This window comes from Eulemur rufifrons, chromosome 17, assembly GCF_041146395.1.
Source record: "Eulemur rufifrons isolate Redbay chromosome 17, OSU_ERuf_1, whole genome shotgun sequence".
Lineage (NCBI taxonomy): Eukaryota > Metazoa > Chordata > Mammalia > Primates > Lemuridae > Eulemur > Eulemur rufifrons.
In genome coordinates, this window is record NC_090999.1 from 76,616,927 (window position 1) to 76,761,105 (window position 144,179).

At 37.1% G+C, this 144,179-nt stretch overlaps 1 protein-coding gene across 2 annotated transcripts; it reads right to left on the reverse strand.

The window, feature by feature from the left end:
* Positions 1–18,923: 18,923 nt before the first annotated feature.
* On the reverse strand, positions 18,924–83,724 carry PJA2 (praja ring finger ubiquitin ligase 2). Of its 2 annotated transcripts, XM_069492189.1 has the most exons (11): positions 83,587–83,687; positions 80,957–81,040; positions 66,233–66,349; positions 64,859–65,059; positions 62,509–63,547; positions 52,357–52,539; positions 45,946–46,131; positions 39,269–39,380; positions 24,297–24,411; positions 23,776–23,897; positions 19,916–20,129 (listed from the first exon to the last, which is right to left on the reverse strand). In XM_069492189.1, exons 3-11 carry the CDS (start codon positions 66,261–66,263, stop codon positions 20,004–20,006), a joined length of 2,115 nt encoding a protein of 704 aa, XP_069348290.1. In that variant the 5' UTR covers positions 66,264–66,349; positions 80,957–81,040; positions 83,587–83,687; the 3' UTR covers positions 19,916–20,003. The 2 variants fall into 2 exon arrangements, with proteins under 2 accessions (XP_069348289.1, XP_069348290.1); XM_069492188.1 differs by lacking the exon at positions 80,957–81,040 and having other exon boundaries at positions 18,924–20,129; positions 83,587–83,724.
* Between the last annotated feature and the right edge of the window lie 60,455 nt (positions 83,725–144,179).

The window sequence follows — 144,179 nt, forward strand, 5'->3', positions numbered from 1 at the left end:
CAGCACTCATATTCAAAAGTTTCTGATTTTGCCTAGGTCAAACTCTCCATAGGGAATGAAAGTAGAAGATTGAATTAGACTAGGGAGGAAAAGTCTGTAAACTGTTACCTGTAATCAGTTTTGAAATGTAGGCAGGTAATCTATCTGTTCTAATAGAAAATCTACCTCCCAGAAACTCCTTAGAACTTCCTGGGAAGTAGAATGCTTTATAAAAGACTTAATAACGCACACACATTAAGTTGTTAGAGAAAAACTGACCACGCAGCTGAACCCATTTCTAAGGATTTGGATCATCACTGAGAAGTGACTATCCTATATTAATAATGATTAAAAATCATTTTGGTATTTGCAAATATCAGAGCTAGAAAGAAACTGACACATTTATCTGATTAAAAGAACACTAGAAATTTGGCTTCTTATGCAGTTATTCCAACTATTGACATCAACATAGCCATAACCTTATTCAATGCTAAATAAACTCTAAAGAGACCTCAATGTGGTATTCTTATAATAGCAAGTACAAGGAAAATTGTTTTGATGGATCAGCTCCACTTCCAAAGGCTCTTAACAATCTCCTTTGACAGACTTAAAAGACCTGAGTCTCATTTATTCATCAGAAATGGGAGATACTCAAGAGGGAACTCTGGTATGATAGCATTGCAATAGTATCCACCTGAACTCACGAACGCGTGAGTGACAATATTCAACAGTGGGTGGGCTAGAGCCCAGGGGCTCAGGAAATCATATTTTTTATTTAGCACTCTTAGGCACATAGAGCACATCTATCCATCAGTGTGGGGTTTGAGAAGTTTATGAAAAAACTTGAAGCAGGTTATAGAGACTGAGTTAATTCAAATAGAATTAGAGACAAAGAGATGGAAACTTGTTAAAGTGATTTACTAAGCTTTCTCAGCCATAGAGGTTTTGGGAATTTTCACGGGCTCTGAGAGATCAAACTTGTTGGACTCCTGATCAGATGTTATTCCCTAACAGATATGAAAAGACATATGAACAAAATTATTGAAGCTGTATGAAAAAACAGAACATAGTTTACCAATTCAAGTATATGCCAGCATTTAGATTCAGATTGAACAAAGAGTAACAATAGGAAAGATTTTCTATTGTTAAACTGCCATGAGCTTATTAAAATTACAGATTTTCAAAAATTGTACCACAGTGAGAGTAAATGAACAGTCTCAGAAGAGTTTTGCAGGTTCTTATGACTACATAAGGATGGACATTTTCTTATTTGCTTTCCCAGCATTTGTTCGTCCCCTTTTTTATAGTAGCCTCCATTTTTCACTGGGATCCATCCCCCCACTGTCAGTCCATGGGGCTCCGTCCAAGGCCCCAGGGGCGCACCTGTGCTTAAACACGTGACTCAGCATTTAATCACGTCAGTCACACCACCATCTCCTTTCAGTCACAGTGACTGGAAAGTTAATGGACGTGACCGAAGTGGATAGCGAGTCTTGGGACTTCTGTGGAGATTACTGAAGAGAACCCTCTTTTTTTGATGCAAACCCAGGAGGGTGTGAGCATGTAACTACTATAGCTACTTTGCTGCCTTGAGAGAACAGGGAGCTTTGAGGCACCAACTTAAAGGAGCCTGAGAATGAAGACAGCCAAAAATTGAAGAGAAACTAAATCCTAGAGACATCATTTAAGCTCTACAGCCAGCCATGCCAGATGCTAGCCGACCCCAGACTTCAGCTATGTGAGCCCATAAATTCCCTGCTGCTTGCCAGCTTGGGCTTAGTTTTCTATCACTTAGAACAAAATAATCCTAACTGATTAAACATACTTTGCTTTGAGTTTCTGCTGTGGAGTTTGAAAAATGTATTTCAGGATGAGTATATTGGGCAGCTGTCTCCCCGTCTGCAAAATTTCAAAACTGATCCAGGAGTAACTATCACTGGTGCCGTTGTGCTGCGCACCTCCAGGGTGCTGTTCAGACACTACCCAACAAAGAGATGCATTATCCTTGGGATTCGGGGGGGAAAAATATGAACTCCAGTTCTCTAGGATCTAATTCTGGGCAACGAGGCTCTGAGAAAGCTATCTTCCAAAGAAACCACTGAAGTTCAATGTGAGACCCACCATCAGTAAACTAAACCTGGAATTAGAATTGAAGTGTGTCTTGCCTGAAAGAAAGTTCACATTTGAGAATATTTTAATAAGTTAAATATCACTACTCTCACTTCCTTAATCAAAACTGAACAACCACCAGCATGAAACCTGTAACAATTTTTATGAAATTATGAGACTCATTCTATTCTGCATAGTATAAATACAGATTTTAGATCACTGGCTGACTACTTTAATAATACGGATAGTTTTGCCTTACAAAATGATGAAGATACAGAATAGTGATAGCAGCTGAATTTCTGAGAGAGAAATAATTCTCCTAAGGAGAAAATTTCACAAATTTGATCTTAACTGGTAAGCTGGGAAAACTCAATGGAAGTTCAGGCTTCTTCAGGAATGTCTAGAAAACTGGGTGGCAAGGTCTTCCACATCAAATGCTGTTACAGGGAGGCTGGTAGCTCAGGGATGGGCCCAGGGACTCCTAGAACCTTTGACAGCTTTCCGCCTTCTCCCCAAACCCTACCACAGAATATAATCCCCCATTTATCTCCTAGAATTACACCACTTGGAGGTGTGTTGGTGAACACCTGCAGGTTATTAGCCAAACCTAAAGATGGTTACTTTAGCCAACTTGCAAAACTGAACATGGAACTGCAGAAAGTGGAAATAGGACTTCAAGGTGAAGCATATTCCTCTTTGGAGAGGATTAAATTGAAGGAAGGAAGGAAAAGAAAAAGCAACGTGGATTAAACTCTCTTCTACCATTTAGAGGCATCTCATGTTATGTCATTTGATCTAACCTTTGCACCAGCCTTGTGAGGTAGACGTTATTAACCCCACTCTTCTGTAGATGATGCATCAGTTATGACTGTATTTCACAGTAATAGACAGAAGTATGACTAGAGTGGCTTTCACGAGAAAGGTGTTTATTTTCTCACATACTAAGCCCAGAGGCAGGAAGGCTAGATGTGGCACCACCTGAACAAAATTGAGTCTCTATTAGTAAGAAAGGCGTGGATGGATATTGGGGGCAACTGGCAGCATCTGCTACAGATGAAGAAAGATGAAGGAACATTGCAAATGTAGATAATCAGCAAGGTAAATAAATAAAGCTGGGGCTGGAGCCTTGGCCTGGCCTCACACATAGTGTCGCTATATTATCACGACTCTGGGTGAGATCCTAGAGCCGGAGGCACAGGTTACCTCAGATTACGTTATCAGCATGGAGGAATAGTTACCAACAAATTCTTCATTTCCATCTTCCTCCTCAGGGTTAGCTACTTACTAGCACCATTATTTTCAGCACCATTGTGTTGTGATTATCCTTTAATTTGGTCTGAAAGTCCCTCTGGAGAGTGGCTGTGAGCTCTAGCCCTACCCTGATGGGGCTCCAGGGGAAGTGGCCACGGGTGTACAGTGTGCTGTGCCCGGGATGTGTCTCTACCTCACAGACAGCCCAGTGCTTAAGAGTCGCCTGTGATCTTCCACAGGAAACGTGCGGGTACTGGCAGAAGCCTGAGGCCCTCGGCTGGCCTGAGCCCAGTTTATTCCTACCGAGATGGCCACTCTCCAGGCCAGCCCTGACCGGGAGACTTGGGGTTCAGGGTGTCAGTCAGGTGAGACGCAGGGGACAGCAAAACAAAATACGTAAAACAACAGAAGCATCGTATCACTCACGGGTCCGCGCAGGAAGAGGGCGCCTCCCACGAGGGCTGGCGGGAATCCAGCGACAGCAGCGAGCTCAACCGGCGGCGGGGAGCGAGCGAGGGCCCGCGGGACCTTGCCGTTATGAAGCTCCGTGGCTTTCTTGCGGATTGGCTAGTTTCAAGAGACCACGTGCAAGAGGGAACCTTATTTACATGGCCCTGGTGTGGACCATTAGGTTTTACAGCATCAGCAGCTGTGGGATGCTGTGGGCTTCGGGGAAGTGAGAGGAGAAACAAGCAGGCGGCCTCGCAAACGCCCACACCGGGAGGGGAAGGCCCAACCGGCCACCCGACAGGGTCCCAGGGGCCCTGGCATAGCTGATGTCAGCTCTGAAAACTGACGCCGAGGCAGCAACTGCATTAAGTGCACTATGACACCCTAACTAATTGGGTCCGGACATGAGCTTTATAAAATGTCCTCCTTCAAGAGAACACGTTTGCATTGTCTTGTGCTCAATGCCAGCAGGTGTGGACATCAATTGCTCTTCGCACAAAAACCTTCCTTTTAGTAGCCAATTCCAGGGCTTGGGGGAATGAAAAACAAGGTCAGGACGCCAGTTAGGAGAGATATGTCCGTGTATGGAAGGGAGGAGAGCTCACACTTAATTAACATCATGATGAAAATGTATCCCTTGAATCCCTGTTGGAAGGGGTTTTGCTTTTCTAAGTGGCATAAACTTGGTTGTATTTTAGACAATACTCTTGGGAAAGCATGGTTACAAGTAAGGGTAGCTACAATGTCTTTTCCCAGGTAAAGTTTTCAACCTAATTTTACATTGTCAATAATGAGACTATGCGGGCAGATGACTTCTGTGAGCATGTGACATTTCTCTGCCTAGTTTTCGATATGACCCAGATCAACAATGACTAACTGTAGGACGGGAGTTAATAAGTATAAAGTACTTTCATATTAACTGTTTTATTTTGAAACAATCACAAACTTACAGAAAAGTTACAAGTACATTAAAAATAACTTTTTTTCTGCATGCATTTGTAACTTACCAACTTGATTCCCATTACCGTTAAATCTTTCATGATGTATTTCCTACAATCAAGGACATTCTCTTCACAATAAAGCTATCAAACCAGGGGATTAACTCTGATGTATTGCTACCACCTAGACCTCAGCCCTCACTCCGTTTTAGCCAATTGTCCCCACCAGGTCTTTATGGCAAAAGGGTCCCGTTCTGAATCATGCGCTGCATTTGTCATGTCTCTTTGGTCTTCATTAGTCTGAATAATTTCTCAGTTTTTCTTTGACTTTCCTGACCTTGAATCTTTGAAGATTACAGGCCAGTTACCTTGCAGGGTTCCTCTACAGAGTGAGATTCAGGTTATGCATCTTTAGCAGGAATATCACGGAATTTCTTCAAAATGCCTCCTACCAGGTGGCACAGGGTTCCAGTTTGTCTCATATTGACGATGTCTGTTCGCTTTGACCACTTGAGTCAGGCTGATATCTGCCAGATGTTTGCCTTGTAAAGCGACTCTTTTTCCCTCTGAAATTAACAAGTGTCGGGGGAGAAATCCTTTGAAATTATGTAAATACCTCACTTATCAAACTTTGTTTATTTTTTTATATCTGAATGGATTCCTGGTTTCCTGTTTTGTTCATTAGATTATAATCTTTCATTATCACTCTAGTTTGATGCACAAGCTGCCCCTATCTGGCCAGTGGGAGCCCTTCCAGCCAGCTCCTCAGTCTTTGTGACATCTCCATCAGTCTTTGATCAAGATCATTGAGGCTCATCTTTACATTTCTTGTCCCAGCCCTGGAATCAGCCATTTCTCCAGTAAGCCTGGGTTCCTTTCAGAGGAAGATGGTTTGTGGAGGTCAAGGTCTGGGTATTAGGTTGTCACTACTCCCAGGCATCTCAGTGGACAGCAGTGGGCACTACACATGTGCACACACATATACAACTCTCTGTATCTGTGTGTACTGAAAACCATGAATTCACACTGGTGCATGTAATTCTAATCAACACCACAAGGTTCATTCTAGTTTTCTCCCTCTCCACATTTGTAACTTCCTTCAATAATAGTGAAAAATCTTGATTCCGTATGATCAATATTTCTTTGTATTTTATTGAATCCTCTGCATGTAACCAAACTCCCACCTGTGCCACCACCACGTATCCCCTGTCCTCACCTGGCCTGGGCTCTAGCTCTCTACATGGGGCTGTCTCCTGTGTGGACCTCACCCAGCTTGGCTCTGACACCCTGCAGTAGCCACGTGCCTTCCTCCCTCTCCCTACACTGCACCGGGATCCTCAGCCCGGGACCTGATTCCCCATGCCAAGCTGTTCCTTGCAGGACACTGTCCACACTCGCTCAGGCTCCAGTACCCCTCTGTAGGGCTTGGTCGTGCCATGCTGAGCTGCCCTCTGCGGGGCTGCCTCCTCCCCTGCCTGGATAATGGCACTCACCTCTGGACTAAAAGAGAGAGAATAGGAATCCTACGACAGCACAGCTTCTTTATGAGGTAGTCTTCTTAATAAAAATTATTAACAAACGTATAAGCAAAATTTTCTAAACAAAAATCTTTGTTTACTGAGTTCTTAATTTAAAACACAAACCTACACAAAAGGCATAATTTCAATAGATTGATTTTGCTACAAGAAATAATATAGATCATGGAAATCCCTGTGTGTGGGGTTTTCTTAAGGACTTTGGCAGAAAAATTAAGCACTCTGTCTCCAAAGTCTAGTGTGCATAAGAATCTCCCAGGAACTTGCTTTTAATGCAAATTCTTTGGCCTTATCTCCAGAGATTGTTTCGAAAGTCCAAAGAACATACTTTGAGAGACACAAAAAGAGGAAAGGTGTCACAGGAGGCCAGGATTGTTTAGTGTGATGAAAACATGGGATACCCAAGACCCTTCCCTTTAGGCTGCAGGTGGCCGGGAGAAAGGCATGGCTGTGCCTTCTTTGGAAGGATAGACTTTATTAAATTATAAAAGTAATATATTAAGATTGGAAAAAAGAAACAACAAGTATTATAATGCAATTAGTCTAGCATGTTAACTCTTACATATTATTACTTTATTCCTATGTTTTTACGCACACGTAATTTTACATAATCACAGGACATACGTTTATCAAGTGTATCTCCTCCCCGGGTTATTCCACATAAGTCCTATCCCAGGTCTCTTCCTTGTCTCCCCACACATAATGGGAAAGAGCGCCATATTGTTCTGTTGACTGGTTTCACCATCATTTGCTTTATCATTGTCCTACTTTTGAACATTTTGTTTGCTTCTAATTTTGCTATGTTGAATACCTTCGTTCCTAGAAGCCTTTGACCTCTTGGATCAAATCCTTAAGGTAGATTCCCTTCACCTTGGGGATCTGGTTTTTAAACCCACTGAATGCTCTTCTCTCGTGATCTCCTGTCAGGTCGGGGCCCGGGTACAGCGTGTTGGCATCCAGGGTAGTGTTGCCCAAGGGTGGGAAGCAGTGGAATTTTCATTCAGTCCAACTGCTGAGGGATGTCAAGAAGGAAGGGGATTTCTTTTCTGTGTTAGAGATTGCCCAGGTCTCTGGTATAATTGTAAAAAACAAACACACAAAAATAAACAGGAATCTGTTAGGGCTCAAAGAAGAGCTTATAGAGTTAAAGGAAGGAGGATTTGGGAATGGAAGGAAAGGAGAAAAATGCAAAATAAAATACAACCTGAAAGCTTGAAAAGCGATAATACCTCATGTTTATTGAGTGCTTGCTGGGGACTTACAGGGATCTAAGTACACAGTATCCCTCTTCCCTGATCAGATTCTGAACAAACTGAGGAGTAAGACAAAGGAGTGGTAGATAGTAGCCAAAAAGCTCCTCAGCTTATTTCTCCAGGGCCACCACTAGGGTGTGCAAGGTCCTGGGCAAATATTTTTGTTGGGTTCCTGCCTATATAAACAATTTGATTAAAAAATATATCACAAAACTCATGGGCCCATGGGAGGTATTGTAATTTATCAATGAAGATTTAGAACAAACAATGAGTAAGGAAGAAGTCCAATCAGTCATGTGAAGATTTTTCATATTATCCAGGAACATTTCTTCCTGTCCAGGTCCAGGAACCATTTACTCATGTTTTTTGTGATATGCACCATTTCTGGCCAATTTCGTATTTCCCACAGTGAGGAAAAGGTAGCAGCACCAGTATCACTAAGGATGCCATGGCTTTTCAGAACCTGTTTGTACTGAGAACACTATGGGCCTTCCTGCCTCTGCAGTTGCCCAATTCCATTTAATGCTGTTAGATCATTACTCCTGATGCCACGTCACCCTAAGTGTCACCTGTGAATACCAGCTTCCAATGACTTGATCAGAGGTTGTTATTGTGCTTCATCGATGATGCCACACATGCAAGTCTTATCCTGAGTATGCAGGAAAATGTGAACATAATTCACTTTCTAGATATGTTAAATGTATAGTTCAGAATTTTATAGCACAAACAGAGCAGACTGGCTTCCAACTACATCCTCTCCTGAAATCCTTAGACTGTAATCACCGCATTCCCAGATGTGATCTCTTTCCATGTGGGCTGCACCCCTGCATGCCACACACCATCAGCAGAGAGGGGATAGGTTGGGGACACAGAAGAATGATCTTTTTTGCACAAGAAATGTCAGTCCCTCATCCAGCTTAGTTCTAAGACCAGCCCGAGAGAGGATGACGTGTCTACAACTGGAGGCAAGAGAGGACACAGATGGAAAGGGCAGCTGGTGTGGAGACAGGCACAGCCACACTGAAGACCACCTGCTGGGGGTGGGGTGCAGCACTAAGGGACACCTGCTACCCCCACCTTGAGTGCCACACACCTGTGGGGCACTTTGGTGACACGGGCCCACACACAGCCCAAACCAAGCCTGGAACTTGCTTTGTGTCTGATAGGACAGTCGTCCCAAATCAGTATGACTCTGGTGGCCTAGTCTTGCCCGGTCTTGTGAAAGAAATACCCTGCCAGGCAGCTGGAGGGATTTGCTCACCAGGCGACCCTCCTGGAACCGGATCCTGCGATGGGCTCCAGAGTGACCCCATAGATGTGAGTCCTGGAAGCCCCCAGGGCATCTGGTTGAGAACACCTGCAGGGTAGAGGGCCAGAGAGCCTCCCACTGGGAGACAGGGGGACTGGGGCCTATACTGATCCCTACCTAGATGTCACTGCCTGTTCAGCCACTCCCAGGCCCTGGAGTGGGACTTAGCATGTTTTAAGGAAAGAACTTCCAGGTGCAGGAGCCCTGTGGTGAGGGCGGCGGCAGCTCTACGGGCAGTGCTGCTCTTAATAGTGAACTCCGGAATTAGATGGCCTGACCATGCTGTCATTACAGCACTGGGCCACAGCCAGTCTCGAAAGAGCAGAGGCAACGGCTCACACCCCAGAAAGGAAACGGAGCTGAGAGAAGCCTGCCAGTTCATTGCCTGCAATGCTACCTAGATTAAGGCACCCCAGCTAGTGAGCAGAGGAGAGGGTGTCTCAGCAGCGGCATTCCCTCCACGTGAAAGGAAACATCAGGACTGAGGGAGAAGCGTTCCCACCCAAAGCTCACTTTTGGCCAGATTCTGAGTACTTTACATGTATTAACTCACCCAATGCTCATAATAACCCTACAGGATAGACCACCATCTGTCCCCATTTTATAGATAAGGCAACAAGACAGATGGAGATTAAGTGAGCTGCCCAAAACTTCACAGCTAGTACACAGTCGGATGAGGATTTAAACATCAGTCTGGCTGATGAAGGAAAGAAGGAGTCATGGAAGGAGACTGGCAGGCAGGGGGGGAAGAAGGGAAAAGAAGAGTGAGAAAAGACGAGTGCCTGTCACTTCTGGAGTTAGCTAGCAAAGTGGAGTTTAGTTCCTTCTCCTACAACTTGGGGCCTGTAAACATTGCCTCAGCTTCTCTCTTTTCAGACTCAACAGTGCACAGATTAACCCCAAATTTGTATGTCTGTACGAAAAGAAAAAATATTCTCCTTGGGTGCAATCAGGCTCATCTTCACTTTTGTAGAGATCATCTCTGACATTATCAGGTCATCAGAGGATGCGGTTCCTCAATGTGTAAGACAAAATTTTCTTTTTTTTTGTACCCAGCAGGTTTCCTGCTGCAGGGCCATGAAGCAATCACCAGCTCCTGGAGATTATCAATCAGCGCTGCCATCCTTAAAGAGCTAAAAGTTTCACCCTGTCCTTCTATTTTCATAAAGGCTGGCTGCAGAGCAAGCACTCAGAAATGTCCCTGCTTCCCTACCCCAGGCCTCCTAACTTCAAATTGACCAAAATGGAAGCAGATACACAGGAACTCACAGACAGAAGCTTTCATCTGCTTGTTTAGTCATTACTTTCTCACTGAGCTGGCAGGTAAGCATCTAGGGACAAGGCGGCTTTGCAGGTAAATACCACCTACTTACGAACGCTTCCTTTCTGCTCTAGCCTCAGCTGCTGCCCTGACTCACCGGGGAGCTTACCCTGGATACAGGCAAAGGAAAGCACCAGCAGTTTTTGGCTTAGTGGAAAATCTGTGTTTGTAGGCAGAACATCTGAATTCAAGGTCTTGCTTCAACATTTTCTGGCTGTGTGATCTTGGGCAAGCCACTGTTTCCTCCTTAAGGGAGCTAATACAGTGAGGATTTATATTGTCAATTTTTCATTGATTCTAAATACATAGCAGTCAATGAACAGACCAGCGCGCCTTCCGCCAAGAGGCTTTGGCAATGCTCTCTCAGCATCCCGTGGCAGATGCCTGTTACTGGAGATGATGAGGCCATGGGTATTCATAAACCAAAAGGATTAGCTGTCTGGGACAGAGACCGATTAGGACAGAACAAGACCATGTATAGTGGATTTAGCATGAGACACAGCAGGACTCGACATTTACCTCCATTTGATCGCAACATGCCAGAAAACCCAGGCCTTACCAGTCTGGAGAAACACAACAGGCTTCCTTTGAGCTCATCATTGTTCTTGCTTATTTACAAATGTGGATTGTAATTGGCACTGTCGACACCACAGAGGCTGACAAGAGAAAACTTGTGGAGGCAGAATTTTATCTGCAGTGGATTTGAAAGTAACATAAACTTCTGTATCTGCTGAGATCATTTTTTTTTTTTTTTCAGGTAGGAGAATAAATCAATTTAATGTTCAGCCTATCCTTACCCTCTTTGGGCTTGTTCTCTGTGATTATTAATATAATTACTAACTCTGAGTAGTTTTTGGTTCAAATGTTTATAGTGCTTGCACCCTCCTTGAAACAATGTTGAAAGGGTTAGTGAGCTCCCAGGTTAGTCTATTGCTAATGTCACTGAAATTGATGTCATTTATACTTGAGTGTTCACTCACCTGTGCAGAAGGCAATATAACAAAACAATTAAGAGTGGGGATTGGAGTCCTGACTCACTTACTAACAAGGTGACCCTTGGCAGCTACTTCATCTTTTGGTGTCCGTGAGAGATTATAATAGTGTTTACTTCTAAATTTTGTTAGGATTAACTAAGATATTGCACGTAAAACCACCCCCAAAACTTCCTGGCACATAATATGCACTCAATAAATGTGAGCTAATTTAGAGTCACTGTCCTACAACATTTTTTGGGTACCTCTTCTGTTCTTTATAACCAAAGAGCTTACTTCAGTAAAACAGAGGCTCACTCAAATCCTTTCCAGCAACGGCTTGTGTGTGCATTATTATGAAGATGTCCCTGTTTGGTGTGGGTGGCAGATGGGGATGAAGAGTAAGAGGATGCTTCAGGAAAGGAAGAAAGGAGGGAGCTATGATGACTTCTTCATTCTGGTGTTCCGCCAGTAAAGAGGCTCAGCTTCCTTCTCCCCCATTGCAGTTGGCTTCCTCTTCAATCCCCTCTTGCATATTTCCTTCCATCCCATAGTTTCTGCTTGCTCTAGTTTCTGCTTGCTCATCACTGCAACATGTCGTGACTACTTACAACTTTCATGTCCTTTCTCGTGCAGTGCTTTTGCTTCAGCTCCCCCATTTTCCATTGGGAATTCCATTTCCCAACATATGTTAGTGAGAGAACCTGACTGGCCTGCCTGATCTGCAGCGCCAGGTCCCTGGTTGACCTCTTCATGGATGGGCCTTGGGTGGGGTGCCCACCATTGGTCCAATCGGCTGTGGCTGGCAGAAGTGGGGTTTTGTGGCCTGGGTTGTCCCATCCCCTTGAGGCCATGGGTGTTAGGAAACAATTCTTCCTGGATTTGTTGTTTCTGCATGTCTTCTGGAAAGAGGCATGAACAGTTTTGTTCAGCACTCTTTTCAATGATGTTTGCACAGCAAAGAGTCTTAGAAGACAGATTATCCCTTCCTACCCTCTCAGGTCAGAGGACATTTGTTTCCTGACCAAGGTAACAAGGATAATGTCTTGTTCTGGGGCAGATTTGCCTGAAGCTCCCTTGTAAGATTGGGGTTTCCTAAGCTCCCATTTCCTCAGCTGAGACACACACTCACTGGGTGTGCAGCATCCCCCTGGGCCAATCTTTGCCTATCCCCAAGAGACATCAAGGGCAAAGAGAACTAACGTCATTAGGATACTCATGCTGCCCATTGTGCCAGGAGAAGTAGTCCTTTGTCTTTGTTTTAGGGGCCTCATATATTCTGCCATTATCTAGGAAACTTGTTAGCTTGCAAGCAGGGTAAATTCTCAGGCACTTTGCGGTTCTTGACAATGAGAAGGGATGTTCTCATTCGAGCAGAATGGCTGTGGCAGGCACTGTGATGAACTCGTCTAATGCAGCCTTCTGTTCTGCTCCCTCTCCTCCAGTTTCACTCACGTATGGATTAAATAAACTTTAGAGGGTTCTCCAGGGCTTTATTTTTGGGAGAAAAATGCATTATACAGCAATGAGGGGTGGGGAAGGAAGAACCCAAAAAACTGTGCAACATTCCTGCCCTCCCTGAGTGAGCCTCGACACGACAAGATCTGGCACCTCCGTAAACCACGGTGCTGCTGCTGGGTCAGGCCGGAGCTGTCCTAACACGGCTGTGCATCTGCATGGCATTTAGCACCCTGGAAGCCCAGTGTGCTTTTATTTGACCCATTCAGCTTCTGTGAGAGTCACAATAGAACTCATTTGACAATTTGACAGTGGTGCTTACTCTCTGTCAAGCCCTTAGTAAGACAGTTTGCGAGGTTCGCTGTGTTAGTGCTGATCTACCAGCATGGTTACCAAAAATTATACAATATTTGGCACCGGAGGCTACATGGCCAGCAGGAAAGCAATGCTTCAAAATTGCCTGCTTTATGTTGAATTTTCTGGGTAAAAATACATTGGATGCTTACGTGTGGATGCCATAGAGCACAGGGAGTAAAAGGGAAAGGTAATAACAAAGCACAGGATATAAAGTGAAATACTGTGAAGTTTTGCTTCTCTCCATTCTACTTGGTCCCATTTCTAGAAAATAAATTCTTTTTAAACCTCCCTGGTTGTGAGAAATTTCATGGCCTGCTGGGGGCCATGAGGCATATGACCTTCTAAGAGATCCTCAACCTATACATTTATCAATACAGCTATAGATCCTTTGGGCTTGAGGGTAGCTTCTGGTAAAGTCACCTCGGGGCACGGGGTTGTTCAACATAAATGTTGTTTCTAGCTTGGGCAGCCACAAAAGAGCCTCTAGCCTTCCGCAGGCCAAGATGAAATCCTTCCTATTGAGTGAATCCAGCTGTGTTAGGGGTGGGAGACTTACAATAGTCTCTTCACGACAATGGACATCTCAGGAGGCCAGGATTTTGCCTACCTTGTCCACAGTTTATTAGAGTAGGCACTTGGTACACATTTATTAAATGGATAGTAGCTTGAGTTACCCTAATATTTAATTTGTTGGGTTTCGTGAAGGTGTTTTTCAGCAGATTCAGAGAGGATGCCGGTTTGATATGTGCTAATGTACTATTTTCATAAGCTCACTACTTTAAAATTTTTGAACATTTTCTTCCAGGTGCTATTTACTCATTTAGATGTGGGTTGTAACCAAGGTGTTCACTTATGAATAGTTTCATCATCATCTAATTGAGGGTAGAGCTTGCTTTCCAGACAAGGTTGATTTTGTAAACTCCCCATCCCTATCTCTATCTGCTTTAAATGTTACTTTAAACTGAAATAAAAACTCTGACATTCTAGAATGGCAGCAAATCTAGGATACTGCAATGCTAGGGTTGGGGAATGCTTGGTCCAGGTCAGGAGAAGGAATTATTTGTTGAGGCTAAAGGTCAGTCAGTATGATGGTACACAGAGAACTCCCTTCTACCAACTGTCCAACAATACCCTTCTGGGGATTATTAAAAGTGGGTTCTTTTAATAATAAAATGGGACTAGACAAATAGAACTAGGGCTTGGCTTAAATGGCTGGAAATAATTTAAAATGGCATCTAGGGATTGAAATCAAAAGGCAAGCCTCTGTCAAGTGCCTATTCCTACTGACTAAACAACTTAGAGGTAGGTTCTATAGTTTCTGGAGTATCTGCAATTATGGAGGGCAAATGTCCATTGCTTCTTGAGGAAGATATCCAGAGACTTTTGAAAAGGGCAGTTCAAATGGCCTGTAGACACGTGTCTGCATTAGTTAGGTCTCATTGGTTGAAGAGACAACAGGATGGTACACACCTATTAGGCCAGAGACACAGTCTCTGCAGAACAGTTTAAGGATTTCAATCATCAGGCAATGGTAGGAAGTTCTCATCAGATCTTATTGATGACTAAGAAACTTCACTAACCAGGACCACATTAGAATACTGGTCAGCAGTGCAAAAATGTCTATTAATCACTTTAGCAAAATAATATGACAAGGAAAAAAATTTTTTCGGAATTTCGAATAGACCCCAATTTTTCCCATTAAAAAAAATCAGAATGCACCTCAAACAACTTATTTAAATAATAATACTGGGCCGGGCGCGGTGGCTCACGCCTGTAATCCTAGCACTCTGGAAGGCCGAGGTGGGCGGATCGTTTGAGCTCAGGAGTTTGAGACCAGCCTGAGCAAGAGCGAGACCCCATCTCTACTAAAAATAGAAAGAAATTATATGGACAGCTAAAAAAAAAAAATATATATATAGAAAAAATTAGCCGGGCATGGTGGTGCATGCCTGTAGTCCCAGCTACTCGGGAGGCTGAGACAGGAGGATCGCTTGAGCTCAGGAGTTTGAGGTTGCTGTGAGCTAGGCTGATGCCACGGCACTCACTCTAGCCTGGGCAACAGAGTGAGACTCTGTCTCAAAAAAAAAAAATAAATAAATAAATAAATAAATAAAACTGATCAGATAGGCTGCTCCTACTCTGGAAGGCTGCATGAAGTGGAAAGAACTCTCAGTGTTACTTAAGAACCAAGGCTCTTTGACCATCTCTGGGACTCAATTTTTTTTTTTATTTGTAAATTAGGACAATACAATCAACCCTGCAGATTCACTATGAAGATCAGCTAAGACAGAGAGCCTAACACAATGCCCGGTATTTAGTAAGCACTTCATAAACAGGAACTATTATAGTGTAAAAATACATTTTTAACAATGAATCTTACTAAGAATTGCTATTATAATCAAAGGAAAAGAAATCATAGTGACTGGTAGGATTTTTCTTACTGACAGTAGGAGATAGTATCTTTCTACAAAGATAAGACCTCCTCTCCACCAATTTTCACTATAAAAACTGTATTGATCATAAACTAAGAATACAAGAAACAATAAATTGCTGCTTCTCTTTATTAATATGTCAGGCCTGTAGCCTTTTAGTAAAATTCATATTAAGAAACTTACATTTTCTTTATTCTGATTTAATAAAGTTCCCTTGTCAAATTCTCAACTCCTGAGAGGCGATTAAGATGTTTTTAAGATTTTTATCTGAACTGTTCATCAATCTCCAAAAAGTAGTACTAAAAACAATAGTGAAAACCAAGCACAACATATTTCTCCATGACTTTGCAAGTCAATGAAAAACATTTTTTTCAAACTTTTATCCATGCACAAATAGTAGTACTGAACCTATAATTTAGATTCATTACTTTATGGAGAAAACAGAAGCAGAGTGATTAAGTGACTTTTCAAAGTCACAGTATTTCAAATATCACAATTTTTGAGAGGGGGAAAAAGGTAGATTCCAAAAGTTATTAAATAAGCTTGACACTGATCACTCATCGAACAGATGGCATGTGAGTAGTTAGAGGACGAGGTAGTATGTTTTCACTAAGAATGAGGCATTTCCAGCTGACTGCATTTCCTTTCCTGATTTAATATACTAGCAGATTAGGTTACTTCCAAAGACCGTTTTGCATCTGACTGCCAAACATGACAAAATTTTTATGGTGTCCTTTTTAGATAAAGAGACAGGGGTACATGAAGGGATTGGTAGTTACTTCAACAACTGTACCCAAAGTACCAATTCATGGATCAGTCACCTGGAGGGCAGTCTATAGCATTCTGAAGAGGGTCTGTATTCTATCCTGTTCAAGTCAATATTTATCAGTAAAAGTCACTAAATACCAAAACCATGCTTTATCAAAATTGGAACTGACACAAAGCTAAAAGGAAGAATCCAAATTCACAAGTACCTTTAAAAGTTAAATTTCGTGAGGATGAATGTTGTCCTTCAATTAGGTTAATAAGAAATTGTGTAAGATAGGTGTGGACTTGCTTACCAGCAATGCCTGTAAAGTTCGGCAAGAGATAACAATGTGACACACTTGCCTAACAGTGACGGTGGTAATAACAACATATACCAACCACAACAGCCAGATGAGAATTGCTTTGAAGTTGGCAACAATGCCCCCGAGTTCTGCTCTAGTTATATTACAGAAGACTTGCGTGTTCTGAGCAACGTATTTTGAGAGGGACTGAATGAGCCAACCTGAGGCTGGTCTGGAATAGGTATCATGTAAGATCTCAGAAAAGTGTAAAACCTGAGGAAGGATACGAAGAGGTGGCCACACAGAACAAACAGGACTTTTCTGTCTAGTTTCACATGTGTGCTATTTATACAGAAATTTGGGTGAAATCCATCCCTTGGAGGGGTAACGAATAGCTCCATCCAGTAGGGGGTGCTGAACGAAAATTATGATGCAATTATAAAAGCATCTACAGTAGAGATACACTGTTGTGATTCTAGCTCTATGACTATTTTTCTATCATATGTTTACTCTATTAGGGCAGAATCAAAATTCTAAACTTTGTAAAGCATCTAAACAAAATGATTAATTTTCATCTAATTCGGTGCCATATAATTCATAACTTATCAGCATCCAGTTGGCCCTTCTGCAATGAGGTCTTTGAACCCTTTGGGAACCATGAGGAATCTTGCTGAACAGTTATATTTAGTAACAGTCCTGTGCCTGATTTGGAGAAAGCCACTGACGTGGGGCAGGCTCCCTTACTGGAACTTTGAGAGTTTCTACAGTCTAGAGTTGGTGTGGAAACCAGGCTCTGCTGAAATCTACAAGATTGCTGAGAATGTCAGGCAGGAGAGGACACGGACTCAGAGCCCCTCCAGCCGCAGAAAGTCCACCAGCCACTTCTGTCTGACTCTCTGTAGGGCCTTCTTAGGTCACAGTCCAAGGACTTTAAATAAAATCATGTGCTCAGGAGCCTACTGTGGACTTCCTTAATATAGCTGTTCTTTGCCATTAACTCTAAATCCTTCAGGGGTTACATTACAGAAGTGATATGATTACACAATTAAATATTAGAAATGACCACCAAGTATATCCTGTTTATTGTTTATGATTTACACGGAAAATGATGGGCTGGGGTTGTAGAACAATAAACCAATCATTACATTTAGACCTGGGCTTTTGAAAAACTTGCATTCCATTTTAACAGTTCATATATATTTAACAGCTTAAATAAAAATTCAGATCACAAATAATCTTAAGAGTTAGTTAGCTTAGAGATAAACAATTAAGAAACACAAAAGAAAACCACATGAATCTACCTTTAAATATTAGCATTCATATTACAAGAAATAAGAAAATATTTAAAAAAATAAAATTATTAGGTCAAGTCACAACATAAAATAGAGAAATAAGATAAACAACATTTTATTAATATTCATACCTATTTCTAATTTACCTTCATATATTCTTAACTTCTTCAAAAGGATCCAAGATATGATCAAATAGCATTTTGGTGTCTGAAATTCTCAGCCTCAATTTATACCAGCTTGCTACCACAAAAATCCTAAAACCTCAATTTTCTTTCTTTAATTTAAGACAACTCTTACTCAACTTTTCTCCTTCATAGCAGCTGTTTATAGATAGTAGGGAGCCAAGAATGAAGGACAGTAACAGATGGAAAGCAAAAAGTACAACAGCTATCTTAAGTTCAGCTTTCAACATTGCTGGTTGAGTTTGGAACCAAAACCTCTTAACAACTGGCAGATAATAGCTAAATCTTAACAGGCAAAGAAGAAATATTTTCTTTGGGACAGCTGCTATCTGGGAGAAGAAAACCAAGGTCCTTTAACACTGCCTAAATATAATGTGTGGCTTATTATAGAGAAATCTTTAGCAATGTAAGTTTCACCAGTAAGTGTCACAACTGATCAATACTACTTGAAAAGAAAGAAACAAACAAAAAATCACACTAGCCACGAATTTCCACAATATACACATGAGAATTAATTTTAATCTGATTTGACTCCTTGACACTAACTGATCATCAATGAAATATGGTATGGAAAGATCACAGAGTAGAAAACAAGCAAAGATTAGTTTATACAACAGTGACTATATACATCAGAAGGAAAACATGCTAGCTAATGCAACATTAAGGCCTGAATGCTAAGCATTTCCAAAGTCACAGAAGCCCCAAAGAACCCATAAATTACAAATTCACCACATTACATGCATGCAATGTTCACTTTTGTTTTACCCATAAAAGGATACACAGTATTTTGCTGTAAATACCAGACACATTTACAATATATGCAAAAATTAGAATGCAAGTGTTATGTTTCTTATATTAAGCCTCAAATGTGCCAACAGTGAAAATTCATTTATTTTTAAGAATGGAGAAAAGAGACGAAATATAAATACTTAGAGAAATAAGATGTACTTCTGCATTTGGGAAGCCATATAAATATTCCTTTTATGTGTCCGAACTAAATTATCAGTGGACCAATTGGATGGATGTACACTATGTGCTTTACTATTTTATTTGCTCAAATGACATTCTAACAGCCACCATGGTCTAGTGTTCATACCAAATCACATTTGTAAGTGAACTTTTGGTTCATGTTTCCACATACTTGTCTGTGTATATGATCACATAAAGGAGAAGCTGTGCATCTTAGTTTGGGGTTACATAGTTACAAAGACGACCATCTGTAAGCGTTTAGCCTTTCCAAAATATTGCAGAACAAAAATTACCTTAAACTAACAATATCTAATACTTATTAAACAAATGTGCCATGAGTGTTCTGGATCTTCAAGTATAATTTTAACCAAGGAAAAACATGTAGGATAAGAGGTTAGAAAGGGTTTCATAAGGCCATCTAATTCATCTCACTGTATCAAGCACTGAGCACACTAGATTCTTCATATCCTTTACTAACTTTATGTTAAGCACATCCACTGTTTTATTAAATAATTTTCTTTACTACCTAACCACTTCAGGGGTGGGGGTTATATTTAAGATTTTAAAATTTTGTGATGTTCTGGCCAAAATTTTAGCTTTTGTTTGGCATTCTGAAAAGTCCTAATTTTAAACAAAGATGGAAAAGTAGACACCTTTCTAAAAAACTTCTCAGTATTATGAACCAAGAAGTTTGATGTGGCAAAAGCAAAGGGACCAGTGAAAAAGCATGCTTTAGAATTTGTTTTATTTCCAATGAAACCAAATACTTCTGTTGTGATCACAACCTTCACATTTGATGCAGACGGGAGAGATTAATTATAACCACTTAGTGACAGTATTATAGACAAAGCCAAATGTCTGCCACCTAGATGATTACTTCTTCTGGAGACAGTTAACTGATAAGCTTGACTTTACAATTAATTCAACTAAAGAAAATGGATGCACTGCTTCAATATTCAGCTTGAAAATGTTTAGTACTTTCTGCAAACTTAAATTTAGTTTAGAAAGGTTAATATTTTCTTTCTAAACTATGGCATATACTATATATAGCATTTTTAATATATTTATATATAATTATTTGCACATCAGCTTTAGAAGGAATTTGCAGATTTACTTTGATAGACTGATCTCATTTCAGCTGTTAAGGTTTAGGGCGCTTGTGCGGTACTGTCATTTGAAGGAGCGGCATCAGGATCAGGCTCGGAGGAAGCAGCTGCAGATGCTTCGATAACTGCAGGTGGGAAATGACGGCGGCACACAGGGCATGTTCCCGACTGGAGGGAAAAACACAAGTTAAGAGCCACCATAAACATCTTGACTGCCATGCAAGTAACTTAATAGAGAAAAAACAGTATCATTATCCTAATAACAAATCAAGTATCTTAAAAACAAGAACCAAACAAACTTCAAACCAATACAATACAGAAAGACAAAATTTTAGTGCTATTTCCTCTGCACCCCAATGACACTAATTTCTTTGAAAATAAACAATGTCTCTTCATCATGTTTGTACCTCTAAGGTCATTCATCTTTCATTTAGTGAGTTTTTATTGAGAGCCTCCACATTCACACTGATGCTGCGGTGGAGGATGAGCAAAAAATCGTGGTGCATGTCTGCACACAGTCAGAGTTTAGCTCAGCAATGATCTGAATTGAATCGTTATTATTTACTCTATTATGCACATATTAGAAAAACCACACACCTATTTAATTCACACCAAATCATTCACCCCAGGAGCTTCCTCCTATTATACTAAAGCCTCACTTTAGTTCTGCACAGATTTGTCAAAACAAAGGGACCTCAGACCTTCTTTATAAGCCATGTGATTTCTTTCCAGAAGGAGATAATAAGTTAGGTGCCTTCTAAATGATAAAACAATTAACTATAGACCTGGGAGAGAAGGTGGGAAGTTATACTAGGAGTACAACATTTTAGGACCAATGGAAGATGACAGAGATATGTCATCTGATGACAGATCATCCCCTTTCAAATCTGATCTTTTTCCCAAAGAAATCATGCTATTCAAGGTGACAAAGAACTGTATCTTGGGAACCTTCTCCCCAGAGGAAACCAGGAAAGGTTTCACACTAAGCTGTTTCCTGACAGGAGAGAGACTGAAGAGGTTATTACCTTGGATTACAGAAAAGTCAAGTACAATTCAATGCTGTAATTCATAGATAATGTTTACAATTTAAGAAGTCAATTCAACAAACATTCACTGTGCACTCACCATAGAGATTGAGCCCTAAGAGCAACATTTTAGAGTCAAACAGATGAGTGTGGTCTTGGTCAAACACATACTAGCTGTGTAACCTTGGATGAATAACAATCATTGGAAAGTGGGAATAAGGATACCAATACATCCTAGAGTTACTGTAAGGATTAAATGGGAAAATCTATAGGAATAATCCATCAGTGCCTGACAACACAGCAGGCACAAAAACCACTGCTTCTGAAGTCTCTGAAACTATTGTGGGAATTTTAAAAAAGGGTATATTAATGACAGAAGAGGTAGAGTTTAAGCTGGGCCTACCTAGATCATGTAATCTTACAGATGGTATAGGGGGAAGATCATGCCAGGTGTCATGAGCAAATGCACAGAAGAGTAAATGTGAAGACACAGACTGGGATCTAGACCACAGATGGCTTTGAAAGCCAACACAGAAACTTTAGACTATTCCACAGGTGACTGGAAGTCTCAGTCTCTCTCTCTTTCTATTAGGAGAAGGGAAGTGACATGATCAGAACTACACTGTGGAAAATACCTCCAATGGAGGTAAGGAAATAAAGTCGGTAACTATAATAGTAGTTAAGGCAACGAGGGTTGCAGGTCTGATGTGTGGGAGTGCAAGTGAAATGAGGGGAAGGACCTCATAGACACAGGCACACACAAAACTGCTAAGACTCAGTGGCTCTGCATTTGCTGCATTCCCACTAATCTAACAGCACTTACTTCTATGACTACCACCACCTTGTGCGGGCACTGAAAGTTCTTTTCTACTGAATTCTAACTTTAATTATTAATAAGTTTACCACTACTTTCCCTACACTATGTGTTTACTATTAATATGTGCCAGGTACTGTATTAAATCCATTATGGACTATTTACTTCAACCTTTATAAAAACCCTAGAGGTGGGTATATTGTGTGGTACAGCCATCTAGGCTATATCAACATAATGCCAAATAAACAGGTTAAGAAAAATTATCTAAAACACTACTTCCCAAATTATAAGGGAGAGGAGAGAGAAAAGAAACCAGTATTTTAAAAATAATTCAGAATCCAGGATTACACCTCAGTCCAGAATGCCAGGAAGTTTCATATTTGAGACACACATGATCTCTACACAGGCAATACTTATCAAATTGTTGGTACTGCCTGGTACTATGGGTTATCTCATTTAGTTCTCACAACATTACTTGATATATATATCATCATCAGTATCATTTAACAAACGATATAAAGTTAAAGGCAAAAAAATCCAGCAGTAACCAATTATACAACTTTTGACCTTGAGTCAAATGAGCATAATATTGCAAAAATGTTTTTATGTATTCCACCAGTCTAACTCTAAAAATATTCCAGAGCAATCCTCTAAAAATTATGGGCAAATTTAATGTAATCACAATTAGAATCCTAAAATGAATTCTTTTTTGGGAGAGAAGCAAATAAATAAAATAATTTCAAGCTCAAATAGAAAAAAAAAACTGCCCAAGATTAAGGTATGAAAAAAATATAGAAAAAAATATCATAGTCCTATGAAAAATAATTAAAAAAAAAATCAAAAGCATAAGGGTTTAAGCAACTGAGAAAAAGTGTGGCTACATATACTCCTGGATGGAAATACTGGTCATGGGAGGTCTGGGGTGTTGGCAAGAGGAGTAGTGAGGAAGAAGCGGGAACTGAGGAGAAGTACGGAAACAAAATGAAAAATGAAAAAATGAAAAATGAAAAAATATTCAAGTAATGTTTTATAAAAGTAGAATAAACCACTTGACTAGCCTTAAAAAAAAAAACTACAATACAAATTGAATACGCATACAGACATAAAATAGAAGGTAACATCAACAACTAAATGATATATTTGATTTCATAAGAAACAGTGAACATTTCTACATTGGATTTCAAAGATTTTAAAAAGAGTTTAGAGAAGGATGAAGTGGTAGTAGGAGAGGAACAGCAAAGAAAGAAAATGGGAAGAGGAAAAGGGAGGAAAGAAAGGGGAGCAAAAAAGGGAGGGGAAAAGAAAGGGAGTAGTTAGAGAGAAGAGAGAGTGCTATATCCATGAGTAAATAAGCTGAGAAAATGATTTGGGAATTCCTACTGAGCAGGATGGTAAACATCCTTTATGCAAAAATAGAGTTTACAGAGCGGATTTAAGTAAAACTCTTTCTTTTATTTAAGTAACTCAAATATACTTAAATTTACTAGGTAAATATTTAAAGAACATATAACAATTAGAATAGGAGCTACTTAGCAGGTTACTAAATATCTCTCATACACATTTTCAGAAACATCAACCCGTATTAGTGGAATACTTGTATACTATTGCAGTACATTCGTGTCAAAGGTTTCTTTGCTTGAGATACTTTTGCAAACACCAAATTTCAGGATTATAATTAAAGTTCTAATTGGCTTTATTTTCAAATCATTTTTTCAGATATTTAATCAATTCCTAAAGTGATTAAAAATATGTTAACTGTTGTCTATGTTATTTCTTAGGCAACGTTAATAAAGTAAAATAGTTTCATATTATCCCTCATCCATGGTCATTAAAGGCAGCCAGTTTTTCACACAGTATTGAAAAGTGGTACACAGATATATCTAAATTAAAATAGGCTTAAAAGACACTACTATCATTAACCTGTAGGACAAACTACTGAAGTATTAATTTTAAAGAGAGTGATTCTAAAACTCACCTTCTGTAGCCAAATTGAGACACAAGGTTTGTGGAAGAAATGATGACAGGGCAACTCTGTTGCTATATCATCCTTAATATATTCACTGCAACAGATCGGACAGCACTGCTCCTGACCGATGGCTGAAATCAACAAGTAATTTAGATATATCAATCACATACAGTCCAATTTTTAAAAAATTGAAAATCAACATACTATGCTCATGGATAATACCTATGAAAGACAAAAAGAACCAGACTTTGATCAATTAATTGGCAAATATGTTTCTGTCTAATACATGGCAATTTGGAATTTAATGAACGCTGCTTTTGTAGGAAAGTTGACTGGGGAACACTTGTCTCAGCCTATCACTTGATAAATTCAAATACTTTTCTACTAATTAAAAGTTTGTCAGCATCAGGTTTCTATAGAAAATCTAACGGAAGTTTCTAACAGTCAAGTATTTCATCTTCTAGGTACACTGATAATATACTTAAATATGCAACATGTCCTTCAACATCTGAGATCAACTTTGCCCTTACCAGTGTGATCTTCAAGAACAAGGGTCTCTGGAAGACCATCAATGCTTTCCTTACTGGCGGGTGGATTGGCCACCTCAACATCTACTGCGAGAGACTCTAAATGTGCCAGGGCAGTCTGAAAAAGAAAAGTTACAGTTCTTTGTTAGAAAAAACTTTGAAACAGTCATAGAAAACTACTTCTTAAAGTATTTGCCAAAGTTATATCACCATTATTCTCTTCCTGTTTGTTTCAGTCAGTCCCTTGCTCCTTTTGCCCTTCCCAAAGGAATAGCCACAATCACCATCAAACCAAACACACATACACACACAGCACAACTTTTCACAAGTAAAACAAAAATCTATCTTGCCTCAATAATTATCTACTTGCCCATCATATTTATATTTTCCAAGGAGTGGTTAACTCTTCCAACTATGAGTTCCCATGTGGGATCAGTAATATACAAGAAAGTAAACACTTGAGATAAGCTCACTTCGTTAAAATAAAACATGGCCGAGGTTACTAAATGTTCAAGGAATGGAGGCAAACACTGCACTCCTGAATGGCTATGTCTACGACTGGCACAGACAGCACATCCACATTACCAGTTCACAAGTATCACTAGGTTATTTGGGTTATGAACTTCTTTAGGGGTTCAAATGCCTGTATAAAGTTACTGTTCTAATGAGGATAGTAAGAACATCAGATCATATGACCATTTAGTGTGAGTCATCCTCATCCTTTCTGGCTCCAATCAGATTAGAACGGCAGGTGGGACTTTTGTCTTTCTGCCTGCCACTTGTACAATTACATTCTCTTGGTGCACATGCTGCTTGCTCTGCCTGATGCTTTCTGTTTATAAGTCCTATCAGTTCCTCAGGAACTGGATAAATCCTGTCTCTTCCATGAAGCCTACATCAGTTGTTCTAGATTATTATTCTGAACTGCTACTGTACTCAAATAATTAGTATTATACGGTTTAATAATTACTTTGTTAGTATTATATCCTTATGACAGAATCATAAGATCACAAAGCTATGAAAGACCTTAGCACTAATCTAGTTTAATATTTCTTTGTAGGGATACAAAAGCTGAAACAAATTTGATAACTATTGAAACTATTGAAACTCCCTCCTAGTGGAAATGCAAAATGGTGCCACTGCTATGGAAAACACAATGGCAATTCTTCAAAAAATTACAAACCAGAATTATCACGTAATCCAAAAATTCTACTTCTGAGTATGTACCCAAAAGAATTGAAAGCAGGGACCCAAACAGGTATCTGTGCATCCATTTTATTCACAAGAGCCAAAAGATAGTAGCAAACCAAGCGTTCATTGATGGATGAATGGATAAACAAAATGTGGTATATTACTCAGCTTTGCAAAGGAAGGAAATTCTAACACCTGCTACAACATGGATGAACCTTGAACACATCATATTAGGACCAATTCGAAGATGGCTGACCAGAGACACCAGCTGCCAGATTGTCTTGAAAGAAGAAAAAGTTTTAGATGAAAAAGAACAAACAAACAATCATAGATTGGGTGTAATTCTGATGGAAAAGTGCCAGAACCCACAAGAGATTCCACGGGAAGAAGCTGCAGAGCAGAACAAGAAGTGGAAAGATATGGGCAGAGGACAACCTCTGAGAGGCTCAGAGGCCAGGGAAAAGGGTAGGTGGAGCGGTTTGTTTCTCCCTCACATCTCTGGCAGTCAGCAGGCTCCCGAGCTGCTGGAGAGCCTTTCTACCCTCATGAGCCCAAACACTTCTACTGCCAGTGAACTGGGAGCTTCCTGAGGACAAACCACCATCCTGTCAGCCCCCTTAAGACACTTCCCTCACCACAGACCCAAGCCGGCAGGCACCATATTACTTCTCAACCCACTGTGTGCCTTTGTCCTCCCCAGGGGGCTTCAGCCCCTCTGTTTTCATCTTGCTCTTTCCCACACAAACATTTCCTAACTCTGGCCCAGACTGTGGGAGCCACAGGGGCAGGCAGTTCCAGGGGATCTGCATGACCGCAGAGTCTAGACATTCCGGGCAGGCTGTCTTCCAGAGAGAGACAGAGACGACCAGGGTGCTAGCTTTCCTCCATCCAGACTCTTTTCCTCCCCTCCCCATACCCTGCCCATGGCTGTGGAGAAACATGATTGAACTAGGTAGGGGCTCTCAGGAGCGGCTGCTTCCCCCTCCGTTGGTGCACACACCACACTGGGACTCCCACAGAGAGAAATGCTCAAACCTTTCCTCTTAAAGACCTGCAGAGGACAAATGGGTGCTCAGACTGAAAGGTGGCCTTGCTAACAAACTAGCTAACAGGGAAAGATAAACTACTGAACAGAAAGTAAGAGAAATAAACTCACAGCACATAATTGCCCCCTTAAAGAGAAAACTCACAATACAACTGCCAGAGCTCATATAAAAGCTGAGAGCTCATATAAAACAATAGCACAACAGGCAAAAGAAAGCAGTAAGGTACTACGCACAGGATGAACAGACAAGCATCCCACATATCAATCCTATCAATCAACATGAATGTTCTGAATGCCCCACTCAAGAGACACAGGCTGGCTGAATGGATGAAAAAATACAACCCAACTATCCGCTCCCTACAAGAAACACATCTAACCTGCAAGGACTCATGCAAATTCAAGGTGAAGGGATGGAAAAAAATATTTCATGCAAATTGAACCAAAAAAAAAGCAGGTGTAGCCATTCTCACATGAGATAAAATTGACTTCAAACCAAAAACAGTAAAGAAAGGCAAAGATAGTTATTATATAGTGTTAAAGGGAGCAATTCACCAAGAAGACCTAACAATCCTAAATTTTATGCACCTAACACAGAAGTGCCCAGATTCATAAAGCAAACCTGACTAGATCTAAGCAAAGAGATAAACAGCAGCATCATAATTGCCAGGGACTTCACGACTCCACTGACAGAACTGGACAGATTATAGAAGCAGAAAATGAATACAGAAACACTGGCCTTAAACAGGACTCCAGAACAACTGGGCCTAACAGACATATAGAACATTTTACCCCAAAACTACTGAATATATATTCTTTTCACCAGCACATGGAGTGTTCTCTAAGACTGATCACATCTTAGGTCACAACATGTTCACAAACCACAGTGAAATGAAAGTAGAAATCAACTTCAAGAGAAATGCTCAATTCTAGACAAAGTCATGGAAATTAAACAACCTGCTGCTGAACAATTATTGGGTCAGTAACGAAATTAAGATTGAAATCAAGAGATTCCTTGCACTGAAGAATAAAGGTGACACAAGCCTACCAAAATCTATGGGATGGAGCAAAAGCAGTCCTAAGGGGAAAATTCATATTCTTAAATGCCTACATCAACAAGAGAGAAGATCACAAATCAACAATCTAATGACACATCTCAAGGAACTAGAAAAGGAAGACCAAAACAAACCCAAAGCCAGTAGAAAAAAGAAATACTCAAGGTCAGGGCAGAACTGAACAAATAGGAAAACAAAAAAACAATACAAAGGAGCAATGAAACAAAAAGTTGGATCCTTGAAAAGATAAATAAAATTAATATTCCTCTTGCTAGATTAACCAGGAGTAGAAGAAAAAGGACCCAAATAAACTCAATCAGAAATGAAAAGGGAATTATTACAACTGATACCACAGAAATACAAAATATCATCTGTGAATACTATGAAAATTTCTAAATATATAAACTCAAAAATGTAGAGGAAATGGACAAATTCCTGGAAACACACAACCTCCCACAACACAATCAGGAAGAAACAGACCTTGTGAACAGATCAATAGTGAGTAATGAGATTAAAGTAGTAATAAAAAAACTTCCAACAAAAAAAAAAATCATGAGGCCAAATGGATTCACAGCCAAATTTTCCTGGACCTACAAAGAAGAGCCGGTACCCATACTACAGAAATTATTCCATAACATCAAGAAGGAGGGAATCCTTCCCAACTCATTCTGTGAAGCCAGTATCACCTTGTATCAAAGCGAGGAAAGGACACCACAAAAAATGAAGACTACAGATCAATATCCCTTATGAATACAGATGCAAAAATCCTCAAAATCTTAGCACACCGAATTCAACTGCATATCAAAAAAATAATTCATCATGACCAGGTGAGCTTCAATCCAGAGATGCAAGGATGGTTCAACATACACAAATCTATAAATGTAACCCACCATATAAATATAAAGCAAGAACAAAGACCATATGATCTCTCAATAGAAACAGAAAAATCATCTGACAAAATTCAGCACACTTTTATGAAAAAAACTCTTAACAAAATAGGCATAGATGGGTCATACCTCAAAATTATTAAAGCCATACACAATAAACCCACAGCCAACATCATAGTGAATGGAGAAAAATTGAAAGCATTCCCCTTTAGAACTGGAACTAGACAAGGTTGTCCACCATCTCCACTTCTGTTCAACACAGTGCTGGAAGTCCTTGGTAGAGTAATCAGATAAGAGTGGAGAATCAAGGGTAGATCCAAATGGGGTCAGAAGAGGTCAAACTTTCACTTGCTCCTGATGATATGATATTATATCTAGATAACCTGAAAGATTCAACCAAGACACTCCTGGAATTAATAAAGGAATTCAGCAAAGTCTCAGGATTCAACATCAATGCACACAAATTGGTAGCTTTCATATATGCCAATAACAGGCAAGCCAAGTATCAAATCAAAGATGCAACACCTTTCAAGTGCATCAAAGAAAACTAAATATTTTGGAATATATTTAACGAAGCAGGTGAGAGATCTATATAGGGAGAACTATGAAACACTGAGAGAAGAAATTACAGAGGATGTAAATACATGGAAAACCCTACCATGATCATGGATCAGCAGAATCAATATTGTTAAAATGTCTATACTACCTAAAGTGACCTACAGAATCAATGATATCCGTATCAAAATACCAACATCATTTTTCACAGATCTAGAAAAAATAATTCTATACTTCGTATGGAACCAGAGAAGACTCCATACAGCCAAAGCAATCTTAAGCAAAAAGAACAAATTGGGAGGCTTCAATCTATCAGACTTCATGATATACTACAAGGCTATAATGACCAAAAAAGCATGGTACTGGCACAAGAACAGAGATATAGAACTTTGGAACAGGACTGAGAACCGAGATATAAAACCATCCTCATAATGTCAGCTAATCTTTGACAAAGCAGACAAAAATATACATTGGGGAAAAAAAAATCCCTATTCCATAAATGGTACTGGGAAAATGGGATAGCCACATGCTATCTGCATTGAAACTGGATTAAAACTGGATTCGCACCTCTCACCTCTCACAAAAATCAACTCACAATGGATAACAGACTTAAACCTAAGACATGAAACCGTAAGAATTCTAAAAGAAAATGTCGTGAAAACTCTTATAGACATTGGCCTAGAGAAAGAATTTATGAAGAAGACTCCCAAAGCAATCACAGCAGCAGCAAAAATAAATACATGGGACTTGATCAAATTAAAAAGCTTCTGCACAGCCAAGGAAACTATCATTAGAGCTAACAGAACACCTACAGAATGGGAGAAAATATTTGCATGCTACACATCCAATAAAGGGCCAATAACAAGAATCTATACAGAACTTAGGAAAATCAACAAGAAAAAATCAAACAACCCATTAAAAAGTGGGCAAAGGACATGAACAGAAACTTTGCAAAGGAAGACAGAATAATGGCCAGCAAACATATAAAAAATTGCTCAACATCTCTAATCATCAGGGAAATGCAAATCAAAACCACAATGAGATATCATTAACTCCAGTGAGAATGGCTTTTATCAAAAATTCTCAAAACAACAAATGCTGGCATGGATGTGGAGAGATAGAAACACTCATACACTGCTGATGGGACTGCCTATTAGTACAAGCTCTGTGGAAAAAAATAAGGAGATACCTCAAAGAACTAAAAACAGAATTACCATTTGATAAAGCAATTCCACTACTGGGCATTTACCGAAAGGAAAAAAAGCCATTCTATAATAAAAACATCAGCACTCGAATGTTTATAGCAGCACAATTCACAATTGCAAAGATGTAAAAACATCCCAAGTGCCCATCAATACATGAGTGGATTAATAAAATGTGGTATATGTATACCATGGAGTACTACTCAACCATAGAAAACAATGGTGAACTAGCACCTCCTGTATTATCCTGGATGGAGCTAGAGCGTATTCTTCAGAGTGAAATATCACAAGAATGGAAAAACAAGCACCACATGTACTCATCATCAAATCAGTACTAACGGACACTTAGGTGCACACATGGAAGTACTATTCATTGGGTGCAGGGCAGGTGGGAAGGGTGAGAAGGGCATGGGAAAATTCAGAACTAATGGGTGGGGAGCACACTGTCTGGGAGATGGGCTCTGGCTTCGGTGGTGCAAAGGCAATATATGTAACCAAAATGTTTGTACCCCCATAATATTATGAAATTTAAAAATAAAATCAATCAATAAATAAAATGGAAGCAAACCAAATCTAACAGATTATCAAATAAATAATCCACCATGACTAAAAGTGGGCTTAATCCCAAGATGTAAGGATGGTTCAACATATAAAAATCAATAAATGTGATTCACCACATAAACAGAAGCAAAAACAAGTATCATATGATCATCTCAACAGATGCAGAAAAAGCTTTTGACAAAATCCAGTAGCCTTTCATGATAAAAAAACCTCAACAAACTAGACATAGAAGGAACATATCTCAAAACTATTAAAGCCATATAAGACAAACCCACAGCCAGCATCATACTGAATGGGGAAAAGTTGAAAGCATTCCCACTAAGAACCGAAACAAGACAAGGATGCCCATTGTCACCACTTCTATTCAACATAGTGCTGGAAGTCCTACCAGAGCAATCAGGCCAGAAAAAGAAAAAATAAAGGGTATCCAAACTGGGAAAGAGGAGGCCAAACTATAGAATCCACCAAGAGTCTCCTGGAATTGATAAATAAATTTAGCAAAGTCTCAGGTTACAAAATCAATGTACACTTATCAGTAGCATTCCTATATACCAATAACAGTCAAGCCAAGCGTCAAATCAAAGACTCGATACCATTCATGATAGTGACAAAGAAAATAAAATACCTAGCAATATAATTAACCAAGGAGGTGAAAGATCTCTACCAAGAGAACTATGAAACACTAGGAAAAGAAATTAGAGATGACACAAAAAAATGGAAAAACATATCATGTTCATGAATCAGTAGAATCAATAGTTATTAATATACCCACTACCCAAAGTGATTTATAGATTCAATGCAGTCCCTATCAAAATACCAAAGTAATATTTAACAGATCTAGAAAAAATAATTCTACACTTCATTTGGAACCAGAAAAGAGTTTGAATAACCAAAACCACCATAAACAAAGAGAACAAATCTGGAGGCATCACATCACCAGACTCAAACCACACTACAAGACTGTAGTAATCAAAACAGCATGGTACTGGCACAAAAATAGAGACATAGCCCAAGGAACAAAACAGAGAACCTAGACAGACAGACATCCACATACGGCCAACTGATCTTTGACAAAGCAGACAAAAATATATACTGAAAAAAGAAGCCCTATTCAATAAATGGTGCTGGGGATATTGGATAGCCACATGCAGAAGAATGAAACAGGATCCATGTCTCTGACCACTTACAAAAAAATAATTTAAGATGGATAATAGAATTAAATGTAAGGCATGAAACCATAGGAATGCTAGAAGGAAATGTTGGAAAAACTCTTCTAGATATTGGCCTAGGCAAAGAACTTATGACTAAAACCCCAATGGCAATCAAAGCAACAACAAAAATAAATAAACGGAATATGATTAAAAGGTTTCTGCACAGCTAAGGAAATAATCAACAGAGAAAAGAGATAACCTACAGAATGGGAGAAAATATTCACAAGCTATATATCCAATAAACGACTAATAACCAGAATTTACAAGGAACTCAAGCAAATCAACAAGAAAAAAAAAATAACGCCATTAAGAAGTGGGCAAAAGACATGAAGAGAAGCTTTTCAAAAGATAAATTAGCAATAAACATGAAAAAATGCTCAACATCACTAATCATCACAGAAATGCAAATTAAAACCACAATGAGATATCAACTTACCCCAGTTAGAATGGCTTTTATTAAAAAGTCCAAACACAATAGATGCTGGAGAGAAAGGAACCCTTACACACTGTTGGTAGGACTGCAAGTTGGTACAGCCTCTATGGAAAACAGTAGGGAGGTTCTTCAAAGAACTAAAAGTAGACCTACCATTTGATCTAGCAATCCCACTACTGTGTATTTACCCAAAGGAAAAAAAGTCATCTTATCAAAAAGACACTCACCAGTGTTTATTGCAGCACAACTCACAACTGTAAAGATGTGGCATTAACCCAAGTGCTCATCAATGAGTGGGTTAACAAAATATGATATAGGTATACTATCAAATACTACTTAGCCATGAAGAAGGATGAATTAAGGCCTTTTGCAACAATTTGGATGGAACTGGAGAACATTATCCTAAGTCAAGTACCCAAAGAATGGAAAAACAAACACCACTTGTATTCGCTATTAAACTGGAGCTAACAGATGAGTACACACGTGCACTGAGAGAAGTAAAACCCAGTGGATATCAAGCAGGGGGAAGGGGGAGGAAAGGATGGGTAAAAACCTACCTAACAGGTACAATGAACACTATCTGGGTGATGTGCACACTTAAAACCCTGACTCAAGCATAACAAAATTGATACATATAACCCAAAACATTTGCACCCCCTGTAATATTTTGAAATAAAAAAAATGAAAAGCAAACACCATGGTCTGGTGAATACGGCGGATGACAGCAATTTTTGAAGTTTAGCTGCTGTAGGTTGAGCAGTATTGTGCAACATGTGGTTGAGTGTTGTCTTGAAGGCGGATTGGCCTGACTCTATGGACCAATCTCAGCTGCTTAATCACAGGCATACTCATCATTTCATCCAATAGGTTGCAGTAGACATCGGCTGTAATTGACTGACCAGGTTTCATGAAGCTGTAGTGGATAATACCAGCGCTAGGCCACCAAACAGACATCATCAGCTTTTTTTGATGAATATTCGGTTTTGGACTGTGTTTTGGCACTTCATCTTTATCCAGCCATTGAGCCGAACACTTGTGATTGTCAAAAAGAATCCATTTTCATCATACGTAACAATATGGTGTAGAAATGGTTCACCTTTATGTTGTGACAACAAAGGCAAGGTTCAAGATGATTTCTTTTCTGACACTTAATTCATGTGGAACCCACCCATCCAGCTTTTTTACCTTGCCCATTTGTTTCAAATGGTCCAATATTGTTGGAATAGTAATGTCAAGCCCTGCTGCTAATTTATGTGTGGGTTGACATGGATTTGCTTCCACTATAGCTTTCAGCTCATTATTATCCATCTCAGGTTGCCCACATGGCTCATTTTCAAGATTAAAATCACCAGAACCTAACTTCTCAAACCATCAATGTACTGTGCATTCATTAGCCACATCCTTCCCAAATACCTTGTTGATATTTTGAGCTATCTGCACTGCATTGGTTCCATGACAGAAATCATATTTGAAAATAACATGAATTTTTGACTTATTGACGATTTCACAAAAATTGCTCTAAAAAGAATTTGAAAGATAATAAGACAAAACATGCATTTGAAAGACTGCAGATGTACCTTCAGAATAAACATAAAATAAGAAGTGTCAAAGTGAAATACCAGAGATATGAACTGTCAAACTTAGTACTTAAGGAAATTGGACATTTTATACTTAATAACCTAATATATTTTTCTTTCTCCTTTCCATTTCTATTTCATATACCAGTTGTTGGATGTTAACTGCAATTTAGTCTTTATATAAGAGAATATTCTGTGTGACTATGACTGAATTTGTGGAGTGATTAGTGGAGCTAGTGATGAATACAGTGACTGTTGGGACTATATATCTGCTCAATCTGGGGAAAGGGTGAAAACCTCTTCATTTGTAAGAACAGCTATATCTTGTTAGGTAGAAATATGGTTGTGTTGCTGGATGGAAGTTCAAATGTGGACAGAAAGGTGTATACAGAAGCCAAGTCATCAAAGGGATGGACTATTCCAGTTGGAATTATTGCTCCTCAAATCAAATTCACTATTTTTGTCAGCTATGTGAAAATCTGGGCTATTTAAATATTCTCCCTTCTAGCGACTGGCATGATACTGCGCTTTGTTCAGAGAAGATGCTGAAGAGACACTGCAGGAGCAAAGGGCTTTGCTTCAGATCCCAGTGTTTGACAGGCTTCCGTGACTTTCGTGGCTTTCTCTGGCACCAGACTCCCGTGGTGTGCATAGCTTCTCCAGCAGCCAGCTCTTCTAAAGCATGTAGGCCAGCAGCACTCAGTAACCAGAAGCTTCCCCCAGCATGCACTTAGAGTTCTGCAGCAGAATGCTTCCAGTTAAACACTTCCCCATGAATAGCTTTCCCGAGCACCCTAGAGGGCTCATTTCCAGCAAGTTCCAGAGGACAGGTTTCCAGCAAGTTCTACCAGCACAGCACCACAGTGACTTCTACGCCATACAGTGAGAGCCACAGTTGCACCATTTCCATCAAGGTCTAGATCTCAACCCTGGGGTGGACTGGGGACTCTTCCTTGAGTATTTCTAGCTTACCCTGACATGTGGTGGCTGTTCCTTATATGTGCTTGTCCTGTATTCTTTAGCATTAACTTTATTTCCTACTAGCCAATCTCTTGTTACTCTATATTTCCTTGTTACAGTTAATAATTCTTTATATTAAATTTTCTTATCAGGATATAGGAAATGGAAGGCAAGATACTGCTATCTATCCCTTTCATTCTCACATAACTACAATCATGAATCTCCCCTAATTTCCTATGTACTACTAAGATAGAACCTGCTTGTGAGAACTCATCTGTGCTACACAGAAACAGAAAAAAGGGATACATTTACAGTGACTTTCATTTGGGGAGGTTATTCCAGGCTAACTATGCTTTGATACATGTTTGTTTCAATGGGTTCATGATTCCTTTTTGGTGATTACCTGCACATCTGCAGTGCTAATAAACACCAGAAATTTCATACATGTAAAAATAATTTATTGCCTTGATGATGACATATATTTAGGATGATCTGGGATCACTTATAAGCAACAAGAGCAAAAGAGACCATTTTATAGCCATTTCTATGAAAATGTATAAAAATACAAAAATCTGTCTCTATCTTTAGGCAGTACAATATATTTTCTAAAGTTAGTGCAGCTAACTAGAAAGACAACTAAATAGCCTACATAACCCAACCTGGAATACATCTAGGTTTAAAGTAGTATAATCCTTTGCCAACACAAAATTTAGTTTCTAAAGAATAAAATACAATTTAGTTTTTAAAGAATTAAGTTTTATAGTGAATGATTTATAATGAATGATTTAATACTGATTTTGAATGATCACAACTGAATTCAGATTTGTTGGATGAATACCAATTGGCTGACTGCTGATTTGGATATATCTATGAATATATCATTTACTGAAAGCTTACCTCTATATCAGAAATTTTGCTAAATGTTTTTACACAATCTCATATTAACCCATGAGATAGATTTTATTTCTCATTTTGTAAATAAGCAACTTGAAGCTTAGACAGGTGAGTGAATTATCTAGGGTCACATACAGCCTATCTAACACAAAAGCCCAGGCTCCTAACTTCCATGTTATTACCTTCCTAGTGCCTACATCTCAGTATATATGAGGTGCTCTTATGAGTTTGTAGAGACTTTCCAAGGGGTCCATGGGTACAGATAATCTCAAGGGAATCAATTTCAGTTAACTTTCTTAAGTAATCTTTCCTCACAGTGATCTGCCTAAGAATGCACCAGCAGTCAAAGTAATATGCCGGTTCTCTGTTGCTACATTTCTTTTATACTTACTTCCCTTTCTCCCACTTTATAAATAAAAGTGTACTTCTTGCCCACTCAGAGAGGCAATCTGAAGTACTGGGATCAAAGTGAACTCTAATAACTGAATAACAAATCTTTTTAAGCGGCTTCCAATCCTTTGATTTCAAAGAAATTGAAGGAAGGTCTAAACAACTTAAGTTGATGTGATTTTTGGCAAACATTTCAGAAGAACTGAGTGATAATGCTATGATAAACTCCTTTTACTGTATCAATTTATTTATGTGAACAAAATTTTTCAAGCTTACATTCAAAAAAATGAACAGAAATAAAATTTATGATGAAATGTATCTCTAGGTATAAATAAAATTCAAAGAAATTGGGAAGGGAAAAAAGCCTCTCTCTCATTAAGAGATGCATCTCTAGTAAACTTTTATGTTTAAATACTTAATCAAAATTTATAATAGTTTATCTTTGATCAATTGGATACTATTAACTGTAACTCAATTTAAATTAATTTCTTTACATTAAAATTTTTAAACATTCTTTTTTTTTTTTTTGAGACAGAGTCTCACTCTGTTGCCCAGGCTAGAGTGAGTGCCGTGGTGTCAGCCTAGCTCACAGCAACCTCAAACTCCTGGGCTCAAGCGATCCTACTGCCTCAGCCTCCCGAGTAGCTGGTAGCTGCGCCACCATGCCCGGCTAATTTTTTCTATATATATATTTTAGTTGGCCAGATAATTTCTTTCTATTTTTAGTAGAGACGGGGTCTCGCTCATTGCTCAGGCTGGTCTCGAACTCCTGACCTCGCGCGATTCACCCGCCTCGGCCTCCCAGAGTGCTAGGATTACAGGTGTGAGCCACCGCGCCCGGCCTAAACATTCTTGCAAAGAAGCATAAGGTAAACAATATTACTAAATTTACGCTAAAGAAATTTAGATGTCAATATAAATAAGGGTAAAGGGATCAACATTTTTTCAAAATTTGTTTTGAAAACCAGAAAGCTTTAATACCATTATTTCAAAAAGTTAAAGGTTTTCAATAATGTACCCTTGTCCTCACTCATACTTGAAACACAAATATTATATGAGACAAATGTATACTGCCAATATATTCGCCAAAAGCCACTACTCGAAAAAAAAAAAAATCAGTCTAATACTAGAAAAATAATAAACAAAAATTACTTCCAAAAAGGGACAGGGCTGCTTGAGAAACAAATAAAGGCAGGCAATTCATTTTATTGTTTTTGCTTCATTTAAAGAATGTTAGTGTTAAATCTAAAAGGAAAATCATAAATTATAATTTATTTCAGTTGCATTGTTTTTAAATGATTAAATAAATGCATACTAGACATAGAAAAACAGATTTCTGGAAAGTGATAGGAAGAGGAAAATATATCAATTCTCTAGGGGTAGAATGTCTCAATCAAATTCAAATAAAGCAGAGCACTAAAATGTGAGGAAGCTGTGAAACTGTGGAGAAAGGGAGATACTTAAAGCCATTAAACAGAAGCAAAAGGACAGACGGGTAAGAATAACTTTAAAAGTGGCAGTGTTAGCAGAAGGCAGCAATGTATAGGATGGAAAATTTCCTGGACATACTATCCTCTTGCTTGCCTCTTGTCTTTGTTCACTCTGCTAGTGCCTTTACCTAGCATTGCCTCCCATGACCAATCTCTCTGGCTCTTGTTTTAAGATGTCAATCAAATGTCACATTTCCTACTAGTAATTAATAATAAAACTTATTTGCTTCTCAACACTTCTTCATATTGTAGGAAATCATGAACCACTAACATAAGAATCAAAGATGGTTTAAATACTGTGAAACCAGACCCTAGAATCAATGTACTCCATTGTGGTCACTCAAAACATATTTAGCTCAAGGAGATTAGTGATCCTTTATCTTTATATATTACATTTCTAATGCAAATTATCATGCTGTATCATTATTTTGTATGTGTCAGAATTTGTCAAGGCAAGGTAAATAATCTAGTAAAAAAAAGTATATCCCATCTCATGATGTTCTGACTTTTTTCCTAGTAATACTATAGTATTACTGCTATGGTCATTTTGAGAAAAATATATAGTATAAAGAATAATTGAAAGCAATGATCTCCATGGAAGATTATATATGTAAAATAAGTGATGCCAAAGCAGAGCTAATGTAAGTGTGTTTGTGTGCACATATGTGTGTGCACGTGTGTGTGTGTGTGTAGATAGACAGGTATCTATCCTCTATCTACTATCTAATTTATCAATCCAAACTGGACAATCTAGTATCAGAAAATTTAGAGATAAAGTATTATAATGCTCCTGAAAGTTCGTTCTTATTAATTTCTATTCTCTCACCTTTGGCTCACTTACCAGTTATTACTGTTCCTCTACTTTGGAAATCACTTTGAAATAGGGATTTAAAGAAAGACATCTTATAATGAAATCCACCAGCATAGTGGTAGTTCTCAAACTTGACAACACTTGGGCTTTTGACCTTAGACAAATGCATTTAAGAACAAGTTTTTCCATTTCAGTCAAATAATGAAGACAAGAGACACCTAGGCAGCAAAATGTACCACATTTATTACAGCATGTGCACATGTGTGGGGGTGAAAGGGAACAAATTTCCCAACTGCATTAGGCAGAAAGACAGTATTTAAGAGCCATGAGAACAAAAGAAAGGAAGTGATTGGTAATATATCCTTAGAGAGCTTCAATTTCATTTCACAAATAACCTGTATATGTGTGTATGTATAAACTATTCAGATTCTTATACATATTTCAATAGAGGAAGAAAGTGTATTTTCTAAATGTGAGGAAAACATTTTCTATTCTGCAGTAAAAACTGAGAAAAAATTTTGAGGCAAATTGGCAGGACATCAAGTATAATTTATATACACATATTGGTGACAATCACTATTCAGCAAGTGTTATTAAACTGATGAGAAGACAGTTTCACTTTTTAAAAGTTTAAAAAAATCCTTTAAACCTTTATTAACCTTTTATCATTTTTCATCCCATTAACAAATATATGGACCTCACAGTTACTAACATACCTCCATAGCCTGGGCTAAGCGTTCTTCTAGTGCCATGTAGGTGAGGAACTGAGGATCCACATAAGAAATAGCTTCAGCAACTCCTAGTCCATCTGCAAAGCCATCGAATAGGCTGGAAAAAAAATAAAAAAATAAAACTCACAATGATGACTTGGGAAATCTTATGCTGAGGACATAATTATATTAGCATTCTGGACAAGCCAATAAATATACCGAGAGCAGAAAACCTAAAAATATTTTAACATCAAGCTTGTGGCGTGAGGGGGCAGGAGGAACCCAACAGAGAAGGTAAGTGCAAAGCATAAGTAGTTACGATGCCACCACCTCACCCAATAGGCTACCACACTCACCGCACAAAATCTGTAGGAAAATTCTCTTTGGAGACTCCGGAAACTGCTTAAAGGTACAAGTTGAGCATTCCAAATCCAATAATCCAAAATCCAAAATACTCCAAAATCTGAAACTTTTTTTCATGCCAACATGACACTCAAAGGAGAATGCTCATTGGAGTATTTCAGATTTTGGATTTTTGGATTTGGGATGGTCAGCTGAAAGTATAATGCAAACACTCCAAAATCCAAATAAATTCCAAATCCCAAACACTTCTGGTCCCAAGCATTTTAGATAAGGGATACTCATATATAGTACTTTTCCCTACCCAATTCTTTCCTGTATATTTCCCCTTCTGTTTATTTTAGTTTCCAATCTGAATGTTAGTGAGTATATGACAAAGAAAATTACTACTGTTATTTTAATTCTGTCATTAGTCAAAGCCTCTTTTTCTTCTCTCACCTTGTGTTGCTTGGTTACTTACTTTGGATTTAAAAATATTTTATTTTCTCAAGCCTTCCTCATTAATCTCTTTCCTCCTCCTCTAAGAATTAGGCCACCTCCTTTATTATACAGCTTGAAAAATATCTAGCTCCTAACTGCTCTTTTTTATTATTTTCTTTCTAAAGAACTGTAAGCTTCTCAAAGAAAAATATGTTTCACTCTGGTCCTAATCTTCTTCCACCCCTAGACATACACAGACTCCTCCTTTTCTTCTAATCTTAGAAATACTAAGTATTTCAAAATTTGGAGACCATACTTATGTCCTCAGTCCTATTGTCTCTAATCTTGCTCCCTTGGAAATTATATTCAAGACCATTTCTTCAATTATCTTCTCTGCAAGTAATTCTTAATTCTCTATATGATTTCAAACTCCTCCTGGAGCTCTTGACCTGTATCTGTATTTCTAGTTGTCTGTGGGGCACTTTGCATAGATATACTTACTCCCACCACCTCATAAATCCAAAATCTACAAAACTAAGCTTATTTAGTCTAAACACAAACTTATGTTGACTTCAACATCATATCAGAATCTGAATATCAGAGTCAGAAACATCCATAGTTACACAAGCTAGTTCAAAAATAATTTTGATGTCAACTCATGTGCCATCCTTAAAATTAAAACTCTATTGCCAAGAGATACAGAAATGATTCTTATAAAGATTATAGCTTAGTAGTATTTGTTAATCAGCAAACATCACATGGCACAAATGAACAGACATTCTCATATAACCACAGATTTTAGAATTACAATTAATACTGACTACTAAGAATTACTGAATCCATCTATCCTTGCAAAAGTGGAACTCCTTTATCTAGCAGTGAGATGTAGTGCAAAAAGGAAGAGCCCTGGTGTCAGTTGGATAGGGATTTAACTGAAAAAGTTAATTAATTTGAACAATTATTTAGTTGACATTCTGTTTCTTCATAAAACAAATTAAATGAGTAGATGCACAAAGGGGCCTGGCACAGAGATGGAACCATAGTAGACATTTAAGAAACAAAAGAGGCCCGGCGCGATGGCTCACGCCTGTAATCCTAGCACTCTGGGAGGCCGAGGTGGGCGGATCCTTTGAGCTCAGGAGTTCGAGACCAGCCTGAGCAAGAGCGAGACCCCATCTCTACTAAAAATAGAAAGAAATTATATGGACAGCTAAAAATATATATAGAAAAAATTAGCCGGGCATGGTGGTGCATGCCTGTAGTCCCAGCTACTCGGGAGGCTGAGGCAGGAGATCCCTTGAGCCCAGGAGTTTGAGGTTGCTGTGAGCTAGGCTGACGCCACGGCACTCACTCTAGCCTGGGCAACAGAGTGAGACTCTGTCTCAAAAAAAAAAAAAAAAAAAGAAAAGAAACAAAAGAAACAATCCCTCCATGTGGAAAATACACTGCTTTCTAAGGTGGTATGTGCCAGTGTGGGACACTTCTACTAGAAGTTTAAAACTTATATGAGCACACTATATGGGTGATGGACACACTTATAACTTTGACTCAACTGTACAAAAGCAATTCATGTAACCAAAACATTTGTACCCTCGTAATATTCTGAAATAAAACAAAACTTATATGAAGTAAGATTTCCTACTTATAACTTTTATGCTATTGCTACAGTTCTGTCTGCTGCAGGAATGCAAACTATGCCCACTTTCTCTTTGCAAAAAACCCCTTCAAACGGTTGAAGACAACTTTCTCCCAATAATTCTTTTCTTCTCCATGCCAAACAAACCTAGACACTCATAGCATAATATCTGGTTGTAATTTGGCCACTGCAGAATAATCAGTTAAGATTAAACATTCTAACAACGTGCATTTGGCAATCACCATGGTAATAATTGTTTCAGACAACAATCATTAATGGATGCTAAAACTAGTGGTGGAAGTTTGATATTTTGAAAAGAAACAGGTTATTTACAGTCTCAAACAATCTTCCCACTAGAAGCCTATCGATTACACCTGACCCTCAAACAACATGGGTTTGAACTGTGTGGGTCTAGCTATACTGGGATTTTCTTCTACCTCTGCCATCCTGGAGACTGCAAAACCAACCCTTCCTCTTCTTCCTTCTTCTCAGTCTACTCAACATGAAGAGGATAAGGATGAAGACCTTTATGATGATCCACTTAATGAATAGTAAATATATTTTCTCTTTCTTATGATTTTCTTAATTACATTTTCTTTTCTCTAGCTTGCTTTAACAATACAGGATATAATAGATATGACATACAAAATATGTGTTAATTGACTGTTCATGGTATCAGTAAGGCTTCTGGTCAACAGTAGGCTATTAGTAGTTAAGTTTTGGGGGAGCCAAAAGTTGTATGCAAATTTTCTACTTCATGGAGTCAGCACCCCAGCAAAGCATGTTATTCAAGGGTTACCTATAAAAAAGGAAAAATGGCAACTACACAGTAAAGAAACCAGAAAGATAAAGCCATGACCAAATGATCAGAATTAATATTACCAGTAACAGGATAACAGGACACCATATGTCTACTGTTATGTATTGAGAAGGACAAAACATCACTTCTAAGGTGTTTCTGCTAAAAATTTGTAATTCAAATCTATTTATAACATCTGACAAAAACAATCTACGGGACATTTTACAAAATATTAATAAATGGCCTATGCTTTTCAAAAATGTCAAAGTTATGAAAAACAAAGACTGAGGGAATGTTCAGATTAAAAAATACTAAAGAATTATGTTAACTAAATGCAACGAGTGGTCCTAGGTTAGACCAGAAAAAATTTATCTAAAGGCATTGGTGGAACAATTATGGACATTTCAATAAGGTCTTTAGATTAGATAATATTAATAATACTAATTTCCTCCTGACTTTGACAGACTTACTGTTAATTTCTTGACTTTGACAAATTTACTATTTTCCAAGAAAAGATCCTTGATTTTAGGAAATTCATACCAGAGTATTTATGGGGAAAGGGGTCCATCATGCCTTCAAATACTCATGAATCAGAAAAAAAACCTTACCATAAATATAGAGAAAGGAAAGAGAAAATGATAATACAAATGTGGTTTCAAAATGTTAACATTAAAGGAATCTTAGTGAAGGATATATGGGAATTCTTTGTACTATTTTTAATGCTTTTCTGTAAGTCTGTAATTATTTCAAAATAATTTTTAAAATTCTACTATTAAGTCATAGTTTTATCCACACACAACTGATAGCTCACTACCTTATTAGGTTAATAATTATAACCCTAATTTCTTACAGGAAGACAGGTTAAGGACTTATCAAAGAATAAATAAATGGATTTGTCTAAATCCAAAAATCATGATTTCTCTGTGTCACTTGCTATCACATGAAGATTATGAGACACACTCTGGATATTTTACACTTCTACAACATCAATCAAAGCAAACAAACTTGATAGAGGACCTTTTCCATCTTCCTTTAAACTAAAATAAAGAACCAAAAGGCTTTACTTTTTTTATAAGTAGTCACAAAACAAAATTTGACTTTAGAGACAAGAATTGCTGCTGTTTGAATGGCTCTTTGTTTTAAACGTGCTATTTTAATATAAAAATGAAACCACATTTTCACCTTATGAACTTTTAGCCACTGCCACATAAATTAATACAGTACCAGATAAGCAAATAAGGAGCTATTGACATATCTAGATTCAAAAGACCAAAATTCAAAACTTCTGTCTTAAAATCAATGTGAAAATGCTTTCCATATTAAAAAAACTACTTTGAAGCTCCACAAATTTTGGGACCATCAGTGAGGTCTCTAAAACCTTAACAAAACAGTCATATCCAAAAATATCATCAGTGAATTAGAACCTAAAGTAAAGGTTTTCTAATTTAAGTTATAATTATATTCAATAAAGACTTACATTATTCTTTTAAATATTTATGTGGAATAATCTTATTGAAAATTATTTGGAAATATGTATCAAAATCTTGACAAATACCACATCTCAGTAATATCTCCTCTATTAATCGGTCCTAAAGGAATAACCAGAAGTACAGAGGAAGGTTTATGGGGGTGGGAAGACAGTTCACTGAACTGTTTCAATGGGTAGATAATTCATTAAATCTTAGTGCACCTATAGGATGGAATACCTTCATAATGGAGCTGTAAAAACTAATTTTTACAAAGGTTAAAAATGTACAACAGAAAAAAATCTCTCTCATATGAAACCATAATGGCCTCCCAATATGCACACACGATGCTAAACATGATTCTTTCATTTGCTGAACACTTTGAGGAATTACTCTGTATAATGGAGATAGACACTTCAGAATTAACAAGGAGTTTCAGTAAGAAGGTAATAGGGAGACATGAGAGAGAGAGGAAAAGAAGGAAGCATGATGATCAGCAAGACTGAGACTAGGTGAAGCCACTAATTTTCCCTAATATGTGAGAAGCCAGAAAACAGGTTTTGGAGAACAAGAATGTTCAAGGTGAAATTACCAATTATGTGGTTGTGATGAAATCCCACTTCCACAAATAGTGATAAAAGTCTGTTCTGCACATGATTCCCTCCACCCTGCCCCATGGGGAATCAGAACAGGAAAAGGTAGGGAGGATCTCAAGGAGACATTGAGTTTTTTCATCTGGAACAATTTGGAGAAGTACAAAAAAGCAACTGGCACATACAGAAAGAGAAACTGAAAACACAAAGGAGGCCTTAAAAATACAAGGTTTTAAAAAATGTAGAGATCAGGGGATATGAATGAGTTTTTCTTATCTTTATTGTTCTAAATTTTCTATAAGGGAGCTGTAAGGAGAAAAACAAGACAAATTCTTAAAAATATATTCATACAGGCTAGGCAGGGTGGCTCATGCCTTTAAACCCAGCACTTTAGGAGGCCAAGGTAGGAGGATTGCTTGAGGCCAGAAGTTTGAGAGCAGTCTGGGAAGACCCTGTCTCTACAAAAATTTTTTTAAAAATCAGCCAGGTGTGATGGTGTGTGCCTACAGTCCTAGCTACTTGGGAGGCTGAGGTGGGAAGATTGCTTGAGCCCAGGAGCTCAAGGTTACAGTGAGCTACGATCAGGCCACTGCACTCCAGCCTGGACAACAGAGTGAGACCCTGTCTATATCATAAGTATTTTTGTGCAAAGAAGAAAATGAGAGTAAGTAAGTATGCCAAGCCATTTTTTTCCCCCAGAAAAAGTAACAAAAGGGATCAGTTAGAACAAACATCCCTTCTACATCTCAATAATTGGCTGCTTCCAATAGGTTACTGCACACTTGAAAGATTTTATAAACCAAAACAGCTAAATTCTGAGGATTGTATCATAAGAAGAAACAAATTCTATAATCCACTTTATTTATATGCTACTTTTATTTGAAGCTCACTATTCTTTGTCAGCATAAAGTAAATTTAATATTTTCTACATCTCTGGGAAAGTAGAATTTTATTTTCCATATTTTACATACAGAGAAGGAAAAGGAAGATCAATGAAGGAAAACTCTTATGATTCTTCTGATTCAACTACAGGTTTTTAAATTCTTCAGGTAGTAATAATTAAGAACCTGCATATTTTTAAAGGATTATGCTAAATGCAATAATACAGCAAAATAAAAAAAAAAAATCAGAAACCCAAAACCAAAAAAAAAAAAAACCAGTATGCAAATAACTAGATATAAGGTAAGCTTCAAGGGAGCTAACGGTCAAAGAAAGAGGTTACCATTTGGAGGAAGTAGGAGTCCATGTACGAAGTGACATCTGAAATGAGCTTTGAAATGAGATAGACTAATGAATGGAAAAATCAGAATACTTCTTAGCTAGCAGAGATTTAATTTTCGTAATTTAGAGTCATGAACAAATTCTACTCAACGTGCGACTAAGCATACTAGTAACATCAGGATATATACCTCCAGTCCACATCTAAGTCTTCACTCACACTGGAGTCATCCTCCAGGTTATTGTTACCATCCAACATGAAAGCTTCTGGCTGTGCAAATTCATTGGCAGGCTCATTTCCCTCATCACTGCTGCTTTCATTGACTTCATTGTACTGTAACCAAGGAATTTCTCCCTCTTCCAAGGATGTCTGTTCCCTAATAGAAACATTTTAAAGGAAGAAAAAAATATTATTTAAAAACACAGCATAACATTGTTCTTTAAAGAATTCTATATGGTGCTAGTGGACGCTGTATTCTTTAAGTTCCAAGCTTTTTGTATTTTTGTGATTCTAAAAAACTGTTTTCCTTAACTGCAAAATTATTTGAAATGAAAGGAAATTTGTTATAGGGTTATATGCAAATATAAATAGCTCTTAATTACATAGGAACATATTTATTTTTAAATTATCTATGTTCTTGTATTTCTTCTTTTTGCAGGAAAAAAATAAGAAAAGCCCACCCTAGATAATTTGAATTTTTAAACGCAATTCTTGAGTAGTTTCCCTTCCTAGTTAAAATAAAATCCAAATTCCTCACCCTAGCCTATGAATTCCTAAGTAACACATGTTTTCTCCCCAGTCATCTTTCACCACTCTTCCCCCACCTCCTGTGCTCCTACTCTTCTTTCTGCTCTTGGAACACATGGAGATCATGTCCACCTTGGAACCATTTACTCTACCTGAAATGTTCTTTCACCAGATTTTTACATTACTATTTCCTTCTTGATATTCACCTCAGATTACAAGTGACCTCCTCAGAGAGGTCTATTTTAACCATTCAGTTTAAGTAGCTTTCTATTTACTGACTACGATATCACTCTGCTTATTTAAATTATAGAACTTATTTTTACTTAACATTTTCTTATTTGTTTTTTATCAGTCTATTCCCACTGGAATATAAGCTCACAGGAACAGGGACAGACAAAACACTAGTACAGATCAAGAAAATAAGGAGGAGATAAAGGAAACATTTCAAAACAGGAGGAAAAGGACATAATCAATAAGTGGTATTGCAACAACTGGCTATATACCTGGAGGAGAGCGTTTAAATCCCTATGTCATTGCTTGCCCTTAAATAAATTTCAGCTATACATTTTTGAAATGCATGCATACGTGCACCCTCCCTCACCACCAATAAAATAATAAAGTAGTAGAAGGATCATGAGAGAACATTTTACAAAAATCTCCATGTCATTCTAAGCATGATGTAAAAGCTTGAAGCCACAAATAGACTGTAAATTTCACAACATTCACATTAAAGAAAACACTCATGGAAAGTCAAAACACCAGAAATTTGGACAAAACTCAAATTGAGAAAAATTAATTATAACACATGAGACAAAAGACATTTCCTTAACAAATAGAAGCTTAAAATGTAAAAGTAAACCAGTAAGAAAAAGATCTACATATATTAACAAAAAGTAGCAAAAGATATAATTAGTTGGCAGAAAAGGAAATTCAACTAACTCTTAAATATGTGAAGAGACGCTCTAGCTCTTTTATAATAAGCAAAATGTATATTAAAACAACAGTGAAATATGTTTCAACTATTGATAAAAATAAAAAATTCTGATAATACACTATGTTGAAACTTTGAAAAAAGGTAATTCATATAGTGTTGGTAAGAAAGTAACTGATATTAATATAATTCCTCTGTAGAAAAACTTGGCAATAGCTATAGATTAAGGATGTGCATACTCATTTACCTAGTGATTCTGTCTCTAGATATTTCTCCTAAAAAATATGTACAATGTTTTCTTTGCAGCATTTCTTATAATAGTCAAAACTCTTAAGTAATTTAAATGTCCACCAAAGGAAACTGGAATATCCATAAATTATCACACAGTAATTCCTCACTTAACATCATTGATAGGGTCTGGGAAACTGCAACTTTAAGTGAAATGAAGTACTATGTAGATTTTTTAGAAGAATATGGAACAATCTAAAAACTAGATCTATGAGCAAAACAAATAAATAAAAACAAAAGCAAGGTAATACAGTATGTCTATATAATGTCCTACCAGTTGTATAAAAAAGCGAAGAGGACTGTGTATGCATATATGTTTTTCTATGTATAAAATATCTTTAGAAGTTCACAAAGGAAATTGGTTCTAATGGTTTTTAAAGGGCCATTTCATACTATCTAAATTCACTTTTTATCATGTATATGAATACTCATTTTTAAAATGTTTGTAATTTTATCCATTTATCAACAGAAGTTCAACCAGAAATAGCTGCTACCCCAGCAATTGTTAGCAATAACACACTAAATCTGGTATCATTAAAAGGTAAACTGTACTCACTCCTAATTTATTTCAGAAACTATCCCTTTAATTAATTCAAAATACAACAGGTAAATTAGTATTTTTAGTTGGGTCATGTGACCAGTTATTAAGGAGTCACAGAGTTATTTGCATTAGGTTAAGTATGGAATGTCCAATTTCCATAAGTACTAAGTTTGACAGTTGATATCTCTAACATATTACTTTGACACTTTTTTTTTTTTATTGTGAGGGTACATCCTCATTCTTCAAATGCACATTTTGGCTTATAATTATCTTTCAAATTTTAGAGCAATTTTTGTGAAACTATAGGTAAGGCAAAAAGATGTGGCTAATGAATGCATAGTACCTCGATGGTTTGAGAAGTTCTGTTGTGGTGATTTTAATATTCAAAATGAGCCAAGTGGATGATCTGAGACCAAGGTGGATAATGATGAGCTGAAAGCTGTAGTGGAAGTGAATCCATCTTAACCTACATGTGAATTAGCAGCAAGGTTTGACATTAAACTATCCCAACAACATTGGACCATTTGAAACAAATGGGCAAGGTAAAGGAGCTGGATAGATGGGTAACGCATGAATTAAACAAGTGTCAGAAGAGAAATCGTCTTGAATCTTGCCTTTCTTTGCTGTCACGACATAAAGGTGAACCATTTTTACACAGTATGGTTATGTGTGATAAAAAATGGATTCTTTTTGACAATCCCAAGTGTTCGGCACAATGGCTGGATAAAAATGAAGTGCCAAAACACAGTCCAAAACTGAATATTCATCAAAAAAAGCTAATGTGTCTGTTTGGTGAACCAATGCTGGTATTATCCACTATAGTTTCATGAAACCTGGTGAATCAATTACAGTAGATGCAACCAATTGGACGAATTGATGAGGATGCTTGCGATTAAGCAGCTGAGATGGGTCAATAGAGGCAGGCCAACTCTCTTGCAAGACCACATGTTGCAAAAAACAATGCTGCTCAAACTACTGAAGCTGGACTTGGAAACTCTCTGTCATCCACCATATTCACCAGATCTTGCATCAACTGACTAACACTTCTTCCAGGCTTTGGACCACTTCTTGCAAGGAAAAATATTCATTTCTCAACAAGCTGTAGAAAACGCTTTTTGCAATTTCATTACCACTTGCTCTCCAGGCTTCTTCACTGCTGGGATAGGCAACCTACCATTAAGATGGCAAAACTGTGTCAACAGTTTAGGCACATACTTTTATTAATTGTACTGCTTCTTGTTTTATATATAATAAACCAAACTTTTGATTTGAAATCAGACATTTCATATTTAATGACTTAATATATTTAGCCTAAATAAAATTAAAGCTAACAAATGTTTGACAGACATTTAACAAATGTTAAAACCTTGGAAATTTTCTTAATTTCAACCAAAATGGAGGTTTCTTTCTCCCTCTATTGCTATTATCTGAACAATTCAGAATTTTGAAAATGTACCAATTTATTCTTACTCTTCTTTCTGCTCCATCCCAGATATGAGGAGCTTTTTTTTCCTGTTAGATTTAATTAGGTTGTCATAATTATGCACTTAACATTCAGTGTACTCCATCATTTTGAATGAATACATCATTCTGCATCATTCTGATGCAAAATACATCAACTGGAAGGAGACTTGAGGACATATATCTTGGTAATATAAAAAGTACCTTATTAAATAGAGTGACCGTTAGAAAATAAAATCCAGGCTGGGCACGGTGGCTCACACCTGTAATCCCAGCACTCTGGGAGGCCGAGGCGGGAAGATGGCTTGAACTCAGGAGTTTGAGACCCAGCAGAGACCCCATCTCTACTAAAAATAGAAAAAATTAGCCAGGTGGTGTTGCACGCCTGTAGTCCCGGCTACTTGGGAGGCTAAGGCAGGAAGGCAACAGGATCGCCTGAACCCAAGAGTTTGAGGTTGTTGTGAGCTAGGCTGACGCCACAGCACTCTAGCCCCGGTGACAGAGCAAGACTATCTCAAAACAAAACAAAACAAAAAAACAAGAAAAGAAAATCTAGGGTAGAGAAAATAATTAATATTTATGTAATCAAAGATTCACCAAAACAAGCTTGCTAGCACTCAAGTCTAAGGAGGAAAAATATGAGAGTAAAACTATAATTTGACACTACAGCAATATAAAAGACTAATTTTGAAAAATTGGACTTCTTAAATAATCAGCTTTCAATACCTCTGTTCTTACCTTTTCTTTTGCCTAGTAAGTTCTCCCTCAACTGTTAATTCTCATCTTTTAGATCTCAGCTCAAAAGTCAATTCCTACGAGATGTCCTCCCTGACCACTCTAATTAATGTAGATACATCCCTATCAGTTACTTTCTATTACAATACTGTTTTATTTCCTTCACAGTAATCATCATAGTCTATAATTTATTGTGTTTGTATCTTGGTTATTATCTGCCTTTCCTACCATAAAGTAAGCTTCCCGAGGGAAACTTATTTATCTTGTTCATTGTTGTAAGACCTACTTCAATGCCTCCCATATAGTAAATGCTCAATAAAAATTTGCTGAATGAATTACTATCACAAATGAGATACAAATCATTTAATAATACTTAGTAAATTAAGTAATAGTGATTAAAGGTAATCGAACATAAAATCATGAAGACGAAAAAATGCCAACTCAACCTACCACTGTCAAAACCAATTAATCTCAAGCTGGAAATGGATACATTCTGAGAAGTACAAGATTTAATATTAGTCTAGGCTTAATTTTTTTTTCCTAAAATACCATAATTTACCAAAATAGATTCCAAGAGAAACTAAAAATTAGAATCAACCAATTATCACAGAAAAAATATAATTATCAAAAAGATATTTCCCCTACAATAAAACAACAAGCCTAGGTGGTTTCACAAGCCAATACTAATATCTTTTAAAGGAATAAATAAGCAGAGGACAGAAAAAGCATACACATTTCTTTTAGCAAAGCAACTACCAAACTTATATTGAAACAAAAACTTAAAGACAATTTGCATTTAGGGATCTTAATATAAAAATCCCATGTAAAATATCAACAAACAGAATCCAGCAGCTCATTAAAACAATAATAAACCATGACTGTGTGATCATATATGGTTTATTTCAAGGCGCAAGGCAAAGGGAATGTTAGCAAATCTAATAACAGACTAATTCCTCACAATCTTCAGTTCAAAAGTGAAAAACCATTACAATTATTTACACTGATGCTTAAAAGACTTTAATAAAATTCAACAAACATTCTTGCTAGAAACCCATAAAATAATAAAAGGTGGGTATTTCCTTAGTCTGATTTTTAAGAAATTGTGTATGATATATGTATATGAAATCAACCTAAAAGCCAGAATCATTTTTACAGAGAAAATATTAGAACAAAGGTCAGTAAACTATGGGCTACAGGTTTATTTTCAGCCTGCCACTGTTTTTGTAAATAAAATTTTGTGTGAAGACAGCTACACTCATTCAATTACATGTTGTTTATGGTTACTTTTATACTAAAACAGTAAAGTTGGATAGCTGCAATACAGACTGGCACACAAAGCTGAAAGTATTTATCTGGCCCTTCACAGTAGAAGTTTGACAACCCCTATACTAGAGCACTCCCACTTACAGTTAGGAAAAGACAAAAATGTTTATCATCAGTCACTGATGTTCGGGAGACATCATCCAATGCAATTAGACGAGAATACAAAAACTTCAACTTCTGCAATTAACTGCCTCCATTTCTGTGAATGAATCACTCACTGATTTCTCTTTTGAGGCTGCCCTTTCACCCTGCCACTACCCCCACTGTGTAGCAACGACAGCTCTAATGCATTCATTCCTAACTCAACCAAAATGACCTTTTAAATGCCCAATTTTCTTCATAAAGCAAAGTAGAGGTGTACACTGTATCTCCATAAAAGATATTGAAATTTATAGTCTTTTCAATTTAATAGCTTTTTTAAAAATACCAAAAGCATAGTGAAAGATCAGCAGGTCCTATCAGTCCTACATAAGGCTTACAAATGCAATTAATAGTCTATCTAACGTTGGAAAGTGATGTATTCTCTTTTTGTACAATATACATAAAAATAAAATAAATCTCACTGTTAAACATACCCTTCCTGAAGAGATAATTCTTGGTTTTCTTCAGGGCCACTGCTATCACTGTGTAGCTCAGGTTCATTCTCATCTTTTCCTGGCAGAGTCTCCCAGCTTTCATCACTTGAGGACTGATCTTTTTCTGTACCAGAAAATCGATGTGGCAAAGAAGCAGACCATTCTCCATCACTGCATTCTGAACTGCAAATTAGAACAGCAATAAAATAAACTATCATTACATGTTCAGTTATTTTTATCATTTGGAATGTTAATGAGAAATCATGGTACAGAGTGGACTTGATGCCACACATGCTTCATCGGGTGCTAATTCAATTTTTAAAATACTTTAAAAATAAATGCAGAAATATTATAAATAGATACAGCAGAATGTAACTGTTTCAAATGAATATGGTATATGGCAAGTTATGGAATATATCACTTTATTTTTCCTTTCACTAACATATATAATTCTACAGTACTTAGATACAGGCTTACCATATTTTAGACATATTTCTAAATAAAATTTTAAATACAATTTGGTAATCTTAAATGCTATCTGCAATAAACAATAATAGATGTATTGCTCACCTAACCTGACTAAAACAACTTTCTAATTACATATCAACAACTTATGACATATCCGCTATAAAAACATTTCCACTAATATGATAGAGTAAAACCTTAACTTTTTTCCTTGCTTTTTCACCTACAAAAAAAAAAAAAAACTTTGAAAAGAAGGGATATTCAAATTCATAAAAAGTAGCACTGACAGATCTTTGCTGTTAAGTCCTTAGGAAGGACTGTGAACATAAGTTCAAGAAAATAGCTACATAAGGTATAATAAACAAAATTATAATACAAAACCACATAAAATCACTTTTGATTATATTTAACTTTGGTTAATTTGTTTACATTTAACTCTTCTTAGTTTTTAAAGAACTAGTCATCTTATACTTAAGTCAAAAATATTATTTATCACTGTTGAAAGTAAGTTTTAAATGTCCCTTCTAATCACATCATCCATTCTGGTTAGGAATCTCCTTAAAGATCTCCCTTTGTTCACCTGACTTTTGGGAAATCAAAAATAACAAATTTTAGGTTACATTTGTGAAAGGAAGTGATAATTTATAGGAAATTACATTTTCTTAATATTATTTCATTAATATCTAGTTAGTGAGTTCTTCCTTTTAATATAGGCAGATGAACTCATGAGGTCAAGATGCTATGAACAAACAGCAGCACTAAACAAAGTGTTGAGAAGTTTAATAGAAGCAAAAGAATAAAATCAACTGCCAAATTTCAGTAAACAACAGGTAGGAGGACACAAACATCCTGGAAAAGGAATGCAGTATAGCTCAGGCATAGCAACTAAAACAACAGCAGTCCCCAACCTTTTTGGCACCAGGGAACAATTTCATGGAAAACAATTTTTCCAGAGGGGTGAGGAGGGATGGTTTAGTTTTGGGATGATTCATGCACATTACGTTTATTGTGTAGTCAAACCTCTGTGCTAATGATAATCTATATTTGCAGCTGCTCCCCAGCGCTAGCATCACTGCCTCAGCTCCACCTCAGATCATCAGGCATTGGATTCTCCTAAGGAGCCCACAACCTAGATCCCTCACATGTACAGTTTACAGTAGGGTTCGTGCTCCTATGAGAATCTAATGTTGCTGCTGATCTGACAGGAGGCGGAGCTCAGGCAGTGATGAGAGTGTGGAACGGCTGAAAATACAGATGAAGTTTCGCTTCCCTGCTGTTTACCTCCTGCTGTGTGGCCCGGTTCCTAAAAGGTCATGGTTCCTAACAAGCCACGGACCCATATCAGTCCTCTTGGATGGAACCTGAGGCCATTATCCTAAGTGAAGTGACCCAGGAACAGAAAAATAAACACATGTTCTCACTTATAGGTGGGAGCTAAGCTATAGCCACACAAGAACACACTGATTGGTATAAAGGACACTGAAGACTTAAGACGGTGAAAGGTGGGAGGGGGTGAGGGATGAAAAATTACTTACTGGATACAATGTACACTATTGGGGTGACGGGTACACTAAAAGCCCAGACTTCACCAGTAAACGACATATACATGTAACGGAATTCAACTTGTATCCCTTAAATCTACTGAAATTTAAAAAATCCATTCTGAATATCACTATTGCTTGGATTTATACCAAATAGTACATTTAGAATATCACTCCAAAAACCTTCACAGCTCTTTTTTCCTGAAGCAGTATTTCACAAACTTAAATCATTTGCCTACCACCTTCACAACTGTTGCTACAATTGCATATTAACACTGTGTCCTAAGGTGAGAATACAGGCTGCAGTCAGCTTGCCTGGATTTGAATCTACCACTTATTAGCTGTAAAAACTTCTCTGTGCCTTTATCGCCTCATATAAGCAGCTGAATATAACAACAGTGTCTAATACCTCATTCAGTTCATGTGAGCGGTAAATAAGCTAACGCATTTAAACAGTATCTGGTAAATAATAAGCCAGCATCTTTTTTTAACAACTTTTTTTTTTTTACTCAAATACATTTAGTTACTTAACTAATGTAATACCTAAATGTATTTAGTTAGCCACTAAAGCCATTAAAGCCAGATTTGATGTAGTAGCTGTATTTCCTTAATTTCCATTCAAATAAATATATAATGATTAAAATTAAAAATATTTGTTTGTGTACCACTTAATATATTTCACCTACTTTGGAAATACTGGCCTACAGAATAAAAGGTTAAACTTCTTTGAAAGGCATTTATGATCTACTACAATCTAATCCCAGCACATTCTTATATCCAACTCTTCTCTTCCCTTACATAAATGCTCTATTCTAAACACTGTGCCTAAGGTGTGAACTTTCACCACAACCACTCCTCTCACCATCAAGAAGTTTTCACAATCATTTCACCTATTTTCCTCCTTTCAGGACCCCATTCCTTTCAAGATCCCCCTGCATAACATTGCTTCTTTTGTTTTTCAATTATTTTATGAACTAGACTTGTTTACTCAGTCCAATTCATTATAGCACAGCTGCTTCTTTAACACTGTGTTTATGTTTCATATTTCGTTAAGTGCAAAATCACAGTTTCACTAATAATTTGCCAGCAAAATTTCCAAGAAGCCTGAATAGTGAAGTGCTCACAAGCTCCTGGAAGATACTAAAGACTTCAATCATGTGATTTTAAATAGAGACGTTTTAGCAATATTATTTTATCTGAAAAGGGCCAAAAATTAAAACTTTTAAGTACATTCCAGAAATTAATAGGTATTTATGAAATGAGTGATTAAAAGTAACATATGAACAATTTCATATTAATATTTCATTACGAACATTATTGACAAAATTCAAACTTAATGTCTATTACTAATTTGCAGCTCTAAAGGTTTAAACTGGCTCAGAGGACTATTTGGAGGAGATTATGCAACTATGACTAAGATGTTCTACTATTAAACAAACAAAAAAAAAAACCTACATAGACAATTTCCTTACTGAAGAAACAAAGTACTATGTTTAATATTAGGTGAGGTTCTATCTATGACTGCCTTTTTCTGACCCCCAGCAGTGGAATACCACATTGACAAAAGCAACCTTTGAAGTCAGACAGATTTGGGTTAGGATCCTGGCTCAGTTACTTACTAGTAATGCAACCTGGGGTAATTAACTTCTCTAAGCTCACTTTTCCTCATCTGTAAAATGAGAATATTAATACTTTTCAGTTCTACACTGATGTTTAAATGAATACTGCAGATAAAATGTTTAGCACAAATTTTGGAAAACAGTGAACTAAAGGCAATAGTTACTTCTTTCATAATATGAGTTGTCTGCTTAGACATTTCAGTTGGATTTCCTACCCGCACACCAATATTTTCCTCTTATCTTTACCAGAGAAAACCTACTCTACATCTTCTGGTTTGTCTTTATTTGATGATAATATCAGTCTCCTGGTCACTCACCCAACTTTAGTTTTTCTTTATACCAGTGGTCAGTAAATTACACCCTGACCCAACAGCCAAATCAGGCCTCCTGCTCTTATTTTAATGAGCTATAAAAATAAGAACGTTTTTTCTTTTTTTGATTTTTAAATGGTTATATAAGTTTCAATATAATATCTTCAATTTTGCCTTTTGGCCTACAAAGCCTAAAATATTTCCTATATGGCTACCCTGTAAGAAAAAGTTTACATACCTCTTGGGTACAAAGAAGAGGTAGCAAAGAAGAAACTAACACAGGTCAATGGAAGAGAAACTGTGGAGATGGGAAGGGATAAGCAAACAGCCTGAAGAGTAGCAGAGAAGTCAAGGAAAATGGGTACTGAGAAAAGATAAATAAATGTGGTAATTAGGAGGTCAATGTTGACATTAAAGAATATAGAAATAAAACTAGGAATTGGATTTCAAGGCAGTTAAGAAGAGTGGATAATGACATAATAGAGTCAGTGGGTATGGAATATTTTTCCTAAAAATTCAGCAGTGGGCCGAGCATGGTGGCTCACGCCTATAATCCCAGTACTCTGGGAGGCCAAGACAGGAGGATCGTTTGAGGCTGGGAAGTTGGAGCCCAGCCTGGGCAACATAATGAGACCCCCGTCTCTACAAAAAATTTAGAAAATTAGCAGGGCATGGTAGCATGTGCCTATAGTCTTAGCTACTTGGGAGGCTGAGGCAGGAGGACTGCTTGAGCCCAGGAGTTTGGGATTGCAGTGAGTTATGATCACTCTACTGCACTCTAGCCCAGGTGACAGAGTGAGACCTTGTCTCTATAAAAAATAAATAAAAATAAAAATTTAGTAGTGTAAGAGAAAATACAAACAGGCAAGTAACTAATACAAGAAGCAAGATCAAGTGAAGGTTTTCCCCAAGATTTAGAAAAATTCAAGGTTGAGTGGTAGAGAGAAGCAACCTAGGAGTAAGGATAACAGATAAAGTAGTGTCAGAAATGACTGTAGCCACACAATGAAAAATGCTACCTCCTTTGTTGTTGAAGAAAAAATTGAAAATAGGAATAGATACTAACATATTCTAATACAGAGAAGAAGAAAACAAAAAAGTTCACATTTAATTGCTTCAGTATCTCCAGAAAAGCAAGAAACAAAGTTATCCACTATGAGTGACAAGAGTATATGGAATTAAAAACAAAGAGAAAACACTTAAATAACTTTTTAAGGTGAGTTAGCAACAGAACAAACAGGACACAAATAAAATGATCCTGGAATAGCAAAGATCCATTCATTCTTGATTTTAAAAGCAGGTGAATTAAACATTTTAAAGTTCTCAGAGTAAAAACTAAATTATGTACCACTTTGATCTCTTGCACTGATATTGTCCCTGTTAGTATTTAGAGTTATATTCAAAAGCAGACAACTATAACTTATTCAAATGTTATACTCTTTACACATTGAACTGTGAACCAAAAAAACTTTTTTTACATACAGAATACAATTACATGTGATTTACGGAAAAAATAATTTAGGTAAAAATCCTAGGTAGAAATAAGATATAGAAATTAAACCAACCAAAAGCAATCTCTCATTCCTAAACTCCCCAATGGTTTGCCTTTTCTGGCATTTATCACATCCATGAGAACCTCAATTATGGAAGCATAGGAAAAAGTGAAATTTTAGATAATTTTGTTAACTGACATAATCTAAGCATTCTGACATTTCTCCACTATTAACATTGAACTATGATGTAATATACTGATACAAATATGTTCAAATATATAAGGCTGTTTAATTTAGTTAATAAGGCCCAAAAGGCTGTGGTTTTTTAATTGTGCCTGCATGTTACCACTTTGTAGTCTTTTTCCTTAGTGTCTGGAAATAGTAATCACTTGAACTACCTAGGATAAATGAGGAACAAATCTATTTATCATTAATTTGGTCCTTCTAAACTGTCTATGAACTTGAAAATAAGATAAGAAAAGGTTTGTTAAAATGGTAAAGCATGTGCTTTAAGATCTTTGCTTTGGCTGCACAAAGATGTTTTATTTGTTAGAGTAGTACCAGGATGCCAGGCGAGCTCTTTCTTCACAGCTCTCAGCTAGCTTACATAGAACAGAAAAGTAGCTTAATTCAGTCTCATAATAATGATTAGGTATATTTTGTCTTCTTCATAAGGCTGGTGAACACTGCGAGAACAGAGACCATTATTATTTGCGTTTACAGAACACCTGGAACAAAGTCTGGCACTTAAAAGGATTTCAATAAATCCATTTTTAATATATCAAATTGAAATCAATGAAATGGCTAATATTTATTCTCCTAACAACAACATCAAAACTGTCCTGATGTTTTACCTTAAGTAAGGTTTTTTTTTTTTTTTTTTTTACCTTTTATGCAGAATTAAGTCCTAAGGACATAAAAACTCCGAAAGAAACCTCAAGTGCTATAAGAAATGGTCAGCAGATGGCATGCCTCTCTTCAGAACAGTTAGGCCCAAGGTTAAAATGTGCTAGTATTACTGAAAGGTTTTTAAACTCAAGATCTTACCTTCCAACAGTTACTAAAGTTCTCGGGGTGTATTTCAAAAGAGCAGGGTACTAACCTTAGCTCTCTGGTCTAATTCCAAATCTCGCAATTACATGCTGCCTGTTAAAATTCCCCTTGCAGTTCTAATTTAATAAGGTGGTGCTCAGTTCCTGTCAAACAGCTCAGAGCAATGCTACCAGCTGCAATGCTTACCCCATAGAGTATAACGTTTCAGATGTGATTAAGTGATCATTTAGAGTTTTTCAGGGAAGAAGGTGATCATGAATTCATTAAAATACTTTTCCACTTATAAAAAACATATATTCATACTTTTCAACAAGCAGCCAAAGTTCCTGTGTTTAAAACGCCACAATGAATTTTAGTTATGTTCTTGATAAGAGTTCTATCTGTGGCTATTATAATATAAATGTGACAAAGAACTTTAAGCCTATCACCTTTAAATTTTACAAACCAAAGCAAACAACTCAAAAAAAAAAAAATCTTAAACACTCAAATTAAGCAGAAGCTCTTTACACTTTCCTTCAAAAAACTTATAAGAGTAGAGTTACCATTTCCCCATTTCTCCAATCTTCTAATATCAAGAGCTGAGCAGGACAACAGTAAAACATCAGGTAGATGAACAAGGGGCAAAATGAAACTAAATAGAGTATACAGCTATTAAATTTCAACCTTCAGCTGGCACCATATGAAAAGGCACTCTGGCAACTATAATACTTTGCAGGGAATCAGGGTAGACGAACAGGAAACAAGCACAGAAATAGAATCACTCATCAAAATAACACAGACTATTGAAATGAGGTCCTAAAATGTATCTTACAGCTTACAGATGCAAATATAAGTAGAACCTAGGCAGAATAATTATTCTTTAGAACTTACCCTGTGATTCTTAAAAACAAATAAAAAACCTAAGTGTTTTTGGCATTTCAATGTCTTAATGCTCAAAAGTAGTTCCATCACTTTGGCAGACCTGAACTACAGGTTCTATAAGTCAATACATTATTGGCAAGTTGAAAGGTAAGTTTCTATTAACTATAAGTGTTTTTCCCACCTATATATTCTGTTGGTAAAAAAACTACCATTGTTCAGAATATTGACATATCACCTAAGAAAAAAACTACAAATACACTAAGAAAACATCTTATAACCATTAAAAGTCCAGAGTTCTCCTAGGCAAAGAAAATACTTATAACATTGACATACACACATACACAAAAATCAATTTAAAAACCAGGAGGTGAGAAAACTACTCTTTCTCTTGGGATTGGCAAACAACATAAAGATTTCATCAACTTCATTACATGATATTAGATCTGACTATAAAAAGCAAGCAAAGGAAGTTTTTATATTTATTAGTGTGTCCACAACAGCAAAGGCACAGCCAAGTTAAATGATTTTCTTTAAAGAAGCAAAAATGTAACCAGGGAAAAAAAATATAGCTGTTATACTTTCAAAAAGATAAATTATCAGAGACTGTAAGTTTTGTTTTGTTTTAAAATAGTAACCTAGAGGTATGATATATATAGAGGTTCACAATCCAATCCAAAAATCTTAAGGCTGAATATGTTTTGGAATTTAGGTATTATTTTGCCCAGATTTAGAAATACTGCTTAACAACCCCCAAATGTGCAGCAAAATATGTGCCTAGTTGAAAACACAGCAGCAAAATGTGTGAATAGTTGAAAAAATACCCTCATTTTAGTTCAGATCCAGATCTGCTATCAAGAAAGTGTTAACATATCTCCATAAGGTCAGGTTTTGTGGCCACTTTCTGTTTTTAGCACTTTGTGGATTTTGGACAAAAGACTGTGGACTTGAACTGAAAAAATCTTTATCCTTAGCTTAAAAACAATAGATCATATAAAAATTATCTGTTAACACTTGGAGTTTACAAACTTCAAGGTAGCAGTAAATTATATTTCAATTGTTTTCTACAATAAGTTACACATACTATAGTGACTTAATTGATATGCCCAAAGAAAATCAAATGTTTATTATTTTATGACATGAAATAAAAGATATAAAATGCATTCATGTTCAAAATGATAAATTTCTTCCTATATAGTACTTTCTAGCTAAAAAAAAAGAGAATTTTTTTTTTTCCTACCAGTTAATAAAATCTTGCAATTGCACTATAACTGAGTTCTATCAGGGTTGCAACTCGCTTAAAAGGACCTCTGGGGTAAGGGAAATTCAGCAGTTATACAAAGAAATTATCCATTTCTTTCTTCTTTTGTTATCTTATGGTTTGGAAAAATAGAAGCTATGTTTGTAAGAGGGATCAGAATGCTTACTATAAGAAAAGTTATATTCTCTTGAAAACAACACAGTATAGTGGTGAAAAACACAGCCTCTGAAGTTAGGAAGTAGGTACTCAAATTCCAGGTCTATAATTTAGTTGCTAACGTTAGTTAACTCTCTGTGTCTTAGTTTTGCCATCTATAAATGGGGGAAATAATAGTACCTACCACATAGAGTTGTTAATTACAATTAAATACTAAGTGAAAAATAAACTTAGTGATATGAAGAGCAAGAGGAAGAACAGATAAAAAGGAAAACAAATGATATTAATAACTGTTGGCAAAGTTAATGCAATATTATCAATCAATAATTTCTGTGATCATAATCATTTTTTAAACCCAGGCTGGCTTAACAAAAATTTTTTTAGGACAGGCATGGTGGCTCACGCCTGTAATCCTAGCATTCTCGGAGGCCGAGGAGGGTGGATTGTTTGAGCTCAGGAGTTCGAGACCAGCCTGAGCAAGAGTGAGACCCTGTCTCTACTAAAAATAGAAAGAAACTATATGGAAAACTAAAAATATATATAGAAAAAAATTAGCCGGGCATGGTGGCACATGCCTGTAGTCCCAGCTACTCGGGAGGCTGAGGCAGGAGGATTGCTTGAGCCTAGGAGTTTGAGGTTGCTGTGAGCTAGGCTGACACTATGGCACTCTAGCCTGGGCAACAAAGTGAGACTCTGTCTCAAAAAAAAAAAAAAAAAAAAGATTTTAATACAATAAATGCTTACCTTACCTTTCATTAATTAAAATACCATGAATTAAAATATCTAGCATCTCTACCCTTTTGTAATAACTAATAATCATTATCTGAACTTATTATTGCTGTAAACTACTAAAACATCTCAAGAAAAGTTTCTATGAAAAACTCTAACCAGTAGTTTACATATATGGTTAGTAAATAAGAATATTTGGTAGGCCGGGCGCGGTGGCTCACGCCTGTAATCCTAGCACTCTGGGAGGCCGAGGTGGGCGGATCCTTTGAGCTCAGGAGTTCGAGACCAGCCTGAGCAAGAGCGAGACCCCACCTCTACTAAAAATAGAAAGAAATTATATGGACAGCTAAAAATATATATAAAAAAAATTAGCCGGGCATGGTGGTGCATGCCTGTAGTCCCAGCTACTCGGGAGGCTGAGACAGGAGGATCGCTTGAGCTCAGGAGTTTGAGGTTGCTGTGAGCTAGGCTGACGCCACGGCACTCACTCTAGCCTGGGCAACAGAGTGAGACTCTGTCTCAAAAAAAAAAAAAAAAAAAGAATATTTGGTAAATTAAAATATCTAATTCCCTGATCATATCAGCCCATCCATCAAACATCATAGTAATAGAAATAAACCACTTTGTTCACTACATAATCTGACAAAGTTCTGGATGAGACCTTACCTATCTTCATCTTTGTCATAGAGCTGGTAATAATCTCCACAGCCATTCCAAAAGGTGTTATCCACAACTTCTTGCCTTCCTGCTGTGGCTCCACTTTTTGATGTTATTTGGTTATTTACTGTTTCTGTTATTCTTGCGAAAGGCAGATCCAAGAACATACAGTCATGCTCTCCAGTATATTCTTCACATTTTATTAAGAGGTCATCTGAGCCACTTTCCTCAACTTCCAAAGCCTCCCTCCATCTCTGAACACTTCTTTGTTTGGCCTCATGCCTATTAAAACCTGTTTCTTGGTCCAGCTGGCTTGAACTTACCAGTTTCCTAACTTTTGGCCTCACTACCTGTTCAGGAGAACTTCCATGGTTCTTGTCCCTATCACTGGTATTTTGTTCACTACAAATATGCCCTGGAACACAGGCTGCATTTTCAGTTGAATTTTCTGTCTGTCCTTCCTGGCTAGTATCATTTTGTTGTTTCTTTCTAACAACTTCATCTTGAGAAGAGGAGCTCTGAAATTCCTGGCTGTTCTGATGGACAAACTCAGTACCACCAGTAGAACTTTTCACAAAAGGTGCTGAATCTAACTCTTCAAACTCATCTTTTATTTCACAGTTAAAAGAGGGAACTGGTGGTGAAAGACCAGTGTATGCCTCTGCCTCTCCATTTGCCAACTCAAATATTGTATTGCCTAATGATTCCTGATATCTACCACCTTCTGTGGAAAGTTGAAGACGGTCATTATCTTCTCCAAGTTTGCCATCTGGATTGTGAGAGTCAGTATGAACCAACGTAATTCCATTTTGGATGCTTGAAGCATTACAAACTCCTGGAGTACACTCTCCCTTGGAGTGATTATGAATATTTGTACTGCTTCCTAATGTCTCCCTGCCCTCCTCACTATGATGTACTGGAGCCAAGGATGGACTGCTCTCAATAGTTTGATTTAATGGTGTACCACAAGTGGGAATTTCTGTTTCATCTTTTTCAAATATAGGTTCGTTGGGTAAGGAAGAATGAACTTGATCCAATGGACCGGAACCTTCACAGAGAACAAAAGAAAACATATTTGGAAGTATTATTTTAGATAAAATTTTATCTAATAACTATACTTTAAGTGGAAATCATATCAATTATTACTCACTTGAAAGTATGAATGAATTTATTTGGCAAGTGCTTCCAAGGCTCCCTAACTTAACTGTGAATGCAGACTGTTTACGCTACGAGTTCATTTATGCCAATGTGTAGCCTCTCAATATCTTCTCCCTCACCATGTTTTTGCAGACAGTTTTTTACAGAGGTTAATAAGAGGCTATAAAATGGGAAGCATAAATGGAGTCATAGGGTAACCAATCTGCCTGCCCAGTGATCTCCAAACCCACCTTCTTTATTACATGTAGGTTAAAAAAACCTTCAAAAGTACTTATGACAGACATATTAATTACAACAGGTTACAGACCTAAGAGAAATAAGGCTTGAATGAGTTAGCTTTAAATGTGTTATAGCTATGACTGAAAAATAACAAACAAGTTAATATGTTGATTCTCTTTGTCATGGTTTAACTGTGAGAATTCTGAGACACAAGTAAAATCGTATCTATTCCACAAATTACTTTAAGCATGACTATCTTTCATTACTTCTAATAAGAAAAAATAAACACATCTGAGATTTGCAGGAACAAAAATTTATAAATTATAAAATAACTGAAACTCAATCTTGTCATATCACAAAAATGCTTCTTTAACAGATGACCTTAGCTAGTAATTCAGACTCTCATATATAAATGACAGCAAAAATAACATAGAATTATCACATTTGCTCAGGACAAAGACAAATCCAGTCTAAAAATGTACAATTATAGTATATGGATATCTGCAAAATACTTTTTCAAACCACTGAATAATTAAGAAATTTAACTGAATAAGCCTTACGTGACATTTGGATTTTATAAAATGATGAAAAAATAAACTAGCCAAACTAAATTACTTAGAGATCAAATTAAAAGAAAAAAAGTTATTTAAATGTTTTATGGAGGGTAAAATATCTATACTCAGAGTTCACATAAAAAAAAGATGTTTTTGGTTGAAAGATGATTTCCTGTGGCTGAAGGATGTGGCAATGTAATCAGTGCCATAACAGTACAGTTAATTTTAATGACTGGCTGTATTCTATTTTCTTCTATGTTTAAATGTATATACCATTAATATTGAATACAATAAAATATAATTTCTTGATAAGAAATGTACTGTATTTACACTCATAGACATGCATAAACCCACTCAAAATTTTAAATATTACAAGATCAATTCCTATGCAACTATTAATAACACTTAAATAATTACATGTTACATACCTGAGGAATTTTCCTTTGGAACATCATCTAGTTCCAATACTTCATAGTCATCACCAGCCCGACCTAAGCTTCTTTCATGCCTAGTCAGACATGGTTTAAAACTGACATATGCATGTCTTCTTCCATATCTCCTGCCTGTAATTGTCTGATATCCTCCTGCTGGTTTAGGCCAGGCAGCCTTGCCGGATTCTTGATCCATTGCTGGAGGAGGAAAAAAAAAAAGTGAAAGAAAAAATAAAAGAGATACAGCAATGAGCTTTAATCTGGTGAGCAATTATGGGGAAACTACTTCAACATATATGCTATTACTTGCCAAATGATATGCTACTGAATACCAATTACACCTTACTGGTTCTATAAAACATTATTCTTCTTCACACACTAGAAAATTAAATATGAATTACCATGTAATGAGAGTTAGGGGCCTTTTCCCCCACCCCAAAAAATACCTTTTAAAATTTGGTTCCTTTAAGGCAGTGGTCCCCAACCTTTTTGGCACCAAGGACCGGTTTCATGGAAGACAATTTTTCCATGGCCCGGAGGTGGCAGGGTGAGGTGTCATGGGTGGGGGTGTGTGGTACTGAGTTCAGGCGGTGCTGTGCGGCCTGTTTCCCCCATAGCCCTGGGCTTGGGGACTGCAGCTTTAAGGTATTCAGATTTTTATAATGAAACATACCAGAAAAGATTTTTCATATGCCAAATTATTATACTGCCAAAGCTCTTTATGGATAGTAGAATGAGCTTCCAAATTATCTAAGTAACATACCTTACATATAAGTGCTCAATACATATTTGATGAGTCAATTACTAGCACATGATATGATGTGTTCAATTACTTTAAGAATGAATATGTTCATGTCAAAGGTGACAGGTAACTTCTTTAAATGGTATCCATACCATAGAGAATCAACCAGAATGCAAAAAAATGTCCCAAAGACTACAATCAGATAAAATTCTCCAAAAGAAAACAGTGATGGGCCAAGTCAAACACATGCTACCCTGCCTTTCAAAAATAGCAATGAATGTTATATATTATAGTAAGAAAACCCATCAACATTTAAACAACTTGAATATAAAGTTTTGATGACCAAGGGATATATAGTAAACAGTGTTTCTTTTACTAAGTAGTACATTATTATATATACACACACATACACATATATATTAGGTATAAGTTTGCTTAGTCAATTATATATTACATATACTACACAGGAACTAAACAAAATATTTTTCACATATCTATATATGATATAGATAAATGGAACAGTTAATATTTTTGCTTTATTGCATTAAAATAAGAAATATAATCACTCCCAAGTATGAAAGAGCAACAAACATGTATTTATAACACACAATATCAAGTGTTACACTAACCTGCTGGCTCTTTTTCAGTGTACTGTGACATGTGTGACAGTTTCGGTGGCCCACTTGGGTAGAATTATGAACGTGATTTAGTTTTTACTCACACAATGGATAAGCTGCAGAAGATTCCTACAAAGAAACAAAAATATCAAAACTGATAGTTCTCCTGGTGAAAAACTCTGTTAGTCTTATAATAACTTAGAAAAATACAACTTGATCTGACAAATCAAGCAAAAAACCTCAGAACTATCAAGACGGCTATTTGAAATACAGATTTACATCTGCTCTTGATAAACTTTGCTGTAAGTACAAGGCATCCTTAAGACTGCCAATGACAACATCATACATATAATTTTTAAGTAAATAAGCAAATATATTGGGAGAACTGCTGACTATGGTATGTGACCAAACTACCTAGGAGTCTACTACACTGTGCTATCTTTGCTTCTAATATTGGCAAGAGATCAAGCATTATAGTTCCTTTAGCCTTGGAATTGTTAAAAGAGGTTAATCCTAAAATAACAAACTTCATTTTAAAAAATGTATCGCAGCCATTAGTAACTAGTTTGTGTAAATAATGATGTACTGTTTACAACAGACAATCAGATAATTTAATCCCAACTAAGAACCTATTCTAAATAAATTAGGGAAAACTATAATTTGCCATGTAACAAATACAAAAAGACCTTCTTCTATTTTGAAATTAATTCATTTATTTAGTATTTGAGAACTTGCACCCTATGTTTTTTCTTAAAGTTTTGTAAGGGGTTAGTTTTTAAATTTAAACACCTTATTTATTTAAACATTTGAGCTATTATTAATTGCCCATCACTAATGCAAAATTATTAAATGATGGCTCTGCAAATGGGTTTAACCATATATGTTATCTGTCTATGGATAGAGACATAGTAACATAAGAGTACACACCCACATTCACCCATTTATATTATAAATTCAGCAACAGATTTTGATCCTCTAATATATCTGAATCAAATCAGATGGCTGCTAACAGCTAAAGAGAAAAGGAATATAAAAAAAAAATCTTAACACATTGGCAAAAATACCGGCTCTAATTAACATTATTTTCATAAGAAGAACAATCTGAAATAACTTCAATCTTCATAGATCACAGTATAGTACATAGCAATCTTAAAGGATGGCCATAAGTTCACATAATGAGTATTTTACCCAAAGTCTTTTCTTTGGAATAAAGCCTTATTTTACCATGTTCCAAGTACTATTTTCAGCTGTAGAGACAACAATGTACAAATGGATAAATATTTCTGCCCTCCTAAAATTACAGTAAGAGATGTAGACACTAAATAAAATAATTAGTTAATATGCATTTGATAATACATTCTATGGAGTAAAATAAAGCGAGGAATAAAGAGTTGTTTGGAGTATACAATTTAAAATAAGTGGTTAAGGAAGGCATCATTTGAACAAACAGCTAAAGTGAGTGAGGGAGGAAAATATGAAAATCTAGGGAAAGAGAATTCCAGGCATAATAAACAGAAAATACTGATGTGAAAACTTCCAGAAGTGATCAAGTAACAGCAAGAAGCCTGTGGTGAAAAGAGCAAGAAAGTAACAGATAAAGTTAGAAAATTTATCAGGAAAAGTAGAGGGAGTAAAGCAGAAGAGATCACAGAGGTCTTTCGTAGACTGATGTAAGAAATGTGGGTTCTGGCCGGGCGCGGTGGCTCACGCCTGTAATCCTAGCACTCTGGGAGGCCGAGGCGGGTGGATCGCTAGAGGTCAGGAGTTCGAGACCAGCCTGAGCAAGAGTGAGACCCCGTCTCTACTAAAAATAGAAAGAAATTATATGGACAACTAAAATATATATATACAAAAAAAATTAGCCGGGCATGGTGGCGCATGCCTGTAGTCCCAGCTACTCGGGAGGCTGAGGCAGTAGGATCGCTTGAGCCCAGGAGTTTGAGGTTGCTGTGAGCTAGGCTGACGCCACGGCACTCACTCTAGCCTGGGCAACAGAGTGAGACTCTGTCTCAAAAAAAAAAAAAAAAAAAGAAAGAAATGTGGGTTTTATTCTGAGATGGAAAACCATTGAACAATTCTGAGCAGAGAAGCAACATTATCTGACTTATGTTTTCACAGAAACACTCTGGGTACTGTGTTGAAGGGCCAGAAAGGGTAGAGGTCAAAAGCAGGGAGCCCTGTTACAAAGCTAGTCCCAAATTTATATCAATATTTAAATTGAAAATACTTAGTTTCTGAGTTTTTTTCTAAACAGATGTTTCCTTTGCTGATTAGTTGCTTGCTCCTTATACTATTCACATAATAAATAACATTTATAACACACTCCTCTCTATTGTGACAATTATTCATTTCAAATGACTTTGGGTGTTTACATACTTTTTACTATTTGTAAAAAATTATATAAATGTGTTGCTATCTAAGAATAAAAGGAGTGAATCTGTGAAGTATTAATTCTAGATCACCCAATTATTAACCAGGAAGTCATCACTCTATCATTTTAACTAAGGTATTATGCCAGCAGCTAAAGATAGGCAATAGAAACAATCTTTAAAGGAATACAAGGAAAAGCATGGGCATGAGATGTACATCTCCCACAGTAAACTAATGAATTTAAAGCAAAGGTCTTGTTTTATTTTTATTTGAATGCATGGAGTCTAGTGCACTGTCTAAGAGTATGTATTAAAACCGTTACAGAATGAATAGATGAATGAATGAGATAATTTTAGCCCTTTTCTGACGGAAATATAGTAATACAATAGAAAGAAAGAGCTAAGTGTTTGAGCAGACCTGGATTCAAACTTTAACTCGTATTTAGGAAAGTTAATAAACTGCTCTCAGTACTAGAGCCCTCTCTTGTGATTTGTTTCAAATGAAGACAATGTGACAGATGTGACAATGTGTGACGTACAAGATTAGGGCATAAAAGGCATTTTGGCTTCCTCCTTGCTCTGTCTCAGCTCATTCTTTCCAGGAGTAGCCAGCTACCACATCATGAGATTACTCAAGTAGTCCCATGGAAAAAAGGTCTACATGGTGAAACGTTGACAGTTCCTGCCACAGCTGCAAGGAACTAAGGTCTTCTGACAATAGCCACATGAATGAACCACCTAGGAAGCAGATACTTCAGCCATAATCAAGCCTTCATGTGACTGTGATCTCAGCCTACATTTTGACAGCAACCTCATGCGAGATTCTGAGCCAAAATCAGCTGCCAGGTTGCTCCTGAATTTCTAACTCCATAGCAATTGTGAGATAATAAATGCCTGAGCTGCTGTATCTATTTCAGGATAAAAAGTTATCTTCTTATCCTGCAATTGATAACAAATAAAAATAATGTAAATTACATTTTTAGATACTAGATTTTCTTATGTTTCCACCTATTACTAGAAAAAGGTTTTCTAATACCATCTCCTTTTACAAGATCTACTTATTATCAGCATGGAAAGTAACATGTTGAGGTTGACAGTTTCAAAATGAATTATATTAGTCTTTTGCTTGCTGGTAAAGTCAGAACTGCTGCTCAGCATCTACATTCCACCTATCATCTAGTAGATGCTCATTAAATAGCTACCAGAACAGAAACACTTTGTGAATTTAAACCTAACTGATTTTAATGAAGATACAGGCAAAGGGAGAGAGAAATCGACTGAACTTCCAGAGGAAGAGTTTCAACTGATAGTTTGGATCTACACCTTATGAACCCACTCTTAATTTTTGTATATTGGCCTTGTATCCAATCATCTTGCTAAATTCACTCATTTTAAGTTTGCTGGCAAATGCATTTGGGTTTTAGTTTTTTCCTTTCTAATATTTATATTTATTTGATTTGATTGAGGGTACTGGTTAGAATTCCAATGCAATGTTGAATAGAGGGAGAGGGAGATACCACATATGAATCAATAGTTTTTCGTCAAGTATAGTATTAGCTACAGGTTTTTTGTTGATACCCTTTAGTAAAAGAATGCTTCCTTCTATTTTGAGTTTGATAAGGCTTTTAAAACACAAACACATGTTGAATTTCGTCAAATGATTTCTCTGTATTTACAGAGATGGCCTATGGATTTACTACATCATTCTGTTACTGATAGATTACATTGACTAATTTTAAAACATTAAACCAACTTTGCATTCCCGAAACAAATCCATGTTTGCCATATTGTCCTTTTTACATCCCAATGGATTCTTTTTCTATCTATGTTCATGGGAAATATTGGCCTGTAATTGTCTCTTCTTGTCATATTCTTGTCAGGTTTTCCTATCATATTATGCTAAAATCATAAAATGTGGTAAGAAATTTTTTTGTTGTTGTTCTCTGGAAGAGTCTGTGTAAATCTGCTATGTATCTTAACTTAAACATGTGACAGACAGTGAGGCCATCTGGTCTGGGGTTTTCTTTGTGGAAAGTTTTTTTTGACAGATTTAACTTCTTCAATAGATACAGATCAACTCAGATTTTCTATTTCTTCAAATGTCAGTTATGTAAGTTATATTTTTCAAGGATTATAGAGTCAAAAAATTGTAAGTTGAACCATTGTTAAGTCCAGATGCTCTTCAACTTACAATGGGGTTATATCCCAATAAACCCATCATACAGTTGAAAAATCCTAAATAAAACCATTGTAAGTTCAGGAATGTCTATAGTTCTTTCACCATGCATCAAATGATGCAAGAATCTCATAACAGTTTAACTCCATTTATTTCCTCATGCCCTTTGTTGTCATTTTCATCTCGCTCACTCTACATACATTATAACGCCCACAAAACATTACCATGGCTGCTTTAAACACCCAATAATCCCCAACATCCCTTTCTGAAGATGTCTATTTCTTATTCCATATACATGCTACTATCTGTCTAACGTTCCTTCATCCCAAAGAACATCCTTTAATGTTCGTTATAATATGGGTCAGCTGGTGACAACTTCCTTCTCTGTTTCTGTTGATCTGAACTTCCTTTATTTTTGAAGGATATTTTCAGTGGGAACAGGATTTTACATTGGCAGTTTATTTTTTTTTCCCTTTTAGCCCTATAAAGATATAATTCCATTGTTTTCTAGTTTCCATAGCTTTAGCTGAGAAGTCTATGTCATCTGAGCTGAATTCATGTATTCAAATACCTACCAATTAAATACAATAAAAATGAGAAAAAGGAACAAAATGTTGAAGAATTGTAAGGGCAGGAAACAACTTCTCATAATTCACTGACAACTTGACCGTGTACAGCAAAACTGGAAGAGATTACCTACAGTTAAACTTTTACAATGATAAATAAGTTTTAGCTGATTGGTAGATACAAAATCAACATGAAAAAGGTATTACCGTATTCCAACATGTAGCTAGAAAACTAAATTGATTATTGATTTTATCTAAACAGGATAAAATTTACAATAGCAACCAAAAACATCAAATCCAGAGAAATAAACCTAATGAAAGATGCAAAACATTACTGAAAGAAATTTAAAAAGACCTAACTAAATGGAGAAAAATACCATGTTCACTGGCATGGAAGATTCAATACTATGAACATTAATTCCCCTGAAATAATCTACGGGTGAAATGTAATCCTAATAAAATTCCAGCAGGCATTTTTTTGTGTGTAGCAATTGATGAGGCAATTCAAAAAAAATGTAAATAGGACTGCAAATGGCCAATAATAGACAAGATAATAATCAAAAAGACCAAGGCAGAAAGATTTAACTCTTCTAGGCTAAGACACTTTTGAGAATGCAAGGAAACATGATTAATAATTAGATAAGAATAAAACGCATGAAGTGGAATTAACCTGGGCAACCTAGGATATGTGGTCCTCCTTCTAATAACTCAGATAAATATTAGAGAATAAGGGCTGGGCACGGTGGCTCAGGCCTGTAATCCTAGCACTCTGGGAGCCTAAGGCGGGAGGATAGCTTGAGGTTAGGAGTTTGAGACCAGCTTGACCAACAGTGAGACCCACTACTAAAAATAGAAAAAATGAGCAGAGCAACTGAAAATAGAAACAAACAAACAAAAAATTAGCCAGGCATGGTGGTAAGCACCTGTAGTCCCATTTACTCAGGAGACTGAGGCAGGAGGATAGCTTGAGTCCAGGAGTTTGAGGTTATTGTGAGCTAGGCTGACACCACGGCACTTTAGCCCGGGCAACAGAGTAAGACTCTGTCTCAAAAAAAAAAAATTAGAGAATAAGAAAGATATGCATAGAACAAGATCTCATGAAAATTCAACTTCTTAATTTCCATTTCCAACAGTATGACAGACAAAAAAATTTTAAAAACCTCCCAACTCATAGCAAATAAAAATGTCTTAACTCTGGCTAGAGTAGAGGGTGGAAGATAGGGAAGAAGAGAAATGTCTTCTCTAACAATTCAAAGCCACAAATTCAACCTCATTATGTTTGTGGCTGCAATTCATACCATCTGCATGAGGCCCCAAGCCACAAGCTGAGAATATTATTAGTCTCAGGGTACAGTGTTCCAAGTACCAGATAAAAGCAAAGATCTGGTGAAAGTCACCTCACTTTCAAATCAGGTCAGAATTCCCACATATAAAATTTCAAACAACATGAACTCACAATAAAAAGTTAAAAATACATGAGGAAAAAAGTGACAAGAGTTGGCCAAATAAAAAGCACAGGAAAATGCCTATGGAAGACTTCAGATACTAAAATTATCAGATATCACAATTTTTCTTTAACAGGTAAAAAATAAAAATAACACATTAAAAGTATAACTAAAAAGAAGACATTGTTAAAAATAACCAGGGATAACTGAAAGAAAATAAAATTTCTAAAAATGAAATATATAATGAAAACTAAAATACAATACATAGGTAAAAGAGCAGATCAGACCCAGCTGAAAAAAGGACTAGTATAATGGAAAACAGATGTTAAGAAAATACCCAGGATGTAATACAGAGAAACAAGGGAATGGAAATATGGAAAAAGACAGTAAAAGACATGGATGCTAGAATGAGAAGACAGAATATACTTCTAATTAGCATTCCCAAAAAGAGAAATGAGAATAGATGGTATCAATAGTCAAAGATAAAAAGGCTAAAAATGTGTCATAACCAACCAAAGACGTGAATTCCCAGATTCACAAAGTCCAAAGAATCTCAAACAAGATAAATAAAAGATTCCCCTAGTCAGATTGCAGTGCAAACTGCAGAACACCAAGAGTGAAGCTCACCAAGAGAAAAGACCTTAACAGCAGACGAAGAAAAGACAAAGCTCTAGAAAGAGTGGCTGGAGAGTAGGAGAAAGGGCAAATAATTGATACAGGAATGACCATGCATGCAGTTCTCTAGATGAAGCAGAGATTCAATGATTAAAACAGTATAAATAGGAGGCCAGGCGTGGTGGCTCACGCCTGTAATCCTAGCACTCTGGGAGGCCGAGGTGGGTGGATCGTTTGAGCTCAGGAGTTTGAGACCAGCCTGAGCAAGAGCAAGACCCTATCTCTACTAAAAAAAAAAAAATAGAAAGAAATTGGACAACTAAAAATACATAGAAAAAATTAGCCGGGCACGGTGGCACATGCCTGTAGTCCCAGCTACTCGGGAGGCTGAGGCAGGAGGATCACTTGAGCCCAGGAGTTTGAAGTTGCTGTGAGCTAGGCTGACACCACAGCACTCAAGCCTGGGCAACAGAGTGAGACTCTGTCTCAAAAAAAAAAAAAAAAAAAAATAGTATAAATAATAAATGTGAAAATTTGAGTGAAATGTACAAACTCCAAGAAAGCTATAAATTGTCAAAGATGACTCAAAAATAAATAGAAAGCCAGGATGATAATCAATCATTAAAGAAATTCAAACATTAAAAATCTTCCCACAAGGAGAACACTAGGTTCACAGGTCTTAACAGAAATTTCTATCAAAACATTCAAGGAAGAGCTCATTCCAATGCTAAACAAGCTTCTCCAGAGAATAGAAAAGGATTTCATGGCTCATTGTAAAAATGTGTAGCTCACTTTATGATCATAGAAAAATCTTCATAAAATTGCCAGACAAGTTACAAAAATGGAAAATTACAGGTCAACTCCAGTGATAAAGATACAAAAATTCTGAACAAGATATTAGCAGACCAATTACAGCAATGTATTTTAACACACTGCCACACTAGAAAAAAAAAATTTCTTCCTTGGGGCCACAGTGTTTTATTATGAAAATAGAATAAAAACTTTGAAAACAAAATGATCCTTTCTAATTTAATTAAAAAAATTGTTATTTTTTATTGTTTCCTGTACATAAGGCAGAGTTTGGCTACCATGGGGAGAAGAAACAGGATTACTGGTCCGTACCCAAAACCAAGAAACACAGGGTTTGTGTAACATTAAGCACAAGTCAGGAAGACAGAAATCCTCTGCCTACATCCCCAGATTAGTCAGCATCAAGTAACAACACTCTGCTGCTTGGGACAATGAGAGCATGTGGAAACTTCTCCACTGACGTATATAGACACAGAGAAAGCTGAAAGCTAATGGAGTAAGAACACTTACAAAACTAAGGCATTTCAGCTGCCACACTAAACACAAAGGTAATTGGCATACTGAAAGTAACTGCAGCAAAAAAATCCAAACCCAGCTCAATCAATGATTAGACTGAATCAACCCCACCACACTAAAGCCTAGCAGATAAATAAGCAGACTCACAGCCAAATATAATAATTATTTACCACAGTCTCTACTGTTCTTCATATAGCGTCCACCATTCAATCAAAAAAGACAAAAAAGCTAAGGCAGAAAAAAAAACAAACATCAGGAGACAAAGCAATAAATAAAAATCAGATGTTGGAACCACCAGAGAAGAAAATTAAAATAATTATAATCACTCCTTTAAAGTCTCTAGCAAAAAGACAGAATCATACATGAACACATGAGGAATTTTAAGGGATAAAAATGGAAACCCATGAAATAAAAAACATAGTAACAAATGAAGAATGCATTCTGTGGGTTCATCAAAAGACTAGCCAAGGAAAGCATAAGTGAGTTTCAAGATAGGTAAGAAGAAATTACTGAAACTTAGTTACAAAGTGTTTTTTAAAAAGTGAAAAGAAACACATACACACACACACTCACACAACCCCCCTCCCCCACATCCTTCCCCCCAGAACAGAGCCTCCAAGAGTTCTGGGACTGTATTAAATAAACTACCACATGTGTAATTGGAATCTTACAGAAAGAGAGAGCAAATGGGGCAGAAAAAATACTAGAACAGAAAATACTGAGAAATTTCCAAATAATTTTAAAAATCAAATCATAAATCCAAAAAGCTCAGTGATCCCCATCAAAAACAGGATAAATACAAAACACACAAAAATGTACACACACCCAGCACATAACATACTGAACCTGCTATAAAAACACAATTATAAACAAAACACCTTTGATGCCTGATAGTAGAAAACAAGGAACAAAGTTAAGAATCACAGCCAGTGATTCTCATCAGACACTGTGTAAGTCAAAGACATTAAATGGCAAGAAAAACACTGTGAACAAATAATTGTATATTCAGCAAAATCTTTCAAAGGAAAAACTGAGACAAGATATTTCTGAGACAATCTAAGGGATGTGGTTACCAGTAGACCTGAACTATGAGAAATGTGAAAGGAAGTTCCTCAGGCAAAAGGAATATGCACTGGAAAAGTGGCTAGTACAACAAAGGAAATAAATTTTAATTTAATTTTATCAACTACTTTAATTTCACATTTACATAGCTACACTGGCTAATGGCTACCACACTAGACAGCACAAGACTAACATAAACATCACAAGGCATTTTGGCCTTACAGCATATGAAAAAAGGAAATAATAGCACAAAAGATAGTAAAGAGAAATTGGAAATACACTGTTGTAGAGCTCTAACACTATATAAAAAAGTGGTATAATATTGCTTGAATATAGTCTGTTTTAAAAGATATATAACACAAATCATAGAGAAACCATTACTTTTTTTTGAGAAATAAAGTAAGTACTGAGCCAATGATGAGGATAAAATGGACCCAAAAATAGGGAACAGAGAGCAGATAAGTTAAACAGAAGACAACTTCTAAGAGTGTAGATTTCTAACATCAATAATTACATTAAACATAAACAGTCTAAACACCTCAATTAAAAGACAGATTTTTCAGGAATAATTTAAAAAGTGGGTTGTCTGGAGCAAAACCACTGTAAATAAAAAGGCATAGGTTAAAATGGTGAAAAAGGATATATCATGAAAATACTAATCAAAAAAGGCTGGAGAGGCTAATTAGTATTAGGTAAAATAGATTTCAGAATGGAGACTACTATCAGAGATACAGAGGGACATTAAATACTGATAAAGGGGTCAATTCATCAAAAAGACATAACAATACTAAACATATACACACCTGACAAGAGGTTCAAAATATGCAGAACAAAAACTGAAAGAACAAAAAGGAGAAATAGATAAATCCACCATTGTACTTAGTGGCTTCAACTCTTCTCTAGATGATCAATAAAACAAGTGAACAAAAACTCAGTAAGGAAATAAAAGGCCTAACAAGCACTCTCAATCAACTTGACCTAATTGATATTTATAGAATACTCCACACAAAACAAAAGAATACACATTATTTTGAAGTGTACATGGAACATTTATCAAAATTGACCATGTTCTGGGACATCAAACAGCAAAGGCTTTAGAAGAAATTATATAAAGTATGTTATTTGTCTATAACAAAATAAACATAAGAATCAATTACAAAATGAGATATGTAAAATCACCAAATATCTGGATATTAAATAAACTTCTAAATAACCCATGGTTCAAAGTGGAAGTCTCATAAGAACTTAGAAAATATCAACATACGCAATTTGTGTGAGCAAATAAAGCAGTGCTTGCATAGAAAAGAAGAAAGGTCTCAAATCAATGACTTAAGCTTACCCTTAAGTAATGAACATAGAGGAATCTAAACCCAAAGTATACACAAAGAAATAGTAAAGAAAGGAAATCAATAAAATTGAAAACATAAAAAAAAAAAGATGAGCAATGAAATAAAAAGTTGACTGTTTGAAAACGTTAATAGAACTATAAGCCTGGAACCAAACTAATAAAAAAAGAGAGGGCACATTGCCAATATCAGGATGAAGAAAAAGACATCATTACAGATGCTACAAACATTAAAAGGATGATTAAGAAACAACTTTATGACAGAGAAAAGATGAAATAGACAAATTTCTTGAAAGACAAAAACTACTAAAGCTCATATAGTGAGTGAAGGTGACTCATAGAGTGAAAGACTGAAAGCTTTCAAGAAAAAATAGATAACTCTAATATTTCTGTATCTGTTAAAGTAATTGAATTTATCCTTTAAAACTTTCCAACAAAGAAAACTCTAGGCCCAGAAGAGTTTACTTGCAAACTCTAATAAACATTTACAAAACAAATACTACTAATCCTAATCAAAATTTTTTAGAAAATGTAAGAAGAATCACTTCCTGATATAGTTTGGATGTCTGTCCCCTCCAAATCTCATGTTGAAATGTGATACCTGATGTTAGTGGTGGGGCCTAGTGGAGGGTGTCTGGGTCATGGGGCAGATCCCTCATGAAAGGCTTGGTGTCCTCCTGCAATAATGAGTGAGTTCTTGTTCATCAGTTCATGTGAGAGCTGGTTGTTTAAAAGAGTTTGGCACCTACCCATCCACCCCTCTTGCTCCTTTTGCGTGTCACTTTCCATCTCCCCTTCACCTTCCACCATGAATGAAAGCTTCCTGAGGCCCTCACCAGAAGCAGATGCTGGTGTCATGCTTCTCGTACAGCCTGCAGAACTGTGAGATGAATGAACCTCTCTTTATAATTACCCAGCCTCAGGTAATCCTTTATAACAACTAAGACACTTCCCAACTCTATTAGGCCAACATTACCCTGATACAAAGAATTACATGCAAAAGCATCCTTCATGGATACAGATACAAAAAAAAAAAAAAAAAATCCTCAACAAAATATTAGCAAATATAATCTACTCATTTATGAAAATTATAATATATCATCACTAAGTGAGGGTTAACCAGACAATGCAAAGTGATTCAACATTTGAAAATAAATTAATGTAAGCTGTCATAATAGACTAATAGATAAACCATACAATCATCTCAATCAATACAGGAAAAACATTTGAACAAACTCAGTGTCCATTAATGACAAAAGCTCTCAGCAACCTAAGAATAGAATGGGAATGTCCTTAAAACGACAAAAGGCCACTGCTTTAGTCCATCAGGGCTGCTACAACAAACTACCATAGACTGAGTGGCTTATAAACAACAGAAATTTATTTTTCACAGTTCTGGAGCCTGAAAAGTCCAAAATCACGGTACCAGTAGATTCTGTATCTGTTGAGGAGCGACTTCCTGGTTCATAAACTGCAGTCTTTTCAGTGTATCCTCACTTGCAGAAAGGCGAGGGAGCTCTGTGGCTCCCAACTCTATGAGGCTTCTTTTATAAGAGCACAAATTTACTCATGAGGGCTCTGCCCTCATGACCCAATCACTTCCCAAAGAAAGACCTTCCCTCCAAATACCTTTACAATCAGGATTAGGGTTTCAACATTTGAATTTTGGCAGGGACACAAACATTCAGGCTATAGCAACACTCCATCATACTTAATAATGAAAGACTGAAAGCTTTCCTCTTAAGATCAGGAACAAGACAAGGATATTCGCTTTCACCACTCCTATACAATATCATATTAGAGGTCTTAGCAAGTGCAGTAAGAAAAAAAGGGGGGTTATATACAAATTGAAAAAGAATAAAACTGTTCTACATTCATAAATAACATGATTGTCCACATAGGAAAATTACAGAGAATCTACAAAAAAAGTTACTAGAATAAGTGAATTTAGCAAGGTTATGGGATTTAAGGTCAATATGCAAGAATCAATTGTATTTCTCCATACTAGCAGTGAACAAATGGAAACTGAAATTTAAGAAAATTATCATGTACAAAAGTATCAAAAATTATGAAATACTTGAGTATAAATCTAACAAAATGAACAAGAACATCTGTATGCTGAAATTACAAAATGCTAAAAAAGAAATGAAAGATGATCTAAATAAATGGAGATAACCTGTGTTCATGAATTGGAAGATTCAATACTAAGATGTCAATTCTTTGCAACTAGATATATGAATTCAACACAATCCAAATTAAAATCTCCTCAGGAATTTTTATAGAAACCAAAAAGCTGCCTCTAAAAGTTTTATGATAAAGCAAAGGATCTAGAATAGCCAAAATGACTTTGAAAAAGAATAAATTCAAGGATTCACATTACTTAAGACTTATTAAAAAGTAAAAATAACCATGACAATGTATCACTGGCAAAATTACAGGCATAAAGATCAAGGGGATAGTCCAGAAACAGATTCATATATATGGTCAACTGATTTTCAAGTTAATTCATTGAGGAAAAGAAAATGCTCTCAATAAATGATGCTGGAAGAACTACATATTCATTTGAAAAGAAAATGAACCTTGACCCATCCCACACACCATACAGAAAAACTAACTCAAAATGGGTAAGACACCTTGACATAAAAGCCAAAACTATAAAACTTGTAAAAGAACATGAGAGAAAATCTGCACAACTTTGCATTGGACAGAGTTCTCAGAACACAGAAATAAATCATAAGAAAAAACTGATAAACTAAATCTAATCAAAATTAAAAGCTCCTCTTTTACAGTTAGGAAAATAAAAACTTCAGAGTGTAGTGTGTTTGTATTTATGTATCTGCATGTCAAATGAGTTGTATAAAGAATGTATCAAAAAAATGCTTACAACTCACTAAGACCCCAATTTTTAAAAATGGGCAAAAGATCTGAAGAGATACTTCACAAAGGAAGACATATAAAAATGCTTACAACTCACTAAGACCCCAATTTTTAAAAATGGGCAAAAGATCTGAACAGATACTTCACAAAGGAAGACATATACATGAGCACATTCTCAGCATCATTAGTCAGCAAGTAAATGCAAATTAAAATCAGTGTGATATTATTACATACCCACTAAAAGCACTAAAATTAAAAAGACTGAAATAACCAAGTGTTGATAAGAATGTGGAGCATTGGAACTATCATACACCACTGGTGGATATGTAAAATGGACAACCACTTTGGAAAACTGTTTGGCAGTTTCTTATACAGTTAAACATTCACTTACCATACACCCAATAAATTCCTTTCTCAGTATTTACAAAGAGAAATAAAAACATATTCACACAAAAAATCAGAATGAATGACTGTTCGTGGCAGCTTTGTTAATGACAGTCCCAAACTGGAAACAATCCAAATACCCATAAATAGGAGAACTGGTCAACAAATTGTGGTAGATCAAGACCATGGACTATAACTCAGCAATAAAAAAAGATAGAAAAATTAAATATACAAAAACATGGATGATCCTCAAAAACATCCTACAGAGAGAAAAAGACAGATGCAAAAGGGTATATAATACAAAATTCCACTTATATGAAATTCTAGAGCAAATGAAAACAATTTGTATTGAGAAAAAGAGGAGTGGCTTCCTGGGACTGAGGGTGAAAGTATAATTGACTATAAAAGGGCAGAAAGAACTTTTAGGGGAGATGAAAATGTTCTATATCTTCATTATGGTATGAAAATATTCCACTCTTGATTGCAGCTATGGTGACACGGGTATAAACACTTGTCAAAACAAAATAAACTGTACATTTTAAATAAGTATATTTTATTGTTCCTAAGTTACCTTCAACAAAGTTGATTTTTTAAGAGGGTGCTCTCTCAGGAAAATATTATCCAGGGAATATTGGTGATGCCCATATATAACTACCTAAAAATATGTAAAGAAAAAAGAAAAAAACTAAGAAAACTCAATACCTATTTATGGCTTTTAAAAATGTCAACAATGAAAAGAACAATAAAGTTTATTGGCTATTTACCAGAAAGCTTCAATGAACATCCTAATCACTGCTAAAGCATTCGAAGCATTCCTCTTAAAGTTTGAAACAACACCAAGTTTTTAGCTATCAGTGCTATTATTCAACATTATATAGGATGTATAATCACAAAAGTAATGAGAAAAACATGTAAGTTATAAAAATTGAAAAGAAAACCACAAAACTGAATATTTCCGGACAATTATTAACTCAATAAAATTATTTGATACACAGCAGAGACAATTCAAAAGCTTTCCTATAACCACAAGAAAAAAAAGAGAAAAATGTTACTGAAAGTTTCCATCCACCACAGCAATCAAACCATAAAATAGCTAGGCATACTGAGATGAAATGCCATACATATGAAAAAACAAACTACAAAACTTTCCCTAGGAATATAAAATAAGATGTGAATAAAATGTAGAGACCACATTTCTAAGGTGACAGATTCAACAGTATAAAGGTCAGTTCTCTCCAAATTAATCCAAAATTTCAATATAACCTCATTCAAAATAGCTAAGGCGTTTTTATTTAAATCACAAGTTGAGTCTAAAGTTCACCTAGAAGAAATGCTTAACAAATAGTCAATAATATTTTCAAAGAAAAGTAACGAGAAAGGAGAAATCGTTATCAAAATTTAAAATACACATACCCTTTAAATGAGCAATTCCATTTCTAGGAATCCATGCTCCAGAAATTAATCACACATAGATAGAGGAAGCTCACTGAATTGTTAACAGTGGTTGAGAGACTCTTGGGATGCAGGTAGGACTAGGAAGGGAGGTGGGAGTTGCAGTTTTTACCTTACATACTTCCATACTATTTACATCCTTAAAATCAAGGTTGAATTGAATTTTGTAATGAAACATCAGTCAATAAGTTAGAAAACCGGCTTCATCGTAAAGCATTATTTCTGATAGCAAAAGGAAACTGTAATTCATTTATCTTTCAATAAGGGAGTAATTATAGCCCATTTGAACTGATGAAATGCCACTTATCCTTTAAAAAGTCTTAGGGAGACCTATGTGTAACAAGGAAAGATGTCCAAGATACATAATTAAGTGAAAAAGCAAATGATATACAAATGTGTTTGGTATAGTATCCTTCAAAAAGAAAAAAACTTTGCGTGAATGTGTGTTTAAAAGTGCATGTGTAAAAGCATCTTGAAAGATGAACACTAAATTGTTAACTCTAGACACTGGAGTGGGACTGGAGGATAAAAAGAAATATTCTCATTTTACTGAATAGTCCTTTATTTGTAATTGTTGACGTCTACATCAAGCTTGCACGTCTATAATTAATTTAAAAAATTAAGCGGTTATTTCATATGGAAATGACATGAATTTCAGAAGACAATTACAACACTAATAGTTTTAAACATTTATTTTTGTTATCTTCAGGTTCATTTCTTCAAATGATCTGTAGTCTTCTGCAAAGGTGACTGCCATTTTAAAGAATGTGACCAAATATTTCATATAAAAACAACAGAATATATTAAGCCTTTAAAAAAAAAAAACCGTAAACTCCACAGAGCCAGCAGACTCAAAGCAGTGTCTATGCGGATGTAAAAATTTGTTAACGCCGGAGTGGGAACACTCTCAGATTATTCTTCCTCCCTGCAAAAAAAGACTATTTATCACCTCCTCTTTTCTTCAACTTAGTCTGAGCAGCTTTAAACTCACCATTTTGAATGTGCGCAAAATGATTAACAGGCACTAATCTTAGGGAGGCCAAATTAAAGGTGCATCCGCCTGAGGCGTGCGCTGAGGTGACTGACGTCGCTAACCGGGAGAAGCAATGATGGAATGGAGCTAACGTCAGGAGAACGACTGCCATGGTTTGTACAAGGTGTCTGCGTGCCCGAGCCTCAGTGACAATCGGGAAAAATGCAAATACACCCAGGAGACTGACGGCAACGGAAGGCTTTTCGGGGGAGGAGGGCTGCAGGCCTGTGGCGTAGGATGGATAAGCTCTATGCGGGGTGACTGGAAATGGGCAGAGAAGGCGGGTGTAAGGTGTTGGTGAGGGGGACACTCTTTTACAGTCGCGAGTGTGGGGAGAAAGGCAGCGGGGTCCTTGGCCAAGCCACCAAGGACAGCTGAAGAGGCAGCAGGAAAAAGCGGCAGGCGGAGACCCCCATACCAGTCGATGTCAACTGTCTGGGAGGCAGCGGGCGCGGAGGCCCCGGACACGAGCGCGGCCCCAGGTCGGGGCTGGACAGGGCCCAGGAGGCGAAGAAGGCCTCTCACAGCAATCAACCCCACCCACCATGGCCGGCGCAGCGGGCCAGGGACAGGCCCCGCTCCTTCTTGAGGAGAGAGACTAAGAAACTGAGGAGCTGAACGCAGCAATTTCCTCGCCCCGACCCCCACACTACCGACATCAGAACAAGCCTGACTTTCAAAAACCAAAAAAAAGAACCCCCCAAAAAAACCCTCACCGAAATGTGCAGCGGCTCCGGAGCGAGAATAGCGCTCGAACCTCCACCCTCCACCACCGCCTTCTTCTCCGCCTCCGACTCCTCCCCCGCCGAACGCGCAGCGGCAGGCTGCGGCGGCGGTGGCAGCGCCGGCGGCGGCGGCGGAAGCAGAGGCGGCGGCGGCGGCGCGTCCCGCCCCTTGCGCCGCGGTGGAGGTGATGGAGCCGCGCACGCCAGCCCCGCCCCAAGCCCCGCCCCCGAGACGGCGCCGGCCAATAGGCTTACGAGCCCTCCGCGGGTGGGGGAAACGCACACACCCAATCGGAACCTGAGGAGTGGGCTCACGTCAATGGTTGGGACGTGGCAGAAAAAGGGAAACATAGTTAGACTGAATCTACGCCCAGCTACCCCATCGCCCTCAGGGGGCCTTCAGCGATTGGCCGAAGAGCGGAAAGACGAAGCCCGACTCTGCTGCCCGCCCCCGCCCCGTCGGACCCACCTTCTTTCCTTGCAGCACTGCGACGTTTGGGGAGGGGGCGGGGTACGGCGTACGAGCCGAAACTGCGCGGCCTTTTGTGGTTTGGGCTGGCAGAAAAGGGCGGGGTCTCAGGGAAAGGGAGAGGGATGCGGAGAACTACGGGAAGGACTGGCGCAGTTGGCCTTTTTCAGAATTCCAACAGCAACAACCAAAATGGAGGCATTAAAGTCGATCCTCATTCGACTGGAAGCCTGACTAACGAGGTTAAGATCTCCGGGCATAAAGTTCAATCAATTGCAGTTCAGATAACAACAGAAGAAAGGGATAACAGAAGGAGGAAGGACATGTTTGTTTGCCCACCCTGACTCTACGCACTGCGTCGTGCTTTCTACCCTCCCACTGAGGGAGGGTAGACACTGGCCCCCTCATTTCTGATTCTACTGAGGCGGGGGCGGGCTGTAGGGGAGTTCTGCCTTTCCTCTTCATAGTCTGGGGCTGACCAGAGCCTTCCAGTTTGCAGCTGGAGGCTGATAGGTTGTCATGCAGGAAAGTAACAGCTCCCGTCACATGCAACCAAAATAAATTCAACAGCTGTAGTTCCCAGACACCTTGCTTAATTTAAACCCGGGTGACAGTTTAGTTAATTATGTCAGTGATGCAGAATTGTTTTTCGTTCCGCACATGTCCTCTTTTTTCATCCTGAAACATGTCCGCTTCCCTGATGACAGTCCCTCTCTGCTATCCCCTCCACATTGCCTAGTGCCCAGGATATATTTATTGCGTCCCCCCCCATGAATTAAGAGCCGCACTTTTTGTGCTGTCCCCTGACAACTGCAAAATCTCCTGCTAGTAAACTGAAACTAATTTTTTCCCACTGTTGATGGAAACAAATTATCCGAAATTTACTGTAGAAACTTAGGTTATGAGAATTTGCCAGACATTTTGTGAAACCACGTCTAATTCCCTGTAGAACATGTCTTACCAAGAAACCATTCCCCCGTTTGATATTACTCTGCCTTTACACATGTTGCTGTAACAGTTGCGACTTTTCATCCATCCCAAGTTCCTCCCTCTTTGAAAAAGAATTCTAATTCTAATTAATTTCCTTGATTTCCCAATTGGACACATTAACCTGTTTTGGGGGGGGTCCAATTTCTATCTTTTTATACCATATCCGTATATACTACTCACAGTATAATTTTTTTCTTTAAATATTTTTTTCTTCAATATCTTTCAGAAGGAGACTTCATAAAAGTACTGTAAGTGGAAAAATAACATCATTCTATCCCAAGTTGAAAGTGACTGTAAGAAAAGTGAGCATAAAGCAATGTTTTTAAATTCTGGCTAGAAACTGTTGCCCACTGAATGGTCTGAGCCTTAGAGCCCACTCTCTTTGTTACCAAGAAGTAGGCACATATTAAAGACACAGCAGTCTAATAATATTTTTATCACGATGTAATTAAAGGATAGAAAAAGAGGATCAAAGTAGCAATCACTTTCTCACTACGTGAGTCATTGTTTTTAATCCTGCATGCATGTCCCAACTACAGTAATCCAAGGCATCACAAGTGATCAGTGTTACTCTCTTAGAAACACTGGTGTGGGGGCTTAAAGCCCGTACTCTAGAATCAAAGAGATAGATTCTCACAGGGCTTCTGCACTTACAGCTGTGTGCCTCTGGTCAATCAACTTACCTCTCTGACCTCAATTTCCAATTTAAATATGGGAAAGTAATAATACCTATTCATGAGTTGTATAGATTAAATAAACTAATAAATGTAAAGCATATTATGCCTAGAATGAAGTACTAAATACATATTGGCTTATGTATTGTATTATTATGTATATATATATATAAATAAAAATTATTAGCTTATATATATTATTATTGTTTATTCCCAGAGCTAGGAAACACTCCCTAAGGCAATGGGTTTGTCTGGTCAGCAGTCTGAAATGTCAGTTCTTCCTGTGCTCTTGACCGAAGAATGACCAGACACACTGAAAGCAAGGTAACCACAAAAGGTTTATTGAGGAAAGAAAGAAAGGGTTATAGAGCAAGAGCAAGATATAGTCAACAGAGCAAGAGCAAGATACATTTGCTACAGATGACTAATGGACCGCTTATCATAAGGCCTTGGTCATGGCCTGGGTTCTTGTTTTATAGTGTCTGGACTGGAGCCTCCTCCTGGTTCAGACATCAGCATGGAACCACTTGGGGAGTTTTATGACCTGAGTCTTATTGTGCATGCGGATCTCTCATGAGCCTCTCTAAACCCCACGGGGGCGGGACAGTGAACCACAATGTAGATTTAAGCTAATAACATTATAATTAGCCTTAGGTTGTCCTAGGTCACCTTCCAGACCCCATTGTACCTGTGCTGCTTGGCCCACGGACTAGAGAATCCTCTGCACGCTTTTGCAGTTGGCGCAATAAGTTCTGATTGGCAGATTTGTAGGGTGTTCCTTCCTCCCCCAGATATAGCAATTGCTTGGGGTGCCTGGCTTTGTTCCCAGGAGGGGCCAAGTTTCCTGGCTGTCTGCCTAACAAGTTGAAGGTACCACATAGTATAATTCAATGGTTCCTAAAGAGTAATTCCTAGACCAACAGCATGGACACCTGGGAACTTTTTAAAAATGTAAATTCTCAGGTTCAACCTTGTCAACTTAAAATTACAAGATCTATACATTTGTAAAAGAGAGCTTTATTTCTTATAAAGGGTTGCAGTCTTCAGGCTGGCCACCCTGCAGGCTGTGAAATGTGGCCTCCCCAGAAACCAAAAGCAGGCACTTTGAAGGAGAAAGAGTGAGATAGGGATTTATGCTGAACAGGTTGGCTAAGTATACATATTCAACAGGTTATAGGGGGAGCCAAGAATATTCATGTAGTGAGGGCATGCACATGCATAGCAAGCAAACATACATGTTACATACGTCCCATGTTCATTTTGGGGTGGAGACTTAATATTTAAATGCTGTAAAATTAGGCTCTATTCATCAAAAGGTGGAATGGAGGACACAGACGGCCAGAACCAGTCCATGGTCAGGGTCTCTTATCAGGAAGGAATGTGGTCAGTTGTGCCAAAACCAAAAAAAAGGGAGAGAAGTTCAGCTGCAGTGTCAGGCAGTTGGTTGAAATCGGTGGTGGAGCAAGTCTTTCAAAAGGGCTGATTTCTGTTTAACTCATAGGGAAGAAAGTCTAATGGCAGTTAGTGAGGCAGTGGTGGTGTGTCCAATTTCCCATCCCATTTTGGCTGGGAACTCAGTTTTCAAGGTTTCTCTGGGGTCACCTTGGCCAAGAGGAGGTCCATTCAGTTGGCTGGGGGACTTAAGATTATGTTTTTATTTCTCAACCTGAGACCTGAATCAGAAACTCTAGGGGTGGTGCCTATTTTAACAAGCCATCCAGGTAATCCTGATGTACATAAAATTTACCAACCACTAATATAAATAAAAGGAAGATTAGTCAAGGAATAAGAGGATCTGTGTTCCAATCACAGTCATAGAGTGATGTCAGCAAAAATGGAAGTGTAAAGACCTCTGAAATTTTTTCTGTATAAAGCAATGAGAACATTGGCTAAATTGTCAGAACCAACTTTTCTAGAACTCCGGAATTTAGCCAAAGGCTTGCAGCAATCCAGGGAGCATTAATTCAAGCAAAAATAGCTGAATCTCTAAGAGCAGCAAGTTTAGTGGCATTTTGACTTGCTCTATTCAAATAGGTTCTTTCTACCTCCACATAGCTTTGAAAGCCAATAGCCCACAATTGTGAAACAAGCAGGCTATTAGCCAGTGGGGAGGCAGAATGGGGTTGGAGCACCTGCAAAGCCCAATTCTCAGACAACTGTCATTATTTGACATATCTGGTAGTTTCCTAGAAGATCTCACAAGACTATATCTGGTAGTTCCCTAGAAGATCTCACAAGACTATCTTTATTTGATTTCATTCAAGGCTCACCATATGTAAAATGTCTTTTTCCCAGGGGGCATTTGTCAAAAGCAATTAGAGGCAATTGATTAACTTTGTGCATCAGCACAGGAGAGACCCAAGAAAGCCCTAAGAATTCACTTAGGCTGACCTTGAGGCTTTGCATACGCAGGAAGGCTGAGGGAGAGTTGTAAACTGCTTGGTTTAGTGTTGAAGCCATACTTCAATACATACACACAGACCCTCGGCAAAGACTGGGAGAAGTATTGGTTCCAGGCATTTAAGGAAATCTCTGTCTAATCATTTGTTTAACACTAAGCTAACCTAGTAGTGCCTATGGCCACACAGGATGAAGAATACCGACATAGATAAGTAGTTCAGAAAAGTGTCTAAACAAACAACAGTAACAACAACAGCAGTAGCAAAACAACAGCAAAAAAAAAAAAAAAAAAATGAAGAGGAGAAAGAATCTGATTTCCAAAGTTGCAACATTGTATGTTTTAATTGTCTGGTTCTCAACAAAACCAAAAGTAGATTATTTAAAAAGATCAAAAAATTTGATGAGCTTTTATAGACTGAACAAGAAAAAAAAGAGAAAAGATTCAAATTAGTACAATCAGGAATGTAAGAGTGGACATTGAGGCCGGGCGCGGTGGCTCACGCCTGTAATCCTAGCACTCTGGGAGGCCGAGGTGGGCGGATCCTTTGAGCTCAGGAGTTCAAGACCAGCCTGAGCAAGAGCGAGACCCCATCTCTACTAAAAAAATAGAAAGAAATTATATGGACAGCTAAAAATATATATAGAAAAAATTAGCCGGGCATGGTGGCACATGCCTGTAGTCCCAGCTACTCGGGAGGCTGAGACAGGAGGATCCCTTGAGCTCAGAAGTTTGAGGTTGCTGTGAGCTAGGCTGACGCCACGGCACTCACTCTAGCCTGGGCAACAGAGTGAGACTCTGTCTCAAAAAAAAAAGAGTGGACATTACTGCTGACTTTATGGAAATAAAGTTATAAGGAAATACTGAAAACATTTGTATGGCTAACAGGACAGGGCTCCCCAACCTATGTTGAGTTGTATAGTTATTTCATTATATATTACAATGTAATAATAATAGAAATGAAGTGCACAATAAATGTAATGTTCTGGAATCATCCCAAAACCATCTCCCCCCGACCCCGGTCCATGAAAAAATTTTCTTCCATGAAAATGGTCCCTGGTGCCAAAAAGGTTGGGGACTATTGGGGCTAGAAAACCTAGATAAACTGACAAATTTCTAGAAAAATACAAACTACCAAAACTAGCTCAAGAAGAATAGAAAAATCAAATCCTAGCCTTTTCATTTATGAACTGAATGACTTTTGGGTTATTTACTTTTCTAAAGCCTTAGTTTCCTGAGCTAGAAAACAGAGATAGTAATATAATAGAATACCTATGTCATAGCATTTAAATGAGGTGATAAATATAGAGAGGCTTTATTAGTTATATGTTAGCCACTATAATAAACAAAACCCTCAAGTCTTAGTAGCACAACACAAGGTTATTTATTAAAAGCCCATTCAGCAGTATGGTTGGGATGCTCTGCTGCACATTCAGGAACCTGAACTCTATTTTTAATACATGGCTTTCATTATCAGTCTGAGCATTGACATCCGGCCAATAGAACGGAGGAAGCATGGAGAAGTTTGAAGGATTTCTAAAGTTTTTATTGACCTAGCATGAAGGTGGCCTACTCACTGTCATTTATAATCATGATCTTCCAGCAAATCACCTTGGACCTGTAGAGGCTTAGTTTTAGGCTACGTTGGGGCTAGTCTATTTCAGTTTTGTCTTTATTCCTAAGATATAACCCTTATTCCTACCATGTGGTCCTGACGTGTCACCTTTGTGGGTCTCAACCGAAAACCTGGGATATTTACCAAGGTCCTTCTTTCTTGACAGCACTTATATTCCTATCTCTGTCTCCCAAGTCATATGACTGCTGAAATCTCTGATCAGCTCTTTATATAGTCTCAGTTGCTGTTTTCTGCTGGGTTTCTTGGACTTTTGCTTTTTGCAGGAATCATTTAGGAGTCAGCAAATAAGTTGAGGGAAATATGTATAAAGGTTTTGAATTTCCTTCTTTGCAGTTCTCTCCTCTTGGGAATATTTCCTCTTGAGGTGAGCCATTTTGGCAACTTTGCACTCTCAGCTCTGTCTCCTCTGTGTACTAAGGGTCCTTGGTGTATGCCACTTTCTGCTTGAACTCTTCCTTGGCACTATTTGGTAAATGCTCTTGGGGAAAAAGTCAGTATGAATCTGATGTTCACCTCATGTGTTTCCCTTTTCTCAGTGATCATAGGCTCTCAAGTCTTACTTGCATTGCTAACTCTTTATGCCTTCAAACATTTGTTTTATATATTTTCCTAGTTTTTATAATTGCAGGGGGATGGTTAGTCTGATAGAAGCTAATCAGTAGTGGTTGAAACCAGAAGTCCACCAGACAGTTGTTTTAAAGTTTTAATATGGAAATGCATTTTTTAGTCTAGACTCATGCTTCTTTAACAATAGAATTCTTTCCAAACCTTAGTAAATTTCTGATATTTTTCCTTCCAGGCAGCTTTATGAGTCATTAGCTATATTCAAAATTCTTTCTCAGATTTAATTCTCAAGTCTGGTTTAATTCTTTGGTTCTTCACCTCCATCCTTCCTCTTTCAGTTTAACAGTGACTACCTTGAGGCCATCAGGCTTGGGTGGGAAAGCCATGCTCTTAAACTGCATTTTTTTTTCCTGCAAAGATTAGTCTTAACTGGTCTTTGTTGATCAATAACTTTCTTGGTGTTTTATCTCACAGTTTAGGGCCTCATAGTGAAAATGTGCTTTTGTAGTCATCTGAAGCCCCAAACTTCTGGAATTTCTCTGTTTCATTTCTATTTGCAAAGAGCCTTTTCTTGCCCAAGCTCATCTCTTTCATCTTGTACTTTGTCAAACAGTCAGTAGTCTCTAATATTCTATTTTCAAGCCTTTTTCTCTGAACTTACAGACTCTGCAGGCACTGTACTGACTCCCAAATTACTGCTGTGGTACACAACATGGATTGGCCCCCACTTCTAACATGTCTTTCTATACTGGAGACACCAGAAAGCTAAGAACTCTACTTCTTAGATTTCTTTGCTCCTAGGCTTCCAGCTATAATTTAGATTCTGCCAATTAGATGCACCTACATGAGATTTGGAAGGTGACAATGAATGGCATAAGTCAAAGCTACTATTCCAGTGTTTTGGCTCTTTCTGTTGCAGCCCTAGTTTGGAGGAATTGGAATTATTTCTAGAAGATATAGCAGAGATCCTTGTGTCTGATCTTGTGTTCTGTGGCAGTCTAGAATTAGAGGTTGGGGCATCCATTTTGTTGGTGTGGATTGTGCCGGAGATGGCGTGACACTAGAGCTGGGAACTACAGTGGTGTTTTCCTTGAATTGCCAAGCAGCTCTTGGTGTTTGATTTTCCTGCTGGTGGCAAGGGCAGAAGTTCTCTTGGTGGCCCAGTTTTGCAGTGTGACTGTGGGGGTAGTTCTTGTAAGCTCAAATTAGAGCTTATTTCATCAGTCATACCAATAGTGGTGTGAGACATTTTATGACAAATAATAAATCTTTTTTACTGTTAAACTTGCTAGAATGGATTAAGTTCTCTAGAACTGATTCTAAATGATACAGTAGATAACTTTTTTCCCTCTCTGCAAGGTTTTAGAACATTTCCTCTATCTTTATATTCTAAAATTTTGTAATAATTTGTTCTAAATTTTTTGCTCATATGCTATGTTTTGGGTAAATCCTTTCTGCACAGAGACTTAAATCTTTGAGCCCATGGAAATTTTTTAATATTGTTACATTGATAATTTCTTCCATTCTCTTCTCTTTGCTCTCTAGATATCTTCCAATTCTTTTCTCTCACTCTTTCATCTTCTTTTTATTCAACTTCCTTGTAGAGTTCTTAAACTTTATATTTTATTCCTTCTGTTGAATTTTTTATTCAACCATTATATTTTTAATTTCTAAGATTTTTTTCCTTTTCATGCCATATTGCTCTTATTTTGTGGATATAATCTTTTCTTGAATATCTCTGAATATTCTAATTAGAGGAGTTTTTTTTGTTTTTGAAGTTTTCTTCTGTTCCTTGAACTATGTCAGTTTCCTTCAATGTCATTTATAGTAATTTTAAATTTTAATATTCTTCTTTCTTATTACAAGCTTTCTTCAAATATATGGTAATCCTTGATTTGTGTTCTGATTTGAATAATAAATTAACTGTAGGTTTTGCTGCAGGGCCATTACACTTCTTTAGAGAAGAAAAATGCCTTTAATTTTTCTGTGTGGGAAATAGACACTTGGCTGTTTTATTTTTCTACGTGGAATTTAATATAGAGGTATGTTTTCCAATAGAGTAGCCACTGGCCACACGTGGATACTAAGCACCCGAAATGTGGCTGGTCTTAATTCAGATGCCTATAAGTGTAAAATACACACAAGATTTTGAAGGTTTAGTACCAAAAAGTATATATAATACCTCATTAACAACCTCATTAACAATTTTTACATTTATTATGTGTTGAAATATTAATGTCATATGTTAGGTTAAATAAAATAAATTAAAATTAATTTCACTTGTTTCTTTCTATTTTTAGAACGGGACTACTAGAAAATTTAAAATTATATATGTGACTCACAGTATCTATTGCCCAGTTCTAGGAGACCTTTCAATAATCTGTTTACAGTTCAGTGTCTTACTTCTGCCTTTTGTCACACTAATATCTAGCATTCAGAAATCCTGAAGATCTCTAGGGTTCTTTAAGTTTGCTAGTTTCCCATCTCAGCTACAACTCCTTCTTAGTATCCTTGAGTTTTTAGTTTTTCTGCCTGGCTCCATCAGTTACACTCCTCCATTTGAATTGTTTTCTAAAAATTTGTTGAAATCTCTCATGTGGCGATGTCCTCCCTCCCACTCTCTTTGCCATTTAGGGTTTATACTTTTAAATTTCTTTAACATTAATTTAATGTATTATAGATTCAGGAGGAAGAGGAGAGAACATGCCATCTTGAACATACTCTTTGACAAATAGATTATTCAAGCCTAGAGGACATTCTCTGGGTTATATGCCCAGAGATGTCTTCAGCACTGTCTCTCACAGAGCACCGTGTAAACAGTAGTGATTCATTTAACTTCTAATGAATCTCATACTTGTATGAGAAAGAGATTGTATAGTCAAACTGACAGTGATGAATTCTATTTCCTTATAATAGGAACAGTATCAGTTAGGGTTGTAATTAACCAAAACTAGCTGATTAACGATGAAAAGGAAATTATTGAAAAAATATGAGATATTCTGAGCTTTCTGGGCTATTAAGAAAAAACAAACAAACAAAGCAAAGAAAAAACATTGGGTAGCCTCCAGAAGATTGAAAAAGCAGACTTGGGTAACTGGCAGGAACAAAGAGAGGCTGGGTATGTGGCATCGTGGCCTGAGTCAAGCTACCTAGCCAGGCTGGTGAGGACACTGCTGCCCATCCACTCATTCTGACCACACAGCCTGCACCGGTGCAGGGTGGGGCCTCTGCCAATCCTGTTACTCAAGATTGGCTGCTGCTGCTGCCCAAACAAATTCTTCCCCGACCAAGCTTCTTTACCTCACTAGCTCCTGAGTTAAAGTCCCTGGGGGGTGGTATCTGATTGCCAGAGTCTAAGTCATGTGTCAGTGGAGGGAGGAGAGCTGACATGTGCTGCTACAGTACAATAATGGGAAGCTCTACTTCCCCTTAGGATTTGCATGGCAGGGAATTCCTCAAACGGGAAAGAAGTTCAGATTCCAAAAAGCCAAAAGAAATGACAAAAGTTCATGGCAGGACACCTAGCCAATATCAGAACAAACATTCATCATAACTTTTAAAAATGTGAATGTTTGGCTGGGGGTGGTGGCTCACGCCTGTAATCCTAGCACTCTGGGAGGCCAAGGCGGGAGGATCACTCGAGGTCAGGAGTTCGAGATCAGCCTGAGCAAGAAGAGCAAGACCCTGTCTCTACTAAAAATAGAAAGAAATGATCTGGACAGCTAAAAATATATATAGAAAAAAATTAGCCGGGCAGGGTGGCACATGCCTGTAGTCCCAGCTACTCGGGAGGCGGAGGCAGAAGGACTGCTTGAACCCAGGAGTTTGAGGTTGCTGTGAGCTAGGCTGATGCCACAGCACTTTAGCTCGGGCAACAGAGCGAGACTCTGTCTCAAAAAAAAAAAAAAAAAAAAAAAAAAAGTGAACGTTTACTACCTTTAAAATATATATTATAATTATAGTAGTTGCAAAAATGTTGAGACAAATAGGCTATGAGATCCATAACACTATGTCATCTAATTAGTGAGAAGATAAAAAAATTCTGAAGAATTAGAAGAGTCGATATTGATTGATCCAGCTTCTTACTCAAAGCAAAATTCCTTTCCCAAGATCCATTCAACATTTAACAGTATTTGGGGAGCTCATTGAGATAAAGTTTCATTCCAGCTCTGAATTCTTAAAAGTAGAATGTTAGAAATTTCCTCCTTAGATAAGAGGAAATCTTCCTTCTTTATAGCATCCACCCGTGAGTCCTACGATCTGATGGCTCTAAGTATACGGAATAGGGCATAGTAGTTAAAAGTTTTGTTTGGAATCCATATTTGGAATCACTAACTGGGTGAACTAATTCTTGTTTTCTACACCTGGAAAATGAGGATTATAACAGCACCTACTCCAAAGAGTTATTGTGAGGAATAATGAGATAATTAGTGGTTAGATCAGTAACCAAAGCCTAGTGAGTATTTAATAATTAGTGCTAATGATCACTGATTGGATGATTAGGATGATGGTGATGATAGAATTTCCAAAATAAAAAGTCAGCTGCCATGGAAATGCAAAATAATATTGGGAAAAGAACACTGAATTGAGATTTGAGTTGTAATATGATTCTACAACTAACTTACTCCATACTCTAGAAAAATTTACTATATTTTTTGTACGATGAAATATTTGGACTACATTATTTTTATAAGATCTCTTTCAGCTCTAAAATTCTGAGACTCTATATACACTTAGGTCATCTATTTTTCATACGGAACATTACCGGTTCCCTCAACTATAGTGGTCCCCCCTTATCAGCAGGAGATACATTCCATGAACCCCAGTGGATGCCTAAAACCACAGATAGTACCAAACCTCATACAACCATAATTCATTTTACTGTGCTTCACTTTATTGCAATTTGCAGATATGGTGTTTTTTACAAATTGAAAGTTTGTGGCAACCCTGCTTTAAGCCAACCCATCAGTGCCATTTTTCCAACAGCATGTGCTCACATCAAGTCTCTGTGTCACAAATTTGGTAATTCTTGCAGTATTTCAAACTTTTCATTATCATTACATCTGTTATGGTGATCTGTGACCCATGATTCTTGATGTTACTCTTGTACTTGTTTGGGGGCAGCACAGACCACATCCACATAAGACGGTGAACTCAATTGATAAATGTGTATGTTCTGACTGCTTCATCCACTGGCTATTTCCTGTCCATCTCCCTTTCCTCAGGCCTTTTTCAGGCATGAAAATATTAAAATTAGGCCAATTAATGACCCCATAATGGCCTCTATGTGTTCAAGTGAAAGGAAGAATCACAGGTCTCCCACTTTAAATCAAAAGCTAGAAATGATCAAGCTTAGTGAGGAAGGCATGTTGAAAGCTGAGGTAGGCCAAAAGCAAGGCCTCCTAAGCCAATCAGTTAGCCAAGCAGTGAATACAAAGAAAAAGTCCCTAAAGAAAATTAAAGTGCTACTCTGTAAACACAATGAGTGATAGAAAAGCAAACCAGTCTTATTGGTGATATGGAGAAAGTTTTTGTGGTCTGGATAGATCAAAACATCTATAACATTCCCTTAAGCCAGAACCTAATCCAGTGCAGGCACCTAACTCTCCTCAATTCTATGAAGGCTGAGAGAGATGAGGAGCTTCAGAAGCAAAGTTTGAAGCTGGCAGAGGTTGGCTCATGAGGTTTAAGGAAGAAGCCATCTCCATAACAGAAAAGTGCAAGGTGAAGCAGCAAGTGCTGATGGAGAAGCTACAGCAAGTTATCCAGAACATTTAGCTAAGATCATTAATGAAGGTGGCTACACTAAACAACAGATTTTCACTGAAGGTGGAACAGCCTTCTATTGGAAGAAGATGCCATCTAGGACTTTGATAGCTAGAGAGCAGAAGTCAATGCCTGGCTTCAAAGCTTCCCCAAACAGGCTGACATTGTTATCAGGGGCTAAAGCAGCTGGTGACTCGAAGTTGAAACCAGTGATCATTTTTCCATTCTGAAAATCCTAGGGCCCTTAAGAATGATGCTAAATCCACTCTGCCTGTGCTCTAGAAATGGAACAACAAAGTCTGAATGACAGCGATCAGTTTACACTGTGGTTTATTGAATATTTTAAGTCCACTGTTGAGATCAACTGCTCAGAAAAAAAAGATTCCTTTTAAAATATTACTGCTCATTGACAATTCACCTAGTCACTCAAGAACTCCGATGGAGATGTACAAGGAGATTAATGTTGTTTTCATGCCTGCTAACACAACATCCCATCTGCAGCCTGTGGATAAAGGAGTAATTTTGACTTTCAGGTCTTACTATGTAAGAAATAGATTTCATTATGCTATAGCTGCCATAGATATATGAATCCTCTGATGGATCTGGGCAAAATAAATGGAAAATCTTATGGAAACAATTCATTATTTTATTGATTTATTTATTTTTAGAGATGAGGTCTCCCTATGTTGTCCAGGCAGGAGTGCAGTGGCTATTCATAGGCGCAATCATAGTACACTGCAGCCTTGAACACCTGGCCTCAAGTGATCCTCCCATTTCAGACTCCTGAGTAGCTGGGACTACAGGTACGTGCCACATGCTTGGCTAGGATTCACCATTCCAGATGCCATTACGAACATTTATGATTCATGGGACAAGGTCAAAATAGCAATAATCACAGGAGTTTGGAAGAAGTTGATTCCAGCCCTCTGGATGAATTAAAGGGGTTCGAGACATTGGTAAAAGAAGTAACTGCAGATGTGGTAGAAATAGCAAGAGAACTAGAATTAGAAGTGAAGCCTGAAAATGTGACTGAATTGCTGTAACCTCATGATGAAACTTGAGTGGATGAGGAATTGTTTCTTACGTATGAGCAAAGAAAGTGGTTTCTTGAGTTGGAATACACTCCTTGTAAAGATGCTGTGAACAGTGTTGAAATGACAAAAGATTGAGAATATTACAAAATCATAGTTGACAAAGCAATGGCAGGATTTGCGAGATTTTACTCCAAGTTTGGAAAAAGTTATACTTTGGGTCAAATGCTATCGAACAGCATTGCATGCTAGAGAGAAATCTTTTGTGAAAGGAAGAGTCAATGGATGTGGCAAACTTCATTGCTGTATTATGAAATTGCCACAGCCACCCCACCCTTCAGCAGCCACCACCTCCATCAGTCCGCAGCCATCAACACTGAAGCAAGACCCTTCACCAGCAAAAAGATTATGACTTGCTAAAGGCCCAGATGATCATTAGCGTTTTTTTTTAGCAATAAAGTATTTTAAATTAAGGTACGTACATTGATTTTTTTAGACATAATATTATGGCACACAAAAGATTACAGTACAGTGTAAACATAACCTTTATGTGCACAGAGAAAGAAAAAACTGGTATGACTTGCTTTATTGCGATATCCACTGTATTGCAGTGGTCTGGAATCGAATTTGCAATATCTTGGAGGTATGCCTGTATATACTAAAGAGTGGGTAGCATATATAATGTGGATATGCTGGACCTAGGGATGATTCACGTCCCAGGCCGCATGGAATGGGATGGCACAAGATTTTATCACACTACTCAGAATAGTGTGCAATTTAAAACTTATGAGTGTTTATTTCTGGAATTTTCCATTTAATATTTTCAGACCACAGTTGACTGCAGGTAACTGAAACCATAGAAAGTAAAACTGAAGATAAGGGAGGACTACTGTATACTATATATAACATGCATAGGAAACTACAAAGGAAAACAAACTGTTTCTTCTACCACACTCAACACTTCCAACACTTCTGTGACCAAATATGTAAGTTTTCCCCACACTGACCAATTTTCCAGCACCAGATTATACCCTACACTGCAATTCAATTCCGACACTATCTGCCTGAAGTTAATGTCAGATCCCACAGATGAAGAGCTCAGTTCCGCAAGACTGCCCCCAACTTCAGGTGCCAGTTGCAAGTAGTGGATCCCCAGATCACCTACATTTGTGTCCTAGTTGGCTGCAAACCAGGGTTTTCACAATCCTCTCCACATGTTTGGTAATTTGTTATGATGGCTCACAGAACTCAGGGAAACATATTTATGGTTTATTATAAAGGATATGATAAAGAATACAGATGGGCAGTCAGATGAAGAGGCATGTAGGGCAATGTGTGGAAGGGTCCTGAGTTCAGGAGCCTCCATCCCGTGGGATTGGGCTGCACCCCTCCCCCCAGCACATGAATGTGTTCACCAACCTGGAAGCTTTCAAACCCTGTACTTTAGAGATTTGTACGGAAGATTCAACACATAGGTATAATCAATTCTTAACTCAATATTGTGTCCCTTGCCCCTTCCCGGAGAATGGGGTGGAGGCAGGGGGCTGAAAGTTACATACTTCTAATCATGGCTTGTTCCTTCTGGTGACCAGCCCCTAACCTGAAACTCTTCAGGAGCCCATCAAGACTTGCTTCATTGGAATAAAAGACATTCCTATCACCCATGAAATTCTAAGGGACACAAGAGCTCTGTGTCAGGAACCAGGGTCAAAGACCAAATATTATAACAAAAAATGCTCCTAGCATTTCCCTATGGCTTGGGAAATTAGAAGAGTTTTAGGACCTGTGTGACAAGAACCGAGGATAAACACTACATATATATTTCTTATTATAGCAAATATATTAATTACATAACTTGATTACCAGAATCATCATAACCTTCATCACTTTTCCTCAGCAATGCTTGTCAGTATCACTCTGACCTGGGGATGTATTATTCATGCTATCATTGTATCAGTAGGCTTGTTTCTTCAAATAACTGGACTTCTTATCAATATTTCAAAATTAAAAATAGAGCTAACACAAAATACAACACTATAAAGTAATGAACAATATAGCTTACATTAATTTTTTATGAAAGAAAGTACTCTAACCTTAGACAAGCAGGAGTTGATTATCTATATTATGACATTGTAAATACAGGTTTCATTCCTAGTGTCAACAGAAAAAAAGCCAAACTCTGTAAAATAATTTTAAAGAGATTTATTCTGAGCCAAATTTGAGGACCATGACCCAGAACCACGCCCAAGAGGCCTTGAGCAAGTGGACTAGCTGTGGCTGGGTTACAGTTTGGTTTGTTTTTTTTTTGTTTTGTTTTTTTTTTTTTTTTGAGACAGAGTCTCACTTTGTTGCCCAGGCTAGAGTGAGTGCCGTGGCGTCAGCCTAGCTCACAGCAACCTCAAACTCCTGGGTTCAAGCAATCCTTCTGCCTCTGCCTCCCGAGTAGCTGGGACTACAGGCATGTGCCACCCTGCCCGGCTAATTTTTTTTCTATATATTTTTAGTTGTCCATATAATTTCTTTCTATTTTTAGTAGAGACGGGGTCTCGCTCTTGCTCAGGCTGGTCTCGAACTCCTGACCTCGAGCGATCCACCCGCCTCGGCCTCCCAGAGTGCTAGGATTACAGGCGTAAGCCACTGCGCCAGGCCTACAGTTTGGTTTTATACATTTCAGGGAGACAGGGGTTACAGGTAAAGTCATAAATCAATATGTAGGAATCATACATTCATTTGGCCCAAAAAGGTGGGCCATCTCAAAGCTTGGGGGGGGGGGCGCTTAGAGGTTATAGGTGGGTTTAAAGATTCTTTGGCTTGTAATTAGTTAAAGACATGAAGCTTTGTCTAAAGGCTTGGAATGTTTAACATAGTTGCCGTTTATCAGAGATAAGCCAATGGACATAGATCTGTTGTGTAAATTGAGGACCTATAGGTTTGTCTGGCATACCCTTAAGCCTGTTAATGGGTTGCAAAGGATGTTCCCAAGAAGGGAGGGGGGCAAGATAAGGAATGTCTTACCTCCTCCCTCCTGGCAGGCAATTTAGTTTTAGGATATTCCTTTGGCCACGAGGGGGTCCATTTAGTCAGCGGTGGGGGGGGGGGGTTGAGCCTTAAAATTTTATTTTAGTTCACACTAGAAATAGGTATTTATTCTACATATAGTCTATATATTTTATCTCAATTACCTATGAACTCTATAAGGGTAAGATGTATGTCTATTTTCTTTACCATTTTATCCTGGTGTTTAGCAGAGTTTACATGCACACGTGTACACACACACACTGAATTGAAAACATGCAGCATTTGAGCAACCCTAATTCTGCCTACAATTAAAAACTGGCTTTACCTTTTTGAGCATTGACATTACTTTTGGGGAGTGGTTTTATTTATAATTTTGAATGGTGCTTCAAAAAAATACAGTGCTTATATTTTGATAGATTAATTTAATCCAACCTTCTCAGCCATCACCAAACCTTTGAAAAGTTAACGTTGCCTGGAGTTTCTATTGCCAAAAGTTTGGAAATGTTGACTTAGAGATGGGAATAAGTAGCCAGAAATTGCTTTTGTAGAATACCCCCTAATTTTGTTTTGGAGAGAGACTAAGTGTGGATCAGGACACTGAGAATGAGAGATATTTTGGACTGTATGGCCATCATTATGCAGATAATATTCAGCTTTATTCAATCATACATCTCCCTTTCCTTTAGCCCAGATGGTGAAATGACTCATCTATTCCAATGGCCAGCAAAACAAGGGAGACAGAAGAGGAGCTGCTATAATCCAGATAAAAATGTATGATGTTTCAGAAGCAAGGGAAAAATATTTCTAGGCAATGATGATAGTACATTGATAGTACTTGGTAATACTTTACATTCCTTTTCAGATTCACAGCTTGAGTTTCACATTGCTTCCAGGATTCCTGAGGAGTAGGTCTGACCAGGAATTCTTTTCATCTTTGTCATATACATATGTTGTAAATATTTTTGACCTTCAAATAACTGACTTTGGTAATTTCTTTTTGTGAAGACTAAAAGATTACCCTTCAAATGTATGACTTTTTTGTTACTTTCCTTGAAAATCATCTAGCAATTTTATGTGGTGTACATTCTAGTTAAGGATGTGGCTAAGATGAATATATAATTACTTTGCTGAATAACTAGGGGAAATCCCTGCTGGATAGGAAGAACAATGGGAGAAAATTATGGGGTCTACAAGGCAAAAATGAAGGGTAGAATAAGGAAAGTTTTTTATGTGCCTGTTTCTGTGATTGTCATTATATGAGGTTCTGCTGAGTCTGTGTATAGGAATTTTTAGATGTGTAGTCACAGAAAGCTTTGAATCTTTCCTCCTTTCCCAAAGATCTTAAGAAATTATTGATTTTTAGGGAAGCAGACTAGTCTTTCACTAACCAGAAATTCAGTTTCTAATACAAGAGAGTGGAAATAACTAGGTACGATTTGTTTTTAGCTATTAGTGGCCTAACTGTACTTTTGAACCTAACTTACTGTTCCATTTGCTAATAAAGCCATTCACTTGAGCTTCCCAAATGACAGCTCCAACTGATAAGGACAACCCCCATCTATTACTTGGCACAACAGCCACCTGAGACCCCCACCCCTCATGGAAGACCCGCATCAGCATAATGCTAACCTATTACCTGACCCATCAACTAATCTATTACCTGGTGCATCAGCCTAACACTAAACCTATTACCTGGTGCAACAACTACCCTATTACCTGGTGTATCAACATAATACTAACATATTACCTGACACATCAACTAACCTATTGCCTGGCGGACATTAGCCACCTGAGACCCCACCCCTCAGACCACCCCAACTTAATAAAAGTGGGAAAAATCAGGTAGATGGGGCTCAGAATTTGGTGGCGAGACCCTCTGAGCCTGCCAGCGAATAAACCTTGATTGTCCTACTCTCCGTGTGCCGCTCAGTTTGTCCTTGGGACCACCTACTGTAACACTTGCTCTAACACAACCATATTATACCTCTGTCCTAAAACATTTCATAGCAGCCTATTCACTTTTTGATATTGGGTGAAATCTTTTCCTTGGACATCCAGGGACAGTTCTACACAGCAGAGCCCACTTTCCTGATATCCTGTGAGGGTTATTTATATGTTCCATGTTAGCCAAACTAAACTTGTTCATAAAATATATAATTTATTAGGATTTCACTACAAACCAGCTGACACTGCTCTTATTACTCAAAATGCCTTTCTCTAGTATGGTAAGAATCTCTGTTTTTGCCTGCCTACCATGCATTTCCTCTTCTTCTGGTAATAATATTAATGTCTAGGTTTTTCATTGAGGAAAAACCTCCTCCCATTGCAGTCTTGGTGGGTCCCTCAATCAATGTGCTCACCTCACCTCTGCCTGGTGTACAAAAGTGGATACATTACTCGAGTAAAGCAGTCAGATTCTCTCTTTCCTTCAACTTGCATCTTGAGCAGCATAAGAATCAGCTCCAAATGGTAGGAGCTGATTCATCAAGATAGTAATATTTCTTGAAAGAGATTATAAATTATCTCCTACTTTCTAGATATCCAGATTTCACATCCCTTACAACACAAAATTATTCATCTTTTCTGTAATTCTATGAGCTAAGCCTTTATCTATCTAATAAATTCCCTATCTGCTTAAGTTAGAGACAATTTCTATTGCTTGTAAACAAATAATATGGAGGGACCCCGTGGTAGGCAGAATAATGGCTCCCCAAAGATGTCCACACCCTACTCCGCAGAACCTGTGAATATGTTATGCTACATGGCAAGGGAGAATTAAGGTTGTAGATAAAATTGCTCATCAACTGGCTTTAAGATGAAGAGATTATCCTGGATTATCCAGGCCCAATGTAAACCCACGGCACTTAAACGGGGAAGAGAGAAGCAGAAGAGTCAAAACTACTCATATGACATCATGATAAAGACATGCCCAGCCATTGCTGGCTTTGAAGCTGGAAAGGGACCATGAACTAAGGAATGTGGGCAGCCTCTAGAAGCTGGAAAAGGTAAGAAAATGTATTCTCCCCTAGAGCTTCCAGAAAAGAACACAGCCCTGCTGACACCTTGACTTCAGCCCAGTGAGCTCTGTTTCAGATTTTTGACCATGAAAACTGTAAGATAATAAATTTGTGTTGTTTTAAGCCATTAGGTTTGTGGTAGTCTGTTAGAGCGGATATAGGAAACTAATACAGATCCACAAGATAAAACTGCACAAATCCTACATTTCCTTAAAGACAAATACCACCTTCTCCATGGGGACTTTTATTTTCAACTGTTTTTAACTGTGAAATATTTTTCAAAGATTTATGAAAATTTAGAGAAATTTATCACTAGTATACGTGTTTACCACCCAGTTTGGTCAAGATTTGCAATATTTGCTTCAATATTTTTAAAAGTAAATAAAACATAAAGTCCCTTGAGTACAGTTTTCTTGATCTTATTTCCCTCTCAATTTCCCTAGATTTAACTGCTAACCTGATTTGTCATTCCTGTGAACATTTTTAATAATTTTATTATTTATACATAAACAATATATAATTTTTTTCACATTTTCAAACTGACACAAAGGACATAATTGCATATAAATTATCTAGCAACTTACTTATTTTCACCGAAAATTGTTTTTAAATTTTATCCATTATGAAATATGTAAATCTAATTTATTTCATCTAATTTTGGTATCCAATAGTATATAGCTAAGTAGCAATAACAAAATCCCTCAAAATAGAGTGTCTTAAAATGAGATACAAGTTTTTTTTCTTATGTGATAGTCTAGCAGTGGATAGAGCTAGGCTGTTCTGCCATCCTCAACACAGGGTTTACATCTGAGGGATGAAAATGCTTCTGCTCTAGCTCTTTCCATTTCCCAGCATGAAGGGGGAAAGTATAAGAGTAAAATACTCTCATTCTTTTTTGGCACAACTAGGAAGTGACATACATCCCTTTAGCTCACATCCCGTTGCTAGAACTTAATCACAATATCATGTCCAGCTGCAAAGAAGCTTGGGAAGGTGACCTCTATCTAGCAAGTCAGCAAAATACTCAGTTATAATTTGGAGGTTCTGCTACTAAAGAAAGGAGAGGAAATTTCAACACTCCTCTCCCGTAAAATAGACCTAGTAGTCAGAAAATCACCAAGCACAGAGAAAACCTGAATATTATCAACCAACTGAATCTGGTTGAGATTTATAAAGCATGCCACCCAACAACAGCAGAATACACATTTTTTTGAGGTGCACAAACATTTACCAAGATAGACCATATTCTGGGTGATAAAATAACTTTAACAAATGTAAAAGAATTGAAATCATGCAAATTCTATTCTCTGACCATAATGGAATTAAAGTAGAAACCAATAAAAGAAAAATAAAGGAAAATCTTCAAACATTTGGATTTTAAAATACACTTCTAAACAATCCATCAAAGAATAAATCTCAAGGGGAATAAAAAATATTGAACTGAATAAAAATGAAAACATAACTTAGCAAAATCTATGGGATGTAGCTAAAGCAGTGCTTAGAGAAAATTTATAGTAATAAATACTTACATAAGAAAAGAAGTTTCAAGTAAATAATCCAAGCTTCCACTTCAAGAAACAAAAGAACAAAATAAGCCAAGGCAAGCCTCAGGAAATAAATAATGAATTTAAGACCAGTAATTAATGGGACTGAAAGGATAAAAATAATAAATAAAATCAATAAAACTATTTGTTTTAAAAAGATTAATAAAAATGATAAACTTCTAGCAAGACTGACAAAGAAAAACAGAGAAGACACCATTTACCAATATCAAGAATTCAAGAAGGGATATCACTACAGACCCTGCAGAAATTAAAAGGATAATGAAGTTTCACTACAAAAAACTCTACATACATAAATGGAACTTGGATAGAATGGAACAATTCTTTGCAAACCACAAGATGAAGCATATAATCTGAATAGTCCTATAACCACTAAAGAAATTGAATTTGAAGTTAAAAGCCTTCCCAAACAAATCTCCACACCCAGATGTTTTCACTGGCAAAATCTACCAAACCATTAAAGAAGAAATAACACTAATTCTGCACAATCTCTTCCAGAAAAATAGAAGAGTAGGGCACACTTCCCAACTTATTCTGAGGGGCCTTAGAATTATACCTTATTATACCTTAAAATACCAAAACCAAAGAAAAGAAGGCTACATGCCAATGTCATTTATGAACATAGACACAAAAAAATCCTCAACAAAATACTAGCAAACCACATCCAGCAACATATAAAAAAGACTATACACCATGGCCAAATGGGATTTATCCTAGATATGCATCTGAAAAACAATTAATATAAAACATTATATCAATAGAATAAAGCACGATAATCACATGATCCTTTCAATAGATGCAGAAAACTCACATTCTCAAAAAAGAATGAATAGAATCAGCAATGGTAAATGCCTGGATAAAGCCAAAAGACTACATTTGCCTTTTTTTCCCCTTAAATCTCTAAAACCTAGAATTTCAAGGTTTTAAATACATGTAGATCTAATATGTATATCAACTTTAGCTTACTGGAGGGGGAATGGATATGGACCTACAAAGTTGTAGGACTTCCAGATTTTTCATGAAACTGTACCTTTTAACTGTGGTTGGACTATGAGAAGTTAAGGGTATATATTGTAATCCACAAGATGCTAATAACAAAATAATTCAAAGAAGTATATCTTAAAAGCCAACTGGAAAATTAAAGTGGAATTCTAACTAATGTTAATATATTAAAGTCAATAAAGAAAAAATAGAAGAACAAAAAACAGAGGAGATAAGTAGAAAAAAATGTGAGATTCAAACCCATGTATGTTAATAATTACATTAATAATTAATGAACTAACCCATTATTTAAAAAGCAGAGATTATCATATGGATAAAGTAACAGGATCCAACTATAAACTGTCTACAAGAGATGCACTTTAAACAGAAAGGTACAGATAAGTTGGCAGTAAATGAATGGAAAAGATATACCATGTAAAAAGTAAGCATAAGAATAAAGTGGATATATTGATGTCACATTAATAGATTTGAAAACAGAATATATTACTGGAGAAAAGAAGGGACATTTCATGAAATGAAAAATGTCAATTCATCAGGAAGACATAAAAAGCATAAGTGTTATGAGCTATATAACAGAATTTCAAATATATGAAGCAAAAGTCACAAGAATTAAAAGGGGAAATAGACAATTCTACAATGATAATTGGTGATTATAATACTCCTCTCTTAAATTTACGGAACAACCAGACAAAATCGACAAAGATATAGAAGACCTGAGTACTATCAACCACTCTAACTTAATTAATATTTCCAGAACACTATACTCACTAAAAGTACAATATACATCCTTTTCAAGTGCACATGATAACTTTCCCAGGACGGATCATATTCTGGGCCATAAAAGTAGCTTCAATGAATATAAAGAGATTACACAGATACAGAATATATTTTCAGACTAAAGTGGAATTAAATTAAATTGAATAAAAATATGTTGATAAGGAAAACTCCAACTTTTGGAAATTAAACAGCATACTTCTAAAGTACAAAAAAAAATTGGAGATGTATTCTACACTTAAAATTAAGGCAAATAGAATATATTTAAAAAGTGTGGGAGTCAGGCAAAGCTATGCTGAGAGGGAACTGTATAACATTAAATGCTTATATTAGAAAAGAAGACATGTCTCAAGTCAATTATCAGGAAAAAATTTCCACCTTCAGAAAATAAAAAAAAGAAATGGAAAGGAAATTAAACAGAAAGCAAGTAGAACAAAGGAAATAATAAAGGGGCAGAAACAAAAAAAATAGAAAACAGAAAAATGAGAAAATCAATGAAACCAAAAATTGGTACTTTAAAAATCAATAAAATTGATAATGCTCTTGCCAGAATTATCAAAGTAAAAAGAAACACACAAATTACTGATAGAAATAAGAGAGGGTTATCGCTGTAGATTATAGAGCCTGTAGACATTTAGTATGTACTAAGAAGATGTTATGAAGAATGATATTTAATAAATTTGTCAACATAGATAAGAGACAAATCTCTAAACAGACACATTGTCATTAAATTTAAATTACTTAAAATATAAAACTGTCCTAAGAAGAAACAGAAAACTCGAACAGCTCCATATCAATGAAAAAAATTGAACTCATAATTTAAAACCTTATCGCAAAGAAAACTCCATGTCTAGATTCTTCACTGAATTCTATCCAACATTTAAGGAAGTAACTCAGACCAATTCCACACAAATTCTTTTTGAAAGTAGAAGAGGAAGAAACACTTCTTAACTTATTTTATGACACCAGAATGACTTTTACGCCAAAACCAACGAATAGAACTATGGAGAAAAATACCTTATGAATATAGAGATAAACATCTTGAACAAACTATTATTAAATCAAATTAGACAATATATAAAAAGAATAATACACAATGACCAAATTGGTTAATCCTAGAAATGCAAGGTTGATTAAACATCTGGAAATCAATCAGTGTAAATTCTCTGTATTAATAAAATAAAAGACAAAGGCCAAAAATATTAAAAACTTATTTTAAAGTCAAGACCATTTTATGATTTAAAACTTGTAGCAAACTGAGAATAGGAGAGACTTTTCCCAAACTGACTAAGGGTATTTACGAAAAAATCTACAGCTAACATTGTTATAAATGGCAAATAGCCCCATTCTTTGTATCTATGATTAGGAACAAACTAAGTTTTGTCCTTTCTTACTGCTTTAACATTGTAGTGGAGGGCCTGGCTGATATACTATATAAACAAAAACAGGGTAAAAACCATTGAAATTGAGATGGAAGAAATCAAGTTGTCCTCATTTGCAGATGACATGATTGTATATATTAAAAAAAAAAACTCTAGGGAATTTACAAAAAAGGTACTCGAACTATTATAGGAATTTAGGGTTTGCAGGATACAAAGTCAATATTTGTAAATCAGATTTCTATATATTAACAAGTAATCAGAAAATGAAAAAATTTAAACCCCCCATTCACAACAGAATTAAAAATATTATGGAACAAAGTTAATGAAAACTGTGCAAGACTTGTACATTGAAATCTAAAGAATATTGCAATGGGAACTTAAAAAGACCTAAATAAATGGAAGAGTTTAAACTATTTTTATGAATTGGAAGACTAAACATTGTTAAGATGGCAGTCGTCCCCAGTTGATCTATATCCTTATTGTCATCTTAATCATAATTCTAACTGGCTCTTCATTTCTGAAGAAAATGAAAAATTGATTTAAAAATTGATTTATATGAGCCTAAATGTAAGAAATGAAATTATACAAAGAATGGAAGAAAACATGGGTGAATTACTCTTTAGCATAAGTGTGAAAAAAGCTTTCTAACTCTGAGTCAAAATGCAGTAAAAGATTGATATATTTTATTACATTAATATAAAATTGTTTCCATATCAAATGCATCATAAATAACCTCAAAAGACAACTCACAAACTGTGAGAGAACATATATCAGAGATAAAGGACTTACATCCAAAATACATAAAGCACTCTATATGTTAAATAGAAGGGAAGATACTCCAGTATCAAAGAGCACACTTATTATCCAGATCATGGCTTCTAATACCATTCTCCAATAAAAGAAGCCAAGGCTCCTTGGGGAAGTGGCTGATTTTATGACTTAGGCAGGCAATATACAAGATGAGCCTGGAATATCTTGTAATTCTAGAAAGTACCAAAATGCCAAGAACATACACATACACAAAACAAGCAAAAAACCTAAAACCCACATCGATGAGGGTGTGTCAAAGGAGCACAGAAGCCGGCTGAAAGAGCTCCTACTGGCCAAAGCTATTAATAGAACATTTTGAGCAACAAGATGAGTAAAGTAGTATTGGATTATAGCCCAAAGTATAAAATAAATATCCATGAGTCTTTACTAATATAAATAAATGAGTCAATAAAAAAATAAATCATGGGGAAGAGACAAATCTCCAGTACTGAAAAATTCCAAATAACTTATGTATTAATAGCTACTCCATCCTTAAGGAGATGGAGCATAATTCCCTGTCCTCAAAGCATGGGCCATGCATAGTAACTTCCTCCCAAAGAGTAAATCATAAAAAGAGAGGGAAAAAGAGTAATTTTACAGTAGAGAAACCTGACAAATATGCCTCAGCCAGGAACACCAATATTCATAAATCATTTGTTGGCAGAAGGTACTCTTGATATGATGTGAAAAACTGGCATTTCCCCGATGAGGTCTTCCTCCCTAAAACCCTAAAACCAATAACCCCAGTCTTATCATGAGAAAAACGTCAGACAAATTCCAGTAGTGGAGCATCCTATAAAATACTTGACCAGTGCTCCTCAGAACTGTCAAGCTCATCAAAAACAAAGTCTGAGAAACTACACAGCCAAGAGGAGCCTAAGGAGATATACAACTAAATGTTATGTTGTATCCTGTTTATGATCCTGGAACAGAGAAAGATATTCAGTTTCATTAATATCTAGAGAAATGCAAATTAAAACATTTATTTTGTATTTCCAGAAACTTTTCTACATTGGAGACAGCACCCCCTTTTGTTGAAAAAGTGCTCTTTCTCACTCCATCGTTGTGGTTCTATTTAGAACTACTAGTCATAACCACTTGATATATATTAAGCACTCAGTTATTATTAGTTAGTAACTTGTTTGGCTTGTGGCAAAACCCCACACTTGGGAAAATTTCTATTCATGGATGATCTGAATTTGAAACATGGTCCCCTCATCAGCCTGGGAGGTTGAAAAGCAGGTAATAGTCACTACAGTGGGCATTCTGGAGGCAGCCATGCTGGCAGGGATTTAAAATGTATACCAGGACATGTGGGCGCTCTACTGGGTCAGGCCCAGGATATATGCTATGCAGCTAGTTAGGGAGGTCCCTTGACTCTGTTCTTTCTTTCCTGCTTGGTATGATAGGTATGATCAATACCTACCATATCAGCCACTGTAGTGACATATTTGAGCTGTTGTTAGTTTGAATTCTAAGCCAACCATCAAGAAAACCCATTAAAAGATTCTCTCTCACACACACGCTATTTGTTAATTGTAAAATTAAAAGTGGGCAGGGAAGAGTATCTCACATCAGAGGCCATTGGAACCAAATTCATGTCTGTCCCAGGCTCTGAGAAGATGCTCATTTGCAGGTTTTAGATGATTGGGTCCTCTAGACAGTGGTGGCTGGTGAAATCCAGCTGGTGATATCAGCCATTCGCTGGTTCGTTTATGCTTAGTAAACTGTGGATTTTCACTTTGTTTACAGACCTTTTCTGGTTTCTAATATTGTAGCTACGGTGGCTTAGTTTCCAATCCCAGTATAGAAATTTGCAATATGGCCGGGCGCGGTGGCTCACGCCTGTAATCCTAGCACTCTGGGAGGCCGAGGTGGGCGGATCCTTTGAGCTCAGGAGTTCTAGACCAGCCTGAGCAAGAGCGAGACCCCACCTCTACTAAAAATAGAAAGAAATTATATGGACAGCTAAAAATATATATAGAAAAAATTAGCCGGGCATGGTGGCGCATGCCTGTAGTCCCAGCTACTCGGGAGGCTGAGACAGGGGATCGCTTGAGCTCAGGAGTTTGAGGTTGCTGTGAGCTAGGCTGACGCCACGGCACTCACTCTAGCCTGGGCAACAGAGTGAGACTCTGTCTCAAAAAAAAAAAAAAAAAAAAAAAAAAAAAAAGAAATTTGCAATAGACCAGCATTTGCAAGTGGGCTTAGGGAGAGGCTACTAATAATTGTCAATTTTTAGGAATCCTGTGAGTGACTCTGATTAAACCTAAACTACCCAGGAGACTGCAAGAGATATCAGAATGTGAATTTATTAACTTATAATGAAAAATAACTATAATGGGAAGTAGAAGGCGCATAATCAAAGTGAAGAGCTTATTCTCGCCTTGTAATCAAGGTTCATGTGATTAGAAGGTTATGTGGTGAATACAGAAATCTTACCAACACACATTAGATAAATAAAATGTGTCCTACTATCCAGGATGATGTGTCCATATCACCATTGACATAGTCCTACCATAGGGACCAGGGTACTAAAAATATGATACCCAAGATTCCCTCTCGTCAAGGATCTGCCAAGATGGATACTGCCAACATTCTCCTGTATGTCTCCCCTTTGTGTGTGCTGGGAAGGATACCAAATTGTCCTCCATGACTTTCTTTCTCTGGGTTTCCTTGATTGATCTGACAGGTATATGGAAACATCATCTTTACATTATGGTTCTGAAAGCCTAGGAAGTTGTCTCTTTTGTAGGAGAATTTGCCAATCAACTATCTGGTAATTGTGCTCATTTTGCAGTTGAAGTCTAATAAAGCAATCTATTTCCTTCATTTTTAGGTTATTGAGGGCCACTTGTATATATAGTTCTCAATACACATCACATCTAGCTTCTGACAAGCACAGCATCTTCAATTTGTTGCCATATGGAGAAAAACTTGTGAGAAACTTATGGATGATAACCTTAGACATTCCTCTTTATATTATGAAATGCAGTAGACAGGTGCAAAAGTGTTGAGTTGTCAAGTTCAATTAAATTAACTATAAAAGATATATCCATAAAATAATCAAAGCAGAAATTTGTTCTTAGCCTACATGGCATATAATACCTTTGGACTATTCCTTGTGTTTTCTGTGACTTAGTTAATTTTAATACTTGATGCTTGTTAATCTTAATAACTATGTAGAAGTGATCCGTACCAGATGAAGATAAATTTGTTTTTAGGATGAGTGACTAATGTTCTAAAACTCTTTTGTGAAGACCATGGCCCCTATTCTAGTAAAACTCAAACATAATGCTAACAATATCAAAGGAATTATGTTATCAACTAAGAACTGTTCAAATGCTGGTGTCTGCACATTATTTTTCTTTCCTTGAACTTTTCACATAAGAAGTAGTGAAAAAAATCTCAATTATTTTTCAATTAAGCAAAATTTAAAATTATGAAATGTCATCAACTCATTGCAGTTTTACATTTTGAATATTTGCCAGGTTAACTTCTTTTTTCATGTAGCCATTATTTTAGAGCATTTTTTAAAAGTTCACAATATGTTAGTTCGATGAAATAGCCTGTCCGCTGGAAAGATGCTTTAAAGGAAGACTCCTTCTGTCTTGTTATCAGCTCATATTGACCAATATTTTGACTCTAGAAAGGAACCAAGGCTGGGGTAAAAGTCATTCTCCGGGTGTGGATAATAGGGCAAATTGGCTTTGTATTTAAGCTAGTATTTCCTGAGCAGTCACTATAGGGCCCTGGGTGGAGAAGAAGGTTAATTGATCTAACAAAAGATCTAAAACTTTCATGTAGAAATTAATCCCAGCCCTAGCTTTCTCTCCCCCGTCTCCATTTCTAGGCAAAGAAGGGGTGAGTCTCCCCATTTCCCTACTTGTGTCTTCTAAAATCTTTTTGTGATGGATGTTTCTTCAGGTTTATTCCTCAATACTTGCCTTGACCTGATTTTATTTAAAACATAAAAACTACAGGAAATGCAAGAAGAAATAAGTAGGAACATACTAAAAATAGAAACTTTTAATACATATCTCTCAATCCAATACAGACGAAATGGATAAAAATATAGTAAGAATATAAAATTATAATCAATAAGACAGTACTTATAGATATATTGAACTGTGCATAGTAGGGATTATATCTTATTTTCAGGTGCACAGGGAACATTCATGAAAATTGACCATATCTTAGGCCACATAAACACCCCCCCCCAATAAAGTCCAAAGGATAGGAATAATATGAATAGCATTTCCTAAACATAAGGCAATAAAATTAGAAATTAATAATAATATTTAAATATCCAAATTTTTAATAATTACACTTTATTAAACAACTCTTAGGTCAAAGGAAAAAATTAAAATTGCAGATTTTTCAAAGGAAAAATAAATTAAGCACAATAATAACATATGTAAACACTTCTTGAAATTAAGTAGGAGAAACCTATTCTTCAGTTTTAAATTGTTAGTATATGTTAGAAGTGTTCTAGTATGCAAAGAATGCTGAATGTATTTTTCTTTCTCATATTTTTAACTGGGTTGCTCATTGTGTAATTTTTTAAACTTTTATAAAAATGTGACCTTAAAAACAGTTTACTATCTTACATTTCAGAGTACAAGAAACAATAAAATTGAACATCACATATATGTGTATATATACATGAAAAGTAGTGCGAAGTGGTATCACATCCTTCTTAGAAATGGCTCTGAGTGGAGCCATCAAAATTATAGCTTTTGCTAAAAGCTATAAATATATGCGCAAATCTAGAGTAGAACAAGAAAGAAAGTAGTAGCCTAAACTTTTGCTACTTAGGAAACGAAAGCAAAAGTTGCTTAACCTTTAAGAAATAAACTTTTTTTCCTTCAGTTCTCATTTGCCCCAAAGTAGTTCCTCCAAAGGAATTCTGTTCTCTCTTCCTGCCTCTGTACATTTTGTTCCCAAAACCAGATGGCAGATGAGGTATGATTTTACATAATGCTGCCGTTCCTGGCTCTGCAGGATCCTGGGGTGGATTTGTGTACAAGATGGCCAGGGGTTTGCAGTCATGCCTTGCAGTTCGGCGAACACCAGGGAGGAGCGGGTAGAGATGACAGGTTCAGGGATTTGGTGGAGCTCTGTAAAGACCAGGGTGGGGCTCTGTGGGTGATTTTGCTGTCAGTGTCCATTCTTTCTTGATCGTTAGACCTATTATCAATTCACATGATCGAAATGGGACTAGCTCCAACTTCAAGCTCTAGAAGTGGGCATGTGGCAAATCTGGTTCCCAGCTCAAGAGGGATTGTTAAACCACAATATATGACCTTAGCCAGAACCATGAAAGTTAGATCTGAGATTTTTGGCAGATCGTATTTAAAAACTCTCTCTCTCTCTCTCCCCACCTAGAGCTGCTCTTCCTGGCATCTATCTTGTTTTCTGGCCCAGCACCTTTAAACAAAACTCTTAAGTTTCAGAGAATTTCCTCCCTCTGAGTCCTGATTCACCAAGGTAAAATGCAGAAAACTTGCTATCCCAGTCTCTTCAGCAGCAGGAAACAGATATGTAAGCTAGATGCCTTACCAGTCACTCAGTCATTTGAAACTTTGATTGGGAAGTCAACAACTTAAGGAAGGAAGCTCAGGGCACTACTTAGAGAGGATAGCAACTCAGGTGTATGGTTTTGTGGGTGGCAGTGGTTTCATGGTTGAGTTCCTGGCCCTGGAATGGCCTTGGAACCAGCAGCATTTGAGCTCTTGGCCTCAGTGTAAACAATGCCCTCAGTGGGGGGTAGGGTGGCGGGGGCACTAATTATAGTTTCTTTAAACCATTCATTTTGGAACCTTGGCTGCAGACAGGGTTCTCCAGCCTTTACAACAATTCTGTAGCCTGCAAAGTAGTCTTTTAGTGAACTCCTTTTCAGTTTAATCCTCAGAGTCACAGTGTGCAATAAGTAAGAACTCTGGCTATAATGTTGTAAAACTGGTAGACATACACCTGGAAATTTCAGGGGCCTTGAGATGAAGATTGTTTGAAAATGAAGCTAGCATAGAAGAAAGCATGGTTGGGGGATTAAGAGTTAGAGGCAGATTGATATTTGAAGAATACTGGATCTAGTCTTGCCTGAAGCTAATATTATAAGTCAATAATGTTTTTTCTTAAGTCATTTTGGGTAGAGTTATCTGTCATTGCAGTTGAAGGCATTCTGATTAATATAGGCTCTTAATATACAAATAATATATTATGTTATTATTATTATAACATCCTTCCACATTGCACATATATCCATTCCCAGGCCCATAATGAGATACTTTATGCAGACTAACTGATAACTGTGTCTTGTTAGTCCTACAGCACAAGACATAGAGGTTTATAAGATTTCTTGCTAACTCAAGTATGTTTTGCTTTTTCCTTTATTCTTAATTTCTTAATAAAAATATGAAAGCTGATGTAGAGGTGACAGGAATATCCACCCGCGTAATCAGGACTCATTGATGCCATGTGCTTTTAATAATATAATTGAATAGAACAGGTTTTCTCACACTCAAGTGAGAATTGAGTTCCACAATAACTATTTCTAAATAAATGCATACACCTTGATCCAGCAGTTCTATGTTTACAACTTTCTAAGAAAATAATCATAATTGCCTGCAGAGATTTGACTATATGTGAATATTTACTATATATGCAGAAATTTCTAAAAAATGAAAAGCAACTTAATAATAATAGATTTATAATTCTATAGTGCTTACAAGCTGCCTGTGATAAGGTTTTTACGTATATTAACTCTGAAATTGTTTTTAAAAATCCTGTGAAACTGATATCAATATTTTTCTCATCTTACAGATAAAGAAAGTGAGGCAAAGAGAGGGGAATGCCTTGCCCAGATCCCTGCTGCAGTTCTGAAGCTGGCCATGACCTAGCCTTGGAAGTCATGCCAAGTCACTTCCGATGCAGTCTCTTCATTAGAACGGAGTCAATAAGCCCAGCCAGCATTCCAGGGGAAGAGAATTAGAATTAGATTCCACTGTTTGGTGGGAGGAGGGTCAAAGAGTTTGTAGATCTATTTTAAAACCATCATAAACACACAGCTGGTCAGTGATAGAGTTGGGATTTGAACCCAGGAAGTCTGAATCTTATCTCCCATGCTGAAGGGGATCTGTTAATAAGGATATAATACATATATATGTGCCAAAAATTCTGGATGTTAAAGGTGATATAGAACAGTGATTGCCAATTTTTCACTTTAGCAACAGATCCTTCAGACAAATAAGTGAAAAATATACATAAAGCGTACTTAAGCAAACTTAAGAAACGTTTCTATTGATGAGGGTAGACTTTGAGGTGGAGGTGGAAGGATGGAACTCTGTCCACTCAGCCAAACCCCAAATCCTGAAAACTCCCCAGGCACCCCGGAGGAAGCACTGGGTTTCCTCTAAGTGGCGTTTGAAGCTGATTGTTGTTTGTACATGAATATTCGAGGATATGTGAAGAGGTTCAAAAATATAATGTTGGTGGGAAAAGCTGGTGAAAAACTAGTATGTGCGTTGTGGTCCCATATATACATGAAAAAAAATATAAGGAAACCCATGGAAATATTAACAGATTGCTGGGCTTGCAGGTTATTTTCATTATTTCTATTTTTTGTTTATCTGAATTTACTAAGGTTACCTTGTATAAAGAAAATCAAGACTTTTTCTTATTAAATTCAACCTTTCTGTGAGATGACTTCCCCTGCACTTAAACCCTTATCTCACTACTTTAAAATAATGTGTTGACAAACCTTTGATTGATGCTGCATCAGGTTATTTTTTTTTCAGTTATGAGTAAACTTTTTTAAGTTATGAGACATAATCAGTGATATCTGGGAAGTTATACATTTGGCCTATATTAACATGCTGATACTTGAGTATTTCAATCCTGAACCAAACTCAGAACTCTTGGTTCTTGCCTTTTGTTCTATTGAATAGAAACCCCAAAATTGCTTCATAGCTTTTAAACTAGCCAAAGAATATTTGCCTCTTTCAAAAGCATGGCATTTGAATAGACACAGTGGCTTTTAGATGCAAACGTAGGTCATTTATTCAATATAGAGACCTCTCTCCTCTCATCTTAGCTCTCATCAATGCCTCTTGCAGCCTCACTGAGATATGTGTTCAGGCATAGTTCATCAGATCTGTTCTGGTTCAGTGGTGGACAAAATTAGCCTATATGCAGATAGCATCCTTCCGCATTTGCATGAAAAAGAGAAAGTCATTATCAGGCCTTTATTAGCAACACTGAAGATTTTGCCTCTCTGACTAAAAAGTTTAGTTTTTTAAAAGTCACTGAAAAAGATCGAGAGACTCAAACTCCGTTTTGTTCTCCCCTCCAATAAGTTACATTAGGATTCATATATTAAAGACTGCTAGAATTAGAAAAAGCATAGTGTGTTAGCCTTATAAGGATCTCAGAGATAGGCTTGCGCTGTTGGTAAGGAAACAGACACTGCGAGTATTGTAACTTGTCAAGGTTACACAGCACAAAGTGGAATACTGAGACTAGAATCCAGCTCCCCCTCTCTGGGGCGGTTCTTTTTCAATCATACCACACTACTTCTTGTTATGAGATCTTCCTGAAAATTTCCAAATGGGTTTGAGGCCTCTGACATTTCCACATAATGATTTTTTTTTTTTCCATTGGAACATGGGTCATGACCATTATTCTTCAGGAAAGTGGGCTGGGGTCATTGTGCCCTTTTCTGAGAGAGAGGGAGGCTACATGTCTATAGTGAGGGTATGTGAGTAATATCTGTACATCTCCTGCCATGAAGCTATAATTGCATTTCTCATTGATGTAAAAGTTTTGGCTTGGAGAAAGAATAAAAAGGGTCCATCCTTCCTTACATGGGGGTTTCCCACAGAGACATGGATTTAAAACTTCAGAAAAACCTTTTGTCATCTACTCCCCGATTGCCAGCTAAGAGACCTCAGTCCTTGGGGCTCAGGATGGATGGATGAAAAGTCCCACCTTTAGGCAAAGAACCTGAAGCAATCTAGCTATTTGTCATTGCACCACATAGGGAAGGAAGGGAATGTGAAGTGCTCTATCTGTTGGTAATCTGCTATTTCCATCTCATTGCAATAAAAAGGAATTTAATTATGGTACCACCCCAAACAAGAGGCAAGTCTAAGTTTAGAATATCCCTACAACTGTATGATAGCATTCTATAATTTTAAAAGCAATTTTATCTTATAGGATTCTCTTATAAGTTCTGTGATGGTAGCACAGATGGGACAATGGGGTCCAGAGAAATGAAGTGACAGGACTGTGACCACAGTTCTGGTTCTGTATGAGGAACCAGGTCCTCAGGTTCCTTCCTAGTCCATTGTAGGCAAAGCTCGAGGAACCTCACAGACATGGAAACAATCAACCTAGAAGAACATAAAGGTTTAACAACAGAAAGTATTCTACTGAATGCAAAAATCCTGGGACCCAGATAGTCAAAATATAGTCCTCACAGGGGTGGGAATGTTCTTTAGCTAAAATATGCTGAGAGTAGCTGCTTTTCATTTTGGCTTTTGGACATGAATTTTAACTCTGGGAGACTATTCTCTTTTCTCAGCTGAATAAGAAGTCTAAGAAAATAAAAATATTTATTCTCTAATTGTATCCAAAAAGAAAGTTAATGCCTTTCATACTAATGTGTTCTTGGGTGTTACATTAGAAAGCAACTGGGTTTTGACATGCCCTTATTATGGCTGATAGACTTAAAAAGCAGTAAAAATGGAAATGAAGGTCTTCCACCCATGTGGCAAAGTGGACTTTGAGGTTCTGCTGCAAAATGTTTTACAGCACCTTGAGACAGGTTCACAAACTGTCAATCTGCATGGCTGTCTGGATGACTGGCTGTCGGTAACAATCATTGCATTTGTTAATTATACTCTATTGGAAAGCAGAGGAAGTTTTTCAATCCATTTAAATTGGGAAACATTTTATTTGTATTTTAGTAGTTAACCGTCTCTGGCTCTCAGTCAAGCAATCAACATATTCTGAAATCCTATAAAGCATATGCTTGGTGCTACAAAGCTTCTGGAATCCTTTCTTTTTCTTTTCTTTCTTTTTTTTTTTAAGTAGGTGAAGCACCCCAGAAATACAAGATTTAATTATACCTAAGAAGGGATCAAATCTTTATGTTCATCATGGAATTTATTTAAGAAAGTAAGAATGTTAAAAAGATAATTTTCCATTTTGGGAAATGAAGTAATGAAAATGATAGAATTATTCTGGTTTCCAAGGAATATTTGTTGAGGTTTTAGTTTCCAAAAGATTCCATCAGGTACACCAAGGATTTTTTTTTCTTGATTTATATGTGATAAATTCTGTCATTATGGAGACTTAGTACTGCCTATTGAAATACTTTTTAAAATATTTTGGTCACATACAAGTAATTTTTATGTCTTGAGACTTTCAAAATGTTTCTATCTCATTTGTTGCAGTCTCTGTCTCTTTCTGTATCAAAGACCCCTTCTGGGAAAAAGTTAGTCCATAGCTATCTTGGAATGACATCCAACCTGTCAGATCCTCCTTTCTGGACTTATTTATAGCTAAATAAGAGATTGTTTTTCACTGATTTTACTTGAAAAGCCAGAAAAAAAAGTCCAATTTATTTTTTAATAAAAATTCAGAGTTAGGATTTTTTGGCAAACTCCCTGAAGTTCAGTAAAAATAATAGTACTACTGTACCTATTCTTTTCAAGAAGCACATAAAATATTATTTTCTTATACATAAACTTTTCTAAAACTTCCAAAAAGATTTTCGAAGAACTTGAACTGTTTTAACGTTTTCAAATGTAAGACTTTCTCTGAATATCTATAGCTAAGTTTTATATTTTTACCTAAGAGAAATCCTAAATGGATGTGTATTATATTTCAATTTAATAATTCCAAAGATTGAGAGAGAGACATGCTCCATCTTTAGAGTAGCCTTGCAAAGCCTAGTAGGCACGTAAGAGTCCTTTAAAAAAATGCCAGAAGCCCAACATTTGATTCATTCTCTATTTTAAGCATAAATACATTTTTTTCTGTGTCATTGAAACCATAAATACAATTATTGTAGCATCATAACCTATATTTTATTAAATAAAAGAGAAAATAAACATTTTCACAATTTTGGTTTTCTTTTTTAGATAAAATTCTAATCAAAAAATTTTTTCCATTATGTATATTGAAAATTTGTTTCTGGATTGTGTTAGGACAGGCTAGGCTATCCTGCACTAACAAACTAATCCTGAAGTCTCTATGATTTAACACAACAAAGATTCATTTCCTGTTCATAAAAGTTCCAATGCAAGAAGGATCTGTCTGGCATACGGTGACTCAGGGATCCAGGCAGCTTCCATGTGAGGTGTTGCTATCTCAGCACATGGACTCAATTGCTGTGGACTCGATTGCCGTGGCCTCCAACGTAACTACAAGGAAAATCATGAAATGCTATTTTCTTTTGTGTTCAGGAAAAACAAAAGTGAAACAGGACTAGGTGAACACAAAGCATTGCCTTTGCCATAGACTTAAGTGTAGACCCTTTGAAAATACTTTTTCTAGTACCAATTACCCTTAGAAAAGGGGAACTAAATTAGAGCTGTTACTTATCTCTGATTCCTTCTGTTCATGATGGAAAATGTTTCAACAAAGCACGTACTCTTATACAACTGGGCATCCATTCATGGAATTTGTGAACATCCCTAGCTTATTATTGCCTTGAAGATATAATATCATGACTTGTTTTATTTTAATTTGATATTGCAAATGAGGATGGATTGGAGATGTAAGAACATATCAGTTCATAGTATTGCCAAGCAGAATGAAAATCTCCCATTGTGACTTCAGTTTAGCTTTTTGAAAATATTACCATGGAAAATGATTTGTATGTCTCTGATAATATATATGGTCTTACAAATTTTACTGCATTAGCATTTGATGGAGTTGAGGACTTATATTAACAAAAATAAAATTATATCTAATAAAAATACTCTATAAATGTCACAAAGATAAATGAGGTATTTTCATAACTTAAAATTGTGTCTCTTCTGCAAGCATTTTAAATAAAAACCAAAACTTTCCCCAAATTTTATAGTTTCAGGCTATTTTGAACTCCACCAGAAGGATTTTTTTAAACAAGTTTCCCTTCCAAACTTTAAAGTATAGTCAGAGAAGGTTGAACTATTTGCTGTTGGTTTGCTTTATTAATGTGAAGACATCTTGAGTACAAAAGAGAATCAATGGCTATATATCTAACATACCAAGATTTTTCCTTGGCACACATGGTATTTGGAAGGGGCCATATAGCTGTCATTTGAGGTCTGTGGGTTGACCTACTGGGTACAACATAAGGGTTATATATGGTGGCTGGCCTGGCAGGTCTGAGCTTTGCTACAATATTTATGAATTCCAGCTTTGCTCCTTGACTATAGTCTCAAACAAGTAACAGGTGAAATTCCGAAAAGTAACTCTACTGTTACAAATGATGCAAAATCTTACTTTAGCCAAAATAATAAACAACCAAACAAGAAAGCAAATAAAGCCTTTAAAAAAAAATTCCACAGAAGATATTTATCTCATATTGCTATTGACAACATCTCTTATTGCTATTAACAACAGCTAAGAATGAAGGAGAAAAAGGGGGGGAAAGCACATTTTGAGCTCTCAGTTCCCATTGATTCAGAAATAGTGATCTGAAAACAAAGATTTTGTTTAATTTTTGCTTGCAGCCTTTGGTTGCAAAGCCATGATTGTAAACCAGGGACTTAAGGTACAATTTTTAATGAAAGAGGATAAGAACTCAGATAATGTAGCTCTTTTCTGAAAGCCATTCTCAAAACATGGGATAGTAGACATAGCTTTTTGCAGTATCTTGAGACATAAACCACATGGCCAAGAGAACACCAACCATGAAACACTGTGTGGCCAATACCAATCATGTGACCAAATTGAGTCAAGGCTGCCCATGGCCAGCAAAGCCATTGGAGTCAAGATGGGCAACGTGGTAAGAGAGATCTGGGAGAAGTCTGAAAGTGTCCTTAATCTTAAGGCTTAAAGAATAAGTCATGGACCTTCTTTCTGGTGGCCCAAGGTTATGGTCCCTTAAAAAATCAGGTATCTGTAGAAGATATACTAGTTGTTTATTAAAATTTTGTGTGTGTGTGTGTGTGTGTGTGTGTGTGTATGTGTCTTGAGAATCTTGGGTATATACATGCCAAAGCTAAATATTTAATAAAAATAAATATATTCACCCATATTTTTGACCTTATTTCTTCTTAGTCAAATACTGTTTTAAAAAGTTCTAAGTCAAAAAACCATCTCAATTATTACAAAAAGAAAATACCCCAGGAGGAGTGACCCGAGTATTGTATTGAAAATCAGAAATGCTGAGCAGGAAAGGACAATATGAGAAGACAAGTCCAGCACATAGTACTATGACATGTAGCTGTCCAGAGAAAGTGCAGACACTAGGAGACTCCAGCTACGGCAGTGACAAATAGCAGTCCTGCACCCAAAGTTAGCAAATCTCCTAATTAAATAAACAGGTACTGAGCAAATGTGGAGAGAAAGGCTCAAAAGAATTGACCCAACTGGCAAAGACTACGGTAGGATTTAGGAAGGGGGTAAGGTAAATAATAAGAACATACAATGAAGCATTATTGAGGTCCTGAACCTAATCACTCATGGCTAGAGAGTTTTAACTCCCAGGTAAGGTGTGATTAATAGTAAAGAAGATGGTACCAATAGCAGACATGTTAGCTGTTTTCACAAACACCTTAAGAATGTTGGCTGGGCGCGGTGGCTCAGGCCTGTAATCCTAGCACTCTGGGAGGCCGAGGCCGGAGGATCGTTTGAGCTCAGGAGTTTGAGACCAGCCTGAGCAAGAATTGCTAACAAACATATGAAAAAATGTTCAACATCTCTAATCATCAGGGAAATGCAAATCAAAACCACAATGAGATATCACTTAACTCCAGTGAGAATGGCCTTTATGAAAAAGTCCCAAAACAACACATGTTGGCGTGGATGCGGAGAGACAGGAACTCTCATACACTGCTGTTGGGACTGTAAACTAGTACAGCCCCTGTGGAAAGCAATATGGAGATACCTTAAACAGATTCAAGTAGACCTACCATTCGATCCAGCAATCCCATTATTGGGCATCTACCCAGAAGAACAAGTCATTCTATAAAAAAGACACCTACACCTGAATGTTTATAGCAGCACAATTCACAATTGCAAAGATGTGGAAACAACCCAAATGCCCATCAATTCATGAATGGATTAGTAAAATGTGGTATATGTATACCATGGAGTATTACTCAGCTATAAGAAATAACAGTGATATGGCATCTCTTTGGTTCTCCTGGAGAGAGTTGGAACCCATTCTATTAAGTGAAGTGTCCCAATAATGGAAAAACAAGCACCACATGTACTCACCAGCAAATTGGTTTCCCTGATCATCACCTAAGTGCACATTTGGAAATAACACCAATTGGGTATCGGACAGAGGTGGGGACTCGGGGGAGGGGATGGGTGTATACCTACTTGATGAGTGCGATGTGCACTGTCTAGGGAATGGACACGCTTGAAGCTCAGACTCGGGGGGATGGGAGGGCATGGGCAATATATATAACCTGAACTTTTGTACCACCATGATAAGCTGAAATAAAAAAGAAAAAAAAAAAAACACTAGAAAGAAATCAGCTGGGCAACTAAAAATATGTAGGAAAAATTAGCCGGGCATGGTGGTGCATGTCTGTAGTCCCAGCTACTCGGGAGGCTGAGGCAGGAGGATTGGTTGAGCCCAGGAGTTTGAGGTTGCTGTGAGCAAGGCTGATGCCACGGCACTCTAGCCCGGGCAACAGAGTGAGACTGTGCCTCAAAAAACAAACAAACAAACAAACAATGTTCATAAACATCCTAGGGAATATTTGGGAGATACACAGACACACACACGCACACACACACACATATCTCCATATAACTAAGTTGGCAGTTACTAAATGTTTTTATTATTTTTCTGCCTAATTTCCAAAGTTACGAATCAACCCTTTGAGATACTATAAAAACTAAGCCACCCACTTGACCCAGATAATCTATGGTCCTGATAATGTTCCATAGTCAGGAATTTTTCCATAATTAACATCCTTAGAGATGTAGGTCCCTCAGTGGCTTCTGAGCAGAGGTTAGGCCAAGCTTTGACATCAGTATAGCGTTATACCTGCAAAGAATGGCATTGACTGATCAGTGATGCAGTAAGTAGAGTAACTGCCATCAGAGAAGGACTTTTTTACCCATCATTTTACCCATTCAGGAATATTTATTGAGTGCCTACATTGTACAGACATTTGCATGAGTAAGACCTAATCCTTGCCTTTCAGATGGGTAAAGCTTAGAAGGAAGATAAATGATCAATGTAAAGCAAATGTGGCAAGTAATTTGAAGGAATGAAAAAAGTTAAAGGATTCAGTTGTTGGGAAAATCAGCTATATTTTGGGAATTCAAGCAAGCAGGGATGGTGGAGTGAAAAGGAGTGTGTAACGAAGAGCCCTCCTGAGGAAGGGCCTACAGGGCTCATCTACCATGATTCCTTTAGGGAACTTTTCCACTCCAGCAGAACTGACCACTCCCAACTGTATTCCCTGTTGACCATCTTTCGTACAAATATCTTTAATTCTGTTGCTTTATTTTGTTTATCTTTTTCACTCAAAACTTGGTCTTATTCATCTTTGTATCCCCAGCACCTCATGTAGTATCTGTTTCTAATGAGGATTTAGGTGACAGATTATGCTGTCTGCCCTAGTAGTTGACATTATACTGGTGGTTACCTAGACTCTGAGAGTGTGTCAGGTGTGAAAGTGTCTGGAATAATTAGGTTGGCTCCACACAGATTAATGATTTCTAGAATATATTCTTTGTCTACACTATAGTACTTTACACAATGCTCTGCAAGGATATAGTCTTTGTTTGATATATACACTATTACTTGATATTTAGACAAGCTAAGCCAAGTGCTAGTGCTTGCTTTACTTAACAGCTGATGGTTGCTCTTCAAGGAGGATGTAAAAGATGTGAAAAGAGAGTAGACAGGAAACATACCATTGGCTCTTAGGTATATGGAACAAATAATCTTATTCATAATAAAATAAATTAAGTTAAATTAAATGAAAACCATACTGAGATATGATTTTTTTATCTATTAAATGGCAAAGATTGGGAAACTTAATAAAACTATTTTCAAGAATATGGAAGCGTAAAACTAGTACAAACTAGAATAATAGTTTCTAGAAAGAAATTTGGCAATACCTATCAAAAATTACAAAATGTACATACGCTTTGTTTCAGGAATTTCATTTCTAAGGATGCTAGGATCGATATGCTCGAATGTGTAAAACGATGAATCAGCAAAGTAACCGGGTGCGGCATTGTTTGTAACAGTAGAATACTGGAAACAATCCAAATGTGAAGTCAGCAGGTGTCTGGCTGAATACATAATAATAATACTATGGTGGACTATTATGCAGCTTTAAACAGAATGGAGACGTTTTCTTCTTTGTGTTGATGGAATAATCCCTAAAATATGCTAAGGAAAGACAAGAAAGATACAGAACAGTGTTATAATTATGCTGTCCTCTTGTAAAAGAAGAGAAGAGAGAGAGAGAGAGAGTGAGAGAGAGTACACTGTGTCTTTGGAAGATAACAGAAGAAACTAGCAACATTGATTTGCCCGAGAGGAAGGTAACAGGGCACTGAGAGGCAGGAATGGGAAGAGTTTTCACTGTGTGCCCTTCTATATTTTTGAAACGTAGAACCTTATGAACTTGACCTATACAAAAAAATAAATAAAAATAAACACAGTAAAGCGATGCTGTGGCTCTTGGCAGGGAGCCACCATTGCCATGGTCACTGGCTGCTGCTGTTCCACTGGTGTGGTCACCTACAGTGACATCTGCTGGTGCTTCCCAGCAGCACAGTTAAGACAAGTTTTTCAAACGGCTAGTTTGAAAGTGGACCATGAAAAGTGGACCATGAATCAATTTTTGAATGCTGGTCCCATCAGTATGCAAAAAAAGAAAGAAAGAAATGGAATGAGATAGAATATAAAATATCAAAATACATAAGAAGCAGTCAAGGGAAATAAGGGTTAGTGCTGGTTCATGAACTTTTGTTTTGGTTTTTAAAATATGCTATGTGTTCTGATATAACATATCTTTCTTATTGTGCTCAGAAATGTTAGAAAGCCACCTCAGTGGTGACCTTTTTCAGCCAATCTAGCCTTCCACAGGTCTCCTTGAGCACCCAGGATATTAATAGGGAAGACTGAGGTTCCCATGCTGTTTGAGCCAGGATTTTAAAATTGTGAATGTGAATGTGGGCTTCCCACCTTTGAAGGTTGGTCCCTCTGCTTACGTCTCCAACACCACTGTACACACAGAGTCTCTGTTCATGCAGACTCCAGGTCATACGTGGCCACACACGAAAGCACATCCATTATCCTCAGGAGCACATCCCATGCCCTGGAATACTGTGTAGTCAGCTGGCTGACTGCAGTCTGCATACAGTGGCTAAGACCAGAGACTCAGCCTGGAGTGCTTCATGCATCTCAGCCTCAGAGACCCTTTAGCTATTTTCCTTTTCATATTGACTCCAAGGCTTTGGGTTATGAGCCACACCATCAGCAATGCCCCTCTCTCCATCTCTGCGTACTCCAATCTAGCGTCTTTTAGGATCCTGCCCAGGGCTACATCTTCCATGGGATCTTCCCTAATTCCCTCAGCCTATAGTGATTTCTCATCATACTCTCTTGACTGCAACTGAGTGAAACTCAGCTCAAAATGGGCTTAAATAAAGAGAAGAATTGTTGTTTAACTAATTTAGACGTTCATGAATAGGTTGGATCCACAGGCTAAAAGATATCGGCACTCAGTCTTTTCTCTTCTCTTCCCTTCCCTTACGTTTCTCTCTCCCTCTCTCTCTCTCCCTCCCTTCTTCCCCCCCCCTTCCTCCCTCCCTTGCTTTCCTCTGTGTTGACTTAATTCTTGAATATATACCCCCTTCATGGTGACAAAATGTCTTCTGGGAGCTTGATTATGTTCAAAAAGATTAATTCAATTCCAAGAGGAAGATAAGCCCCATTTTTCTCAATGTTTCTACCAAAAGTTCCAACAATGTGTCTCATTGGCCTCACTCGGGTTATTTGCTCAACGCTGAGTCAATACATTATAGCCCGTGGGATCAGAATCCACTGACTGGCCAATCTCAGATCACATGCTCTGCCCTGGAGCCCAATCTAGTCAGAGAGAACAGGTACATGGAGTGTGGAATCGGGTTGGTTCCTCAAGCATATATGTTAAAGGTGCTGTTACCTGAAGGAGGGGAATGAATACTGCGCAGGCAAAAAATATATTTTCTTGTGTTAATACCTTCCTATGTGCTACAGTTTGGATGTTTGTCCCCACCAAATCTCATGTTGAAATTTCATCCCCAATGTGGTGATGTTGGGAGGTGGGTCCTAGTGAGAGATGTTTGGGTCATGGGGCAGATCCCTCATGGGTAGATTAGTGCCCTCCCTTGGGAGTGAGTTCTCACTGGATTACTTCCCTCCAGAGTGGGTTGTTAAAAATTGCCCGGCATTTACCCCTTCTCTTTCTCCTGTTTCCTCTCTAGCCATGCACTCTCTGCACACACTGGCTCCCCTTCACCTTCTGCCACAAATAGCCTGAGCCCTTCACCAGAAGCAGATGCTGGTGCCATGCTTCTTGTACAGCCTGCAGAATTGTGAGCTCAATAAACCTCTTTTCTTTGTAAATTACCCAGTCTCAGGTATTCTTTTATAGCAATACAAAATGGGCTAAGACACCGCATGAGAATGAATCATTTATGATAAAATTGTCAGGCAAGTAAGACTAACGTTTCAATTCTCAAGTTACCTTATTCAATTGCTCTACATTTTAAAGGAGAACCAAGCAATTCATCAGTTTATAAAACCCATAACAATTATAAAAATATTGAATTCACTGTTATTTGCCCCACTGATTTTTCTCCAAATATTTTCATCACAATAAAAATTTTCAATTTATGAAAAGAAGACCAAAGTAAACTTTGAGGGGGCCATCTCTCACTTCTGCTTTTGAGCAGTCTTTCTCAGGAAACGGAATATATTTTCAAAGAGAAACATCTTAACACATCTGGTGTGATTTTCTAGTTATACAGTTTAAGCCAAAAAAAAAAAAAAAGTGGTGTCATCTGCTTTTCTTTTATATGTTTTGAAACACAAGCCTCTGAAAGCTATTTCCTAACATATGTCAATTTAACATCTGCTGGTTCCTAACTGATAACCAGAAACAGCCATACCAGCAGCTCCTCTGATAGTGCCAAGGTATTTCCCATTAGAACTGTCTTCACTTTGGAGTTGTCAGTAATATTTTTACTCGGAGGTAGCCTATTTGCCTAACTTAAAGGAGACATACGAATGGAAGCACAGAGCAGGAGGAATAAACAGAATGGTATATTTACAATTAGGTGGCAGCACCACAGAGAAAGCTTTCAAAAAGAAATATTAGATAAGCAAGTCAATGTCGTAGGTCATGGATTAAACTGCTTCTCCGGGCAAAGCATGCTTCACTATACCACATCTTAATTCCTCCTTGTTATTCGCTATCAAGAGTATTTGAAAGCAGAATTAAAATGTATTAACCATATCTAAAAGTACCCGACCATGTCCAAAGCTTCTCGTACGTTTCTTCTTCTTTTTAATCCTTTGATGCAATTTAAAGTGCATCAGTGAGCTTCAATTTCTTTCTGGGAATTCACAACAGAATGATATTTTAACATTTATTTTTGAAAGAGGGAGCCTAACTATTTGTCCCAGGAGAAATCAGTATTTTTGCCTGCTCTAAAATAATCTAGTGCTTAATAAACATTTAGCAATTTCAACAATTTTCAGACCTGGCAATTTGGAGCCTCCAAATGATTGGTGTCATTTATGCCCTTTAATACATTCTCCTCATCCCAATAATATTATTGCATTTTGTTTCATTGGGCTTTAAAGTACAGATATCACTGTGGACTTGTCAAAAATCAAGGTGATCTGCAGGTCATTATCATTATATTCTCAATGTCAAGCCCAGTGCTTGACATGCAGCCCTTAAAAAAAATAGTTGCCATCATCCTCCTGAATCAATCAATCCTGTCCCAAGATTCTGAGGTCCAACAGTTTACTATTAAAGTACTAAAATTGGGGTATCTTGAATAGTCTTACATAAATTATATAAATCATCAAAATGACTTTGATAAAGAAAATAGAAATGAGTTCTAGGACTTGGACTTCCACAGGAAAACTTTGATGGTAGGTCTCTCTAAATAAATTTGGGAACTCTGACTATACACCAAATACCATTTATGGTGATGGCCAATCAATAACTTTTCAGTGAAGATAGTGGTTCTGAATATAAGTGTAGAGGTTGTGGAAAGAGAAGAAAATTTGGAGACTGATGGTCTGGACTTGAAATTCTAGATATCCTGGATCCACTCCTGATAAAATTATTTAACCTCTACTTTCTTATCTGCAAAATAGGCATAACAATACTACTGTGTAGGGCTGTTGTAATAAATTCAGTGCAATAATATTGCATACAGAAAGCTTAGCAAAGTGTCTGGTACTTGGGATCAATCACTAAATTGTAGTTATGATCCTTATTATAACCACTCCTGATATCAGCTATGAAATGTCCGATTTCCTTAAGCACTAAGTTTGGCAGTTGATGTCTCTAACATTTCACTTTGATACTTCTTGTTTTATTTTTTATTGTGAAGGTATAGCCTTGTCTTTCAAATGCACATTTTGGCTTGTGGTTATCTTTCAAAAAATTTTTTAGAGCAATCTTTGTGAAACCATGGATAAGGCAAAAATTTGTGTTATTTTTGAATATGTGCTCCATTGTGGAACCAATGCAATGCAGACAGCTCGGAATATCAACAAAGTGTTTGGGAAGGATGTGGCTATTGAACCTGCAGCATGTAGATGGTTTGAGAGGTTCTGTTCTGGTGACTTTAAGCTTGGAAATGAGCCACATGGGTGACCTGAGACCAAAGTGGATACTGACGAGCTGAAAGCTGTAGTGGAAGCGAATCCATCTCAACCTGCATGTGAATTAGCAGCAAGGTTGGAGTTACTATTCCAACAATATTGGACCAGTTGAAACAAATGGACAAGGTAAAGAAGCTGGATAGATGGGCACCGCATGAATTAAACAAGTGTCAGCAGATAAATCGTCTGGAAGCTTGCCTTTCTTTGCTGTCACGACTTAAAGCTGAACCATTTCTACACCATATTGTTACACGTGATGAAAAATGGATTCTTTATCACAATTGAAAGTGTTCAGGACAATGGTTGGATAAGGATGTGCTGAAACACAGTCCAAAACTGGATATTCATCCAAAAAAGCTAATGGTGTCTGTTTGGTGGTCCAGTGCTGGCATTATGCACAACAGCTTCATGAAACCTGGTCAATCGATTACAATGCCTGTCTCCTGCAACCAGCTGGATGAAATGATGAGGATGCTTGTGATGAAGCAGCTGAGAATGGTCAATAAAGACAGACCAATCCTCTTGCAAGACAACGCTTGACCCAATGTCACACAAACACCGCTACTCAAACTACAGCAGCTGGACTTGGAAACTCTCTATCATCCACCATATTCACCAGACCTTGCACCAGCTGACTACCACTTCTTCCAGGCTTTGGACCATTTCTTACAAGGAAAAATATTCAATTCTCAACAGACTCTGGAAAATGCCTTTCATGATTTCACTGCCACTGGCTCTCCAGGCTTCTTCACTGGTGTTGTAAACAAGCTACCATTAAGATGGCAAAACTGTGTCAATAGTTTAGGAGCATACTTTGATTAATTGTACTGTTTCTTGCTGGAGATATATTAAACTACACTTTTGATTCAAAATAGGACATTTCATATTTAATGACCTAATATATAGTACAGAGCAGACTCAGTTACATATAATCCAAACCTTTTAAAGCTTTATAAGTTAAACTGTATCAGTGCTGTGTTAGTCACTATAGCAGAATGGTAAGCCATGTTCCTTTTTCTGTCATATTTTCAGCAGCAGGACTTAGCAAGATCTAGATTTTTGGCATGACTATTAGAGGTGGACCTAATAAAAGTGATGCCATGAAGCCTGTGAGGCAGTCCCAGATAGCGTTAGCAGTAGTGAGAGAAGAGACACACTTAATATTTCAACTTAGGTTTCCCTGGTTGAAATTACATTTTCCCAATCTACAACGTAATACCCTATAAGTACATGCATGGCGTTTTCTAAAGAAACTGTAAATCATCAAGACTGAGCAAAAAAGTCTCAGGTTAATCTTAGTGTGATGCCAACAGATTTCTCAAGGAACCTCCCTGGCCCTCTTTCTATCCATACTAATCTCCCTTTATTTCTCCTTTCTTCTGTAAGATGTGCCAGGCACTGGACATACAAACAGTATTTACAGTTGATGGTATAGCAGATGAAAAAGATCCCAATATGTTTTCTGTTTTGACCTATTGTGAAAAAGGTGAAAGCCATTTCATGAAAAGTTAAGTACTATAAAGATACATTGACGTTTGGTTCACGGGAGACATGCTGTGAGTTACATCCTTAAAACTTTTTGACACATGAATAAAAGTAAAATAATTTCAATTTCAACTTTAGAGTCCATTTACTGAAGCCCTTTAAAAATATAGTTGCCTTAACAAAGTGGATGTAGTACAGAATGCAAACCTTCCATACTGAATGGGGGTTTATACAAGTCATTTATTGGAAACTATTTGGCAGTATGAGCTATAAGTAAGGGTGAAAATTGTAGTTCTTTCCAACTATTTATCCTGTTTTTTTTTTTTTTAAGGCAAGCACAAAAATGAGATTTATTGAGGAGAAAAAAATACGATTATAGAGCAAGAGCAAGATATAGATTTACAGAGCAAGATACATATGCCACATGATGACCAGACCCATTGTTGTAGCAAAAGAGGGCAAAAAGAAAAAAGCTATTTATCCTCATGTTATTCAGTAATAGTTTTTCTCTAAACCTATGGATTAAAGTGTCAAATTACTTGGGAGTTTTGCCTATTTTTGGAGAGAGAAAAATGCCTACAATTTTCCCTACATTTCTATGACCGAGTAGAGCATTTAAATGATATGTACATATAGGCATAATCCCAGACAATCCCAATTTAATAGGTAAATCACTTGATTATAACTATATATATTTATTTTTCTGAAATAAAAGAATTCTCTCTTGAGACTCATTTTTGAGATCATACATTGTCATAAGAATAACCTCTGCAGGACATTGATTGAATGTACAAAATCTGGAAACCTCCTTAAAGGTGTCAGGAAAAAAGAGAAAGTCAAGGTAGTTTTGAATGTTGTTTCCTGCACATTAAGATAATTTACTTTGTGGGAAGAATTGGAGACCAAGTTAATCTTGTTCATTATTTGCACAATTCATATCCCATCGAAGGTCATTATTATGTACCTTAATGTAGTCAAATTATTTAATAATGGATCTAATATTTTCTTGCCTTAAAAGCTTCCACTCTCTGCCATGTATATTCTCAAATAAACTTGCAGCTTACTCTAAATTTAATTGTATTTCAGGTTTTTACAGAGGTTGATATGATACCCTGGCTAAAAAAGTAAACAAGACTAAACCCAAATTATAATTTTCACTGGTCTCCAGCAATAATCTCCATACACCCAGGTTTTCCCCACTATTCCAATAAAATGTTCTGTCTTCTCCCTCCTTTTCTTTCCTAACAGTATTATCCACTTGTTTGTTCAGACTTGAACATGAAATTTGTTTTTCTTCTTTGCCTTTGTTCTTTTACAGTAATCTATTGCTGCATAACAAACCAGCCCCAAATTTATTAGCTTAAAACAACCGCCATTTATTACTTTTTATTAATTGCTCACAAATCTACAGTCTGGGTAGGTCCCAGCAGGGATGGCTTTTCTGTTGTCTGTGTGGTGTCAGCTGGTTTGGCTCAAGGTGGGTCAGTTGCATCTGGCAAGGCAGTGCTGGCTGTCCACGGGGGACTTAGTCGGGCTGTCACTGGGGGCCTTTGCTCCTCTCCACATGAACCGACCCCCCTCCCCACAGGGTTTCTTGGGCTTCTTCACAGCATGGGAGCTGAGTAACAAGGAGGAGTGTTTCAAGAAGCCCAGGAGGAAGCTGCAAGGCTTTTTATGACCTAGCCTCAAGTCCCTGAATGTCACTTTTGCCGCATTGATCAAGCCAGTCACTAAGACAGCTTAGATTCAAGGCAAGAGGAAGGAGTCTCTCAATGGAAGGAGTAGCAAAGAATTTGAGGACATTTTTAACCTACCATGCTCTGTCTTTATCCAAGTCCTACTGAATCTCTCAGCACAACATCTCCCAAATCCATTCCTCATTTTTTCATCCACCCAAATCTTCCTATGCAAGAGCAAAGGAAACTTCATTGGCAGAGCCAACGAATCTGGGAAGGAGATAATTTAAGACCCGTGTAGTAATGCATTGATCTGCTTCAGAGTAGCCACAAAAGCAGCTTTGAATCAACTTAAGCACTGGGAGAGGTTAAAAGGATAAAAGGGTTTCATAGGAGGTCCCCACCATTGTCATTGTCATTGTCATCTTTTTTCTTTTCTTATTATCATCCATAAAATCATTTGCTGAACTCTCCCTTCTCCTCTGTGGAGTGATTTTGATTTACTGTATACAGAAATTTATAAAGGAAAATGAAACAGGAGACATAATTGGGGATTCCCTGTTTTTCGTTTTTTTTTTTTAAAGATCTAGGCCAACAAAAACAAATTACCCTCCCCTTTGAAAGTCTTTAAAAAGGAAGAGAAAATTAAGCTGATTGAATTTATTAAACTCATTTATGGTCCATGTATTAAAGCTGAATTTTATTTCTTTTATATGGTATAAAGTATATTTGCCCATTGTATAATCAATGTAGATGGAAACCTCCTGCCCATTTTATAAGATATGGATTATAATTTTTACTGTTTATAATTATTATGATGTATCTCATTGTTGAATCTTTGTTTTTATGGCCAGTTAGCTGGAAATAGCTACAGGTTATTTGTTTTTGTAATCTTTATTTAGGACCTTGTCCCTCAGTTGTGACACTGGTCCTGGCGGGTGGGGGTGGGGAGTGGTCTGTGTTACCACAGATCCTCATACGGTATGGTTTCCAGGAACGCATCGTAGACACAAACAGGGATCGCCTGTACCGTTCCAGGAAGTGGAAACGGTAGGAACCAGCATTTGAGTAAACACTGAAATGCACTCTGAAACCAACCACTGGATCAGGGTGCAAGACAAATAATTATTCTAATGTAACTTGCGGAAAGAGTATTAAATGGAATTTCATATATTATTCCCTGGCTTATCTTTGTTTATGACTCTATGGGTGGCTAATTGTTTTCCTCAATCCTGTGACAAAAGAATTGGAGGGGACAGGAGAAGCAAGAAAAATTTGGCTTCCAGTGAATTCTCAGTAAGTGATATATTGCATCATGACCAATTAAATATTTTTAAACTTAATAGAATTTTATTTAGACAAATGATTTTTGAGAAGTACTTTCAAGCCTGAATTGAGTAGATAATTTCTTAGACTGATTTGCCTTATATCCAACCATTGTAGTCAAAGATGATTGGAGAACACTTACTGACTTCACTTAAAATTTTATAGGCCAGGTGCGGTGGCTCACGCCTGTAGTCCTAGCACTTTGGGAGGCCGAGGTGGGAGGATTGCTTGAGCCCAGGAGTTCAAGACCAGCCTGGGCAACAGCAAGACCCCGTCTCTATGAAAAATAATAATAAAAAAAAAACTAGCTGGGTGTGGTGGCACATGCCTGTAGTCCCAGTTACTCAGGAGGTTGAGGCAGGAGAATCCCTTGAGCCCAGGAGTTTGAGGCTGCTGAGCACTATGATGACGCCACTGCACTCTAGCCTGGGTGACAGAAAGAGACCATATCTTTTCAGCATCATCTCTTTCCAGGAAGAAAAAAAAAAATTAATTACATTTTGTTCAATTTTCAAGTCTGAAAACTTTCAAACATTTACTTTTTTTTTTTTATTTCATCTTATTGTTACGGGGGATACAGAATTGCAGGTTACATACGTTGCCCATGTACCGCCTTTCCCCCCAAGTCAGAGCTCCAGGCGTGTCCGTTCCCCAGATAGTACGCGTTGCACCCATCATGTAGGTATATATATCCCTCCCTTCCCCACCCCCCCCTTCCCGAGTCAGCACCTTCAAGCGTTACCATTCCCCAAACGGTGCGCAATGCACTCATTGTGTAGGCATACACCCATCCCCTCCCCCACCCCCCACCTCAGTCTGATATCCGATTGGTGTCGTTCCCAGATGTGTATTTAGGTGATGTACAGGAAAACCAATTTTCTGGTGAGTACATGTGATGCTTGTTTTTCCATTCTTGGGATACTTCACTTAATATAATGGGTTCCAACTCTCTCCAGGAGAACCATAGAGATGTCATATCTTCATTATTCCTTATAGCTGAGTAATATTCCATGGTATACATATACCACAGCTTACTAATCCAATCATGTATTGATGGGCATTTGGGTTGTTTCCACATCTTTGCGATTGTGAATTGTGCTGCTATAAACATTCGGGTACATGTGTCTTTGTTACAGAATGACCTTTTTTCCTTTGGGTATATGCCCAATAATGGGATTTCTGGGTCAAATGGCAGGTCTATTTGAATCTGTTTAAGATACCTCCATAATGCTTTCCACGGGGGTTGCACTAGTTTGCAGTCCCACCAGCAGTGTATGAGTGTTCCTGTCTCTCCACACCCACGCCAACATGTGTTGTTTTGGATTTTTTTGATAAAGGCCATTCTCATTGGGGTTAAGTGATATCTCATTGTGGTTTTGATTTGCATTTCTCTGATGATTAGGGATGTTGAGCATTTTTTCATATGTTTGTTAGCCATTCTTACATCTTCTTTCGAGAAGTTTCTATTCATGTCATTTGCCCACTTTTTGATAGGGTTGCTTGACTTTTTCTTGCTGACTTTCCTGAGTTCTAAATAGATTCTTGTTATCAGTCCTTTATCTGATGTGTAGTATGCAAAATTTTTTTCCCATTCTGTAGGTGGTCTTAAACATTTACTTTTACTTAACATGTTGTGCTTACAATGCAATGCTAAGTGAAAACATTAAACTGTATTTTCCAAACCTTCTGTAATAATCAGAAAAAGAACATATAAAAATAATTCCATAGGCAACTCTTAAAGTACATCTCAATGGCAAATTTGGCTCGTCATTAATCATAACTTAGTATACCATGTAAACCAGAAGCTGAGAGAGGATCCCTCTCATGTTCTCCTAAACCTCAGCCACAGTTGAATAGCTGACATCAACATACTTCTCTAGCAAATGAATATTTCCTAAAAGCAAATCTTAAAAGGAAGAGAATATATGTCTCTTTCACATAAGCACCTCTCCCTTAGTGATTTTCATATTTGCCTCCTTTCCTTACAAATTTCTAGATGGGGGACAAAGTTAGCATTTATGCTTTAAAAATTTCCCCTGATCAGATCAAAAGGTGTACGAATTCCATGATTTGAGAAACAATGACACAGAGGGTAGCTGGACTTAGGGAGGATACTATGAAGGGATAAAAATGTCAGTCTTATTTCTCATGAATTAAAAATTAATCCCTAAAGTTTCCTCCCATTACTTCAGGTAATTGGGGTACAATTTTTGGGAAGCTAAAAGCAAAAGACAATCTCTTGCAAGTTAATTTTGCTTGTTGAAGACTAACAACAGCTTGAGAAAAGTAGTTCTTGCCATTTGGTCCAGGTTCCTAGACAGGTATGACTAAGACAGTCCAGGGTAGCTGCAAGATGAGTGGTTCTGATAACCAAGCAAATAACAGAAAATATACTTTTTAAAACTTCCAATGATTTTATAGGACTTTGGGTACATGATTTTTAATAGTCTGCATGTCTCTAGAGATATCACTGTTTCTCAAATGGAAAAACCAAAGTGAAAATTCTAGTTCCTGTGAGAAAGTGCTAGAAGTAGGCATTTTAAAAAGCTCCCCCCACAAAAAGGGCCCACTTTGCTATTTTCTACAAGTATTTCTCCTTAAATATAAAAATAAGATAGCATTGTAAAAGTGGCTATGAAAGCACCCAACTATAAGCCTAGTAGGATGGCTGAACTGCCATGTCAGAACACTTTTCTTATTTCTTTAATAAAACTTGAATGTTGGAGTAAAAAGTTTTCTTTAAGACATTTTAAATATATAATGAATATGCATGTACTTGCTACTCAACTTTGTCAAATCTCAACATATCACACATTTTGCCCATTTGTTTAAATTTATTTTGTAGAAGAAGTGAAACAAAATTTTCTGTCTTCATTCCCACCCTGTCCAGAAATAACCACTATCATGAACTTGATACTTATAATTTCCAAGAATTTTTTTCTGTAGTCCAAGCTTTGTCTTTTCCTGTATTTGTGATATCTTTAAATACACAGAAATCTTAAATTTTAATATGAAAATATTGATCACATTTCTTGGTTTTGTGCTTTTGGTGTCTTTTTTAATAAATTCTTTCCTGCCCTGAGACAGACACAATAAACTTCTACATTTTCTTCTTATAGTTTTAAAGGTGTAGTTTAAAATATCTAGGTTCTTAGTTATCCTGGCATTCATTTTTGGTTTATGTGAGATAAAGATTTAATTTTATTTAGATTTAATTTTTTTCCCCATGATTAACTAATTCTCTGTCTTTTCTCTGATTTTGGGCATGCCACTATGGATTTTGTCCTGGGATTTTTATTCTGTTTCATTGGTCAAGTAAAGCAAGTTACTCCCATAATTTTATTCTTCAAATTGAACAGACTATTTTAAGTCCTGTGTTATTACATATGGATTTAATATAGGCTTGTTAATTTACACAATTATATTAGATACAATTACAATTAGTAGTTATTTTTATAAAGAGACTAGTCTTTCCATCCATGAACATTGTATATATCTTCATTTTTTTCGATGCTTTTTAATGCTGTTTAATAAAGCTTGACCATTTTCTGTATAAAGGCCTTGCACATATTTTATTAGAATTATTCCTCGGTACATTATATATTTTGTATCTATTAAAATGAGATATCATAGATTATGTTTGCCAATTTGTTATTGTGAGTATATATAGCAATATTATTATTTTTTGTATGCTCATTTTGAAAAGAAAGATATTAAGGCCTGTAATATAACTTACAATGTTTACTAGCACATATATTTATTAAGTAAATTTGGCATTCACTCCAATTCAGTGAAAGTCATGGCTGTCTAGAAATGAGTTAATAATTAACTACATAGAAGTACTGATTAAAAAGTTACAGGTCTTTTACATTAAGGTCATTATGTTATATTGGACCCAGTTTGGTAAAGATTTAATGACCCCATCTAGTGGCAGTTTGAAGTTCTAAGTGAATTGTAAAATGAATTTTCAGGTTTTATCGCATAACTATTTGTATTAAAAAATCATGAGAGCAATCAATGTCCTTGTTGAAAATAGCAAGAAACAGCAAGAATTATTTTGACACATCAAAAAATTAATTATGCCTATAGTTTTTAATGTTGCTGATTTCAAGATTAAAATGAGGTTATACTTACAGAGAAAATTATCTACAGACTCCCATTCTAGAGCCAAATTGTGTATGTGGAGACATAATTTTCAAGATTGTTATTCAGAGAGTTATGATAGGTCATGTTTACATGGTATTTTAAAAAAATAAAATTACTAACAGCTGGTCAGAGTCAATCTACATGACATTTATAATACCACGATCCTAAGAGTTTACACCATGAGGACTACTTTATAGTTAAGAACCGTTTAAAATGAGGCCTATTTTTATACCTTACTAATTAGAGTTCTTTTTTTGTGTTGGAAATAAGAAAATATTATGCATAATTCAACTCAATTTCAAATAACATTAGGACAACTTGCTAATCACTTGAAAAAATTATTAAGTTTAAAATATACCCAAGATGAATTAAAAATGGAAATGTAAAGTATTCTTACACTTTAAAAGGTTAAGAGTAAAATACACATAAAAATTATTTACTTTTTGGGTGGGGGACCTCTTTAATGATAGATAGAACCTCTAAGAGTAAAGGTTGATAAAAAATTCTATAGAACATTTAAAAATTAAATTAAAACAACAGCATATCTCTGGTGAAAATTTTAAAATGACAATGCCCTCTGTTAACATAAGTTAAGGGTGAGCATACTTGCACTGCTACTTGGGAATATATTTGGAAAAAACTTTCTCAAGGGAAATTTGACAATATTATGGAAAGTATTAAAATATGCATAGCCTCTGCCCTAGAAATCTACCACTGAGAATAATTATACGGAGTTGATAAAGAAACAGTTACAATAATGTTCCTCATAGCACTATTTAAAATATTAAAAAATTAGAAAAAATGTAAATGTCCATCAATAGGTTAATTGGGAAACCAATAACAGCATATACTTACAGCATAAGTCTATGCCGTTATTAACCCTATTACAGAATAGTTTTTGAAGACATTTAAAATACTTCTTACATATTTAGTTACATAATTACTCAATTCAGTGGAAAGATACTGTCAGAATAGTGTTAAATGAAAAGCAGAAAGTAAGTTACAATTCAGTATACTTTCCCTTTTTATAAAACTTGTTTTTGTTCTTTTGCAAAATACAGAATGGAAGTATTCAACAGGGGTTATAGTTTGAACATGATGTTATAGGCTGAATATTGTGCCTTTCCCAAATTCATATGCTGAAGCCCTAACCACCAATGGGAGGGGATCTTTGATTAAAGTTAAAAGAGTCAAAGGGCGGGGCCTTGATGGGTGATGGAATTCGTGCTTATAAGAGACATGAGAGGAGCTCCTGAGCACATGCTCTTACCCCTCCCCAAACCCTTATCCTTTCTTCTCCAGCCACCATGTGAGAATACAGCAAGAAGTTGGCCCTCTACAAGTCAGGAAGAGAACCCTCACCAGGACAGAAGTGACTGGCACCTTGCTCTGGGACTCCTAGCCTCCAGACTGTGAGAAAATAAATGTCTGCTATTTAAGCCATTCAGTCTATGGTGTTTTATTACTAATCACATGAGGTAATGACTGATTTTGTTTTTTTGCTTATCTGTATTTCTAAATTTTCTATAATAAACATACTACATTTTAATTTTAAAAGATATTTTAAGATCTATTAAATAATATTAGAGAAACTCTCTAGTGTATATAGACGATTCAGTGAGAAACTTATTAGTTAAATCAGTTATTCAAACCTGGTTTGTGATTAACTTGACATATCTTTATTAATTCTCTCCATACACAAATTATTTGGCTTACAGTTAAATTTATCAAAACAGATCGAATCCTTTTTAGCTATGAATACCAACAATTGATAAGGCTTCTAAATATATCACTGAAGAATAGGTTTATTTTCCTTCCATCCAACTACTCTGTAGTTACTATTTGCAAACACTGACTATATTAATCATTATATTTTCAATTACAGTGAGTAATTAGCATTCTGCTTTAGGACTGCATGCCTAATAATGGTGTAATTATATATTATTTTCTTGAGTTACAAGACATTTTATAATTATCTCACTCATGCATCCTAATTCCCTCTTATACCATCAAATTTTCTAAGAAACAATTTATTCCATTTTCTGTTGTTTCAATTATATCTAACCATATACCAGAGGTGAGGTCATTGGTCCTTCCTATGACAATATGTGATGCTTAGTAGTACATCTACATACACACACATGCTCTCTCTTTTATCAGTTTTATTTTCATCATCTAAATACCCCCATGCTCATGCTGGGTACGTGGAGAGGGGAGGAGTGGAAGAAGCAGGTCTAGATGTTTCATGAATAGCAAGTTTTCTTCATGGCAGCAAAGGATTTGAATAATCCTGGGATCTGGGGAGTGTGGAGCCCCCATCACCAGCAAGTTGGGAAGTCCTGGACAGCAAGAAATTTCTCCTCAGAGCCAGAAATCCACAATCAGTGTATACAGAACATTCAAAATAACTGACCCTATAATGTCCATTCATCCACTTGAGCTACTTGATGTCTTTGAACACTCCCTACGCCATGATAATTTCCCATATTAGTGTCTCACCTTCCTAAAGTGGAAGCCAGAAAATTTGCATTCCCAGACCTCTTGCATTAGGGTATAGGCATATGACTTGCTTCCTTTAATCAGCCTGTCTTTGGGAGACAGATTTGAAGGGACCATGTGAAGAGGTGAGCACACCTAGGAAAATCAGTCTTCCAGCAAGCCAGATGTGGAGGGATTCCGTTTCTGGGGCTTGGGGTCGCAGTGCTTCTGGAATTCAGTTTTGGCATCCTAAGTGCCAAGTGCCAGCCTCCGTGGTGTTTCTGCTAGAGAAGGAATGGTTGGCCATCGCCCATGGATGCTCAGATTTGCCATCTCATCATCTGGCTCTACCAGATATTCTGGGAGCTATTTCATATACTTTCATCAATTCCATTTCTGCTCAAATTTGCAGAAGTGGATTTTGTAGATTCCAATTAAGAACTCTCCCCAATATATCATCTGAATGATAACACTCCCTTCCTCCTCAAAACAAAACAAACAAAACCAAACCCAATCCTAGTAGAATTTCACTGCTTATTGTTTCATTATCACCAGGACTAACCATATTTATAGATACTGACAAGAAAATTTAATATAAATCAGTGCTATGTATTTATTTACAGAGCTTTAGTAATAAAAAAAAGAATTTTCCAGCCCAAACTCCTCCCCTCCCTCTGCAGCGATCAGCAGCATTCATTCTTCCTGTTTCCTTGGTTTCACAAATACCTGAGGATTCAAACAGAACTTGTGAAGTTGACAATTTCCTCATTAACACATGTTTGATCTTTGTAAAGCCTCCATTCATTTACTGGGTCCTTAACCACTAATTTCCCTGGTATGTAAACATCCTGAAATTCTACTTCATATTGCGTGCAATATTGACTATCATACCAAAAACCTAGAGATCATCCGTGAATATCCTCAATGTAAATATTAACACCAGCAGGCGAATATTTTTATTAGCTGTACTGGAGAGAAGTGGTACCCAGGGTGAAGAAAGGAAAGGACACAGTGGGAATAAACTGAAATACATTCCCACATGAGAGGACTGTAATTAGACAGCAAGGTCACTGCACTCGGGGACAATAGAAGAGCATCAGTCTCAAGTGGCTAGAATTGGAATTTGAAGAGTCTGTGGGTGTATGATAAGCATTTCATCACATATCAGAGTGGTTATATCACAAAAATAATTTTTATTTTCCACTTGACAGAATACCATGCCACCATAAACATTTATATTTTATAAAGGTTATTATTTGTAGCTAGCATTTATTGGACATTTAGTGTATGCCATCATTAAGACTTTGCATCCTTACCTCATTTATTACTCCCAACAGCATGAGGCAGATATTGTCAACACTATTTTACAGATAAAGTGATTCCCAGAGTGGGTAATTAATTGTCTAGAGTAATACAGCTACTAAACGAGAGAAGTGAGACCTAACCCCAGGTCTGTTAAAAATCAAAAATCCCTACCCTGAATTACGAAGCCTCTGCAACAACATTGAAATGTTGCTCATGATTTTATAAGTGCCAAAAGAAGAGGAGAAAATAGTATGTAGCTATGTGAAGACTTCATACACATAAGGAAGGATACACATGTCAAGTGCCACTTGCTTTTGCTTTTGTGTGCTAGAAACAGAAGGAGGAAACAGTTCATAAATGCAAAAAAAAAAAAAAAACAGATTGTGGATGTGGGTTTGGGGGTGTGTGGTCGTGCCGGGGTGTGTGCAACAGTTTTAATGGGGCAAGCAAAAGAAGTTAGGGAATTTGAATTTATTTACTAAACACACAGAACACCTACGATCAGAACTTAGACTGTTCACTGCGCAGTTGGGTAATGGGATAGTTGGAGTTTTTTCCCCAGTATTTCAAAAACATATTGTTCAAAACTACTGCATTGTTTTTTTAATAAAAAGAGAGATAAGAATAAACCATACGGGCCGGGCGCGGTGGCTCACGCCTGTAATCCTAGCACTCTAGGAGGCCAAGGCGGGTGGATTGTTTGAGCTCAGGGGTTTGAGACCAGCCTGAGCAAGAGCGAGATCCCGTCTCTACTAAAAAAAAAAAAAATAGAAAGAAATTAGCTGGACAACTAAAAATATATAGAAAAAAATTAGCCGGGCATGGCGGCACATGCCTGTAGTCCCAGCTACTTGGGAGGCTGAGGCAGGAGGATTGCTTGAGCCCAGGAGTTTGAGGTTGCTGTGAGCTAGGCTGACGCCACGGCACTCTAGCCCAGGCAACAGAGCAAGACTCTGTCTCAAAAAAAAAAAAAAGAATAAACCATATGGAGAAACAGGTTCAGGATTGTAGCCCCTGAGTAGCGCGGAGCAAGTACAGGCTGAGGAAGCTGGGGTCAGTAGTGTCCCCATTGCTTCCCGGGCACCTGCTAAGCTCTGCCTGACGCAAGGCCAAGTTTGGGTTGGGTCCGTAAGGTCACTGAGCGAACAGCTTTGAAAGATCATTCTGTCTCATTGACAGTCAGCAAGGGCAGGAAGGTAAACATTTGCTAGTTCCAGGAAAGGAAACACATTATCATAGGATCCTAGAGATGAACTCTTCTATGATTGTTGCAAAATTTGTGATTTTATTTTTAAATGAGTGATTTGGGAATCTTTTCACTGGTGGGATTTTTCATCAGGCCTCAGCATGGAACAGACTGGCTTCCAGTACTACTCCTTTATGTCAGTGGAACAAGTCTTAACACAGATCTGTCATATGAGCAGGGGCTGGTGCCTTCTTACCCTCTAACGGGTAAACAATGGGAAGAGAGAAGTATAGATGAAGTGTAAATACAGTTCAGAGACAGGAGGGATGACAGATCGGGGTGGCTCCCTCAAGGAGATACCACTGAAGTTAGGCCATGAAAAAGGATATGCATACATGGGGAAAGCTATTCTGAATGAATAGAGACATTTGAGCAAAGACCTAGAGGAAAGACAACTTCGAGGCAAGGACTTCTTTGGCTTCATCTATTGATGATAATCATACTTATTTTTGACTTATCAAAAACCAGGATGACATTCTATAGGCTGTATGGTCAGTTACAGACACGTGCTCTTTGATTTCTGGCAGCAAATGCTCTTCAATAAACATATTGCAGTTTATTTGGAGGAACAACAGATAAAAAGCCTCAAAACACGCACGTTATATGTAATAGGGTAAATGTTTTGGTTTGTGCTTTGAGAAAGGAAAACTTCAGCATTATACAGTAGTTTAACAATAGTTTAGTGGGGAAGAAATAGAAAAATAGAGACAAACTGAAGCATAGTCATCAATAGATTAA

What these genes read in the sequence shown, in the direction of transcription:
- PJA2 (XM_069492188.1), bottom strand. Translation starts at nt 66,263, where the DNA reads ATGTCACAGTACACTGAAAAAGAGCCAGCAG. An exon ending in GCTTAGCCCAGGCTATGGAG is followed by an intron (nt 24,412 to 39,268) that starts GTATGTTAGTAA and finishes TTTCTTTTTCAG; the next exon opens with ACTGCCCTGGCACATTTAGA. An exon ending in TCTCAATTTGGCTACAGAAG is followed by an intron (nt 20,130 to 23,775) that starts GTGAGTTTTAGA and finishes TTTTCCCTCCAG; the next exon opens with TCGGGAACATGCCCTGTGTG.